The sequence below is a fragment of the Sinohyriopsis cumingii genome, chromosome 9 (assembly GCF_028554795.1).
Source record: "Sinohyriopsis cumingii isolate HCF-2022 chromosome 9, ASM2855479v2, whole genome shotgun sequence".
Lineage (NCBI taxonomy): Eukaryota > Metazoa > Mollusca > Bivalvia > Unionida > Unionidae > Sinohyriopsis > Sinohyriopsis cumingii.
In genome coordinates this window covers 113,313,393-113,457,571 of record NC_142969.1, presented here as the reverse complement: position 1 = coordinate 113,457,571, position 144,179 = coordinate 113,313,393, and the positions used below count along the sequence as shown (strand labels likewise).

At 36.7% G+C, this 144,179-nt stretch overlaps 1 protein-coding gene across 1 annotated transcript; it reads left to right on the top strand.

The window, feature by feature from the left end:
• The first annotated feature begins 29,043 nt into the window (after positions 1-29,043).
• On the top strand, positions 29,044-118,731 carry LOC149792495 (neuromedin-K receptor-like). Its single transcript, XM_089969581.1, has 4 exons — positions 29,044-29,823; positions 111,356-111,456; positions 116,809-116,899; positions 118,371-118,731. The coding sequence occupies exons 1-4, from the start codon at positions 29,044-29,046 to the stop codon at positions 118,611-118,613; spliced, it is 1,215 nt and encodes a 404-aa protein (XP_089825707.1). The 3' UTR covers positions 118,614-118,731.
• The last annotated feature ends 25,448 nt before the right edge of the window (positions 118,732-144,179 follow it).

The window sequence follows — 144,179 nt, the reverse complement described above, 5'->3', positions numbered from 1 at the left end:
TCTATCACTGCCCTCAGCTACCCCTATTGAACTGTCATGTTCCAATCACTGCTCTCAGCTACCCCTATTGGAATTTCTTGTTCCTATCAGTGCCGTAAGATTCCCCTATTGGAATTTCTTGTTCCTATCACTGCCGTAAGATTCCCCTATTGGAATTTCATGTTTCTATCACTGCCGTAAGATTCCCCTATTGGGATGTCTTGTTCCTATCACTGCCGTAAGATTCCCCTATTGGGATGTCTTGTTCCTATCAGTGCCGTAAGATTCCCCTATTGGGATCTCATATTCCTATCACTGCCCTAAGTATCCCCTATCTTCCAAAAGATCTTCCAGCTGATTCATTTCTCCGGCAGCAATTTGTTATGTTTATCGCTTGTTATGATTATGACTTGTTATGGTTGGCATCTCCTGGCTACTGCACAGCTCAGATTCTAGACTTGATGAACTGTCTGGTTGGAATTTCCGAATTTATTTTTGTAGCGCACTCAATTTAAATATCTGGAATCCCAGTGGGGGGACGATGTATTTGATATCAAAGTAATTGAAAATGTATATCAATCGATGCTTTAGACGACTGGTTTGAGTTGCTACAGACCTGATTTATATTTTGATTGACGCGAGTGTTACGATCATTGTTTTTGAATAGATCTCATGAGCATTTAGTTTAAATTCAGTACCAGTTAGTCCTTTATAATTAGGTCCTAGAATAAACAGTGTGATCGTAAATTGCAAAGGGTCATATGAATTTTGTAGGGCAGTGGATTGTGCCTTGAGTATACATGTTTACTGTTATCCTAAAAATGATCATATTTAAACAGAATCAAAGCTTCAAAATGATTTAGATTTAGTACACTAGCATATTTGAATACCTAAAAGTTCCTGATTCGCTTTGGAATGATGGGTAACTGACTGATGTATAGATTACACTGCAACAACAATCCAGGATACTGTGTGAGTTTTTGGCACTCTTATTAAATTCAGGAGCCAGAGGTACAGAGTGGTGGAAAAGATATTACCTCCAGTTGAAATAATAATAATAATAATAATAATAATAATAATAATAATAATAATAATAATAATAATAATAACAATAATAATAATAATAATAATAATAATAATAATAATAATAATGAGAACTTTGTATAGCGCCTAATCTTTAGAAGCTCAAAGCTCTTTGCAACATTAGACAACACCTATAAGATAAAAAAAATATAATGATATGATTGCAAAAGCAAACACCATGAAATTAGAAGAAAAAAAACATGCTGGGAATATTTAAGGTAGGAAACATTATTAGGTCTTTAAGTTTGTTTTTGCAGTCGAAATAAGTGAGTTTTGAGAGCACTCTTGAATGGGATCACTGTGACGTTGTGTCTAAGTTCAGTGGGCAATTCATTCCACCTTGCTGGGCCCTGGTATGCAAAAGAACGCTGTCCATATGACTTTGTTTTCGTAGTGGGAATAATGAGTATACGATTGTCAGAAGAGGAGCGTAAGTATCTTGCTGGTGTGTACACATGGGTGAGGTCGGATAGGTATGTTGGACTAGAGTCCGTCAGTGAATCGTAGCACAGAGAACAAATTTTGTGTTTGATTCTGGATCGAATGGATAGGCAGTGTAGGGTACAGAGCAGCGGGGAGGTGTGCTCTGATCGTGGTACTCTAAATATGATCCGAGAAGCTGTGTTTTGAACATTTTGAAGTTTCTGGAGCAGATATTGAGATGAACCAGACATAACTGAGTTACTACAGTCCAATCTTGAAAGTACTAATGAACACACAAGTGTTTTAATTACATCAACTGAAAGATATTTGCGAATGGAGCTGATGCGTTTCAGCTCAAAATATGCAGCCTTGCATATGTTCATGACATGTTGGTGCAATGTGAGAGTTCTGTCCAGAGTAACACCTAGGTTTCGTACTGATTGTATGAATTTAATGTTGGTGTTGCTGATATTTATTGTTTGAGGTAAAGGATGTGAATGAGAAAGTCTTTGTGCTGTGATCAGAATGGCCTCAGTTTTATCATCATTCATCTTCAGTTTGTTACATGTCATCCATGATTTCACATCAGAAATGCACCTCTCTACACCTTGGATGGTAACATCAACTTCAGTTGGGTGGCTAGATTTGTATATTTGGGTGTCATCAGCGTAAAATTGGTGAGAAACGGATGGTAATCTATGACACTTGAGAGCGACTGAGTGTATAGAATGAAGAGAACAGGTCAAAGAACAGACCCTTATGGAACACCACAACATAGATCAACTGGGCTGGAGTGTATTCCATTTGCATATACAATTTGTGTCCTGTAGACCAAGTAGGACTCGAACCACAGTAAGGCTGCATCATGAATGCCAAATACATGCTGGAGATGGTGAAGTAATATATCATGGTCTATTGTGTCAAATGCTGCAGACAAATCACGGAGGGTGAGGACTGCAATCTTTCCGCTATCCAACGCAGAGAGAATTTAAATAACTACTTTTAGAAGAGTAGTTTCAGTACTCTGGCAAGGGCGATATGCAGACTGTACATTGCTAAAAAGACTGTTTGAATTCAGATGAGATACAAGTTGGGATAGAACAACCTTTTCTAAGATTTTTTATAATGGGAGATTAGAAACTGGGCGGTAGTTCTTTAAAATCGTTATGGTTTAGTGTTGGTTTCTTCAGCAGAGGCTTTACAATGACATTTTTGAAAAATGATGGGAATTCCCAGAATGAGAGAGATGTATTAATAACATCAGTTAGTGAAGGCAAAACTGGATCTAAGCACTCAAGCAGCAGTGATGTTAGAATTGGATCAAGTTCACATGAGTAGTGAATGGGGTCACCCTACGGACAATGGGAATTAGCATTACAGGGACCCCTGGGTCACTCTACGGACAATGGAAATTTAACATGGCGAAAAATCGTGGGTCACTCTACGGACAAGGGGAATTTAACATGGCAATAAATCGTGGGTCACTCTACGGACAAGGGGAATTTAACATGGCAATAAATCGTGGGTCACTCTACGTACAAGGGGAATTTAACATGGCAATAAATCGTGGGTCACTCTACGTACAAGGGGAATTTAACATGGGAATAGAGTTTAGGGACAAAGGGAATGGAACATGGGATTTTTTTTTTAAAAAAAATTTTAAAAAAGGGGTAGGCAATTCAAAGGCTATCTCTTTTCGAGATATATGGCTGGCCCTGAAAAGGGCCTTTGGGTTTTCTTCTTCTTCTTCTAATTTCTTCTTTTCCTCCACCAAGTTCTTATTTTATCTCCTACACTCTTCTTCTCTTTCTTTTTTTTCTTCTCCTCCTCTTCTATCTTCTCTTCCTCCTCTTCTTTCTTCCTCTTTTCATTTTCTTCTTCTTTTTCAATTTTTTCATTCCATTCTCTCATCCTTATCCTTTCCTCTTCATCCTCCTTCTCCTCCTTTATTTCTTTCAACAGATCACTGATTATTACCTTCATTTTTCGTAAATTATTTATCTCCATCTTCACTCTATGGGGACTATATGAATAGTGATCCTCGTTTAGGTTAACCAACATCTGCTCAAACATTCCTAAATTGTCCATCACGTTTTGCAATTTTTCCATTTTGTTAAGGTGGTTTGAAGCCATCTTCTTTTTTATTCTTTGCAGAATGGTTTGAACCACGAATACTGTGGGTTCTTATACAAAAAGCACGGACGTGATGGAAAACATCCCCCTAAAAACATAAAATTGATCTTACCTAGATCATAACCCAACAATGTGCGAACGTGAAGGAAAACATCCCCACTTTTCTCATTTCTTATAATCAAACCCTAACTATACTCTCCACATACTCTAAGTAACAATAAAGAAACCCATAATCTACTATTCACACAAACATACCTGAGCTCTTACAAACACAAACACAAACACACAAACACATACCCTCACATTTTTTAAAAAGAGTTAGTGTTTATAATCACACTACTCTACCTACACACATTGGCAAATGGATCGTTATTTCTTTTCTAGAGTATTGGGTAGCCCTGAAAAGGGCTGTTTTGTTTGGAACTTCATGGACACCTAGTTAATGGTGGCACCTTCCAGGCCTGGCGCCACATACACATCTTATCCCCCAGTTACTTTTTACCTTTTGGGGGGAGAGAGCAGAGGCAGGATATGTCGCTTCAGAATCCCAATTTTCGCTCTCTGGGATTTTGAAATTTCTTCTCTCCTTTTCCTCCTCCTCTTCTTTGTTTCTTCTTTCCTCTTTATATCTTCGTTCTTCTTCTTTGTTTCTTCTTTCCTCCTCTCTTATCCTTCCCTCCTCGACAATGGCTTCCGCGGCCAGTTCATTTAATATGCGCCTGGCATATTCCAGATGCACATGAAGCTCCAACAGTTTCTCAAGTCTCGTGTTCATTTTTTGGTGTTGATCAATCAACAAGGGTAGCTGGACTGCCGAACGAGTTTCAATTTATACTGAAAGCGCGGACGTGAAGGAAAACATCCCCCCTAATAACATAAAATTCATCTTACCTAGATCATGACCAAAATCAACAACAACGCGCGGACCTAAAAGAAACACTCGCTCACTTTTTTATGCTACCCATCACTTCAATAGACTATCCACATACTCAAAGCAATTCAATCTAACCCCAAATATACACCTCAAGCAGCCCAAAAAAAACAAACTAACATCATTTTAATCTACTATCCACACCAACCTACTTTATCACTTACAAACACAAACATAACAACACATACCCTCACAATTTTTAAGAAAGAGTTAGTGTTTATTTTCACACTACTCTACCTACACACATTGGCAAATGGATCATTACTTCTTTTCTAGAGTATTGGGGTAGCCCTGAAAAGGGCTGTTTTTTTTTTTGCTATGGCATTCTTTTTTAGTTTCTAAGAATGCGATGTCCTCTGAGGATAGACTTTCTGGCGATAGGTCTGCTTCTTCGGAAAGAGAAGAAGAACTCTTTAGTGTCGATACGGCAATCGACAAAGCCTCTGTCAGCTTCAGGTTGTTGCTGCTGTTGCTGTTGTTGCTGCTGTTGCTGTTGTTGCTGCTGTTGCTGCTGTCTCTGAAGTCTGTACTTCTCCGTCCATTCTTCTTTTTCTCTGTTCACTTCTTCTCTGAAGAGCTCTTCTATCAGGTCTTCAGTGATTTTTAACATTCTCACATTCTCTATTTCTTCTGGCTTCGGTATCAGACTGTGTCTGACCCTATGCAAATTCACGTAGGCTTCATTGAGCTTAGCTAGTTTGGAGCACATCTTCTTAGGAGGATGAGTCGACAATGGATGGCTAGACTGGAAACAACCCCGGTTCTTAAAGTGAAAGCGCGGACGTGAAGGAAAACATCCCCACACGATTTTCGATTCGCAACGTTCAGTGATTGTCATGAGAGGGATAGTAAGAAATGAAAGAGCATCAATTCAACATTCTTATAGCTTAACAAAAGACAAAGGCATTTTTTCAAAACACAACATTTTTTTATTCAAAAATCACTTAACACTAAACAACAACTCTAACATTTTTAACAATAATCCAACACTATAACATCAAATAATTTTTTCAAATCACAAACTTTTTTCTCAATGGACAATCTACTTTAAACAGGGCTGACAACGTTGTGAATGAAATTGTGATTTCCACTGTTGGAAATCATTAGGCCATTGATGGACACTACGTTTCCTAGCTTGAGACAAAAGATAAGCATAATGGTCACAAAACCATCGATCTACTTTCACATCGTTTCTAGCAGAAGAACGAGGATCAAAATGAGTCACTAAATGTTCTAAGGAATAGCCCAGGCTGCGATGATGCAGAAAATACACACAGCACTGTCCACACACCAAGGAATCTGTGCCTTGTAATTTCACGTTATTGAATCGGGTGGTTTGAGCAATTCTTCTCATAAAGTCGATGATATCGTCTTCCAAAGGGGGCAATCCGTACGAATCGAAATATTCCACACATCCTTCTTGAGGAAAGTAGACGGCTACCCAGTGGGTTCCTGGGAGATGACTTTCGTCCGTGTTGATCACGTAAGCTTGATGGTCTTTAGGTTTGCGATGAGGGAGTTCATCTTTAGCACAGACGACAGGATTCCAAGAAGCCGTATACGAACTATGGTTCAAAAGGTAATAAAGTTCCCAGGTATCCATTGATTTGTGTTTTTTTTCTTCTTCACAGGTAATAATAAGTCGTCAATTCGATCCTGACTTTTTGCTTGAAAATGTCTGACGAATAAACGGTTATTCGTTCTGTTTCCTCACTCTGATTCAGGAGAGCTTCGATACGATGGATCTCTTGAGTGGTTAATGGTGGACAAGAATGTTCACGCAAGTCTTTATACCACTTGTGCAACACGTCTTTGTTTGAGATGAGACTCCAAGCTTCGTCCAGATACTCGTCCAATTTTTCTTCTTGACTCAACATCAGGCATTTATCGTGTTGAATTTGACTGGGATGATCGTTTTGACATCCATAACAATTTTTCTTGATCAATTCCGTCATTTTGTCGACCAAGTGTTTGGCAAAACAGGAGACTAAATGGGCTTCTTGTTCTGACCATCTCGACTTCATCATGACAATTTCTTCGTCTTTGTCTTGGGATTCTCCTTCCACGGTCTCCTCACATTTCATGTCCAAAGTTTCTTCACTAGGTAAAGAGGGATAACAGTCTTCCATGGCTTCTAGTAATCTAGAATGACTTCTCTCAAACTGTTGATTTCTATCGTATTGTCAAATTCTGCATACAGGATCACGTTCAACGTTGGATCAGCAGGGTCTCGATTTGCAAACTGAATTTCCACACGAATCTGGCCAGATTTTATAGGGTGGAAATGTCCCTCGTCGCTGCCTTGGTCTGGAGTGAAATCGAAAGCCCACAAAGCGTAGCCTCCTGCATAATCTTCGTACGTAATACCGTGACTGGTATTGGTTCCTAACTGTCCGGTGGCTTCGTACAGGGACAAGTACGATCTCAAGTAATTGTTCTGGGCAAAGTTAGGCTCAAAGGGTCGTGTACACAAGGTCTTGCCGTCACGACTGACTTCGATTTTGGACACGCTAGAGTGTCGAAACTCAAAAGGATTTTCGTTGTGAAGTCCATTGAAAGCTGAATTCCTGACGATACCAACGATCAAACGCTTGGGTAACTGTCCTTGGAACAGATGATCTTCGATCATGGATCGCTGTCCAACAGGAATGGTGAACGTTTTCACTTCCACACGTCGTATGGGATACTTGGCGGTCGTTCTGCTCAACGTCTGACTGATGTCGTTTCCCACTTTAGGTAACACTTCCACACGGCGTACGTAAAGTCTGGCTTCTTGGATAACAGTTTTGTATTCGTTGGCATGGGCCATCAAATGGAAAGCGGCAGTGCTACGATTCAGTCTCAGGCGAATATCAACTCCGTTCAGTAAATACTTTTCTTGTAACCACATGTCCAAATGCAAACGATCCATCAGTTCTAAACTACGTCCTTGCAAAATTTTAGTTCTACGTGTGTTAAACCCCACATTGTGAGGATTGTCATCTTCTGTCAGGGCTGTGTCGCTAAACGTGCCTGCACCTGCCGTGTCAGGTTTCCATACCACGCAAGCATCCAGATGAGTATTCTTGGCTTCTTTTCCGTACGTCAAGAGATTTTCCAAGTAGGCACGATATGGGTAAGTATCCATGCTGCTGCTGACCAGTTTGTTATTCAAGTACAAGTCCACTTCGCTGAACAAGGAATGCATGAAATTGTTGACGGGCGCTACCCTATCATTGGCTCCAGGATTGGTGTTGTCAGTTTTGATCACTTTGACTTTCAAATACAGGTAACTGCTATTCAGATCGATGTAATCTTCGGGTTGTCCTTTGATTTCGAACTCGATGGGAGCGGAATCCGTCAAAGAGGAGACGGGATGAAATTCCACCCACTGGGATTCTTGCATCGTCATCATGGTGGGGGGCATGGCAAACATATCCAGTTCCGTCTTGGAACAAGCACATGACTCTCGGTGCATCATTTTTTCTGTGTCTCAATAATCGAAAACGTCTAAGTCTCGAACGGTTCTTCTTTTCTTGGCTTTTCTAGCTTGAAGTCTGGTGAAAGGGTGTTTTCTTCGTCGTCTCTTTCTGCCTTGTCCTTGCTGAATGCCTGACTCGGTAGCGTGCAGGGCATTTATAGGTGTGTCTCGTCGGCCTAAAATGTCTTTACCCGTTTGCAGCAGGACATTTTTGCCTGCCCTCATGAAGGCTTCTTTAGGGTTTTGTTTGTCGATGATGACATTTTGGAGAAATTCTTTGCCTTGCGTCAGTGCCGCATCTTTCAAGGCGTGCAATCCGCGTGTCACCATCGGTTTCAACACCGGGGCCACCGAACGAAAGGCCGATTTTAACATATCTCCTAAACCGTGTCCTCGCTGTCGTGCAACCCCTTGGTACACTGGATACATGACTTGCTTACGAATCGTGAGAGAACCGTTTTCGAAAATGGAGTTTCGCCGTGACTTTTCCTTTGGTGAATGGAATATTTTGTCCCAAATCTCCTTTTATAGTAATGTTGACCGTGTCCAAATACGACTTGCTGACCGGCAAATAATGAGGATGGACAAATTCGCGGTGAACGTGGTAAGTGTTTCCACCTTCCTCGTCAGCGTTTGCGGCAGAATCCACTTTGAAAGGAATGACACGCAGTAACGGCACGGAGGTGTGTCCCACCACGTTGTATTCCACCACATCGGAGTACACGAACATCAAATTCAGTCCTTGGTTCAGTTCTACTGGGGTACGAAATAACTTGCTAAAAGACTCGTTGTCGTAAACGATGGGTAATTCGTTGTTCTTGAGTATGCTCATTCTCAGGTTCATGTCTCCGCCCAACATGTCAAACAATTCAGGACAAAATAAAATGGACATGATTTTACTCCGCTCAAATCTCATCGAGAAGCGACGAGCTACTTTGTGGTACTCCATGGTGACACTTATTTTGGCATGCTCCAAAGCTTTCCCAAACACGCCATTAAACTTGGCAGCTATGACGTTGACCAAATGTTGACCACTGAAATAATAACCTGGGGGAATTAAAAAGTGGTAGGTCCATTTTTGAGTTTTCTCATTATAGATTTTATTGTCATACGTGACTTTCTTATTCAACTCCTGTTGCAATGACTCGTCATGAACTTCCACATTAAAAAAATTTTGATTGGGAATGACATTGAGGACTTGGGTCGGGTGAATGATTTCCACTAAAGCCACTTCCCAATGGGCTTCGTGATCTAAGGGGATGGCCTGAGGTAATTTGGCCGTGTAACAGCACAACGTGTTGTGGGGAAACACCTCCATGGAACTGTCACTGGGTAAGGTTAAGTAAAATTGGTTTTGGTGACTCATAATTCCAGAGTTCTGTGGCTGTCCGAGGGAATATTAGTGGATGTCAGAGGTGTGTCTCCGCCCAAAATGGGGTTCTGGTTGTGGTTGTTGGAGTGGTGACTGGCACTGGCACTGGACACAACGTTCCCGTTCGAGGAGAATTTCAGGGAGGGATTGGGAAGCAGGTAACCGATGCAACTGCTCAATAAAATGGTCCACAATTGTTTGTCTCCTTGTTGCAAACTCAAATTGGCGATGGCTGCCCCGATGACACAATACACCACGAAGATTTGGCAGAAAAAGACGATTTGCGTTTTAGGCACACGTTCTCCACACCACACCCACAAGGGTTGTTTTTGTAAATCTTGCACAGAAGAACTAGGGGAAGAAGGACTGGTCGACGTAGCTGCGTCTGCTGCTGTGTGAAAGGGCATGATGGTCACTTCTTCTTTTTATAGTCGATGACTTGCGAAGCGTCGATCCAAGAATCGAAACTGGGTGGATATCCTTTCCAACGTACTTTGACTTCTTTGACACGTCGTTTGCCCACTTTACGGGTTCTGCGTTCGAGAATGCTTTCGATGTCGTACACGTCGTCTTCTTTTTTGGTGACACGTTGTAACTCGGGCAAATAAAACGTTCCTTTGAGTACTTCTCCGTTCATGTCTTCCAATTTATAGACGGCAGGATGACGGCCATGTACTCGTCCAGTGACGCGAAACAGTTCGGTCGTCCAGTTAGGTAAGTAACCTTTGTCGAAAGTGCGTTTGGTTTTGCCAATGCGCACCCAATCTCCCACGGTCAACTCTCCACTTTTCTTGGGGACAGCCCTCGTCGGGGACGTACCGAACAGGCGCTCGAACACCAGCACTTCGTTGTCGGGAGTCACGTCTTGCGGGGCACGTCCGATGCTTCGATGGTAAGATTGGTTGTACGCTTGCACCAGGTGCGGTAAGATGTCGATGTACTTCAGAGTGTGGTGATGCGTAAAATATTTCCACATGCGTTCTTTCAAAGTACGTTGAAAACGTTCCACGATGCTGGCTTTGGTTTCGGGATTCTCGGTGGTAAAAAAATGAATGTCACGTTTCTTTAATTCTTTTTGGAAAGCTTGGTTCAGAAATTCGGTGCCTTTGTCCGTTTGCCATCGAAGAGGGCGACGACCGCTTTGTTTCAACACCCGTTGCAGGGCTCGCACTAACTCGCTGCTCGATTTGGAAGTCAAAGGCACGACCCAGGCAAATTTGGAAAAGACGTCGATGACACAAAACAAATATTTGTAGCCGCGATTGTAGCTGACCAAATGAGAGACATCGGCTAAATCGGCTTGCCATTGATGATCGATGCCTTCCACTCGGGTGCGACTTCTGGCAAACTTGCGTCGAATGGGTTTGTGTAAAGTGTAGGTAGCTTGTTCTTGTAACCATCGTTGCACTTGAGGTAAACGGAGACTTTTCAGTCGAGTTTTGGCAGCACGATACAATTTTTGAACTCCTGCGTAACCTGCAGGATGCGAGGGATCGTAGTAAATGCTGGCTAAGACTTTTTCCATTTTTTTGTGTTAATAAGGCACCCACTCTTGGAAGAGGCTACTCTTTTTCTCTTGGGGTATTTTCTTGGATTGCAAGGCTTTGCGTGTGCGACCGGCAATAGGTGTCGAAGAGGAGGATGTCTGAGCAGGGGATATCGGTTCTTGTTTCACTTCTGTCTTCACTTTCTTTTTCTCTTGTGATGAAGAAGGGGTGGCCATCATCTTTTTAATCCATCCAATTCTGGAGGTAGGTGGTGTTGTTAACTTGCGTACTTTTTCTGGTGGAGTTAGAAACCCTTCCTCTTCTTCTTCTCCTTTTTCTGTCTTGACCACTGGTACTGGTACTGGTACTGGTGATGGTGCTGGACTTTTCATCAAGGTCTTAAAATCTTTCAGAGTGGGTAGAGCTGTTTCGTCTAAAGCTTTCTGGTGAAAGAGTTGCAGTCGTTGCAAGAGTTGACCGTACTTTTGCGATTTTTCTGTTTCGGACAAATCTTGGCGATCCATCAAGGACTGCAATTCGTGTTGTAACTGGGACATCTCGCTCAAATTGGGATTGGGAGGTAAATGCGGGGTGCATTGTTCTTGCCACCGATGGTATTCCATCCATCGTTTGTAAGGCACTAAAGCTAGTTTTCGTCCTTCCATGGGGTTGTCAGGGGTCAATTCTGAGATCTTGGGACTTTCGAAGGCCTTTTTATCTTGCTCCCATCAGTCCTCCCAACATGGTTCCCAAGACTCCTTTCAGTATGGGGCCTAACAAGAGAGGCAAAATGCCTCCACGTTGAACCAACATCTTCTTTTTTTGACGAATGGGAATTTTCTTTTGAACCATTTGGCGAAGAACGTGACGATGTTTGCCTAAGCATTGTTTCTGGTGTTTGGACAAAGGGATCGTGCCTTTCAAAACGTTCAAACAACATTCGCAGACGGTATCGATGACCTCTTTGGAGGCCGTTTGAATGAGTTTTTTTCGTAGGGGTGGAGAAGCTTTGGACAGGACAGATAACAGGTCCCCATGTTTAGCTAAACGTGGTGGCAGTCCTTTCCTTTTCTTTCCTTGGGGTTTTCTGGAGGGTGACATTTTTTGCTTGTGGGTTCCGGGACATTCACCGAACAGACACTAACGTCGATGACTTAACGCACACCCTTTTATCTTTTTTTTGGGACTATCGCTTTGTCATAAAGGTGACAATGTTTTTCCCAAAATCGCCAAGGAATCCTCCCCTTTGTTGGCGCCTCTTTTTCTTGGAACGACTGTGTCTTTTCTTAGGGTAATGTCGATGCTTGGCTAAGCGCTTTGTCGGATGACGCGTCTGCCTTTGTCTCTTTCTTTTGTGGCTTCTTGGAGGTGACATCTTTTACAAGTTCACTGATACCCAGACTTGGTCACAGGCTCTTTTTATACTGGAACGCGTCGCCACTGATTGTCTTGACGTTTTATCAGTTTGAGGACAGGCATGACACGTCGTGCAGGGGTACGCAACGGACTAAATCGAGCCAGTTCTTGCTTGGACAAATCCAGTAAACTTTGTAACATGCCCGATCTTTCCTGGACTTTGATTTTGGGAGAAGGTACTTTGTGAGCAGCAGCCACTGCCACTAAATTGGAGGGTCCTGCCACTGGGGAAGTTCTTTTGGGGGTCATCAACGGAGATGTTCTTGGTGTGATCAACGTCTCCAAGTACTCTTCAGTTCTGGGTGTCATCAACGGAGAAGTGGATGAACGTGAGGATGCCGGAGACGCAGTCACTGCCGTGGCAGGTCGTGGTTTGCGAGTGTAAGGTTGCGTCCTGGCCGAAGTGCCTCTCTTGCGACTAGTTTTCTTCTGTGGACTTTTCTTTTTCTGGGGACTTTTTCTCTGTTTCTTTTTCTGGGGGCTTCTTTTCTTTTTCCGGGGTGGTGTCTGGTAAGAGGAGGGTCCTGCCACTGGAGAAGTTATTCTTCTTGGGGACCTGGTCTTTTTCTTTTTCTTCTTGGGGCTTCGTTGAACTTTTGTCTTGGGGATAACTTTGGGGGCATTAGGATCCCATCTTAAGAGTGAGCGAATGATGACCCCTCCTAGAGTACCGCTCCCTCCAGGTTTCAAAATGATTTGTTTTTTGGTTTGAGTGTCGATGCGGGGATCGGCCAGTTGGACCAAAGCGACTTTGTTTCGATCGAAAAAGCGTTGGGTTTGATGAGGAATCTGAATGATTCCTTGGAGTAATTGACGTGCCGTCACCGTGAACCATCGTAAGACTTCTTTGAGACTAGCTTCTAAGACACGGGCTCGTGTTTGTGGATCTTTTTCTCGGCTGATGCCATACAAGGCACGAATCAATTTGACGGGAAGATGCGACTGAAGGGACGTCATGTTCACACTGTGTGAGACAGACGAAAAAGGGTCTGAGGTTTTCATAGATTTTTTTCATGGGGAGTGAAATGAAGTCGAGGACGGAGACGTGTACAGGACAGGCCCTCCGTCTTGGCACCAGTGGTGAAACAAGTGGGTACGAAATCGCAAATCCTCGGGGGTCGTAGGTTTCAAATCGACGAGTAAATAGGCGTGTGGCGTTTGAGTGGCATCGTCGTACGCCTGAGTCAGCCAAGGCGTTCCTAACTGTTTGGCTAAGACTTGCACTTGCGATTTATCTCGAGGGCTTTTAAACAAGACCACGTAATGCGCATTGAGACTGATGGTGCGATGGGCTTTACTTTGTTGAAACAAATTTTGGGTGATGTAAATGACACTGGCATTACGGTGATGCCCTTTGCGCGTGAACCACAATTTAATTTCTTCTTCGTCTTCTCCTAACATGTCGTCGAAAATGACCAAATGGGTTAGACGGGAGTCAGAGACGATGCCGTCGTCTTCTTTAGGAATGCCTTCCACAAACACGATGGAATCGCCTTGACTTTCTCGCAAGAGGCTGTACACCGATTGCCACTCTTTGTAACACCACACGATCCGTTGAGGGGGCCGATCGATCAAATGATGTTTATGTTCGATCAAACGTTTGACGAATTCGGTTTTGCCTGAACCGCTAGGTCCAGCAATGAGCATGTTAAAGGGATGGCGAAGATACAAAGCCTCCCAACTGGCACGATCTAAGTGTTCGTCGATGACTTTGACAGTAGAGGAAGAGGGAGCAGAGACAGCAGAGGTAGCCATGGTATGAGAAATGTCACTTGTGACACGAAAAAACAAACAAGACAAGAGTTTATATACTTTTTCAGAACACGTTTATTGAATGTTTCAAATATGAACACGAAAGACAAAAATACATACAACCCAAATAGTGATGTACAGGAATATAAAACACAGCAAAGCGATCAAAGTGGAATATAAACAAGTGTCTGTACAACATGTTTTGGTTAACCAAGATGTCCTAGGGACAGTGTGTAATGTTCTTACAGTCTCTACATGAGGTATTGTCACACAAGTGTCCTCCCGGAATGACCTTTCAGGCATGTCCATGACAGTCCTGTCCTGAAGCGAGTGGTTGTTCTCGGTGACGGGTTCTTCTGGCACCGTCACTAACACAGGTTGAAAAGTAACTTTTTTCCTTGAACAACTCTTGTGCATACTGGGCCACTTCTTGGGTCCAAGCCTCAAAACCCCCCTTTTTCCAATCACGAACATCTGTCCAATGAGGGTGTAAGTCACAAGCTACACACACATCGTCATACACGTCTTGGGTCGCTAAAAGTTGACGAATCTTTTTTTCCTGTTGAGGTCGAGAAGTATCCAGATGAAAACGCAAGGCTTTGAGCAAAAGGAGTTTTTCGTGACCATTTAAGGCCATGGAGGTGGTAAGTACTGATCGTAAAGAGTCCACAAAGAATCGGCTGGTAAACGAAATCCCAGAAAACAAGTCACTAAGACACACACCACTTGTCGTCCAAAATTGAATGGATACAGTTCTTGTAATAATTGATGGTAATGATCCACGGTTTGAATATGGTCATTGAGTTCCTTCCACGGAATCTGTTGGATGACATGTGACATAAGTCGTGGCATGGCAGCCTGTTTTTATAGTCTCTTTGTTTCGGAAACAATACACGTACTTTCTAGCCAGAGATCTTCGTTCTCCAGTAGGGAATCTAAATCTTGCATACTGTAACCGAAACTTCAGAGTTCGTTTAGAAGTTTCCTCTTCCTCTAAGTAGATTCCACGTAAAATATGTCGGTAATCCTTTACCTTGTCTTCCTCAATGTATTGCTGTAGGTGAATCTCGAAGTAACCAAAATGATCAACACGTGGATCATCGGGGGCTTGGAAGTATTGAACAAGGTCTGACCACTGAAACAATTTCTGACGAATCAGTTCTCTTATACCATTCAGGTACCAGTGGTTAAAGATCTGGTGACGTATCGGATGCAATTGTTCTTTACGTTTCACTTGTATTTTCACCAGCTCTCGGTAAATGCGTTCTCTCAACTCCACAGGCAAAGCACGAATGTTCTCTTGTAAAGTATCCATGAATAGGTCATACTAAATCCTCTTTGGTCTGACACAAGAAATGTACTCTTTGCACAAACATGGTTTCACTTCAGTGTCGAATTTAAATCGTTGAGTCACTAATCTACACATTACAATTCGTTCAGAAGTTTCCTCTTTCACCAAGTTGACATTGTGTGAAAGATGTTGGTAATTCGTTAACTCTTCCTCTGGAATTCGATGCAATACGTTTACAATGTAGTAGATAGAATCGTCAATACCAAACCATTCCTTTTTATAACCAGGAGGTCGTTGATCAATGTCTGTCCAATGGAACACTTTCAATTGAATCAGTCCTTGTATAGCCTTCAGGTACCAGTGGTTCAAACACCGGTGACGTATCGGATGCAATTGTTCTTTACGTTTCACTTGTATTTTGACCAGCTCTCGGTAAATGCGTTCTCTCAACTCCACAGGCAAAGCACAAATGTTCTCTTGTAAAGTATCCATGAACAGATGATTATGGTAAGAAGTTACTTCAATGTCTCGGTCCCACTAAAGGTAAGTAATGACAATTCGGTGACCATCGAGCATGTTCTACGTAGGCCGAATCTTGCGGTTCCCAGTGGTGAAGTGACACACCGCAACTGAAGCACTTGACTTTATCTCCTTCGCCCAAGTAGAAAAATCCGGCTCTGGCTAATTCTTCGGGGGTCGGTCCTCCCAGATACTTTGGGCATTTTCCTTTGAACGATTGAAGACGATTTTCAAAGTCGCAGTATTCCGACGAACGCACAGGAAACGAATATTCGTTTTTCACAGGTTCGTTTCGATGAGGGTTGAGTGAAATGGGTAGGAGTTTGCTCAGGGCTGGATGACATCCGTAGGGAGGTAAACGTGAAGGTCGACATTCCCCTTTAAAACGAAACCCAGTAAAATGTCCAAGAGGACGAGCAGCATCGCTTTCGCATCCCACAGGTTTGACACGCACAGCATCACTTTCCATGACAGGGGTAGGGGCACTAAAGTTCCCATGATGCTTTACGGCATCGCTCAGGTCACAAGGTACAGCATCGGTCCCATCGCAAGGCTCACAATCGCACTCGTCTGCAAACTCCGTTACGCAATTACAATGGTAACCACATGGACAATCGCAGTTTCCTTCCGGACATTTTCCGTCGCAATGCCTGGGTCTTATCCATCCAATATTAGTCACACTAGAGGAAGATACAACTTTTTTACAATCCCCAAACTGAAACGATGTCTTTTTCAAAGTATTCATCTTGTTCGCTCGGTCTTGGTAGTCACAATGAACTATCGATCTTGCCTAGGGTTCCTTTTTTATATACAGACCAATACCGACGTGACCGTACGGTAAGGTGAAATGATTGGGAAGTCGAACTCGCTTCTGGTATACAATTTGATAGACTTTTTCCAAGGGCCGACTGACGATGTGGTGAGTGGGTAAACGTACAATTTTGTTCGGTTGGTAGGTGGTCACTTTAAAGTTTCCATCCTCTCCCGATTGCAAGGCTTCTTTCAATACCCCAAAGTTGACCACTCGACTGGTACGATAATTCAGAGTCAGTCCTTTCACTTTGCACGTCGTGTGCACTTCTCCTTGTTTGTCACGGTATTCGTAGCCGTAATTTTTGGGACCGCCACTGACGAAACTTAGAATCTTGTCGTCGGGATGTTCGTCTGTCCAGGCTCCTAAACGGTCTCCTTCGATGTTAGGGTGATGTTGAATAGGGTGATGGATGTAAATGCAACTGTCCGTGTCAAAGTACAGGACGCGTTCCCCTAACAGTTCTAAAGCTTCGTACAATTTTAAGCGAGCATGGGCTGTCACGTAAGCCGCAATGATGACATTTCCAAAAGGGTCGTCTTGTACAAAGTCCAGATCTTCTTCGTAATTGACCAAGATTAAATTCTCTCGAACGACGTCCACGTGTTTCATGTATTTGGTTTTATCGTGAATCATCTGGAAGTAGCGGGAAGGTTCTGTCAAATATTCCGTCTTGGGTAAACACGGTCGTTGTGCCATTTTACCCCACAAGCAATTTAACATCACTTTGGCAAACGATCGCCTGCCTTCGTTTTTCTCGATGTGGTCTAAAGTGATGCCTTCTTGTTCCCGGTATTTCTCTTTGAATTGTATTTGGTCTTCGGGAGTGTGACACCAGGAAGGATAGCCGCTGGCTTCTTGCTTCAGTTTCAAAAAGGCATCCACGTAGTCGGCGAAAATGCCTTTCTGAGTAGGGTCACCCTTGTGGTATTGTTGTGTCTTGGGAAAGTGGCAAATTTCGTACACTTCTAACAGTTGGTATCCCATGTCCAGAGCTTTGAACAATTCTACGCTGACCCAGGTTCCCGTCAAGGCACGTTCTTCCTGGGTGTGCTGACAAGGTTGGTCTTGGTTGCACGTTTCGGCACAAGTACGGCACAAGGGAAACATCAGTTTGCCTTGACAATGGTGAGGTAAGACGGGATGGTATAGGTTCGTGGGAGGCAAAACTTTGCACTTGATCAAGCCTTCGTATTGTCGAATGTTTTTCAGGTCGATGTGTTCCGTCAGCAATTGTGGGTGCCCTACGGGAAAACGAAAATATTTGCACACGTAGGGATACAGCGAACACACGTCCAAGTATTTGATTTCTTCTCCTTTCTCTTCGTCGGCTTGGTACAGCAAACAGGTGGCATTGGTCCTTCCTCCGTACAAACTATCCCTCGGGTTCAGCGGGTCCATGAACTGGTAACTTTCCACGAGGCGTTTAAACTCGGGATCGGTTTTCATACGGTGATCGTACTCGTGTTCCCACATTTCCACCACTTGGTATCCTTCCTGTTCTAACTTTAGGCGTCGCTGACAAGTGTCCTGGTACAAGTCTTCCATGGTTCGTTGCAAAAACTGATTTTTAGTACCACGGTCAGGGTAACAGACGGGACATCCGTGAAATAAGCAACCGTTAAACTCGTACACGATCTTGGGGTTTTCTAAGTCCCAGCCATCGACCGAATACGTTCCGATGGTCTTTTCGCCCCCTCCGTTGCGGGCATGCTGAATCCACTTGTCTTCCTTGTCGCACAAGTAATGTAACCAACGTAGGGCTTTGACCGAGTATTGACGCTTGACATAGTGGGTCGTTTGAGGACTGATGACAGCCACGGTCTTTTCAGGCATGAATCGTTGGCGGTACACTAAGGAACACGCTTTGGCAATGGTGCAAGCTTCTTTCAAAGGATCGACCCCTCCGTGTTCCATGAACAGTTCTCGAAATTTTCCACAGCAACGTCGTAAAATGTTCACGTCGGAACGACAATACTTTAACATTTCTTCCTGAAAGTCGAAGGGGTCAGAGGCATGAGCCTGGTACCAAGCGTAGAAAGCTTCTCGTTGTTCGGTACGCATGTTGTCGGGGTCGTAATAGTGAGCCTCGGGTAAATGGGGTAGAACGGCATGTTGATTGGCTTCCGTATTGAAAAAGTGTGGAAAGTACCCTTTAGCCATTTCTGTCATTCCAAACGTTTTAGGCATTCGACTCAAAGGCATGGCCAAGTAACTCATCGAATCTTTAAACTGTACTTGTCCCACTTGCATGAAAATGATTTTGGCTCCGTTCAAAGTCACTTTAGGACGCTCGGTGCCTTGTTCCGTATAGTACCTCAAAAGAAACTGTCCATCGTATCCGGAGAAATTGTGAGCCATCACCGTGGCATGACGATGACAATCTCCGTAACGTTCGATGTCCTCTTGGCTCCACGTCTTGTCGATGGGGTCTAAGACCCATTGTGCAAAATCGGCTAACGTGTTTGGTCCCCGAAAGATTTTTTCACGTCCTCCAGGAATCTTGCTGCAGTGAGGGCAATGACTGAAGATAGGTTCTTGAATGCACTTCTCGCACACTCGATGAGCCACGCAGAAATTAGGAATGTGAATGCCAGTCTCTTGCATGCATTCGAAATCGAAAAAGATGAAATTGCCTTTCTTCTTGTGACCGTCCTCTTTCTCTGGTGGGGGTTGGTATTTTTGCACGTAGCATTCGTGTTCCAAGTCCACGATGTGGTGACAAATGTGACATTTTTTCTTTCCTCGACATACGTGTGCCTTGGTACTATTGGTACGTATGCCTTGTCCACACGTAGGGCACAATCTCAGCAGTTGACAAGCGCATTTCTTCTGTGAACCTTGCGTCTTCAGATGTTGTTGGTAACAGGTAGGGCTGACAAACGTGCGCAGACAAGTGGAACAAGGCACTGGTTCTTCGCTCAGACAGGGTGGAGAGGCCAAACATCCTGAGCATTTCCATCCACAATGTTTGTGTTGCTCTCGATTATTATAACCATAGTCACATTTCTCACAATAATAAACATATCCCAGGAATCCAGTGATACTGGTAATGGTATCGAAATGGTCATCGTGATGATAAAGGTGAATGTATTTTCCGTCCTTAAAATCTTGGCCTCGAAACAATAGAGGCCCGCGCATTTCTTGAGGGTGCACTTTCAAGGTGTATCGTGGAGCTAGGACATCTTGCAATTTTTGCATCTCGGGAATGCCACAAGGTGTGTCTTTGGGCAGTCCGGCTTGTTGTAACAGGAGTTCTGCTTCGTTTCGTTGTTTGGCTCGGTCGGAACGTTGAATAGTGTCCCAGGTTCTTTTCCATTCTACCGTGTCGTTCTTGTTGGCATAGGTTCGTCCCACCACGATGGCACGGGCTAAACACATCTGGTCATGAGGGTTGTTAATTCGGACGAGACTCGTTTTGGTGTTGCGAAGGTCGTCCACCAATAACATCTTTTTGCGTCCAGTCCCTTGAGGAGGAGAGACGTGGGTCATGTCCAGTGTGGCTTTACCATCGGTGATGTCAAACTGATCATTAGATTGTTGTACGTGTTGAATCTTGTCCATGACTTTGGAAGCAGTTAATTCTGCAGGGGTGCTAAACTCGATCCAAACAGGGGATTTCAAACCGTCGTGTTGTATGGAAAGTCTCAAGCGATCGTCTTCTTTGGGTTGACATTGTCGCTTGAGTGAAGTGAGCAAAGAATCCCACACCTCAGTGATGAACCCTTCTGCTTTCTCTAACGGCACTTCAGCCTTGAAATCTTTAAACTTCACCGTGTATTTGTAAGCCGTGGTTCTAAATTTTCTAGAGGAGCGCTTTTCCGTCTCTCGAATGGAATAGTAATTTTCAGGGTTAACTAAGGGTGATGAACTTGGTTTAGAGGGTTCGGATTCTGGTTCACTCATGTCCTCTTCAAAATCACTGGCATGAATTTGTGCCAAGATCTCAGCCCTGGTACGAGGCGATAGATCACGTTTCTGCCTCTTACTTTCTTCTTCTTTCTTCTCGAATGAATGGGATCGTTTCATCTTGAAAGCAAAAAGTCAAATGACTCAAGTTCAAACACCATAAACTACTTTATAGTCATAGCAGACCAGCGTATATAAAAGGGTGTGTGTCTTGTCCTTTCACTATTCATTTCACTCTCGAGCCGAGCACAACGATGGAAGAGACTGACCAGATGGAACGTTTCGTCAGAGCTTTGCGAGGGGTCATTAGAAAATTCTCTTCAGACCAGCCTACGGACTACTCTCCTTCCTTTAGAGATAAAAGTCAAGATACTTGCTATATCTGTCAGAAGAAAGGGCATTGGTCTTCAGAGTGTCCAGACCGTCAAAAAAGAAAAAAAACAGGGGATAAAAGAGACAAAAGTCAAGATACCTGTTATTATTGTAAAGAAAAAGGACATTGGTCTCCAGATTGCCCCAAAAAGAAACAAGAGGAGTCAGAAGAAGAGAGGAATTCTTCAGAAGAAGAGAGGGATTCTTTAGAGGAAGAGAGGGATTCTTCTGAGGAAGAAAGAAGACAGGTGAAGAAAAAGAAACAGGAGAAAAAAAGAAGAAGGGAAGAAAGCGAGGAGGAAGAAGAGGAAAAGAGTGCGACGGTGAAGAAATTCAAAAAACAGAGAGACTAAACAAGGAGAAAAGAAGAAATTAATGAACTTTTTATTAAAGTGTTGTGTTATAAATTGTGAATTGGATTGTAAAAAATGGAGAAAAGAATAAATGAATGATATAAGGTAAGTGTCTTTGAGTTGTGATTTTAAAATAAGAAGCTACACTCACGCACTCATACACAGACACGTATTAAAAGGGTAACATGGGTGAGTTTTTTTTGAGTTATTGGCAAATTGAAATTGTATTTCTTTTCGAGAAATGTGGGTGGCCCTGAAAAGGGCCTTTTTTCTTCATGGTGTAGGGGTGAGTTTAAGCAATCAATTTTAACTGCCTTAAGCCTTTGCCACGGCCAAGGCCTACTTCTGGACTGCGTAATGTTGATGATGATAATGATTGGGTTGAAATCACTAAGGGTGGTACGGTAGGCTTAGTCACAGGGTTGACATGTTTGGCTCGGGAAGGTCGTATTCTCTTCGGTCGTGATAAAGAAGTCTGATACATTTGTTTCAGACTTCTTAACTCCGCTAAAATGTCCAACAGTAGCGTGACCGTTTGATTTTCACCCTCTTGTTTCTTTGCTGCTACTTCTTCTTGCTGTTGTTGCTGTTGTTTTTTTCTTACCTCTTCTTCTTGTTGCTGTTGCTGTAGGAGAAAAGTCTGTTCCGCTTCCTTTTGTCGTTGTATAAATTTCTCCAATTCTTCTTTCTGTCTCTGTCTAAAATTCTCCACTTGCGGTAATGAAGAAAGTAACGAAGGTTCCGGAAGAAATTCTTGCGAGGAGAGAAAATCCACAAAATCCCAATTCACCTCTTCTGAAAGTAAGTCCGGGTTCCCTTGGGCAGTCTCCCCTGTTGGTGCACCCCACTGGATCGTTTTCTGAGTTTCCGTCATGTTGAATCACTGTCGCATAGATTGACTGCACACAAGCGCTAGCGAATCTATATTGACTACGTGACGTCACAGACTGCTCTCTTCGGATTGGATGCAAGCTGACTGAATTCTGTAACGCGTGTTCGGATTGGTAAATGAACTCAATCCGTTTCAATCCTTCCTCCGCCTATAAATAAGTGCCGTTCAATGCATTGATTCACCTGTTCTCGTCGCTTCAAGATGTGGACTACAGTTGAGTCATCCACCCTTGTGTCTTCCATGATGTTTCGGACAGACTTGCTCATGTATGTCCGATCGAAGTGGACCGTTGTCCACAGAACAAACACCAGCCTGTGGATACGTAGGATCTACGTCGAAAGACAAGGATGCCTGAAAAGAGTGCTGATGTACGGACCAACAGTAAGACGCAGCCTAAGGACAAGAAGAAGACCAATGCGGTGCCATTTATGTTAATGAATACATTAACATAAAACCCAAAGGCCCTTTTCAGGGCCAGCCATATATCTCGAAAAGAGATAGCCTTTGAATTGCCTACCCCTTTTTTAAAATTTTTTTTAAAAAAAAAATCCCATGTTCCATTCCCTTTGTCCCTAAACTCTATTCCCATGTTAAATTCCCCTTGTACGTAGAGTGACCCACGATTTATTGCCATGTTAAATTCCCCTTGTACGTAGAGTGACCCACGATTTATTGCCATGTTAAATTCCCCTTGTCCGTAGAGTGACCCACGATTTATTGCCATGTTAAATTCCCCTTGTCCGTAGAGTGACCCACGATTTTTCGCCATGTTAAATTTCCATTGTCCGTAGAGTGACCCAGGGGTCCCTGTAATGCTAATTCCCATTGTCCGTAGGGTGACCCCATTCACTACTCACATGACTTTGGTGCACTCTTCATCAGAATTGTACGTACGAAATCCAGAGACAGGTTCAAAAGCTGCTAATGGTTGCTGCTCAAATTCTGTATCCCAACTGTATTAATCATCCATAATACTGACTGACAAGTTAGATTTCCAGAAGGAAGTTTTTATTTCCTCCATACCATTGCATGAAAACAGGTATTTCATTTTACTATTTTGGCGAAGCAAATATTAAGATGACGTCTCACACTCAACACTTCATCTTTAAGCTGTGAGTTTGTACGAGTTACAACTGTTAATATTTTAAATACGATACATGTTTCGATATATCAATTAAATTGATGAGTATGATAAGTTCTTTATATACATTTTATAATATAAATACATATATAATCACATAGCGTGTTTTGGAAACCAAAGTCAAAAGTGAGGCGGTACATACATACATACATACATACATACATACATACATACATACATAACAGTTGTTTTAATATAAAAAAAATCAATTATTCTTTAAAAGATACGTTCTCTTCGATCTTCTGCCTTGCTTTTATGATTAATATATACGGTCTGATTGTGAAATTACTGGGGTTTTGTCGTTGTTGTTGCAGTTCTGTGTCCATTGACGACGATATAGTTAGTATTTCCCCATGAAAATAGCGGAATCTAAATAAAGGAAACTGGATATGCTATCATCTATAAACCCATTTAAAGATTGAAATATGTTGATCTTGCTTTTCAGCTTATTTTATGTGTGAGTTATAATTTCCTTCCTAAATTATCAAAGTTATATCACATATAGATTTATATCAAAGTGTTACGAGTCTATGCTCTTAAAATAAGTAACAGAAAAGAGTGAAAGACAACAGGTTTTGTAAAATTTAACAAATAATTTATTTCCCTAAAGTACAAAATGAAAATGAGAAAAAAAGAGCTTACGGTATTGCGAATTAAATCCCAACATAATCCAATAATTATAGATACAAGTCCTTAGAATAAAAAGTCATGAATTCTAAACTCAGTACACGTCCCGAAGAGATCCAGAACTAAAGGCGATGATGTCTGTTATAGCCTACGGAGTGGTGATGTCACAACTGTCTTTTGTTGAATCACGAAAATAGTATTCCTGGTTTGAATTCAGTACAAATTCCAGTAAATGTTTCTATCCAAGAATTTTATCAGAGCACTTTTGTATTTCCAGAGAAAATAATCACTTGAATTCATAATACAACTTGAAAGTACTAGATGTTAAAGAACGACTGACTAAATCCTCACAGGCATAAGATTATATAGTTCTCTACTTGACCTCAGGGTCACAATTATCATTTTCTAAAACAAAAACCATTACCTAATGGAAAATAACCTTCTAGAATGACGTAATGAGCTTTGTTTGCTTACAACACAATAACCTGTAAAATTCAGCAAGGAATTTCCAAAACCTTGATTCAAATCAACCTATTTACTCCTTCTTGTTTACTTGAATAATGATCCTAATATTAAGCTCATACAAACTGAGAATTATTTAGCTATGTATTAGTTGTTGACATAAATGAAAACAAATAATAAAAATGTCAATCAGGTCAAGTAGAAATGAATTCAGTTTTGGACGAAAGCACGTCATGCAAACAACGTCACATTGCAATAGCACGTAATGAAATAAAATTATTTAAAAGAAAACAAACATATAAATAGTCAAATTAAATATACATAACACTTAGTATTATCCTGATTACATATAAATAGCATCATTTTCTTTCTAGATTTACTATCAAGCAAGATGTAGTCATTTGTGCATCCTGTATGATCGTTTATATTGCAAATTTCATAGTTTGTGAGGCATTCTTGACTACTAGTATGTAAATATTTCAAAGCTATACCTCTGCGGTGGTCTAAGTGGTTAAACCATTCGGCTTGGATGCGTGAAGTCGCGAATTAGAACCACGACCGAGTCATATTAAAGACTTATAAAAATGGTACATGCAGCTGCTTCGTTTCGTTGGTGTCAGAATATTTTGACTGAGTGGAACATAATGCTACATGTGTGCAGCATGATGCATCAGTGCTAGACATCACTGTAAACTGCCACACTGCAGACACAGTGGCGATATGACTAAAAAAATCTTAAAGCTACGTTACAAATCCATATCACACACACACACACACACACACACACACACAAACACACACACACTTTTTAAAGCTATTTACACATTCTGTTTCTTGTACCTCCTAAACGTTTTCCACTTTATATCCCTTGCTATTATGAACCATTGTTTAACTCTGCAATAATTACTTATGTAAATACTGATCCAATGATACATACTATCAACCTAAAAGTATAAGCATGTTCACATTTATTTGAATTTCTGGTTAAGTTTACCTATCCACTTGAATTAATTAATTGCAGTACAGTAAATCACTTTTGAATTATATTTTCTGCTTTGTATTTTTCCAGTTTCGAAATATTTATTTTCATTTGATAAATTAATATTTAGCATATTTTATTTCGCTATAATAAAACCTTCCGAATAATTCTATTTATACTCAGTGCTTAATTTGAAATTTTGAATTAAACAACACAATGAACTTCTATGGCTTATGATATAATCCAATGTTTTATAAATGGATTTCAGGCAAGACAACTATAGTATTGTAGTAAATTTAGAGTATGTGCACTTGGTTGTAGTGCCCCGTTTTAAGCATTTCTTGGATTTGTGTGATTACTTGTTTGATTATTGGAATTCGGCGCCATGGAAATATTCCTGGCCCGAACTAATGAGCTAATTAATAGGAGCAAACGTCACGGAGTGAAGTGTTAGTGTGTTTCCATGATGTCCTGGTTCACTAGTAGTGAATTCCGACCAAAACCGAATGAATGTCCCTGTCGTAAAATAGTACATATTAAAATCTAGTGGTATACATTGGTAGCGTGACTGCAAGGACAGCACTTACGGTATTAAACCGGTAAATTACACAATGGCAAAAATAAAAAGGGACTTGGCAGAGACCGTTTATGTCGCCATGTGGGCGAATATGGTGCAGTTATATCGGCGAAATGTGCCTGGAAAGCATACATTGACTGGCCTAAGGTGGCGGAGTTAAAATAGTTCCCATTGTTAGGGAGTACTCATATATGTTCTAAGGCGTGAACGGTTGGTGGTACGGAAACATAATGAAGCCAAAACACGCAGATGTACGGTTGATAGATAGTTGGCAGTTTGGTTTATCTGTGGTCTTGCATTAATTAGAGGAAAATTTAGGTATAGAATGGACACGTCGGGATTTCTGATTTACAACTGAGGTTGTATGGAAGTCTTTGGAAAGTCGGGGAAACTTATGACTTCGAGCGAGAATCGCGCCAGGGTTTGACAACCGCTCGGTCAAGTAAATACCCGTGTGCGTGTAACAATATCAATCCACAGTTTGATTTTTAAGCGGCACTTGAGGTCAATGAGAAACTAAACACACCCGGAAGAACTGATTTTTTTTATATATCTTTGACTAATAATAACAATATTACATTAGCGATGACTACTGAAAGTAACAAAAAATTGAAAAATATTTCTTAGTGAAAGAGAATAGTGAAATTTCAAACTAATACGGAACTGAGGAAGGCTGAATATACATTTTCAAAAAGGTCAAAAAGTAAATGAACGTCTGTAATAATTTTTAAAACAAAAAATGAGATGGTAAAGTTAACATTTACGAATGAAATTTACGGGTGTTTTATTTTGAAAGAAAAACATAAACAAGTGTACCAAATGTATCGGGGATCGAACAAAAGTCCTGACGAAATTTAATAATATTAATAATTATTTACAGTTATTAAATAATAATTTTAATTTTTATATTCTTTTATAATATAAACCTTACAATTGTTTTAAATTGTCAAATAAGAAACAAACTTACAAACATATTTCAAAATAATAATAATAATAATAATAATAATAATAATAATAATAATAATAATAATAATAATAAAATGAATAATACACAAAGATATTTTGAATTTTACTTACGTTTGGAATATTCTCGTGAATGGTCGATCGCAATGAAATCACACACACTTCGAAGAAGTTGTTTTTCTTGTGAGCGTCTTTTCATGAATTTCATTGCAAGGTCAGATACTTCTGCGTCTTCTACCACTCCTGACGATGACAATGATGCTGATGATGACGACGATGATGAAATCTCTTGTTTTCCCTTTTTTTCTCTCTTTGTTTTGCTGTTCTTTGACATTCATGAAACTCTGAAGACTCATATCCGAGCACATGTGTCTCTGTTTCATCTGCTTTTTTTTCTTTTATTTTATTTTCTTGGCGTTCTTTTTCTGGACGCTATTGATATTGACATGACATAAATGACAGTTCTTTACACTATTTTTTCGAGAAGAGATATAGTTTTAGTGAGGATCCTAATAGCCCTTCTTCATGTCTGAATGATAAGAAAAATTCAACTCAGATAAATGTAGAACATTGACAGCCACAAAACGTAACTAGTTCCATTTCGTGTGTGTATATTAAAGTCACCTTTATCTCGTCTCAATAAAGTTGCGCAACAATTTTGTTTGACATTTAATAGGAATGAACATATTTCGTTTTTCATGAAAATTGGCAAAGTTAATCAGAGGCTTTTATTTCATTCTGATGAAACCGAATACTGACAGGTTTACTGTGCCGAAGTAAAAGAAAGCTAACCAGACAATCAGTGGTCGATTGATGCATCGCTCTGTAATACAGATTGCTCAAAAGCGATCTCATTGTAGAGCGCATCAATTTAAGCAGTGCAAAATATTTGATTGATACTAATTAGAATAAAAGAGGCTATCGTGAGAAGACCAGAAAACGGACCATGTGCTGAATTAGGCTGAAATCAAATATGAATACATACCTTGTGCGGAAACGGAAGTGAAGGGTGTCAACAATCAGGGTCCATAACTCTGCATAATGCTAATAACGGAAATTAACCCATCAAAAATCCCTCTAACTGGTTGTTATAAATCTTCAATAATGTCTCACCAATATAAATCTGCGTGTCATTATAGATTTAATAATAATAATAATAATGATAATGTTAATGTTAATGATAATAAAATTAATAATTAATAAAAAAATAATGAATAAATAAATTAGTAAGTAAATAACAGAGTTACTAAAATGCATGTGGTTAATAATTTTAGGTCGTCACTCTACCAATCACTGATAATGAAATTCATATAAAGCCTTACCTGTATGTTTTTGCATACGAAAGTGATTGTAAATTAGGTTTAAACAGAGATTAATTCGCGCAAAATTAATGACTTGGACCATTAGAGGGCATAACTCCGCTAAGGGATGACGCAGAATGATGGAACTGGAATTCATATGGGGTTTCATCAGACTGAAAACGAAAGAAGAAGAAGAAGAAGATGATGATGATGATGATGATGAAGCAGAAGAAGTGGAAGAAGAAAAAGAAGAGGAAATAAGTGGTCATATAATCGAAACAATTAACCATGCCTCATAGTTCATACAAAGCCTATAAATTGTATATTTGGAGAATCAGAAGGGCAAGGAATGATTCAAATCAGACATACACTCTAGCGAGTACCTAAAAACCGAATAATGTATTCAATGGCTTAGAAAATAAATGAATAGAAGTGCGTCAATAACTCAAGGATATATCCAAATGCAGCCTGACAGAGGTAGTAAATTTTCTCGTAGGCGATCGATGTGTGGTAGAAATAGAGAAGCCAGCTGCAGAATGACGATAAACATCTCGCGGACTACTGAGTTGCCCCACAGTTCCCGTCGCTATCATAGTAGCAAGTCTTCTCTCTCAACGACCATTCAGGTCTTAATTTGCATTGTCTCGTTGCATTTCCAATGGTCTGCGTACATGCAATGTTCATTTCGGATGAAATTAGGGGATAATTATTTTCGCCTTTACAAGTCAACAGCTTTTAATAAGACAACACATATTGACCAAAAACTAATCAGAGAAGATAATTAATAACTCGATTTTAAAAAGTAAAACAATGGGAGGATATTACCCATACAATATCTCGTTCACAATTATGGATTTCGAACAATTGTTGAGAAACTCGAGTTTCAATGATTCTATTGAAGATATGAGTTTATACGCGGTTCCAACAGGAATTGTTGCTCTATTGGCAATGCTGTATGGTAGTATTTCCTTATTGTCTGTTCTTGGAAATGGGATCGTGATTTTTGTCATCGTACGAAACAAACATATGCAAACCGTTACCAATATATTTATCGCTAATTTAGCTCTTGCAGACGTTGTTATAGGACTTTTCGCTACACCTTTCCAGTTTCAACCTGCACTTCATCAGCGATGGGACCTACCTAAGATAATGTGTTCCGTTGCCCCATCAGTAAAAATTTTGTCGGTGAGTGTTAGCGTGTTCACCCTTGCAGTCATCTCTATTGACAGATATGTAGCAGTCATGTTTCCGTTAAAGGCCGGATTTTCGAAGAAAATTGCAGCCATTGTTCTCGGAATAATCTGGATTTTGGGACTTGCCTCCAGCATTCCAGAATTTTTGTATTTTAGTGTCCATATGAGGTTTGATTTTGTGACCAAACGCCATGATAAGCCTTTCTGTGAGCCAGACTGGCCGCTGTCGTCCTTCGGAAGATATTATCATCTGGTTCTATTCATTATACAATACATTCTCCCACTGATTGTCATTAACTATTCCTATTTCCGGATTGCTTGTCGGATTTGGGGAAACAAAACTCCGGGCCTGGCGGTTGACCGGAATGACAGAATTAGACAGAGAAACAAAAGAAAGGTAAAGTCAATTACCTTTTTAATAATGATATTTATGTTAATTGGTCCCATAAACATCAGTTAAATATTAGTTCTCTTTGAGGTTTCTTAATATCGCGCTAACTTGGTTTCTGAAGAAAAGGTGTGCAATATTATCGGTTAAACAATTTCCTTACTTATTGTTAGATTACACCAGCGAAAACATAACCCTACAGGCTTTTGATGATTCTGTTATCAACAATGAAGTTAATAAGACTCAAATTAATTTTTATGTTTTTCTGTAATTATGCAGATTTGTTTCATTTCTCTCCGTTTCATTTTACTTTCTTATTTCAATATCAGAGGATATTCAAAAGTGCTTTCTTCACGCACCCATCCTTCTCTTCCCAGCCTGCACTTTTGGAGACATGTTTATTAAATCGTTTTCATTCTAATTTCATTAGCATGGCGTTATAATTATAAATTAGTCTGAACGTTCAAAATTACCTGACAAACATGGACAACATTCTGAATGTAAATTGTTCATGTAAATTTGTTAATGGATTAGTTACATGTGTTATTCAACACCACGTTGACATCGTCAACATCGTGGACGTTTAGATTATATTTTCAAGGTTTTTGAAAGTGTTCTGAAACATTTCATTTGGAACACAAAGTAAAAGCCACAGAACGCACAATACCTGACGCAAGCATATTAGTGAGACACATAAAAAAACGTGCGCTATCATTAGCAGGGCGTGCAAACGATAAGGTCCATTTCAATTACTATGAGGATGTAATAATCAGTGAAGGACACCATAGTTTCATTTCTGCAAAAAGGAATGATAAGACAAGGTGAAATTCTTATCCATTTAAAATTATATGAAATAATAATTGCCAATATTGCTTGATATTGATACATATCGTCCTGAATAAATTCTTCTGGTGACAATTTAATAACCTGAAAAGGTCAAATAAATGTCACCCATCAAAATAACAGCAGTAAAATGACATTGCTTCCATGCGCTCCTGTGGCCTTAGTAGTTAGATCGTCCGCCTCGAATGTGGGAGGTCGCGGGTTTGAACCTAGGCCGAGTCATACCAAAGACTCTTAAAAATGGTGTTAGCAGCTGCCTCATTTGATGCCCAGTACTTAGAAGTTAGTGTTAGGACTGTTCGGTCTGGTATCAGAACAATATGACTGGGTCGAGCATGATTCATGTCTGTGGCATGATGCCCCAGTGCTAGACATCACCATAAACTGCCACACTGCAGACATAGTGGCGATATGATTGAATTGTTTTTAAATTTACGTACACACACACACACACACACACACACACACACACAAGCACGCGCGCGCGCGTTTCATTGTGTTACTATGTACTTTATTGTTTGATTTTGTTTTGTTACTTATTTGAAAGCATATTTTTTTTATGTCAGTTCTTAGCACTGGTTTAAATTAATATTTCATATGAAAGATGATCATCGCCCCGATCACAAAGATTTAAGTATAAAATATCTTGAATTTAGATATAATATACCTTGCCTTTTTGCCCAGATTAAAAATTAGTTGTGGATGCGATAATTGTATCCGGAACAAATTTTCAAATCTATATAAAAGAGCACAAAATCTGTCATGCAGGTGAACTAAAGAAGAAAGAATATCCCATTATTCCTTTCAGCTAGACAGCTGACGTTTCACATTCGCGAATAAGATCTAATTTTTACCCAGGGAACATCATATGCTAGAGGGGAGGATATAAACCAATCTTTGTTGGAACTTTGACAATCAATCAATTAAAGGATTTAAGTCGCCTACGCAACTAATGCTTTCGCGACTGGTTAAGTCTCGAAGGTCGAGATTTTCAATTGATCTGGACTGTAGGAATGGAGCCACTACAGTCCCGCTTTTATGTGCGAATGTCGCACTTTTTAATTCATGAACATGTCTGGCCGAGGAGAGGAGGCAAGGGGCCCGCGGGACGCGAAACGCCACAGGAAAACTGTACGCCCAGAAACGGCAAAGCGCGTAAGATCAAATAAAGTCCAGTTGTACTAGTGGACAGAAATCTATTCCAATGGTGTGCAAGCCACCCGTGTAATTTTCCTAATCCTCTGAGCTGTGTAATTTCATTACTATTTTTAATTAAAGTTGGAATTAGGTGTACATGGTGTACTTTTCATTTTCCGAATTGTTTTCAATCAGCTTGGTGTCAGGTACCCTATACATGTTTGGGTCACGCTGTGTTTACTTTCGGTTTTCATTTTTGATGATGGTATAGAAAGGATCGAGTTAGGGTTGTGGGGATAGAGCTTGTATCGAAAGAGGTCTTCAATAGCCGAAGGAAGAACTTCATATAAATTGGCAATTTGAAAGTCCATGTCCGTTTTCTTCATTACGCCTTCTTCATTCTGTGATACCCTCTGTCTTTCTTATTCGTGCTGTTGTAGTGTTTTGCTGTTTTGCTAGAGTTTGCTGTTCTGTTTTGACTCGACTTCCATTGCCTTAGATCTTGATTTTGCGACTGGTCTTTTATCGCCACGATTCTTTGTTAAATAGTTATGTTGAATTTGGAAGGTATGTTGTGCCCCTTTTGTTGTATAAATTCGTATGTTTGGTCTGAGTATCAGTGTTTGATTTATATGTCGTGTTAATAATTGGGGACTGTGTTGTTGTTGTTGTTGTTGTTTATTTTGTTCCGCATTGTATATATATATATATATATATATATATATATATATATATATATATATATATATATATATATATATATATCTGTGTGTGTGTGTGTGTGTGTGTGTGTGTGTGTGTGCCTTTTGACTTGACTTAGGTCACCTTATGTTTTAAGATGGTTGGGGCGTAAGAATTTTTTGTTTATATCCTACCACTCTTGTTGTCGTGTGTAGCTGGGCCTGATGGCGGGGGTTTGTCACCTTTATAATATGTATACATAGTTATGAGAATATATGTGTTGTTTTTCTCAGACCATGATGGTTAGTATTGTGTTAGCTGCATGCCTACATGAGGGGGAGAAGAAAAAAAAATATTTAAAAAAAACACACAACAACAACCAATGACGTGCGCTTCAGCTAGCAGTCTTACCTTACTGCTTTAGCCCGTCTATTAATTGTTATAATAATTACTTGTGGTTGTATTTATATGTTGCCATGTTTGTTAATTTGTTTGAGGTACCTTATTATGTTCATGTATGTGGTATCGATGTTTTTGTTGCGTACCTTATCCAAAAATTCAGGGTATGTTGTAGGGGAATTACTTTTCTTTTGGTAATCTTGGAAACCGACTCGTTGATTATGGTATCTGGGACAGGTGTCGAATACGTGGTCCAGTGTTTCTGCAGCAGGGCAATGTGGACAGTTAGTAGTTGGGTTCAATTCCTTTCTGATATGTTTCCCAAAGCTGCTTCGGACTAAGGTTTTTCCTGTTTTGATCCTATTGATAATTCGGATGTCCACGATTTCCAGGATTTTAGGTGTCTTGATTACCCTTGTGGCCTCTTTTTGCAGTTGGTATAAATGTCTGCCCTTGTTGGTGTTGTCCCAGAGCTGCTGCCATTTCTTCTTCATTTTGCTTCTTATCTGGCTATATATCTCGTACAAACTGTAATTAAGTGTTTCTGTTACATTGTTCAGGAGATTGTATTTCGCCCTTCGGTCAGCTTTATCGTTGTCAATCAGATTGATGTGAGAAGGTACCCACTGGAATTCGATGGTTTGTTGTTTATCTTCGATCTCCCTGACGGATAACATAGTGTCTTCTAGCATATATGCTCTACTTTTTGATGTGCCAGTCTCTAAGGATGGAACTGTGACTGTGAATGAAAACGTCTCATGACCAGACACGCAGACGTAAAAGAAAACATCCCTTGAGAAAATGTGACATACATCGATTGAAAGAGTACGAGACAGACACAAAAACGAACAAAGAACAACAACAAAAAGAAATAATTGCACAAACATTACGTTTGTTTTCAAGATCAAAAATCAACGTTTTAATAAATGCACTCAACCCATTTACTAACTCCCTACATAAAACTGACAAGTTAGGACTACGGCATGATCTCATCTTCAGGTATAATGCAGAAGTCCTAAAATGGACAATAAATGGCTAAAACAAAAAATGCAAAATGTGCAATACCATGCCAACACTGAATTGTGAACACTTTTACAAGGTTTACAGTTTGTATCATATATATGTGGGTTCCAACGTTTTACGATGGTTCCCTGCTGCAATTGATTTAAAATGCGTTGTAGGGCTAAAGAAAAGAGATATTTATTATGAGATAGAAGCCAATTTTCTTAGTTTTCATCCTTTTCTATGAACGTTTAGCGTTTGTTTTGTGATTCATTTCTTCTAGTGATTGACGTGTCGTGAACTTAAACTAGATTAACACTTTTTTTTTAGACAAACATGTAACAAATGCTGACGCATTTAAACACCTTTATCGCGGCTGACGTCAAACATTGTGTAGCGAAGTGTCGTTTGATGAAAATTTAGTGGTGCCATTTTGAAGAATAACGATATCAAATACCGAAAAAAGAGTCTGTGTTTGAGTATGGTAGTTAGAACATTAATGAAGGTTTTATTCATTTAGATGGATGATGTCGAAGAAAGTCCTACAGAAAGTCAGTACTAAATCACAAATATACAGGCCTACATGGATTCAAATTGATCAGTGATACTAATTTAATATGTGTATCATACCTTTAGAGACAGCTGGACCACCAGCCGAATATGTGTAACAAGATTTAGAGACATCTTGCCATAGTCTAATAGGTGTTCTACAATTTAGACACATCTGGAGCACAAGTCTAATACATGTACCAAGTTTTATAGACATCTGGACCACTAGTCTACCATTTGTACCAAGTTTTTATAGACATCTGGACCACTTGTCTACCATTTGTACCAAGTTTTATAGACATCTGGACCACTTGTCTACCATTTGTACCAAGTTTTATAGACATCTGGACCACTAGTCTACTATTTGTACCAAGTTTTATAGACATCTGGACCACTAGTTTACCATTTGTACCAAGTTTTATAGACATCTGGACCACTAGTCTACCATTTGTACCAAGTTTTAAATATATCCTGACAACTAGTCTAATACGTGTCCCAAGTTTTAAGGAGATACATTTAATACTTTTAACCCGGAAACAAATTGTTGTACCACTTTACTAATAACTCTCCCAAGTTCCACAGAGAAACATTAAACAATCTGAGTCATGCTTAGGGAACTAACGTGTTTATGGACAGACAGGCATAGTTTTATACCGACATGTTGATAGCTACATTCCACGATTTATTACACACCAGTGAATAGAAATGTATTGATAACCTCAAACTCTGCATCTATTTAAAGGTTCCTATTCTTTGAATGTAATTTATTTTCTACAAAATAGGTTTAAAGTTTCACAAGCTGTTATTGTGTGTCACACTTTTTCAGTAAGGCACGAGAACAGCAACGTAGAGATCTACTGATTTCGAGTTGGGTGTTCTATCCGCCAACATTTACCTCTCCTCAATCAATACAGTTAGGACCGATATTAGACAAACTAGAAGAAAAGAATCGAGAAAGTGAAAGCAAAACACGGTGAAATCTATGACTTGCTTCAGACATTTTCCACTATTCTCATGTTCATGCTAGTATATATTTCTTCTTCTGCCAGTTTAATGTGATATATACAAATGAAATCCGATATCGTGTATAATAAGAATATAAAGTCTGGAACTATTTTATGTGTGGCTGGTAACAATTAATGTTTGTAGAGATGACAACTGTAAGTAGTAAATGGGGATACCCTAGCCTCAATGGGAATTAGCATTACAGGACCCTCCTGGGACAATCTAGCCTCAATGGAAATTTAACATGGAGAAAAATCGTGGGACAATCTAGCCTCAAGGGGAATTTAACATGGGAAAAAGTCTTGGGTCACTCTAGCCTCAAGGGGAATTGAACATGGGAAAAAGTCTTGGGTCACTCTAGCCTCAAGGGGAATTGAACATCGGATTTTTTTTAAAAAATTTTTTTTAAATTTAAGTTTAAATTTAAATTTAAAAAAGGGGTAGGCAATTGAAAAGTCATTCTCTTTTCGAGAAATATGGCTGGCCCTGAAAAGGGCCTTTGGGTTTTTCTTCTTTACCTCTTCCGTCATCACTTTCCTCATTACTTCTTCCGTTTTTGTCAGCTGGTCCAACCCCCATTTTACATATCGCCACTCCGTCCAATTCAATATCTTTTCTAAGAAGCACCTGACTTCGATGACATTTTCAAGTGCTTCCTTTAAACTTCCCACTCTTACATAAGGCGGGTCAATCAATCCTCTAAGTCTCTTTTCCTCTTTTTCCATCATTCCTGTTACTCTCTCCTTTGCTTCCTTCAAATTATTGAAACAGTCGAGACACTTTTCTAATTTGAATTCTTTCTCTATCTTTTCCATGACAAACGTAACATCTACTATCCAATAATAAATGCCTATCAAATGATTTAGTAACGCTGTTGCTACCACCATTTTCTTTGTCTTTATTCCGTGGAATGGGTTCTAATGGCTAAACTGTTAGCTTTATAGTTAAAGTGCGGACGTGATTGAAAACATCCCCCCTAAGACATAAAATTGATCTTACCTAGATCATGACCAAAAACAACGCGCGGACGTGAAGGAAAACATCCCCCTACTTTCTCATTTCTTATAATAAAACCCAAACTATACTCTTCACATACGCTAAGAAACAATAAACAAACCCATAATCTACTATTCACACAAACTTACGTGAGCACTTACAAACACACAAACACACATACACTCACACTATTAAAAAAGAGTTAGTGTTTATATTCACACTACTCTACCTACACACATTGGCAAATTGATGGTTATTTCTTTTCTAGAGTATTGGGTAGCCCTTAAAAGGGCTGTTTTTTTGAACTCCAGATGCACCTATCTAATGATGGCACCTTCCTGGCCTGGCGCCACACACGCATCTTCTTCCCCAGTCTCCTTTCACCTTTCTTCTGGGGAGCGCAAAGGGAGGATTATTCGCTTCAGCACCCCAATCCTCTGTCTCGGGAATATTGTACGACATCCTCTCTCCTATTTTCTTTTCCTCCTCTTCCCTCTGTCTTCTCTCCTCCTCTTCGTTCTTCATTCTTTCCTCTTCTACTATAGCCTCCGCGGCCAGTTCATTTAACAGGCTCCTGACATATTCCAGATGTATCTGGAGTTCAAGAAGTTTGCTTATTCTGCTATTCATTCTTGTGTTGATCAATCAACAAGGGTAGCTAGACTGCCCAGCGAGTTTCAATTTATAGTGAAAGCGCGGACGTGATGGAAAACATCCCCTAAAAACATAAAATTGATCTTACCTAGATCATGACCTAAAACAACAACGCGCAGACCTAAAAGAAACACTAACTCACTTTTTTATGCTGCCCATCACTATTTTAAAATTTTTTATTAACCACTTCAATAGACTATCCACATACGCAAAGCAATCCAATCTAACCCCAAATGTACACCTCAAACACCAAAAAAACATCATTTTAATCTAATATCCACACCAACTTACGTGAGCACTTACAAACACAAACACACAAACACACAAACACATACCCTCACATTTTTTAAAAAAGAGTTAGTGTTTATATTCACACTACTCTACCTACACACATTGGCAAATTGATGGTTATTTCTTTTCTAGAGTATTGGGTAGCCCTTAAAAGGGCTGTTTTTTTTGTTTGCTATGGCAATCTTTTTTTAGTTTCTAAGAATGCGATGTCCTCTGAGGATAGACTTTCTGGCGATAGGTCTGCTTCTTCGGAAAGAGAAGAAGAACTCTTTGGTGTCGATACGACAATCAAGAAAGCCTCTGTCAGCTTCAGGTTGCTGCTGCTGTTGTTGTTGCTGCTGTTGCTGCTGTCTCTGAAGTCTGTACTTCTCTGTCCATTCTTCTTTCTCCCTGTTCATTTCTTCTCTGAAGAGCTCTTCTATCAGGTCTTCAGTGACTTTTAACATTCTCACATTCTCTATTTCTTCTGGCTTCGGTATCAGACTGTGTCTGACCCTATGCAAATTCACGTAGGCTTCGTTGAGCTTAGCTAGTTTGGAGCACATCTTCTTAGGAGGATGAGTCGACAATGGATGGTTAGACTGGAAACAACCCCGGTTCTTAAAGTCAAAGCGCGGACGTGAAGGAAAACATCCCCCACACGGTTTTCGAGCCGCAACGTTCAGTGAGTGTCATGAGAGGGATAGTAAGAAATGAAAGAGCATCAATCCAACATTCTTATAGCTAAACAAAAGACAAAGGCATTTTTTTCAAAACACAACATTTTTTATTCAAAAATCACTTAACACTAAACAACAACTCTAACATTTTTGACAATAATCCAACGATATAACATCAAACAATCTTTTCAAATCACAAACATTTTTTTCTCAATTGACAATCTACTTTAAACAGGGCTGACAACGTTGTGAATGAAATTGTGATTTCCACTGTTGGAAATCATTAGGCCATTGATGGACACTACGTTTCCTAGCTTGAGACAAAAGATAAGCATAATGGTCACAAAACCATCGATCTACTTTCACATCGTTTCTAGAAGAAGAACGAGGATCAAAATGAGTCACTAAATGTTCTAAGGAATAGCCCAGGCTGCGATGATGCAGAAAATACACACAATATTGTCCACACACCAAGGAATCTGTGTCTTGTAATTTCACATTATTGAATCGGGTAGTCTGAGCATTTCTTCTCATAAAGTCGATGATATCGTCTTCCAAAGGGGGCAATCCATACGAATCAAAATATTCCACACATCCTTCTTGAGGAAAGTAGACGGCTACCCAGTGGGTTCCTGGGAGATGACTTTCGTCCGTGTTGATCACGTAAGCTTGATGGTCTTTAGGTTTGCGATGAGGGAGTTCATCTTTAGCACAGACGACAGGATTCCAAGAAGCCGTATACGAACTGTGGTTCAAAAGGTAATAAAGTTCCCAGGTATCCATTGATTTGTGTGTGTGTGTGTTTTTTCTTCTTCTTCACAGGTAATAATAAGTCGTCAATTCGATCCTGACTTTTTGCTTGAAAATGTCTGACGAATAAACGGTTATTCGTTCTGTTTCCTCACTCTGATTCAGGAGAGCTTCGATACGATGGATCTCTTGAGTGGTTAATGGTGGACAAGAATGTTCACGCAAGTCTTTATACCACTGGTGCAACACGTCTTTGTCCGAGATGAGACTCCAAGCTTCGTCCAGATACTCGTCCAATTTTTCTTCTTGACTCAGCATCAGGCATTTATCGTGTTGAATTTGACTGGGATGATCGTTTTGACATCCATAACAATTTTTCTTGATCAATTCCGTCATTTTGTCGACCAAGTGTTTGGCAAAACAGGAGACTAAATGGGCTTCTTGTTCTGGCCATCTCGACTTCATCATGAACACTTCTTCTTTTTCCACGGTCTCCTCACATTTCATGTCCAAAGTTTCTCCACTAGGTAAAGAGGGATAACAGTCTTCCATGGCTTCTAGTAATCTAGAATAACTTCTCTCAAACTGTTGATTTCTATGGTATTATCGAATTCTGCATACAGGATTACGTTCACCGTTTCATCAGGGTCTCGGTCTTTAAACTGAATTTCCACACGAATCTGGCCGGATTTTATAGGGTGGAAATGTCCCTCGTCGCTGCCTTGGTCTGGAGTGAAATCAAAAGCACACAAAGCGTAGCCTCCTGCATAATCCTCGTACGTAATACCGTGACTGGTATTGGTTCCTAACTGTCCGGTGGCTTCGTACAAGGACAAGTACGATCTCAAGTAATTCTTCTTGGTAAAGTCAGGTTCAAAAGGTCGGGTACACAAGGTTTTGCCATCGCGACTGACTTCGATTTTGGACACGCCAAAGTGTTGAAAGTAGAAAGGATTTTTTTCGGCAGCTCCGTTGAAGGCTGTATTCTCGACGATACCAACGATCAAACGTTTGGGTAACTGTCCTTGGAACAGATGATCTTCGATCATGGATCGCTGTCCCTTGGGAATGGTGAAGGTTTTCACTTCCACGCGTCGTATGGGATACTTGGCGGTCGTTCTGCTCAACGTCTGACTGATGTCGTTTCCCACTTTAGGTAACACTTCCACACGGCGTACGTAGAGTCTGGCTTCTTGGAATTTGGTTTTGTAACCGTCACTATCAGCCAATAAATGGAAAGCGGTACTGCTACGATTCAGTCTCAGGCGGACATCCACCCCGTTCAGCAAATACTTTTCTTGCAACCACATGTCCAAATGCAAACGATCCATCAGTTCTAAACTTGTGTCGACTCCCGTGATTCTCTTTCTTCGTTCTAGAAATCCATCATTGTTGTCTTTCTTTTCATCAGTTTCCAATATTTCAAACTTGGTAGGTTCGTCAGCTTCCCATACCACACAGGCATTGAGATGAGTGTTCTTGGCATCTATTCCGTACGTCAAGAGATTTTCCAGGTAGGCGCGATAAGGGTAAGTATCCATGCTGCTACTGACCAGTTTGTTATTCAAGTACAAGTCCACTCCACTGAACAAGGAATGCATGAAATTGTTGACGGGAGCTACTGCTTCATCGTCTATAGCACCTCCAGTCTTATCTAGAATTTTGACTTTCAGGTACAAGTAACTGCTATTCAGATCGATGTAATCTTCGGGCTGTCCTTTGATTTCAAACTCGATGGGAGCGAAATGTCAAAGAGGAGACGGGGTGAAATTCCACCCACTGGGATTCTTGCATGGTCATCATGGTAGGTGGCATGGCAAACAGATCCAGTTCCGACTTGGAACAAGCGCAAGACTCTCGGTGCATCATTTTTGTTGTTCTTTCTCAATAATCGAAAACGTCTAAGTCTCGAACGGTTCTTCTTTTCTTGGCCTTTCTAGCTTGAAGTATGGTGAAAGGGTGTTTTCTTCGTCGTCTCTTTCTGCCTTGTCCTTGCTGAATGCCTGACTCGGTAGCGTGCAGGGCATTTATAGGTGTGTCTCGTCGGCCTAAAATGTCTTTGCCCGTTTGCAGCAAGACATTTTTGCCTGCCCCCATGAAGGCTTCTTTAGGGTTTTGTTTGTCGATGATGACATTTTGGAGAAATTCTTTGCCTTGCGTCAGTGCCGCATCTTTCAAGGCGTGCAATCCGCGTGTCACCATCGGTTTCAACACCGGGGCCACCGAACGAAAGGCCGATTTCAGCACATCTCCTAAACCGTGTCCTCGCTGTCGAGCAACCCCTCGGTACACTGGATACATGACTTAGTAATCGTGAGAGAACCGTTTTCGAAAATGGAGTTTCACCGTGACTTTTCCTTTGGTGAATGGAATATTTTGTCCCAGATCTCCTTTTATAGCAATGTTGACCGTGTCCAAATACGACTTACTGACAGGCAAATAGTGAGGATGGACAAATTCGCGGTGAACGTGGTAAGTGTTTCCACCTTCCTCGTCAGCGTTCGTTGCAGAATCCACTTTGAAAGGAATGACACGCAGTAACGGCACGGAGGTGTGTCCCACCACGTTGTACTCCACCACATCGGAGTACACAAACATCAAATTCAGTCCTTGGTTCAGTTCCACCGGGGTACGAAATAACTTGCTAAAAGACTCGTTGTCGTAAACGATGGGTAATTCGTTTTTCTTCATCATGACCATTCTCATGTCCATGTCTCCGCCCAACATGTCAAACAATTCACGACAAAATAAAATGGACATGATTTTACTCTGTTCAAATTTCATCGAGAAGCGACGAGCTGCTTTGTGGTACTCCATGGTGACACTTTTGTTGACATGCTCCAAAGCTTTCAGAAACACGACATTAAACCTGGAGGCTATGGTGCTGACCAAATGTTGACCACTAAAATAATAGCCTGGAGGAATGAACAAGTGATAGGTGGTGTACTTTTGTGTACGGGTTTTCTTGTCATATTTGACATTGCTATCCATCCACTGTTGCATTTGCTCGTCATGAACTTCCACATCGAAAAAATTTTGATTGGGAAGGACACTGAGGACTTGGGTCGGGTGAATGATTTCTACTAAAGCCACTTCCCAATGGGCTTCGTGATCTAAGGGGATGGCCTGAGGTAATTTGGCCGTGTAACAGCACAACGTGTTGTGGGGAAACACCTCCATGGAACTGTCACTGGGTAAGGTTAAGTAAAATTGGTTTTGGTGACTCATAATTCCAGAGTTCTGTGGCTGTCCGAGGGGTTACTGGACGTCAGAGGCGTGTCTCCGCCCAAAATGGGGTTATGGTTGTTGTTGTTGGAGTGGTGACTGACACTGGCACTGGACACAAGGTTCCCGTGGTTCCCGTTCGAGGAGAATTTCAGGGAGGGATTGGGAAGCAGGTAACCGATGCAACTGCTCAATAAAATGGTCCACAATTGTTTGTCTCCTTGTTGCAAACTCAAATTGGCAATGGCTGCCCCGATGACACAATACACCACGAAGATTTGGCAGAAAAAGACGATTTGCGTTTTAGGCACACGTTCTCCACACCACACCCACAAGGGTTGTTTTTGTAAATCTTGCACAGAAGAACTGGGTGAAGGAGGAGTGGTCGACGTAGCTGCGTCTGTGTGAAAGAGCATGATGGTCACTTCTTTTTATAGTCGATGACTTGCGAAGCGTCGATCCAAGAATCAAAACTGGGTGGATATCCTTTCCAACGTACTTTGACTTCTTTGACACGTCGTTTGCCCACTTTACGGGTTCTGCGTTCGAGAATGCTTTCGATGTCGTACACGTCGTCTTCTTTTTTGGTGACACGTTGTAACTCGGGCAAATAAAACGTTCCTTTGAGCACTTCTCCGTTCATGTCTTCCAATTTATAGACGGCAGGATGACGGCCATGCACTCGTCCAGTGACACGAAACAGTTCGGTCGTCCAGTTAGGTAAGTAACCTTTGTGGAAAGTGCGTTTGGTTTTGCCAATGCGCACCCAATCTCCTACGGCCAACTCTCCACTTTTCTTGGGGACAGCCCTCGTCGGGGACGTACCGAACAGGCGCTCAAACACCAACACTTCGTTCTCGGGAGTCACGTCTTGCGGGGCACGTCCGATGCTTCGATGGTAAGATTGGTTGTACGCTTGCACCAGGTGCGGTAAGATGTCGATGTACTTCAGAGTGTGGTGATGCGTAAAATATTTCCACATGCGTTCTTTCAAAGTGCGTTGAAAACGTTCCACGATGCTTGCTTTGGTTTCGGGATTCTCGGTGGTAAAAAAATGAATGTCACGTTTCTTTAATTCTTTTTGGAAAGCTTGGTTCAGAAATTCGGTACCTTTGTCCGTTTGCCATCGAAGAGGGTGACGACCGCTTTGTTTCAACACTCGTTGCAGGGCTCGCACTAACTCGCTGCTCGATTTGGAAGTCAAGGGCACGACCCAGGCAAATTTGGAAAAGACGTCGATGACACAAAACAAATATTTGTAGCCACGATTGTAGCTGGCCAAATGAGAGACATCGGCTAAATCGGCTTGCCATTGATGATCGATGCCTTCCATTCGGGTGCGACTTCTGGCAAACTTGCGTCGAATGGGTTTGTGTAAAGTGTAGGTAGCTTGTTCTTGTAACCATCGTTGCACTTGAGGTAAATGGAGACTTTTCAGTCGAGTTTTGGCAGCACGATACAATTTTTGAACTCCTGCGTAACCTGCAGGATGCGAGGGATCGTAGTAAATGCTGGCTAAGACTTTTTCCACTTTTTTGTGTTGGTTGGTGTGTTAATAAGGCACCCACTCTTGGAGGATGCTACTCTTTTTCTCTTGGGGTACTTTTTTGGATTGCAATGCTTTGCGTGTGCGACCGGCAATAGGTGTTGAAGAGGAGGATGTCTGAGCGGGGGATATCGGTTATTGTTTCACTTCTGTCTTCACTTCTGTCTTCACTTTCTTTTTCTCTTGTGATGAAGAAGGGGTGGCCATCATCTTTTTAATCCATCCAATTCTGGAGGTAGGTGGTGTTGTTAACTTGCGTACTTTTTCTGGTGGAGTTTGAAACCCTTCTTCTTCTTCTTCTTCTCCTTTTTCTGTCTTGGTCACTGGTAGTGGTGGTACTGGTACTGGTGATGGTGCTGGACTTTTCATCAAGGTCTTAAAATCTTTCAGAGTGGGTAGAGCTGTTTCGTCTAAAGCTTTCTGGTGAAAGAGTTGCAGTCGTTGCAAAAGTTGACCGTACTTTTGCGATTTTTCTGTTTCGGACAAATCTTGGCGATCCATCAAGGACTGGAATTCGTGTTGTAACTGGGACATCTCGCTCAAATTGGGATTGGGAGGTAAATGCGGGGTGCGTTGTTCTTGCCACCGATGGTATTCCATCCATCGTTTGTAAGGCACTAAAGCTAGTTTTCGTCCTTCCATGGGGTTGTCAGGGGTCGATTCTGAGATCTTGGGACTTCCGAGGGCCTTTTTATCTTGCTCCCACCAGTCCTCCCAACATGGTTCCCAAGACTCCTTTCAGTATGGGACCTAACAAGAGGGGTAAAATGCCTCCACGTTGGACCAACATCTTCTTCTTTTGACGAATGGGAATTTTCTTTTGAACCATTTGGCGAAGAACGTGACGATGTTTGCCTAAGCATTGTTTCTGGTGTTTGGACAAAGGGATCGTGCCTTTCAAGACGTTCAAACAACATTCGCACACGGTATCGATGACCTCTTTGGAGGCCGATTGAATGAGTTTTTTTCGTAGAGGTGGAGAAGCTTTGGACAGGACAGATAACATGTCCCCATGTTTGACTAAACGTGGTGGTAGTCCTTTCCTTTTCTTTCCTTGGGGTTTTCTGGAGGGTGACATCTTTGACTCTTCAGGAACACCAAAAAGCACTGATACCCTACTTGGTCACACGCCTTTTTTATACTGGAACGCGTCGCCACTGATTGTCTTTACGTCGTATTAGTTTGAGGACAGGCATGACACGTCGTGCAGGGGTACGTAACGGACTAAATCGAGCCAGTTCTTGCTTGGACAAATACAGTAAACTTTGTAACATGCCCGATCTTTCATGGACTTTGATTTTGGGAGAAGGTACTTTGTGAGCAGCAGCCACTGCCGCTAAATTGGAGGGTCCTGCCACTGGGGAAGTTCTTTTTGGGGTCATCAACGGAGAAGTTCTTGGTGTGATCAACGTCTCCAAGTACTCTTCAGTTCTTGGTGTCATCAACGGAGAAGTGGATGAACGTGAGGATGCCGGAGATACGGTCACCGCCGTGGCTGGTCGTGGTTTGCGAGTGTAAGGTTGCGTCCTGGCCGAAGTGCCTCTCTTGCGACTAGTTTTCTTCTGTGGACTTTTCTTTTTCTGTTGACTTTTTTTCTGTTTCTTTTTCTGAGGTCTTCTTTTCTTTTTCCGGGGTGGTGGTGTCTGGTAAGAGGAGGGTCCTGCCACTGGAGAAGTTCTCCTTGGGGACCTGGTCTTTTTCTTCTTCTTGGGGCTTCGTTGGACTTTTTTCTTGGGTATAACTTTGGGGGCATTAGGATCCCATCTTAAGAGAGAGCGAATGATGACCCCTCCTAGAGTACCGCTCCCTCCAGGTTTCAAAATGATTTGTTTTTTGGTTTGAGTGTCGATGCGGGGATCGGCCAGTTGGACCAAAGCGACTTTGTTTCGATCGAAAAAGCGTTTGGTTTGATGAGGAATCTGAATGATTCCTTGGAGTATTTGACATGCCGTCACCGTGAACCATCGTAAGACTTCTTTGAGAATAGCTTCTAAGACTTGAGCTCGTGTTTGTGGATTTTTTTCTCGACTGATGCCATACAAGGCACGAATCAATTTGACCGGAAGATGCGACTGAAGGGACGTCATGTTCACACTGTGTGAGACAGACGAAAAAGGGTCTGAGGTTTTTATAGTTTTTTTTATGGGGAGTGAAATGAAGTCGAGGACGGAGACGTGTACAGGACAGGCCCTCCGTCTTGGCACCAGTGGTGAATCAAGTGGGTACGAAATCGCAAATCCTCGGGATTCGTAGGTTTCAAATCGACGAGTAAATAGGCGTGTGGTGTTTGAGTGGCATCGTCGTACGCCTGAGTCAGCCAAGGCGTTCCTAACTGTTTGGCTAAGACTTGCACTTGCGATTTATCTCGAGGGCTTTTAAACAAGACCACGTAATGTGCATTGAGACTGATGGTACGATGGGCTTTACTTTGTTGAAACAAATTTTGGGTGATGTAAACGACACTGGCATTACGGTGATGCCCTTTGCGCGTGAACCACAATTTAATTTCTTCTTCGTCTTCTCCTAACATGTCGTCGAAAATGACCAAATGGGTTTGACGGAAGTCAGAGACGATGCTGTCGTCTTCTTTAGGAATGCCTTCCACAAACACGATGGAATCGCCTTGACTTTCTCGCAAGAGGTTGTACGCCGATTGCCACTCTTTGTAACACCACAAGATCCGTTGAGGTGGCCGATCGATCAAATGATGTTTATGTTCGATCAAACGTTTGACGAATTCGGTTTTGCCTGAACCGCTAGGTCCAGCAATGAGCATGTTAAAGGGATGGCGAAGATACAAAGCCTCCCAACTGGCACGATCTAAGTGTTCGTCGATGACTTTGACAGTAAAGGAAGAGGGAGCAGAGACAGCAGAGGTAGCCATTGTGTGAGAAATGTCACTTGTGACACGAAAACAAACAAGACAAGAGTTTATATACTTTTTCAGAACACGTTTATTGAATGTTTTTTTTTTCAAACATGAATACGAAAGACAAAAATACATAAAAGCCAAAGGCTTAAGTACAAGGATAAAAGGCACATGATAACCATTATCGTGGAATAAGAACAAGTGTCTGTACAACATGTTTTGGGTAATGTTCTAACCAGTTCTATAGTAGGGGGTAAGGTCACACAAGTGTCCTCCCGAAAGGGTCTTTCAGGTCTGTCCACGACAGTCCCGTCCTGGGTGACGGGTTCTTCTGGCACCGTCACTAACACGGGTTGAAAAGTAACTTTTTTCCTTGAAAAACTCTCGTGCATACTGGGCCACTTTTTGGGTCCAAGCCTCAAAACCCCATTCTTTCCAGGCACGGACATCTGTCCAATGGGGATGTAAGTCACAAGCTACACACACATCGTCATACACGTCTTGGGTAGCTAAAAGTTGACGAATCTTTTTTTCCTGTTGAGGTCGAGAAGTATCCAGATGAAAACGCAAGGCTTTGAGCAAAAGGAGTTTTTCGTGACCATTTAAGGCCATTGAGGTGGTAAGTACTGATCGTAAAGAGTCCACAAAGAATCGGCTGGTAAACAAAATCCCAGAAAACAAGTCACTAAGACACACACCACTTGTCGTCCCAAATTGAATGGATACAGTTCTTGTAATAATCGATGGTAATGATCCACGGTTTGAATATGGTCATTGAGTTCCTTCCACGGAATCTGTTCAATGATATGTGACATAATCCGTGGCATGGCAACTTGATTTTATAGTGTCTTTGTTTCGGAAGCAATAAAGGTAATTTCTAACCAAACATGTTCGTTCTCCAGTAGGGAATTTAAATGTTACATACTGTAACTGAAACGTCAGAGTTTGTCTAGATGTTTCGTCTTTTTCTAAGCAGATTCCACGTAACAAATGTTGGTAATCCTTTAACTCGTCTTCCTCAATACGTTGCAGTAAGTGAATCTCGAAGTAACCAAAATTACGAACGTCTGGTCCATCATCATCCCCAAACTGAAAGTGTTCAACAAGGTCTGACCACTGAAAAAATTTCTGACGAATCAGTCCTCTTATACCATTCAGGTACCAGTGGTTAAAGATCTGGTGACGTAACGGATGCAATTGTTCTTTACGTTTCACTTGTATTTTCACCAGCTCTCGGTAAATCCTTTCTCTCAACTCCTCAGGCAAGCCCAAAATGTTCTCTTGTAAAGTATCCATAAGTATATACACTGTTTTTGGAATCGTTGGGTGGTGGACAATAGCCTCGTTTAACTTTGTGCCTAATGTAATATCCACTCATAATCAGTCTTCTTGTACTTTGGAACAGAGCATAATTTAAAAACGGATGAATCACTTTGAGTTTGCGTTTCACTTGTATTTTGATCAGTTCTCGGTAAATGCGTTCTCTCAACTCCACAGGCAAAGCACGAATGTTCCCTAGCAAAGTATCCATGAATAGGTCAGTCCGTACAATTCACAATCTTCTCATAGAGAGCAAAAGTAATCAACATAGTGAGTAATTTCTGACCACTGCCATTCAGGGTAACGTCCAAGAATGTCACTGAACTCTTTTGATGTAAACGGTCTAAAGCGATATAATAGGATGAATGCACCCTTGACCCAAAGAAATCTAACACACTGGTTGACTTTTTTCACTTTCCTCTTATGAATTTCTCGACACAAAAGTTCTACAGTGATCCATTGAGATTTCACTCTGGCAAACCCCTGCCAAACTTCTTTGTAAATCTTCTCTTGCAGTTCTTTAGGTAATGATTCAATATCGTGTTTGAAATGAAGTTTAAATACTGGTCTCGGTGATGTCCAACATTTGACTCCTAACCAATCTGGTTTCTTCTTCGTCAACGACATAGTAAGTTACTTCAATGTCTCGGTCCTACTAAGGGTAAGTAATGACAATTCGGTGACCATCGAGCATGTTCTATGTAGGCCGAATCTTGCGGTTCCCAGTGGTGAAGTGACACACCGCAACTGAAGCACTTGACTTTATCTCCTTCGCCCAAGTAGAAAAATCCGGCTCTGGCTAATTCTTCGGGGGTTGGTCCTCCCAGATACTTAGGCCATTTTCCTTTGAACGATTGAAGACGATTTTCAAAGTCGCAGTATTCCGACAAACGCACAGGGAACGAATATTCGTCTTTCACAGGTTCGTTTCGATGAGGGTTGATTGACATGGGTAGGAGTTTGCTCAGGGCTGGATGACATCCGTAGGGGGGTAGACGTGAAGGTGAACATTCCCCTTTAAAACGAAACCCAGTAAAATGTCCAAGAGGACGAGCGGCATCACTTTCGCATCCCTCAGGTTTGACACGCACAGCATCCCTTTCCATGATAGGGGTAGGGACACTAAAGTTCCCATGATGCTTTACGGCATCGCTAAGGTCACAGCGTACAGCATCGTACCCATCGCAAGGCTCACAATCGCATTCCACTTCCGAAGCCTCACACTTGAATTGTGCCTTTCTAAACAACTTGTTCTGTGTTTCTCTGAAAGTATTCATCTTGTTCGCTCGGTCTCGGTAGTCACAATGAACTATCGATCTTGCCTAGGGTTCCTTTTTATATACAGACCAATACCGACGTGACCGTACGGCAACGTAAAGTGATTGGGAAGTCTCACTCGCTTCTGGTACACGATTTGATAGACTTTTTCCAAGGGTCGACTGACGATGTGGTGAGTGGGTAAACGTACAATCTTGTTCGGTTGATAGGTGGTCACTTTAAAGTTCCCATCCTCTCCCGATTGCAAGGCTTCTTTCAATACCCCAAAGTTGACCACTCGACTGGTACGATGATTCAGAGTCAGTCCTTTCACTTTGCACGTCGTGTGCACTTCTCCTTGTTTGTCACGGTATTCGTAGCCGTAATTTTTGGGACCACCACTGACGAAACTTAGAATCTTGTCGTCGGGATGCTCGTCTGTCCAGGCTCCTAAACGGTCTCCTTCGATGTCAGGGTGATGTTGAATCGGGTGATGGATGTAAATGCAACTGTCCGTGTCAAAGTACAGTTCTAAAGCTTCGTACAATTTTAAGCGAGCATGGGCTGTCACGTAAGCCGCAATGATGACATTTCCAAAAGGGTCGTCTTGTACAAAGTCCAGATCTTCTTCGTAATTGACCAAGATCAAATCCTCTCGAACGACGTCCACGTGTTTCATGTATTTGGTTTTGTCGTGAATCATGTGGAAGTAGCGGGAAGGTTCTGTCAAATATTCCGTCTTGGGTAAACACGGGCGTTGTGCCATTTTTCCCCACAAGCAATTTAACATCACTTTGGCAAACGATCGCCTGCCTTCGTTTTTCTCGATGTGGTCTAAAGAGATGCCTTCTTGTTCATAGTATTTCTCTTTGAATTGTATTTGGTCTTCGGGAGTGTGACACCAGGACGGATAGCCGCTGGCTTCTTGTTTCAGTTTCAAAAAGGCATCCACGTAGTCGGCGAAAATGCCTTTCTGAGTAGGGTCACCCTTGTGGTACTGTTGTGTCTTGGGAAAGTGGCAAATTTCGTACACTTCTAACAGTTCGTATCCCATGTCCAGAGCTTTGAACAATTCTACGCTGACCCAGGTTCCCGTCAAGGCACGTTCTTCCTGGCTGTGCTGACAAGGTTGGTCTTGGTTGCACGTTTCGGCACAAGTACGACACAAGGGAAACATCAGTTTGCCTTGACAATGGTGAGGTAAGACGGGATGGTATAGGTTCGTGGGAGGCAAAACTTTACACTTGATCAAGCCTTCGTATTGTCGAATGTTTTTCAGGTCGATGTGTTCCGTCAGCAATTGTGGGTGCCCTACAGGAAAGCGACAATATTTGCACACGTAGGGATACAGCGAACACACGTCCAAGTATTTGATTTCTTCTCCTTCCTCTTCGTCGGCTTGGTACAGGAAACAGGTGGCATTGGTCCTTCCTCCGTACAAACTATCCCTCGGGTTCAGCGGGTCCATGAACTGGTAACTTTCCACGAGGCGTTTAAACTCGGGATCGGTTTTCATACGGTGATCGTACTCGTGTTCCCACATTTCCACCACTTGGTATCCTTGCTGTTCCAACTTTAGGCGTCGCTGACAAGTGTCCTGGTACAAGTCTTCCATGGTTCGTTGTAAAAACTGATTTTTAGTGCTACGATCAGGGTAACAGACGGGACATCCGTGAAATAAGCAACCGTTAAACTCGTACACGATCTTGGGGTTTTCTAAGTCCCAGCCATCGACCGAATACGTTCCGATGGTCTTTTCGCCTCCTCCGTTGCGGGCATGCTGAATCCACTTGTCTTCCTTGTTGCACAAGTAATGTAACCAACGTAGGGCTTTGACCGAGTATTGACGCTTGACATAGTGGGTCGTTTGAGGACTGATGACAGCCACGGTGTTTTCAGGCATGAATCTTTGTCGATACACTAAGGAACACGCTTTGGCAATGGTGCAAGCTTCTTTCAAAGGATCGACCCCTCCGTGTTCCATGAACAATTCTCGAAATTTTCCACAGCAACGCCGTAAAATGTCCACGTCGGAACGACAATACTTTAACATTTCTTCCTGAAAGTCGAAGGGGTCAGAGGCGTGAGCCTGGTACCAAGCGTAGAAATCTTCTCGTTGTTCGGTACGCATGTTGTCGGGGTCGTAATAGTGAGCCTCGGGCAAATGGGGTAGAACGGCATGTTGATTGGCTTCCGTATTGAAAAAGTGTGGAAAGTACCCTTTAGCCATTTCTGTCATTCCAAACGTTTTAGGTATTCGACTCAAAGGCATGGCCAAGTAACTCATCGAATCTTTAAACTGCACTTGTCCCACTTGCATGAAAATGATTTTGGCTCCGTTCAAAGTGACTTTAGGACGCTCGGTACCTTGTTCCGTATAGTATCTGAGAAGAAACTGTCCATCATATCCGGAAAAATTGTGAGCCATCACCGTGGCATGACGATGACAATCTCCGTAACGTTCGATGTCCTCTTGGCTCCACGTCTTGTCGATGGGATATAAGACCCATTGGGCAAAATCGGCTAACGTGTTCGGTCCTCGAAAGATTTTTTCACGCCCTCCAGGAATCTTGCTGCAGTGAGGGCAATGACTGAAGATAGGTTCTTGAATGCACTTCTCGCACGCTCGATGAGCCACGCAGAAATTAGGAATGTGAATGCCAGTCTCTTGCATGCATTCGAAATCGAAAAAGATGAAATTGCCTTTCTTCTTGTGACCGTCCTCTTCCTCTGGTGGGGGTTGGTATTTTTGCACGTAACATTCGTGTTCCAAGTCCACGATGTGGTGGCAGATGTGACATTTTTTCTTTCCTCGACATACGTGTGCCTTGGTACTATTGGTACGTATGCCTTGTCCACACGTAGGGCACAATCTCAGGAGTTGACAAGCACATTTCTTCTGTGAACCTTGTGTTTTCAAATGTTGCTGGTAACAGGTAGGGCTGACAAACGTACGCAGACAAGTTGAACAAGGCACTGGTTCTTCGCTCAGACAGGGTGGAGAGGCCAAACATCCTGGGCATTTCCATCCACAAGACTTGTGTTGCTCTCGATTGTTATAACCATAATCACATTTCTCACAATAATAACCGTATCCCAGGAATCCAGTGATACTGGTAATGGTATCGAAATGTTCATCGTGATAATAGACATGAATGTATTTTCCGTCCTTAAAATCTTGGCCTCGAAACAACAGAGACCCACGCATTTCTTGAGGGTACACTTTCAAGGTGTAGCGTGGAGCTAGGGCATCTTGCAATTTTTGCATCTCAGGAATGCCACAGGGACAGACCAGCTTGTTGCAACAGGAGTTCTGCTTCGTTTCGTTGTTTGGCTCGGTCCGATTGTCGAATAGTTTTCCAGGCTCTTTTCCATTCTGTCGTGTCGTTCTTGTTGGCATAGGTTCGTCCCACCACGATGGCTCGAGCTAAACACATCTGGTCTTGAGGGTTGTTAATTCGGACGAGACTTGTTTTGGTGTTGCGAAGGTCGTCCACCAATAACATCTTTTTGCGTCCAGTCCCTTGAGGAGGAGAGACGTGGGCCATTTTCAGTGTGGTTTTACCATCGGTGATGTCAAACTGGTCATTAGATTGTTGTACGTGTTGAATCTTGTCCATGACTTTGGAAGGGGTTAGTTCTGCGGGTCTGCTAAACTCGATCCAAACAGGGGATTTCAAACCGTCGTGATCTATGGATAGTGTCAAGCGATCGTCTTCTTTGGATTGACATTGTCGCTTGAGTGCGGTGAGCAAAGAATCCCACATCTCGGTGATAAACACTTCTGCTTTCTCCAATGGTACGTCGACCTTGAAATCTTTAAACTTCACCGTGTAGGTGTAAGCCGTGGTTCTAAATTTTCTAGAGGAGCGCTTTTCCGTCTCTCGAATGGAATAGTACTTTTCAGGGTTGACTAAGGGTGGTGAACTTGGTTTAGAGGTTTCAAATTCTGGTTCACTCATGTCCTCTTCAAAATCACTGGCATGAATTTGTGCCAAGATTTCAGCCCTGGTTCGAGGCGATAGATCACGTTTCTGCCTCTTACTTTCTTCTTCTTCTTCTTTCTTCTCGAATGAATAGGATCGTTTCATCTTGAGTGAAAACGTCAAATGACTCAAGTTCAAACACCATAGACTAATTTATAGTCATGGCAGACCAGCGTATATAAAAGAGTGTGTGTCTTGTCCTTTCACTATTCATTTCACTCTCAAGCCGAGCACAACGATGGAAGAGACTAACCAAATCGAACGTTTCGTCAGAGCTTTGCGAGGGGTCATTAGAAAATTCTCTTCAGACCAGCCTACGGACTACTCTCCTTCCTTTCGAGATAAAAGTCGGGATACTTGCTATATCTGTCAGAAGAAAGGGCATTGGTCTTCAGAGTGTCCAGACCGTCAAAAAAGAAAAAAAAACAGGGGCTAAAAAAGACAAAAGTCAAGATACCTGTTATTATTGTAAAGAAAAAAGAAATTGGTCTCCAGATTGCCCAAAAAAGAAACAAGAGGAGTCAGAAGAAAAGAAGGATTCTTCAGAAGAAGAGAGGGATTCTTCAGAGGAAGAAGAGGAAGAAAGAAGACAATTCTATTTACAAGAGGCAAAGAAACAGGAGAAGAAAAGAAGAAGGGAAGAAAATGAGGAAAAGACGGTGAAGAAATTTAAAAAAAAGAGAGACTAAACAAGGAGAAAGAAGAAGTCAATGAACTTTTTATTAAAGTGTTCTGTTGTGAATTGTGAATTGGATTGTAACAATGGAGAAAAGAATAAATTAATGATATAAGGTAAGTGTCTTTGAGTTTTGATTTTAAAATAAGAACGTACACTCACGCACTCATACAGAAAGACACGTACTATAAGGGTAAAATGGGTGGGTTATTTTTTTGAGTTATTGGCAAAATTGAAGGGCTATCTCTTTTCGAGAAATGTGGGTGGCCCTGAAAAGGGCCTTTTTATTTCGGTGTAGGGGTGAGTTTAAGCAATCAACTTTAACTGCCTTAATCCTTTGCCACGGCCAAGGCCTACTTCTGGACTGCGTAATGTTGATGATGATTGGGTTGAAATCACTAAGGGTGGTACGGTAGGCTTAGTCACAGGGTTGACATGTTTAGCTCGGGAAGGTCGTATTCTCTTCGGTCGTAATAAAGAAGTCTGATACATTTGTTTCAGACTTCTTAACTCCGCTAAAATGTCCAACAGTACCGTGACCGTTTGATTTTCACCCTCTTGTTTCTTTGCTGCTACTTCTTCTTGCTGTTGTTTTTTTCTTACCTCTTCTTCTTGCTGCTGTTGCTGTAGGAGAAAAGCTTGTTCCGCTTCCTTTTGTCGTTGTATAAATTTCTTCAATTCTTCTTTCTGTCTCTGTCTAAAATTCTCCACTTGCGGTAATGAAGAAGGTAACGAAGGTTCCGGAACAAATTCTTGCGAGGAGAGAAAATCCACAAAATCCCAATTCACCTCTTCTGAAAGTAAGTCCGGGTTCCCTTGGGCAGTCTCCCCTGTTGGTGCACCCCAATGGATCGTTTTCTGAGTTTCCGTCATGTTGAATCACTGTCGCATAGATTGACTGCACACAAGCGCTAGCGAATCTATATAGACTACGTGACGTCACAGACTGCTCTCTTCGAATTGGATGCGGGCTGACTGAATTTTGTAACGCGTGTTCGGATTGGTGAATGAACTCAATCCGTTTCAATCCTACCTCTACCTATAAATAAGCGCAGTTCACTGCATTGATTCACCTGTTCTCGTCGCTTCAAGATGTGGACCGATGTGCAATCTTCTACGCTTGTGTCTTCCATGATGTTTAGGACGGACATGCTCATGTATGTCCGATCCAAGTGGACCGTTGTCCACAGGACAAACACCAGTCTGTGGATACGTAGGATCTACGTTGAAAGACAAGGATGCCTGAAAAGAGTGCTGATTTACGGACCAACAGTGAGACGCAGCCTAAGGACAAGAAGAAGACCAATGCGGTGCCCTTTATGTTAATGGATACATTAACATAAACCCAAAGGCCCTTTTCAGGGCCAGCCATATTTCTCGAAAAGAGAATGACTTTTCAATTGCCTACCCCTTTTTTAAATTTAAATTTAAATTTAAATTTAAAAAAAATTTAAAAAAAAAAAATCCCATGTTCAATTCCCCTTGAGGTTAGAGTGACCCAAGACTTTTTCCCATGTTCAATTCCCCTTGAGGCTAGAGTGACCCAAGACTTTTTCCCATGTTAAATTCCCCTTGAGGCTAGATTGTCCCACGATTTTTCTCCATGTTAAATTTCCATTGAGGCTAGATTGTCCCAGGGGGGTCCTGTAATGCTAATTCCCATTGAGGCTAGGGTATCCCCATTTACTACTACTGTATATAATCCTCAAAACGACACAAACGTGCTCATATTGGGGTTAGCTCTGATTATTAAAATTCTAAACTGATTTGGTGTACTGAAATAAGTTCAATCAAATGTTGCAAAAGTTTTCAAAAACAATTACGTGTATGTGTCATCGTCATTCTTTTTAAATTTTAAATGCTTAGTATCATTGGTCATTAAAGGGTTGCTAAGCAAACAGAACAGGCGACAGTTAAGACAGGTCTGCCTTGATAGATTTAATGATAAAATATGGGATAGACAAGTTTTTCCTTGAGTCTGACTTGATCAATTTAATGATAAAATATGGGATAGACAAGTTTTTCCTACAGTTTGCCTGTATTAATTTAACGATAATATATGGGATAGATAAGTTTTTCCTCGAGTTTGCTTGTATTACTTGTTACGTGTTTAGGTTAGAATAAACAGTAACACAGAAAGAGTGAAAGAAACAAGCTTTTAAAATTTAACAAATAATTTATTTTCATGGAAAATTCTGTAAAAATAATCTAAGAATAATCCACGAATTAAATTGCAAAAGTCGTAGTAATAAATGTTCTAATAATTTCAAGTTCGAATCCTGGTGGAAAATCCAAGATGGATGACGATGACGTATGATGTAGTCAGTACCGTGCTTATCTACAGTTCCTTGTAGAAATACAAATAATGGCACTCCGGGGTTGGAAATCCAAAATTAAATTTGTAAGCAATGTCTTTCCAAAATTACTGTGTGAGTACTCCTCAAAATATTTCCAGAAAATAAAGAATTAATCCTTTTGAAACCCAAATGATTAAAAAAATTATAGCTCAATATCTGGCTACAACAAATTAATTTGACATCAGTGTGAAAAGCCCTAAACTGTGAGATCTCTCTCTAAAACAAAGGTTATATTGTTTCATTAGACGCAGTTTCGAAATTCCTCCAAGTTGCGAAATGAGAGGGAGTCACGTGATCATGTTTATATCACGTACACAGAATATGGCCTTGATCAGACCAATAATTTTCTCCAAGAAAAAAAAAAAAAAAGTTGTTTACATCTAAAACCCAAAGCTCCATCATGGCCTTGACAATAACCAATCATTTTAAAATAAAATAGAACTGTGTTTACTAATTTTGAATCAAGGTCAGCATCCAGGCCAACACCTGGTGTTTATGAAAAGAATGATTCAGGTCAAACAGTTTTCTGGAAAAATATCTCCCGTGAATACATTTACATTACAATAGCATATAACAAAAATATATAAAAAAAATTAAAACTGACAAACAAACAAATTAAATTAAAATAAATATATATTAAATCAGATATACGTAACATACTTAACGATAAAATATGGGATAGACAAGGTTTTCCTTGAATCTGCTTGTATTTAGCGATACAATATGAGATAGACAGGTTTTTCCTTGAGTCTGCTTGTATTAATTTAACGATAAAATATGGGATAGACAAGTGTTTCCTTGAATCTGCTTGTATTTAGCGCTACAGTATGGGATAGACAGGTTTTTCCTTGAGTCTGCTTGTATTAATTTAACGATAAAATATGGGATAGACAAGTGTTTCCTTGAGTTTGCCTGTATTACTTTAACGATAAAATATTGGATAGACAAGTTTTTCCTTGAGTCTGCCCTGATCAATTTAATGATAAAATATGGGATCGACACGTTTTTCCTTGAGTCTGCATTGATCAATTTAATTATAAAATATGGATAGACAAGTTTTTCCTTGAGTCTGCCTGTATTAATTTAACGATAAAATATGGGATAGATAAGTTTTTTCTTGAGTCTGCCTTGATCTATTTAATGATAAAATATGGGATAGACAAGTTTTTCCTTGAGTCTGCCTGTATTAACTTAACGATAAAATATGGGATAGATAAGTTTTTTCTTGAGTCTGCCTTGATCTATTTAATGATAAAATATGGGATAGACAAGTTTTTTCTTGAGTCTGCCTGTATAAATTTAATGATAAAATATCGGATAGACACGTTTTGCTTGAGTCTGCCTTGATCAATTTAATGATAAAATATGGGATAGATAAGCTTTTCCTTGAGTCTGCCTGTATTAATTTAACGATAAGCTGATCCTTAAAGTTATCAGACAGGGCATTACATTTTCTCTAACAACTTTGTAAACCCCACCCCACCCCACCCACTCTTCGTAAAGAGTGAGGATTGATTGGCGGAATGTACCTTCTTTCAAGGTGTCTGCTTTATTCGGTTCCAGTTATCTAGGAGATGATCGCCCTCGGTATTATTGTCCGGATTGAGTAAACGTATAGGTAGAATAAATAGAGATCTGAGCAGATAAATAGAACACAACAACTCGAGCACCAGTACATTAAAAAACAAAATTTAATCAATTACATAAACAATGGTGATAATACAATACATCAGAAAGATACACTTCTTTTGAAATAAAATCTTTCACCGAATTCAAGCACAAATATAATTATTTTAAAACGAAGCCCATCCGTTTTACTGATAGAATTAATTAATCATACGATCGAGTGAACGATCGAAGTCGTTGCCTTGTACTATGTTGATAGATAGATAGATAGATAGATAGATAGATAGATAGATAGATAGATAGATCGATATATATACAGATAGACAGACAGACAATAAATAGATAGATAGATAGACAAATAGATAGATAGAGTGCTCAATAATCGAAAAATATATAACAAATAAAAAATAATTTAGTTCAAATATATTCAACTAATTATCGATTATTTTGCCACCGCTCATAAAAATGGAGAGCAGTAATTTTTTTTCTACTTCAAACAAATTACATTGCTAAATTAAGATATAACATGATATTGTTTATCATGATTCTGATTATGTGTACAAAGCGTAATCCAACCAAACATTTCCAGAGAATTCTTTTTGTATAAAATATTAATTACAGGTATTATTTGGACTTATAACGTAACAGAGAGGGTTCAGAATTATTAAATGAAACGTTAACTATTTCACCAAATATAAGAATAAAGCATTCACAGTTCAAAAGCCGTTGTAGGAAATTAACACCATAGCAACTTTAACCAATAAGCGCCACCGAAATTGTATTGCATGGGACTAATTTGTATTTTAGAACACTATTTTGCCTTTTACATTGCCGCCAGCAGTTTGATTATATAAATATGTAAACATGCGATATGACAGGTTTTTATTTTCTTATTTTTTTACTTTTTTTAATTTTTTTTTTTTTTTTTTTTGAGGTACAGTCGGGATCCATAAATGATCGTCAGCTGCCCAAAGTAATTAAAATTTGTTTATTTTTTATTGGCTGGAAAGTAAACGATTAATCTTATCAATAAACTATACAGACGGAGTTTTCTGTTAAACATTGTTTCACATTTCATACCACGTCATTAACATGGAAGGTTAAAATAAGATTTTCAAGAAAAAGAAAAATCAAATGTTGGAACCACTTTGTTACGTTGTTATCAGAGTGGCAGTAAATCACTGTTGCAACAGCTTATGTTTTATGGGTAAATACAACTGAGCATACACATTGTTAGCTATGTATGCCATTTTAGACTGATATCCTAGTGGTGAACCGTACAGACTAAAATAGGTGTATGTGTCATATGTCATCAAAGGGCAAGAACTAATAAGTTTTATTTTTAAGAGAACCGAAGTGCATGCGAGCTTAAGGAGCCTGTATGTGGGGGTGGGAGGGGGTGACCATGCTAAAGCTTCGAACAACCAAGTTGGTGCTAGCTTGTTTGATGCGTGCAAATAGTGCGACAATAGTTGTACTCAAACATCGGAATTGCATGTGCTCATTCCAGATTCGCGGTTCAAATATAACTTTTCTCAGGTGATTCGTTATATATATTTTGTAATAGATCATGCAGAAATAAAGATCAAACTTCGATTGCTAAGTTCAAACGGGATATAATTTTGTACATGAGTTTGGCCACTTCGTTCTGGTGCCCATTTTACGTAGTAAAACGATTTATGATACCTATACTATCACATTGGACCCAACGGGGCGATGTTCTAATGTTTTGGATAAGGCATTTACAAACAGAACCTATAGTTACTTGAACATCGATTTACTTGCCTCTCTGATAGGTAGGGAGAAAATGTCCTCTTCCACCCAAACTAGCTAGCAAGGTTTGCAAGGATAAATGCCAAATGTTCTTGCCGTAAACAATAAAGATTCCATATGAATGAAAACAGTATCATTCAGTCCAAGGTTTAGCAAAGTTGTCCGTCTTTTCACAACAAAGTTTCATATTTAAACGGGTTTAACAATAGTGACATAATTTATCATTTAACGTTTTCCTAATTCTAAACTTGTATTGTTTGTTTCGCCTTTAAACCAACGATTCTAAATTGATATTATAAGCTGTAATGGCAAAAGCATTTTAATTTAAAGAATGTGCCCGGAAAAAAAGTTGTTTTATTTTTTAAAAAAGCCCAAACAGATATAACTAGATCATGTTTGTTCGCGGTCGCATTAGTCAGTTAATTACTTTCTAATGGTATGTACAATGCACTCCACTTAAACGAAATCACACAGAGCAAAATCTCTGATAATGACACTTTAAATATAACTGTCCAATTTTGGCACCCCGCAGGTATCGTTACATCCACAGTTGATTGCATTTACAAACGTTGTAAGAGATTATTTCAATCGTGTTGTTCTGTCCCTATATCTCAAGAGTAGGAATCATAACAACACGTCTGTTCCATCGAAAATAGCTAAAGAACCTCGTCGATGGGGCAAAAGATTTAGTACAGGGGTTGACACATAAATAGACTCTTTGAGTGAGCAGTGAGCCATTTCGAGATGACCAATTGGCTAATCACGAATCTCGTGAATAACGTTAAATACGAAAGAAGTGAAGAAAAGAGCGAAGATAACGAAGAGGGCAACATTGACAGGCTATTAATAGATTCGGATGCTGAAGCATACGAGCCTAACTTCAAGTTCTCTGTCGTACTTGAAACGTGGAGTATAGACAGATGAAACAAAATCGTATTGTGGATCCTGCACGAGATGTGCAGATGACCTAGTTATCGATACGATGAAATGTCAAAGACAAAATTCAGCGAGAGGTTTCTAGAAAAATTAATAGTGATAATGTATTGCCGACTTCTCTATGTTTATCTTTGTGGTGTTATAACTGGTGTGATTTTATGTTTGTAAGAGATGATGCATACAAAGTACAAATAGATACCCTACACACATTATACCATTATGCGTATGAAAGTTCATATACTCCGCTGATCTGGATGTGTCTTTTTGTTTGTTTGTACGTTATACCTCTCGCATTATATTTATGTTGTGCTTCTATGCGTGAAAATAAAATAAACCCACTCTAGCTTTGAATGTGCATGCGTCTCTGTATAAAAAGAAGATGATACCCTCGCTTTGTATGTGGGCTTGAATATATCCCTTTGTATGCATTTAAATAATAGACCCCTTCCAGTTTCCAATAATATGTGCCTTTCTTTATATTATATACATCCCTCACAACGATATGTCTGGATTCGCCACTGCCACGGTTCATTATTTAGCACAGATTATATTCAAACCTCTATGGTTATAATCTACCCAGTAGTTATTTTGTTAAATATGCCCTTGCGTGTGTTTTTGTCATAGGTTGGTTCCGAATCTCTGTAAAGTGAGCAAGACAACGAAATGTATTTGAGTTGAATCCGCCTGTCTTGCGGCTTTTCATTCTTTTGTAGGCCTACAGTTGATATGAACACCTTATATTGTTTATCTGAATCCCATTGCCTGTTATGTCAATATTACATTAAAATCTTGCTCAAGAGTGACGTATACCGCTGAACAATTTGAGGCCTTAGCTCCATGGTATGTTGGACAATGGTATTTTACCTGGAGGGTGTTAAATCAGGTACTTGGTTCTATCAAATTGACGGTGAGAAGCTAAACTAATGAGATATTGTAATCGAAACATTTTGCCTTTTTTCACGCTAAGATAAATTAGGTATATTGCAAATGTCAGATTTGGTCTTCATTTCATGAAGCAAATAATGTTAAACTTTTACTGTACTAAATGTAGCATAGGTAGTGGAAAAATCAGTATTCACATGCAATTAGGTGGGATAACCTAAATTTTGGCTGTGCATTACTGTAATGTTCGTAACTTAGAGAGACTAGAGGTATTAGCTGTTAGGGTATAAGGCTGATTCAGAAAACCTATGTGACAATTCCATGTTTTTGCCTTAGAACAGCCGATTTGAGTCAGTTTAGACTATAAGGATTGTTTTAATTACTAAAATGTATGCAGACTTGCGAGACAGATACCAGAAAGAACGGAAAACCCGGAATGAGAACCGTTCCTACCATAAATGGATTTCTTTACAAAAATGAATAACCGTCATCCGATATGTAAATTCACATTATTGTATGATAGGGTATCACTCGATTGTGTATTCCCTCATAACAAATATGAATATTATTGCTCATATCATCCAGTAATAAGTCTTGTTCAGGCATAAGTCATTATGTGAAATATAAAGGTACAGGACTATACGTATAACTGGTGGAGGAAGAACCCTGGAAAACCCAGGGAAGAACCATCAACCCACTAGTAGCTACTGGCAGGCTTTCCCACGTACCCACGCCACCTTGGACTCGAACACACGCAGAGGTGAGATGGCAGTGATCCGGAACGGTGAGCGCTTTAGACCACTCCGCCACTCGGGGCCCTTGTTTTGTTTTGTTAACCCATTTCTTAGGCGGATTAAAACACTAAAATTTGCTGGAGTGGAGGTTCTGTACATACGTCATAGAGAGGTCACACCTGACAGATGTCAGAACGTAATTTCTCTAAGTAAAAGTTTATACTGATCGTGAGTTTACTTGTATGAATTTTAGTTCTTTAATGTATTCGTTTTTTACGTATTCAAAGTGTGAATATTTGGCGACGGCAACCTCGTCGTCTAGACTGGCAACATAGGAAACGTACACCTAATTTTGGTTTGCAATAAGCACTCTTCAATGCCTTATTTACCCATCGTTTTCAGACATAATTATGGTTTTGTTAGCGTTAGAATCACTACTTTATAAATTGTATTACTATATTTTATCAAGCGTTTTTTTCCCAACGTAGAGGGGAAAGAACATTGTATGGGTAACATCAAAAAGGTTATACAAGTTCTGTAATTAATAATCTACATTTGTAAAACTAACTTAAAAGGTTAAACTTGAAGCTCACTGTTTAGTTTTTTGAATGTCTTTTTTGTATGCATTTTCATTTCTTTCATGTCGCATCCTTGTTAATAAAATAAATGCGTAATGGAAGATCTATGGTCCGATGGAGAGAGACTAAAACATTTCAGATAATAATGTAAAACTGTTGGCTTTGACAAAAAGTAAGAAAACAATTACAAAATGGACACATGATTTAGACTAAAATATTAAATCTAAAATATCTTATTAAATATTAAAAACATTTCGCGGTTACTAAAAGTAAAACTAAATTTTCGAAAATAATACAAAACTTTAGAGGAAACTATAAATACTCAGATAAAAAATGTAAAGTTATGGATAGACTAGAAGTTGTGCAAAAAGTCAGGTATTATCCTAAAAATATAGATAATACGGAATTTGTTGTTAGAGAAAAACAATCCCGAAATTTTTAACATTATGGCTTAGAATCAAAGTAATAATAAAATTCCGAAGCTAGTCCAGTCTTAGCGGATACTAAAACAAGTCCGGAAAAATCTAAAACTTATGACATAAGCCAAACGTAGTACTAAAATCTAAAACTAATGAAAAATGTTACGAAAATTAAAAATGATGTAGAAAGACATAAAGTAATTCCGAAATTTTGAAACAAATTCTTAGCTAAGTGGAGACTAAAATTCCTGACGAATATAAGGCGTAGACTAAACGTAAAAAACCAACATTCCTAAACTAAATTGCAACTTAGCGAAGAGTAAAATGAAATCAGAAAAATGTCTAAATACGGTCTAGACTGATAGTTATAGTAAAACTATCGATCTAGGACAACATTTTGTGGTGACTAAAAATAGCCTGATAATACGACCGAGGCTAAAAGTGTCACTAAAACGCCGAACACAATAATTAATTAAGCGGAGAGTAAACAAAATATGCGGGCAAATATTAAAACGTTTGACCTAGATTTAAGTAATACTAAAACTTAGTAATCTGTAATGGTAAATGTACAAATGTCTGAAATGAAAATATTACCCAAAATTCTCAAAGAACTACGAAAGTTAGCCCATATTAAAAGTTAGACCAGGATTATCATAATTTTAAAACACATAGCTTGGACTAAGCTCGAAAACTAATATGGAGTTTAATGGAGACTAAGCACATATATTCTGAATAAGATATTGAAAGATATATATAAAGTTAGATTTAATATTAAAGATTACCAAATGAATAAGGAATTTAGCAGATACTGAAAAAGTAAAATCTCTGGCCCGTTGTGATAGTAGCACTAAGTTTCCGAAACTATTAAGGAACATGAATTCTTCTCCACAGGGTCCGTCTACGTTTCATGGTTTTAATATCAATTCCAGCCTCTGTCATTTCCATCGAACGTTCCGAAAGTTGTCTACCCTTGGCTGAATCACATATAGTTTGCAACTTTTAGCACTACTGATAATATTTAAAATCTGAGGTACATATTGTGTTTTATATATTACTCTCGTATATATGTTATGTGTGTAACCACTTGCAAACAGTTTGTTTAAAGTTCTCCCTGCTTCTGCAGTATAAGCAGTGTCTATCTAACCATAAGTGGTAATTGTCATTACTTTACTCCTGTTTGCAGTGTAAGTGTTGGTCATTATGTGCAGGTGATGATCAGAAGGTATTTTGCTTGTCAGCCGATGTGGATGCTGGTTAAAAGACAATTTATTAGTTACCAAGAGTGGGTGCTGTTTAGTAGATCTGACCAGTACTATCCCTAATAAAATGTGAGTCAGTAGGCGTAGGCGATGATCAGAAAGTGTATATTCTGGTCAGAATATGTTTATTCCTTAGTAAGCATGGACGCAGTGTCGGAAAAACGGTGTGTTGGTCAGGCAGACTGCATATTGGTCTGTAGATGTGGGTGATGGTCTGCATGTATACACGCTGGCTAGTAGATTTGAGTCTTGGTCAGTAACGCTGTGTTTTCTGTAGGTATGGGTGTTGGTTAGCTAGACTGAGTTAGTCGGTAGATATTGATATTGGTCAGAAATAATGAATTTTTGTAAGCAGGTTTTGGTTTCGGCAATTAGATAATGGTAAGTAAGACGGTATGTTGGTTGGTAGGTGATGCGGATTGGTCAGCAAGACGGTGTGTTTGTCAGTTATGATGTGTATTGGACAATAGTGTAGTTAATAATGCCTTAAACTAATGTTCCTTTATTGCCATCCAATGTTAGACCTATGAACGTTCTCCACTTTTCATTTTTCTTTGAACCCATACTAGCCCACTACGTAAAACTTTAGGCATTTTTTTCACATTACATTTCGGCCTCTCCGCTACTGTACCATTATGGTCATCCTATTAGCTTTTTCACATTACATTTTGCTATTGCCTATAGAGTCCCACTATATTTAACCTATAAACATTTTAATATAACATTATTCTTGGTGCTCGTACTGTCCCCCGACGTTAGTCATACGGATTAATGTCATATTTTCAGAATTGCAATAGAAATTTTCAATCTCCTTGACCTCTGATTGTCAATTTATTCCCTAAATCTTACCCCATTACTACATCTGAGTATTCCAAAGAGGACATTGATTAAGTTTATATTCGGGAAAACATTAGCTGGACGCATTTTCCTCATATAGAATTGGATGTAGTTGTATTCATAACAAATAAAAAATATCAGGATAAATGAGTTCCAGAATATTTTTCTTCGCTAATCTATTTTTTGTTTCAACATCTTGGGATCAAAAGTGAGATCATTGATGCAGTGTTAACATAAATCATTTTACTTTGTGTAAAGGCAAATCATGCTTTGTCTTTGTTTCTTCACGTTTAGGTGAAGTTATTAATAAACAGACAAATGGATGAATACAGAGTGATAGGAACCGAGATAGAAAGAAGACTGGTAGATAGATATGCGCTTAAATCCAATGAGACAGATCATTGAACCAAATATTTGTTAGATATGTTAACAACGTGGAAAGAAAATAATAAAAGTGGAATATATAATGGCTTCTACAGACACTGTTTATTGACAAGGAGATTTCTTTTAAAAATAATCATGTACTAAAGGAATTAATAAAAGTTTAAGTACATGCTACTTCACAATAACTATTGCTTACTGCACAGAGAATAAAAGTCAATTTACACAAGCTCTGTCATAAAACTTTACTTAACATTTTGAGTAAATTGTTTTACTTCAGCCATGGAAATATTTACTCAGAACTGACTAATACAACCTTTCAGTTACTCATGATATTCTTGAGTAAGTTTGGACTCGAGCAACGTTTTATGACTCCGGCGCCGATTTCCAAACCATCACAATCAAAGTGTTCAAGCTCCTCAGCGAAATCTGGCCACTTTGCATGACAGAAAAAAATGTGTGAGCCTTTATTTACGGTTATTATTTGATATGGCTGTACTAATATGTACAAGAATGTTAAATATATACTAGATATAGGAAGTGCTTATCGGTGAGGTAAAGTGGTTTACAATTTTAATGAAGGTATTATGCAAAATACTGAATGAATTTTAGAGGGAAACTTCTTTTGATATTCTACCAATTAATCATAAAATAACAATGATAGTCCCTGAAACACTTCAGACTCTCGTAGCCCTAGTAACGAATAGAGATCCATATATTGAAGACATTTAAAGTGAACTTTCCATACAAATGCATTTAAATGAACATTACATAATAAACATTTATAGTGAACATTACATACATAAACATTTATAATGAACATTCCATATAAAGACATTTATAGTGAACATTCCATACGCAGAGATTTATAGTAAACATTCCATACGCAGAGATTTATAGCAAACATTCCATACAAAGACATTTATAGTGAACATTCCATACTAAAGATATTTATAGTGAACATTCCATACAAAGACATGTATAGTGAACATTTCATACAAAGACATTTATAGTGAACATTCCATACAAAGATATTTATAGTGAACATCCTATACGAATACATGCATAGTGAACATTCAATACAAAAACATTTATAGTGAACATTTAATACAAAAACATTTATAGTGAACATTTAATACAAAGACACTTATAGTGAAAATTTCATACAGAAACATGTATAGTGAACATTCCATACAAAGACATTTATAATGAACATTCCTTGCAAAGACATTTATAGTGAACATTCCATACAAAGACATTTATAGTGAACATTCCATACAAAAACATTATAGTGAACATTCCATACGCAGACATTTATAATGAACATTCCATACAAAGACATTTATAGTGAACATTCCATACAAAGACATTTATAGTGAACATTCCATACAAAGACATTTATAATGAACATTCCATACGCAGACATTTATAATGAACATTCCATACAAAGACATTTATAGTGAACATTCCATACGCAGACATTTATAATGAACATTCCATACAAAGACATTTATAGTGAACATTCCATACAAAGACATTTATAATGAACATTCCTTGCAAAGACATTTATAGTGAACATTCCATACAAAGACATTTATAGTGAACATTCCATACAAAAACATGTATAGTGAACATTTCATACAAAGATATTTATAGTGAACATTTCATACAGAAACATGTATAGTGAACATTCCATACGCAGACATTTATAATGAACATTCCATACAAAGACATTTATAGTGAACATTCCATACAAAGACATTTATAATGTACATTCCATACAAAGACATTTATAGTGAACATTCCATACAAATACATGTATAGTGAACATTCCATACAAAGACATTTATAGTGAACATTCTATACAAAGACATATATAGTGAACATTTCATACAAAGACATTTATAGGGAACATTCCATACAAATACATTTATTGTGAACATTCCATACGCAGACATTTATAATGAACATTCCATACAAAGTCATTTATAGTGAACATCCTATACAAAAACATTTATAGTAAACATTTCATATAAAGACACTTATAGCGAAAATTTCATACAAAAACATGTATAGTGAACATTCCATACGCAGACATTTATAATGAACATTCCATACAAAGACATATATAGTGAACATTCCATACAAATACATGTATAGTGAACATTCCATACAAAGACTTTTATAATGAACATTCCATACAAATACATGTATAGTGTACATTCCATACAAAGACATTTATAGTGAACATTCTCTACAAATATATTTATAGTGAACATTTCATACAAAGATATTTATGGTGAACATTTCATATAAAGACATTTATAGTGAACGTTCCATACAAAGACATGTATAGTGAAAATTTCATACAAAGAAATTTATAGTAAACATTCCATGTAAAGACAGTTATAGTGATCATTCTACACAAAGACATTTATAGTGAACATTCCATACAAATACATTTATAGTGAACGTTCCTTCCATGCGCAGACATTTATAGTGAACATTCCATACAAAGACATTTATAGTGAACATTCTATACAAAGACACTTATAGTGAAAATTTCATACAAAAACATTTATAGTGAACATTCAGTACAAAGACATTTAGAATGAACATTCCATACAAAGACATTTATAGTGAACATTCCATACAAAGAAATTAATCGTGAACATTCTATACAAATACATGTATAGTTGACATTCTATACAAAAACATTTATAGTGAACATTTCATACAGATACATTTATAGTGAACATTCTCTACAAATATATTTATAGTGAACATTTCATACAAAGACATTTATGGTGAACATTCCATACGCAGACATTTATAGTGAACATTCCATACGCAGAGATTTATAGTGAACATTCCATACAAAGACATTTATAGTAAACATTCCATACAAAGACATTCATAGAGAACATTTCATACAGATACATTTATAGTGAACATTCTCTACAAATATATTTATAGCGAACATTCCATACAAAGACATTTATAGTGAACATTTAATACGCAGACATTTATAGTAAACATTCCATACGCAGAGATTTATAGTGAACATTCCATACAAAGACATTTATAGTAAACATTCCATACAAATACATGTATAGTGAACATTTCATGCAAAGACATTTATAGTTAACATTTCATACAAAGACATTTATAGTGAACATTTCATACAAAGACATTTATAGTGAACATTCCATACAAAAACATTTATAGTGAACATTTCATACAAAGACATGTGTGGTGAACATTCCATACAAAAACATTTATAATTAACATTTCATGCAAAGACATTTATAGTGAACATTTCATGCAAAGACATTTATAGTTAACATTTCATACAAAGACAGTTTTATCTGTCTTTGCAGATCATTCGTAAAGTGCTTGCAATTGAAGAACTGAACTGATTAATAATTAAATTATGATCATGTTAAACAAAATAAGTCAATATGGTTGACCCAAAATGTTCAACAAGTTCATTTGTTTTCAGCTGTACCAATCGCGATTACTTTCGACTGACCTATGGATGATATTGATTGATATCAAATATTGCCAGCATGATTGAACTATCGAAAGATCTAATACTTGTGAAAGGATAAAATTTACCGAAAAAATGAGTCATACTAAAGTCCATTATTCTGATAACACGTGTCATCATATTTTCTAATAGTCATACATAATACGAGTAATACTGCAGTCATTTGGCCAAACATAACACGAGTCATACTATATTCTATATACTATTAGTCATACATGAAACGAGTCACACTACATTATATCTTAGTGTTCTGGAAGGATTTCAACGCCATTTACGATTCTGTTTAAGCCAGTGGTGTTTGGTGGTTTGAGTGTACACGCGATTTTCTTAAATGAAAGGTATTAATTTTTTTTGCAAAATATTTCATTAACCATTGTCGCGATGAAACTTATTCTACTTCTGAAAGAAAACGGCCGTTGATACTAAGAAATTCATACGAATCCCACATGAACTTGGCTGTTGGCTTATATCGGAAATGTTTGGAAGTTTAGCTTTTACGATGACAATTTCGAAACACGTGACATTCAAAACAAGAGTGATTATCGTCCCTTTTTCTTGCTAAACAGAACAGTGATAGTCAACAATGACAAAAAACATTTAGTTCGCGCTAAAACTGTAGAAGGGATTGTGAGTGATGAACAGTCACTTGAAGTAAAACTGAAGAAGACATGACGAGTGATAAATAGTTAGGAAAGAAGAAAATTGAGCAACGCATTAAATGTGATCGACTCTTATGGCAAGTTAAACTGAACAAGGCATTATGAATGACAAACGGTTAGGCCATATATAACTGGAGAAAGCTTTATGAGTGATAAATTGAGAACATTACCATCATATTATTCAAACAAAAAGCTGGTACTAAAGCGAAAATGTTTTGTTCTTTTATGGAAAGAAGTCTAGAATAGCACCTAATTGTCAGATTCTAACAAATCATTTTTACTGTGTCATTGTGGTCTTGTATAGGCTGTCAGATTTAATATAACATTTGCGAAAGCTTTAGGAGCATGGTAACCAGAACAAAAACTGGAAATCATTTATTTACAACACAATACATTAACTTCCGAATCGATTGCAAAAATGGTAAATGACAGATATGGAAATGAGAACTGATATTTAAAATTATATTTCTAGATAGAATTAAAATCATAAAATAAAATATTACTTTGTCTTTCAAACACCTGAGTCTTCCATGAAGAGTTTAAAGTTTGCTTGATGATGTGCACTGAAAGAGAAAGTAATCCAGAAAAAGTTTAATACCTCAGATATGGAAACCAGTATGGTGACTTCTGAATCTCTCTCAAATATTTTATGTTAGATACCCTATTTCAGTCAACAATGAAATAATATCATCACTTCTAGTGTAAACAGAATGACTATTTAAATATGTAATGTGAAAGAAATGAATCTTCCAAAACCTTTGTATGGTGAAGGCAATTTGTAAAACAAAGTTTTTCGGTAATGGGATGAAGGTTATGGGTTTAATTTTACAAACAAAACAAGAACAAACTCGACCAATATGGGCACGTGAGAAAGCATGCCAGTGGCTTCTCATGGATCGCTGGTTCTTTCTAAGGTTTTCCGAGTTCTTCCTCCACCACGTATGCTGGTCGCAATGTATAGCCTATTTTGTGCTGAAAAACAGAGTTAAACCCTATAACATCAACTACAACAACAACAAGGACTAAAACAACAGTTTCGCGTTTCTGAAAAAACTGCACATTTTCTATTAATTAATTTACATAGGTTACATTTCCAGATTACGACTTGTGTGCAAACTATATCATTCCTGTTTTCTGTTTGTTGTTGTTTGTTGTTTTTATTTTGTCATATTACACAAACATATAAAGACACCCCATATATATATATATATATATATATATATATATATATATATATATATATATATATATATATATATATATATATATATATATATATATATATATATATGTATATATATATGTATATATATATGTATGTATGTATGTATGTATATGTGTGTGTATATATATATATATATATATATATATATATATATATATATATATATATATATATATATATATATATATAACACGGATAAATTGTCGTTATGGCTATTGTTAATAAGACTCTTTATTAACAATTGGATAAAGACAATAATAATAATAATAATAATGATAATAATAATAACGACAAAACAAAGTAGGAAGATGTTTTCAGAATAACGTATTAAGATTGAAGAGGATAACACAAATGAAATGATATACATTAATTTGGAACAGGTTAATCAAGACATCAAAATGTTAATTACGCAATCACTATTATGACCCCAGTCCGACCAGTCCTAACACTAACTTATTAATACTGAGCGCCAAGCCATGCAGCTGGGAGTACCATTTTTATGTCTTTGGTATGACTCGGCCGGGATTTTAGCATCCCAGGCGGACACTTTAGTCACTTAGGCCACCAGAACGTTCCAAACGTTTGTGTTATAAGTAGCTATGGATTTGTATCGTTTGGTACTACAAAGGCCAAAGCGAAAAAAGTTAATTGAGATTTGATGGTTATTACCATTTCTGCGTCTAAAATTGTATTAATTCTTGTAACATTCATGTTTAATATTAGGCTAGAAGGATGACTTCTGTTTTTTTTATCACAGTGTAGTGGGGATATCGTAATTCCAACTGCTTAAGTACCAAATTATGTTTCATCTGCCAGCAAATCAAACCGAGTCGACAAGAAGAACAGTAGAAGAAGGGGGTAATTTCGATCGACAATGTCTAATTGGAAAAACACATTCTCATTTGAGAACTTGACTTATCCGTACTGGTGATAAAAAGTGCCATCAAGGGGGATACCATCACTTTATCACATAACAGACATTCGAATCTCAGTGGAGATTGATTATGTAGCGTGAAATCAGAAACACAATTGACTCGAATTGTGTCACGGTCTAAGATCTTCCAGCTGCTATCTTCACGTGAGAGTGAAAAAATCGTTGATCGATGAAATACCTTAAATCAATGATTTCAGGGAGCATAGTGTTTTTGTCTACTAGTGTACATTTTGACAACAGTTTTTTTTTTTACATTGAGTAATAATCTCCCTTAGTTAAATTGTATTTTGCTCCAAATGGCTTGATAACATAAAACACTGACCATGCATGTAACACTGCTTATTTCCATATTTGTGATATCGCCATCGCACAATATAATCTAGTTTCAGTTACTTTCGACTAAGTGTTTTTTTTTTAAAAAGAGTAAAGTATGATTAAAAGAAAGGCATTCATGCGGGGGGAGTTATTTCAGGTTTATGAATGAAAAGGACGAAGTTATCTGGTTGTTGTTTCGCTTAACGCTATTTTTCATTACAATATAACTGTCTAAGAAGAACCCAGGAAAACTCTGGTAAGAACTACCGACCCACAAGTAGCTACCGGCAAGCTTTCTCACATACCCAAATTGGCCTAGACCAATATTCGAATCCATGCGGCATGAGGTGAGACGGCTGTATTCGGGAAAGGCCACTCGGCCACCCAGAAATAAATGAACCTAGTTACATAAAGCCGTTGGCAAACAATATGGAATTTCAATATGGAATTTGTATTATTTTTCATTTATCACTGTCACTTCTAAACAGCTTTAGAAGGGCATACGAAGCGTTTCGAAAACTTCATCATTCAACGTGAAATGTAGAAAAAATTGACCTCTCCGTTGGAATAATCAAACTTTCAAGTTAAATCTTTTACAATGATAAAGATGGCTATGATAAGTTTAGTCTCGAGAAAACAAAAAATACAGGCAATGGTTGTCATTCTTAAAAGACATCGCCTCTGACGGAAACAAGATCAATATATGTCTATAATGAAACTGCTGAAATGGGCAGTCAATATAATAATCTGGTACTTTAAGCAAAGCAGACATTTGAAATAATGCAACGCCTGACACGCTCCTCAGACGTACTTCAGGCAAAGTTTCGTGGCTTTTGTACAGAATTCTAATATAGCCGAAAATGACGGATAATTCCGATACAGACTAACGAACGCCAGGTACCAGTGAACTATTTCAAAAACATTACGATATTGTTCACATCAGGTTGTAACCAGACACATCTTGTCCTGGTGCTATCAAATCGATTGATTAAAAACCCATCTTGTAATTCCTCAAAAGGTGCTGACTTATTAAAATTAACATGATCCAAATTCTGGAAACAAATATCCAATAGTATGTCCGAGAATAATTTAAAACTTGACTTGGATAGTGATTATCCAAACATTTAAAATTTAGAGAAAATGGAATTTACTTGCGAGATGAGGGACTGCACAATTTAGAAATATCCTTTGTTTGTGCCAATATCGTTATTGAATCAGGCAATATTTTCTGGCCGAAAACTGACTTGTACAATAAGTTTATCAACAGTTAAATTTGAAATATATCTTTATAAATTCACAGCTTTGAAGATAAAACTGTGTGCTTTCATAAGGTGTAGACATGACATAGTATTGTGTCTCTCCGAATGGAGAACAATTAAAAACATTATGAAAAATGCACATCAGAGTCAAATAAGAATTGGAATTCAAGACGATAGATGAGATATCATGTAAATAAGCTAATGTAATTTCCAATGGGAACGAAAAGAAAGATGACGCAATCAACGCAGTATATGCAACACAATACACCCTGATCACATGAACTTTAATCGTTGTCAAAAACCAACTCTAAACACGTTTTGAAAAATGGTTGCGAAATATTAGGTTATATGCCTGGGGAAAAGGTAGCCTTACATTATTTTGTAAAGTAATGTTATGAGGAAAGAAAATTTCATAACACAGGCCGGCCCCCGTGGTTATCATTCGGGAAGGTAATTTACTATAATTGTCTCCGTGATATAACCTTTTATGTGTTGTACCAATAACCACCAATAAACAAAAACAAACACAATGATATTATTATTGGTGACATTAAAGAACTTTATGTATTGTTAACGTTTATTATATTGTTATTATTAAGTACTGCTTTAATTTTGAATTTTTCAAGACGGAAAATATATCAGATATATTTTTACGAAGTCAGCTGATTTCACAAGTTTGCCAAATAAAGTAAACTGAGAATATTTAAGTCAGACAATGTTATATCGACTGGGTTCCTATTCGGTCTGAACCAGTCCTGAATTTTTGTCTCGTAACCTCTTCGACAGGACAATCTGTAAACACTGAATACACTGAGAGAGAGAGAGAGAGAGAGAGAGAGAGAGAGAGAGAGAGAAACAGAGACAGTGAGAATTGCAAATGTACACCGAAAACTATGAGGAAAGTACTATTCATGGACTCTACGGGAGAATATTTGATAAAATTATCATAATTATTAAATAGGAATAACACATATTATCGTACAGATAAGATAATAATTTTAATTCGTACACTCTGAGGAATCGAGGTCTGCGGGTTACGGAACAAATGATTTTGCCTGTATTCACCGACAACTATGTAGTTTCAACCATGCATGCATTACCAAATATGCTGCTCTATTGTCGCTGTTGCAGTGACATAGGCATTCTAAAGATGTATGTATGTATGTATGTATGTATGTATGTATGTATATAATATATATTATTCTATTAAATTACAACAGAGAATTAGGCAGATCTAAAGTACAAAGTAATGTTTGTATTTTCTTAGTCAAGAAAGCGACTTTTTGAGAGGCCGCATTGTATTAAATTAATCACAGCTCTACCCAAATTAAGGAAGTAACTGGGAAGTTGGAAGTGGTCTGAACAAAGCATAACATCTAGAATCATGATAATGGTTTCACTTGTATAACCGTGTAAATATTTTATCGTATAATTGGATGAAGAGACTGAAATATAATTAGCCATCACGGCCGTTTTAATTCCCAAGTACCAAAGCTACCATATTGCTTCTTACATTGCAGTTTTTTCGTGTTCCCTTTTGGTCTATGTTTTAAAAGTGAAATACAACACATCCATTATTCAAATAGGATGGACAATACAAGAAAACAATGACAAAGAGGTGGTGGTGGTTGAATGAAGATCAATAACCGATAATCTATTAACAGTACAGTGTTGCGCAAAACATATTTATGTTCTTTATCAGCAAGTTGTTGACTCACAAAGAAATCACGTTACTGTACACAGTTGACAATAGCAAGTTTTTTCCTAAAATAACTTCCAAATATCAGAATTTCACTCCGTTAGAGTAAAATAACCGGCTGATCTGATGAATGGAAGTAAATTGGAATTATAAGGACTAAATGACCATGGTTGGGTATTTATCGATGTGTAAATTTTACATAATCACTCACAAAATTAATATGAAGTCCTTCGAGCTTTATTTACTTTGTGAGTCATTAAGTACAATTTACGCCTCGATAAACACCCAACCATGAAGATTTAATCCTATAAGTATCTCGTGATTGCTAGTTTCTATCTTGGAATAACTGCTTAGTATTTTGTAATTATGAGTTCGCTCTCGCGTGAAGACGAGTTGTTATCTCTTATTACGTTCCAGATTAGGGAGAGTATTTCATTTTGATGTTTTGGAGTTGGTACAGTTTGTCAATGATCAGAGGAATAATTCCAGTGATGAGTATTATCATCTTTGACTAGCATCTTTTGCGATGAGTTCAACAAGAGAATGTGACACTGTAGATAAGGATACAATTATTCAACCCTGTTAATATACAATACAAACAAAAAGGCGTCTTCGGAGACGAAAGTTCTCATGACCGAAACCTGATCACATTTGGAATATCAGTCCTTACGATAATCTCTAATATGGGGGCAATATGTGCATGCGTGTGTGTGCGTGCGTATATATATGCATGCGTATAGTGTTGGAATGAAATAAATACATGATAATAATACTGTAGATGACTTTCTGGATGAGATATAATTCATCTACTTTGAGTGTGTAGGTCATTTATATAGTTCAAGACAGGGTAGTAGCTGAGTGACTGATGGCAGGTGTCACTACTCTCAAATGTTGAACATATGAGCTGCACCTAACCACCACCAGCACCAAACGAAAATTGGCAGGGACTGGAAACAAGAGACTTAAAAGCATTTAGTATTCGGAAAATAAAAAGACATATCTATAGCTCTAACCATTTCTATATGCCTCTATTTGGCTGCAAACGGATTGCGAGTGGACTCGAAGTGTCCTCAAAGAATGTGGACTGGTTATCCACACAATGTTGCCTCACCACTAATGCATGAAATATTTTAACCACATTCACTTACTTAAATTTTATTCAATCAATACTATTAAATTTAATTTAATGCTTATGCGTTGGTAAGATATACAAAAATGTATGAGTAAGAAAAACAGAATTGAATAAAATACTGGTTATATGTTATGGCATATAACTAATACAGGCTCGAATTAAAAACAACGGTGAAAAGGTGAGTGTAATTATTTCCAAAATACTGCTAACCTGAATCTCCAAAACGTATTACAATTAGAGGCAGTACGAATTCTGTAGTAATTTGTTAACAAATATGTTTACAAAATGAAAGTAAAAATGGTTAAGCAGACACTTCCAAATTCACAATTTTCATCTCTTGAATAACGAATGACTATGAGAAAAGACATTTATGGTTAGAAGGTCCTTACAATAATTAATAGAAAAATAATTAATAAAAAAATAATAAATAGAAAATAGAAAAATAATTAATAGAAAAATAATTAATAGATAAAAAGTTTCATTAATAGTTGCTGCTTAAGTGCAAAAGACAGAAATATTTATAAAATAAAAAAAATGTCCTGAGGTTACATCAGTCAAATGCACGTGAGACTAAACTTTGAAAAGACACCAACAACAGCTGCAATACGATACTGTAACAACTGTACTACGATACCTACTGCAATCTTTAAAATACGTAACAAGATTCATTTAGCTCGCTTGGGATACTGATATATGAAACCAATTGTTTTGCCCTCCATAAAACGCAAAGCTGCGTACATTTACGTCTAATATATCTGTAATTGTTTTAAAGTGATTTATTTTATAAGTTCATGGATTCGTATTATATTCAGGGAAGGCACGATCATAATGGTGAACTAGACTGTCGTCTAGGCCGCCAGGCTTTAATGAGCACGAAATTAGACGAAGTGATATTTTTTCGCAGGGGTTGGGCGCTACAGTCAGTGTTTGATAGAGCGTCTAAAACACTTAGACCGGCATGACTGTATCATAGGATTATTAATTATTTTACACTGATTTGAATAAGAAAATAAATTCCACGTGTTCTGTTAATTCAGGTGAGGTTAAGTCATCTTTGAAGCAAGTAGATTTTTGTTGTTGTTGTATTCTAGGGTTTAACGCCATTTTTCAGCACAAGATAGGCTATACATGGCGACCAGTATAACTGGTGGAGGAAGAACCCTGGAAAACACAGGAAAGAACCACCGACCCACGAGAAGCTACTGGGAGGCTTTCCCACGTACCCACGCTAGCCGAGCCTTCGACTCGAACCCACGCAGACAGAGGTGAGATGGCAGTGATCCAGAACGGTTAACGCTTTAGACCACTCAGCCACTCTGGGCCCCTTGAAGCAAGAAGATAGATACGTTACATTTTGATATATTACATTACGAAAATACACATGGTATAATATAATATTTCCAAAGTTATTATACGTTCTGAAAGAACACACTATGCATATTAAAAATGGATAAATACATGACGTCGTACTAGAAATAAAAATCAAGACGAGAATAAAATGCTATCTCATAAGGTTATTCTAGTAGAAAGCCAAATTAGGTGTCGGTGGTTCTTCCCTGGGTTTTCCAGGGTTCTTCCTCCACCAGTTATACTGGCCACCATGTATAGCCTATCTTGTGCTGAAAAATGGCGTTAAACCATAGAACAACAACAACAACAACAACAACAAGAAAGGTAAGTAAACACAATCACATTTGTCTCTGTCTGTGTTTACAAAATATAAAATAATGTCTAATGTCTGACTGCATGATTCGACTGTCATTACTGGATTGGCAGTGTCTGACTGCATGATTCGACTGTCATTACTGGATTGGCAGTGTCTGACTGCATGATTCGACTGTCATTACTGGATTGGCAGCCTGACACCGAATTGTTTGTTGAACAACATAACCATTTATACGTATTATGTGTCGAATCAATAAATAGTTACAAAATAGTAATTTTATTCGATGATCCATGTTCTTTGAATGTATTTTGATAAACGTCGGAGGCAAGTTCTGTTAGCAAGACTGAAAATGTAAATAAAAAATGGATACTCTGCTAAATTAAGACATCGTTGTCATTAGGAATGGATTGTGCGAGGAAATGCATCATTTAGTTTCAATTGGGATTGAGTTGCGTTTTGTTCTTTATTGCCCAGATACATGGATTTATGCATCTGTATGATGAGTCCGAAAGGAATAGTGCGCCCTTTAGGAGTTGATTTCATTCTAGATCCGATTAATAATTACTGCAATAAACAAGGCTAGGATGAGTTTACGATGTGATCAACAATGTCTGATAGTATTAAGGAATGCAGTGCAGATACGTTTATCGTTATTCGACCCTGCTACTATACAACTGCCTTATCCGTTCCATATGACTAACAAAGTTGCACAAGTCAGAATGATAATGAGACCAATTGGTTTAGGACTGAACTCATTTCGCTACAGATGTAAAACTTAAATATAAAACACAATAGTTGCCTATACGGACGTTAAGTTGCAATTACAACAAAACATCTTGCATTTAGTAAATAGTAAATCGTAATTATGAAATACTAACTCACAAATACGAAAATCTAAGTAGTAATTACAAGGTACGTACTGGTAATTACGAGATAACAAAGTCGTAATTACGAGATAAAAATATGATTTCGACATGGAAAAAACAGACTTCGGTAGAACCTAGATGTGAAGTATCAAATCGTATTTTTTTTGTTTACAACGCTTAGTAGTGACTCTCTGTTGTAGATTTGGTCCCCTTTGCCGTTTGCTTAGTTCAAGTTACATATTGATGTCCATCAGGGCCCTCGTTTATCTATTATTATTATTATTATTATTGTTAGTAGTAGTAGTAGTAGTAGTAGTAGTAGTAGAAGTAGTACTAGTAGTAGTACTAGTAGTAGTAGTAGTATTCCTTTTTTCCCCCACTTTTCTGTTTGATGTGTTCAGTCTGGATATTGAAATATATTAGTACATTAGCTTAGCTATTATTATTATTATTATTATTATTATTATTATTATTATTGTTGTTGTTGTTGTTGTTATTGTTATTATTATTATTATTCCTGATTATGCAACCTACAGTGGTATTTCTAGTATATTTTTTCTTCTAAAGATCAGATTATTTCCCGTTTCTCAGATCTCAAAGACTTTCCGCAGTATTCTTGTTCTCCGCTGTGACGCTTTGTGCATTAGGTATGGCTTTTGTGCTATTATTATAACTATTGTTTGCATGATTTCTAAATTTAATAACCCTTCTTCTTTATTTGGTCAGATCGCTATCCTATTTACAATTTAGATTGGGTGATATGTTCAGCGTGAGAGTTCACAGTGTTTGCTATGCATACAATGTTGTGAGGCTACTTTCCTTAAACAGTTCTCTATGTCTTCATTTTTTTGGTCTAAATATTAAATGCCAACAGAATTCGTCACTTACTTTTTTAATTTGTTTTCTTTTGGTTTTCCCCTTGAATGCCCGGGCACCGCTTTGCAAACAATGTCCTACAGTAGCATACTATGGTATTTTAAGTTCCATTTCATATGTCAAATTGTGACATTCAATCTGTTGAACTACATAGCCGCGGTGGAAAATTATATTTCCTATATCGGGTTTTTAGATTTTGAATTACACATCGGTGGTTGAAATTTCAATGTTGTATGTCAAGAATTCCAATTTCACACGCTGAATCGAATCGATTGTGTTAAAAGTTCTATTCATTTGTCGTGATTATTTACTTATCTGTTGAATTACAAGGCGGTGGTTGAATGTTATATTTACTATGTTGAAGTTTTATATGTAATCTGTTTACTTATACAGCGGAAGTTGGAAGTTTCATTTCCTATGTGGGAAATTCCAAATTCACATGTTGAGTCAGTTTGTGTGTGTGTTGGTATCATCTGGCAACCGTACATTTTGTCGTTTAAGGGCACTTTGTTCTTTTCTACCAATCAACATGATGATAATGCAAGAGTTGAATGCATTTTTAGAAATTATGATATTCCAAATTTTGTTTAAAATCGGAACACAAGTAAATATTGGAAAACTTAAGCACACTTAAATACTGCCATTTTCTTCAAGTATTTAAGCAAAGAAAATGAATTTCATTGGTTTGGAAATGTTCACACTTTCAGCCTGATAGATGATTTACGTTTCTCCCTTTATGTCCTTGAATATTTTATTTTCGTCTCCAAAATATAAAATGCCAATGTTTTGTGTTTTGTAATGTTTCAAACACAACAAACTATTGAATAGGTTCTCATTGTATTCATTAAAACAGGGCAAAAAGAAGCACGTAGAGGCCCCATTCGAAAACTACTTTATCAAAAACTTATTGAAAGCGTTATTTGACTGTGGCCTTGTCTCCAAGGTAATAGAGGGCGAACAAACGTGTCGGAAATGAACTGCTTAGCTTGATAATGACCAATACCAAGTTTTAAGAGAATCTATTGATGATTTTATGAAATATTAACATATGAAAAACAACCAAACCTTGAACGCATATTTTCTGTGAACTTTAACCCAGGGTAATAGGGGCTAGTAAGCATTTTACAGGATTAATTGTTTTAGGTTCAAAATAATTTATGCCAAGTAGGATGACATTTTTCAAGAGGGTTTAGGAAATGTATTGAAATTAATAACTGTAACAGAAGAGCTATAAATGCCGCCTTCGTAAAACTGACTGCTATGTATTGCCTCCACAAACAAAATTTGAATGAATTACTGAAGGAAGAAAATATGACTACAGTGACTAACCATTAGATGATATTTGCATTCCTCTCCTTAATGCATCTTCATACAACGTTGTATAGCACTGGGACTAATAATGCAAGAGGAAGAACTAAAACAATTAAAGGAGCCGGTATTTATAAGGATTTCGGGTAACACATTAAAAATATATTTAAATAATAAAAGCCATTGGCCATTAGGCTGGTTAGTTTCGGACGCAATTCATTTCGCCCGGCCTTGGATCAGATAGTCATCCCGCGACTCCATTGTAAATAACCATGTAATGCAAACGGCTTGACACAATATCATCAAAGTTGCAAGAATTAATACAAGGGTGCACATAAAGCAAGGTCTTCCATACGTATGCAATTTTGTCGACATAGGAAATGGAACTGTCAACCACCGCTGTCTAAATCGACATATACAATCGACACAGATGACATAGGATATGAAATTTTCAACCACTGCTGTTTAAATCGACAGATAAAATCGACATACTCGACATAGGTTATGGAACTTTCAACCCGAACTGTCTAAATTAACAGATACAATCGGCATACTCGTCATATGAAATACCACTTTCAACCGCCTCTGTCTAAATCGACAGATAAAATGTACACACTCGCCTCATGAAATAGAAATTAAAACACAAACAATCTGATTTAACTTGAGAAATTGGAATTCTCGACATACAAAATTTATATCTAAACGCTTCACAAAGAAAATGAAATTTTCAATCACGCTTTGTAATTCAACATATACAATTTAAAATCGGGACACATGAAATAGAACTTTCAATGACAACACTTCGACCCAAAGATGAGTGTTAGTACCTATTTCTTCCCCCGGCACATCTGCAAAGTTAAATGAAAAATAACAAAGCCACAATAACATCGATATCAGTGACCTTGATGAAAGACACTTCTAAATATTGGAACATTGTATAATTCCATTATTTTGATGACCGCGTTCCTTATGATATAATTTCTCCATAAGCGTGAATGGGGACATTACAATTTTCAGGGAAACTATTGGACCAATACCACTTTGATATACACTGTACACTGTAAATTACCAGACAAAATAAGTGTCTTCTTGATACTAACATATTGACCTTGACTTTCATGGCTCAGGTTGAAAGGTCACAACCTGAACGGCATTTACAATCTAGCTGTAAAACAAAACAGGAAACGTCAAGACACAAGTCTCCTTAATAGACAATAGTGTGCAGAATAATGTGGAACATATTACAGCCTGTTACATTTGATCTCATCCGATGCTTCTTGTGGTCGGAAAAGAAATTGGAAACCTGTTGATGATGGATGACATAGAAAGGATTCTTGTCTCATTAGACACTCATAAACCTAACAACTTGCAGGCACACTTTTTAATAATGTTCCAGGCAATAGTTTGTGACTGATTTAATGCTTTATTCATGAGGACGTGCAGGTTATCATTAAAGATTTATATGGTTATCGCAGTCAAATAGCTTTCTGTGTCTGTCATAACCTGATCTGTATAAGTACGTATACATATATGTTCTTTGTGTAGCCTATATTTTTATCAGACTGTTGCGATCCTGCTGGCGTATTCCCTTAGCGAACGTTATATATACATTTCACTTTTGACATTGTTTTTGCCAGTATAGATGTGTAGCAAAGAACTTGTAAGAACTCAAGAAGAACATTAAAGCATGGGTTACAACTTACAACTTTCGTAAATTAATAGTGCAAGTTTAGAGATACGAAGTTACAAATTGGCATGCACACATGTGCATATGTATGCATGCATGTATGTATGTATATATGTATGGGGGGCCCCGAGTGGCCGAGTAATCTAAAGCGCTCTCCGTTACGGATCGCTGCCATCTCACCTATGTCTGCGTGGGTTCGAGACTCGGATTCGGCTAATGTGGGTATGTGAGAAAGCTTGCCAGTAGCTTCTTGTGGGTCGGTGGTTCTTTCCGGGGTTTTCCCGGGTTCTTCCTCCACCATTAATACTGGCCGCCATGTATAGCCTATCCTGTGCTGAAAAATGGCGTTAAACCCTACAACAACAACAACAACAATGTATGTATGTATGTATGTATGTATGTATGTATGTATGTATGTATGTCTGATTTCTCAGTAATGTGCTATAGTAATTGATCTATCTGAGATAAATTCACTTTTAAATTATGTTTGAATTAAAGTACAACGCAGAAATGAGTTAAAACGCGTTTTCCCAATTATAACTATTTCTTATGAAATGCTGACACACTATTGTTTTTTTTTTCATGCTGTGAAAACAATCGCAGAAGTTTAAGGTACCATCTTATTAATAAAACATTGAAAACATAGCTTCCGTTAAATTTATATTGTAAAATTAAAAACATTTCTGAGACGCTTTATTTATATTATTATCGTGTGCAGTGTGTGCTCAGCCATTTAACAACGTCTTCATCAGCACGGTGCAAAGCCTGCACTTTACTTTGGAACTTAGTCCGTGGACAGTTGTCTACAGTGTGTGACATGGTCTGATGATCTCCACAGCAACATGAAGAATCAGTGGCCTGGCCCTATCAGACAAGATTGACTCCACAACGACCCTGTCCTGTCCGAAAGCGATTCAGCGTGGCCCACTTATGACGTGGAAGGTTGAAGCCAGGAGGCGCTACCACACATACATGTATACATTTTAAGAGCTGATGCACACACTCACTCTACGCAAAAGGAATCTTGGACACACATGTTTGCTCGTAGACATATTGCCTAATTAAAATCAGATAATTGATTTATGACAATTTCAGAAAGGGATTAGTGTTAGTTCAGGACTTATTTGTATTAAATAATGCTGAGATTAAGAAATATTTGATGAGTAAAAAGAGAATCAAAAGCATCGAACAAACATCAGGAACCACACCATCTGTATTTGCAGGTGTGTCTCGGATAAGGGAGATAATTTGCATATAGAAAGTAACATATATACCTACTCAAATGGTGTCCAATAAAGGAACGATAATAAATAGCTCTGAAAAATGAAACTTAGGGAACGTAATGATATTTATATTTTGATATTTCTGACTATTTTAGTAAAATAAGGAGAGTTGCTAGAAGATAAAAATGTGTAATCATTAGAAGCCATTCGGAAAATGTATTTACATAGATACTTCATATCATGACGCAAATATGCAAACAAATACCGCCAATAGTTAACAGTGTTTACATCTTGTGCCTTACGTATGTGTTACTTGGACCCTGTGCGCATGACACAGATTTTAAATGACTAAAATGAAACATTGCTCTTGAAACGTCGCTAGGTAACATGGTGAGCAAAGATGTGAATGAACTTTGCTTTTGAAATATAACTTTTACTTCGAGCGCTTTTTCCAAAGATGTAATTGTTGCCTGATTTTCGGTCCAAATGTCAATATTTACACGAGTGCCTAAAAGTGCATTACATTGCCATAAAATGGCAGATTTGTAACATTATTGCATTTGTTGATTTTAATACAGGCATGGGATAGCTGCTTTTTCTAATCAAGGTCATTACATTTCTTCCGTATATACCGTCACAGCTGAATTTTGATTTCCGAAAAACAGCGTGCATTATATTATATGAAAGGAAAGTCCTCGGATAAGATGGACAAGGGTCTAGTAAACTTTCAGTGTTAATGTTGGATAGGTTACGATGCTACTGGTGTCAATGGCTTTATAATAGGTTACAATGGGAGTTACTGTTACATGTATCTCACAATGTTCTTTGCTAATCTTAAAAGTCTCTCTTAAATTTGACTTTAATTATGTGTTTGTGTTTGCTGCTTATAATAAAGATTAGATCATTTATTTTGTATTTTAAACATGAAAGGGTAATTAGTATTAATATAGTACAACACGCACACAGATATCTCTCTCTCTCTCTCTCTCTCTCTCTATATATATATATATATATATATATATATGAGTGTGTGTGGTAGTAATACGGTCTTCATTGCGAGATCACGTTCAGTCTTCAGTTTGAAAATATTCAACATGAACTTCGTCAGAAAAGCTTAAACCGAATTGATCAGCTAATATAATTGTATAGTCTATGTTGAGCCAACGTTATGATTACATGTAAGTCATAAAGTAAACCGAAAGGTTAAAAGCTGTTTGATGATGCAGCGGTAATGTCTTGCCCAAGGAGGATAAAACTTACTGTTGTGCTGACGTGTTGTACACTGGCGCTTCGGCAATATTTGTCCCGTTCCAACGGTCTTCATATAGAACATGCTGTTTTACTGTTGCTACGGTAATTATATTTTTTGCAACGCAATGATTGCCGCTGCCAAGACAAAGTAACTCCATTCCGACATCAAAATATAAATATGGATACAGTTGCAACCATAATTGTCTTCTTGCATCGGTAGAAAGTGCAGCAGTTAAATTAAGCATTTTAAGGCAAATTGAATATCGTTTCCAATATATTTCCACACGTATTAAGAGGTTAACGGTTCTTTTGAATCTTTTTGTACTCTACACATATGAATCAAGTTTACTTCAGATGGTTTCAAGTAAAAGGTATTGTCCTTGTAAAAATATTGGAAAATAACTCACAAAATACCCAAACAAAATATCACTTTGGTAAAAAGTTCAGAAGAAGAAATTAAAAATTAAATCTTACTATAAAATTGTAATCTAACATACCGAGTTAGCAATAACATATGTTCCGTGAAAAGACAATACAATCGTCAAAGTTTGTACTGCAATGTTTACATCGTACTGATTCATACATTTTGTCAAAAGTCTTAGAATCAAGACATATCTGATTAAGCTAATTTCAGTTTAGAATATTACTATACTGCACGCAGCAAATTATAAGACCTTAACAATCAAACATTATTGGATGCCATAATTAATTATTGATTCATATTCCAAATGCATAGTATATCTTACCTATCAGCAAAGGAGACGTTCCTCTCCATAAATCTTCACAACAAATTTTTTTACAATCAGTTTGAGGGACAACACTTGTAGTACGAAATATGTCTATTTTGGTTTCACTATATTTTATAAGCACAGACGAAATTGAATATACCAGACTATATTTAAATGGAAAATTGATTTGCTCATCTTTCCAACCAAAGTAATCATTGTTTCCACATAATACATTTTCCTATTTGCATGTTATATTAAAGAGCTTGAGATATCAATTGAATAAATGGTATTGACTACCAAAAACCGTGCAGGTTAGTATATCATTCCAGTCGATGAAGAACATATTGTACTCGATCCAGTTTTCTGTGGCAGAAGATTTTTTTGATACTAAACAAATGGTTTACGGAGAAATGACGTCAGGCTATTAATCAAAACTCACAACTGGTTTATAAAGTAGACGCCATCTACAGTTGATCCTTGATGTTGTACACAGGGTTTTGGGAACAGCAAATTTCACTGAAGGCATTCTTTTGCAAAATATGTACTGAGTTCATCTTTTCCAATCAATTCAATGATGAACACTAAACAGTTAAATTTCAATGATCCGATCTCTTAATGAATGACTTGTTTCCAAAAACTCTATTTGAGATATAAACATTGCTTTTCGCTATTACGTTATGTAATATAAAGGTTAATAACAGGTGCGTTACATAACATTATACATTTACGCTTAACGCTATTTGAAGATCATGCTATTGTCTCGTCTTCTTTCGGCGAACGAGAATTGGAACAAAAAAAAAATCCCGTTTTAAGACTACAACTACCCGAATTGATGATATGATATACGTCGAAAGAACAGTTTAAAATACCCTTCTATTGCGCCCATGCCTTTGAAGGAGGTTTCATACGTGTCACCAAGTGTCACGACCAACAAGTTTTCTAAAATTGATCAAATTATTTATTTCTGTAGAAAATGGAGTGAAAAGTTAAAAAAAAGAACTTACAGTATTATCAATTAAGTCCAGGATTGTACTAAGAGTTCTTTAACAAGTTCAAATGTATTAAGTTCCTAGTGAATTCCAGTGGTATATCAAATACATTTATGTGCTGAATGTGTTGATGTAATTGTAGGTGGAAAGATCTAACAGGCCAAAGACCTGGAATGTGTTGATGTGTTGACAGTAGTTTGATATAATCCCAAAATATTCTTGTCTCAATTCACTATAGTTTCAAATTAATGTTTTAGTCCAAGAATATTTCCGAGCACTTGATAATTCCAATGAATAAACATTAGAATAAATAAATCAATCAAAATAAAAAGTTTAACACACCAATAAGACTGACTTTGATTTGGATGCTAAGGTAAGAATGAATAATCCCAGTGTAAACGAGATTATTTACTCCTCTATTTGTCATAGGTAGCAATTGCCATTTTCAGAAAATAATCTGTCAACTAATAGGAATTCCCATTCTGATTGTTTCTGTGATCAGAAATAATCTGTATCTTTAACTGAAACTGAAAGTAACGTATTTACTACTAATAATGATCTGAATATTTAATCAACGACGATAGAGAAATATTAGTTATATCTTATGTTGTTTACAAAAAGAAATTTCAGGTACACAATTAACTCTATTGAGACAATGTCGTGAACAAATAGACTTGCACATAGCATTAAATCATTAAGAAAAGCTAACAAATAACACAAATTAAATATACATAATAAAAGAGAGTAATTAAAACGCATTATATAGAATGATATAATCACTTTTGGATATAATAATATGGAGAAATTACAAATAATTGGCCACACGTATTCATATTTGTCTGTTATTCAGCGCTTTTAACTAGGGTTAGTTTTGTTGAGTCGTGTTTAACGTTATTTTCAGCATATGCATGATATTCGATACATGGCGGACGTTATATTTAGTGGAGGTGGATCCTGGAAAAGCCCGAGGAAGAAACAACAATCCATTGTAAAGTTTTCTCACGTACCCACGTTGTTCCAACAAAGAGAGCCTCGAACTTTGATTACCAGAGCCAACACCTATCAATGCAAATCGGGATAATAAAGTTAATTGTAACACAATCACTTCTAGTCGCGGTAAGTCAAATAAGTCGAATATTCACTTTAAAAACAAGTTGACCAATCCGAAAAATAAAGTTCACGAGAAGAAGTTGTTATACAATGTTTAGAATAATATATAGGATAATATAATTATTCTTTTATTTGGGTTATGACTTAGATGAAATTCTAACAATCACTGTCTTCAAAAGCCAATAGAAAATACGAGAACTACGGACATTGCAATTAATTTATTATTACCTTTAAAACATCATAGTTAACTCTAAATTAGAATGAGATGAAACTTGGATATAACTGTCTAACAAGGCATAATACACGATTGTCAAGTATTTCGCTCCTTGTATCGTATGACTGTATAGTGATACACCTGACTGGTCAAAGATAAATAATGTGTAAATTGCTGGAATATTGGTTTTAAAATAACTTCAGAATTTTTCTTTTTAATTTTGAATCCATAAAAATTTTGCACACAATGAAGATAGATTATATTTTCAGGAATGTGAATTTATAACATGAAAAGATTTTGTCTCTTGGTATGCAGGTCTACATTTCATTGTTCATCGTACAAAGTTGATTCGGTACACTTGCAAGTGGGCAATTAAGTGCCTTTGTCCTTACTGATTAATGCAGGAGTTTATTATTGGTTTCCTCGAATTCCATCAACGCTTACAGACTTAATTTAAGAGCAAGACAGGACAACATCTTATTGGAGAATTATTAATCTCGATGAAGCCCACGTGTTGGATGCATTTTCGCCTACGCTTGATATAAATACCTCATTAGCGAAACTATAACTTTGTCTCGGGAGCTTTGTCGGAAGCATCGTATTCCGTTTGCTGAGTGCTATAGAATCAGTGGAATGTAACTGATACTTCTCGATAGTCGCGGCTAAGTTCACAGTCGTGCATACGTTCACAAGAAATGCAGCGGCGAGTTTTAGGTGCAATTAAGCTTTGATAGTTTTTTACAAACCATGAAGATGGCATTATGCATGGTGATATGGCATGAAAGTCTCTAATCTACGGTTACGTCTTTGATATATAATGTGTGTGTGTGTGTGTGTGTGTGTGTGTGTGTGAGAGAGAGAGAGAGAGAGAGAGAGAGTTATGTGTGTGATTTTGATATTAAAAGTAACTTTAACAATTGACAGTCATATCGCCTAACTTTACAGGTTAATATATGTCATTTCGTTTTGAAATGTGGTATATAGTTGATGGCCAGTGCAACAAATCTAAAGTGATAACGATATCGATAACTATAAATTTTGGAAGATATAATTTTCATTCCCTATTTTGTGAGAAAATGAGTTGGTCAATATCGTCTTTTCTTTGATGACGACAGTATTATTTACCAGGAGCTAAGTCAAGCGAAATCAATCGTTGAAGTAACATGTTGAACGTATTTACACTAGCAAAAACAGTGCATGGCAAGAAAAACCTAGCTATCTAAGATGAATTATATACATTTATAGTTTCTCTTTCGGACAGCGAAACATATTTGGTTCATTGTATGTACGAAGAACATAGTGCAACCTAGATATAACTTTCTTTCTGAGATAATGTTTGGTAGCCCATCCATTGACTATTTTTTGTGGCATATCTCGAACAAAACATTCTTGTCTGTAGTTGATAAGAATATAAGCATAATGCTAAAGAAGGGAAAGCCATTTAAAATTGACAGTAGCTTCTTGTGTAAATACTATACGTTCGCTTGAGTTTATTGCAGCTTTGGGTTTCAAGTTTATTTTACTTCTAAAATCTTTCTGATCCATAAAAAGTTATTGCAAATCATTCTAATGGTGCGGAAAGGTTGCCTTATTAATGGCACCATAGCGTGGTTTGGCATCAAAGAGAAGAAAAAAAAAAAACAACAAATTTTTATTCAATACCACAATATAATTATTCTTTTCATAAAGTTTACTTAAGAGATTGCATTGTACATTATTTCATACTTTTTTACCATGTTATTTCATATGTACTAGATATATCTTTATCATATGTAGCTAAGACATCGAAGGAGTAAAAAAAATAATGTGAGCTCAATGTTCTAATTCTGGATATATTAGACCATGAGTCACGTGAATAAAGTCAGACAATTATAATTGCATTTTAAATGTAATATTGATTATATTGGCGGTCTTAGTACAGTGATTGTTTATTGTCTTCTTTGCGGCTTTTTTGTGGAGGGAGGAGGATGGGTTGTTCTATGTTTTATGTGTTTTCATAATATTTTGTGATTAAGTATAACTTTTATAAAGGCTTTTTAGCCATAGTATTTGTCCGTTTCTTTGTTTGATTTTCCATTTGACAACATATAGCACATTCTCTTTGATTTGTATTGACTAATATGGGTAGTAAATTTTGGTTGTATAATAACTCCATGTAAGTAGACCATGGCTTTGTTCTTCCTTTCGGATTGATCTTACTGTTTCAAGTAAGTAAGATGTAAACAGCATGGAATTATGCGATGGTCAAACACAGAAAATGAAACATCGTAATGTTTATAATAAATTCGTGTAAATAGATCATGGCTTTGTTTTTCCTTTTTAATGATGTTATTGTAAACACATAAACTGAAACACTGTAAATTCTATATGCATAATATGTAAATGAGATTCCCGATACCCTTGGTCTCATCATGTACAGACCAAGACAAATACAGACGTTTACTCTTAAACCTTACGTGGGTGCAGGTAACTGAAGGTTTGCACTACAATTTTAGATTGCCTCATATCATTTCACAAATGATGTTTGGTAGTAGGCTTTTGCATGCAAATGAATAATCTCAATATATCAGAACCTAGCTCCGGAATTACATGCATTCAGAATTTATTGTTAAAAGATACGTACGTTTTCCATGAAAGCAGCCATCCTAATACTCGGGAATGAAATGTCAAACATTAACTCTAATAGTTCCCTAATAGTTCTCATAAAGGTAATCAATTTGATATGATCTAAGTTAGATAGTATTAAATAACATATATCGTTCTGTTGTCATGCATCCTTTGAATTGTTATGTCAGCATGATTATATCAAGTATTAAAGAAAAAAAACTGTCAGGATGTTTGAAAACTTGTAAATTTATATTCTGTAATTGCACGTTCATATTATTACTTTTCCATGCAGCTGAAAAGTAATCTTAAATTACAGCTTTGATTCACCAAAACATTTATCTTGCACGCAATTATTAACAACAATTGCTCTAACGTAAGGTTCAAAACCAATTAGGAACACCGTTGAAGCAACATAATTGTACGTAGATTGATCTGAAGCCTTGATTAACATTAAAAGCCTCGAGCGTTTGCGTGTAAATTTAGAGAAAATGATCGCCTACGTCCAAATGTCAATCCAGCTTGAAAGTAAATCGCTTGCCGCTACAACGTTTGAATATTTTGTCTCTTTAAAAAGACGATGGAACAATATAGAAGACATTCTTAAAAACCCTGAGTATTCCTTTTCATAACGGTTTATATAATATTATTAGATGTGCATTTTCATGGTTTATGTAACCAAACGTAGCACAATGGAAGTGTATTCCATTAAAAGTACATCAAAGTGGAAATATATATTTTCTTTCGATGTGTGTCCAGAAGACTTACGTACCACATTTTATTCTCGTTACGATTGTATTGCAATAAGATGATGCAGTCCTTAAACAAACACTTGAGAATTTTACATTGCAATTCTGGTAAAGACATCAAGTTAAATTCACGAATTTGCATTCCACCTATGGCAATGATCTTACACGTTTCATCATGTTGACCACCCCATCTCTTTTATAACGATGTAAATGTCACAAGTGAGACTTGAAATTGTCATCAATACAATCTATATGAGAGCTGATAAGGAATAACTAACAAGAAAAAAACATTTCCAGGCATTGAAAGATGTTCCTCTTTCTATCGATACAATATGTGACTGTTCACTTCATACAATTCACCATCTTCAGACAACAACAAAAGTATAACGTCTTTTGTTGAGTGGCTGATACACAGTTACAGTCGGTTGTGAATTAAAGAAACATGGTACGTGATGCAATACAATAACGGACCGCTTCGAGCGAAGGGGCAGGTTTATGATTAATATGTCTTCAACAATATGTACATCTACGTTGTTAACTTTTTGTTGAGCTTAAAAGGTTCTTAATATGCCTGCAGACGACAAAATGACTTTGACGAACTAGATAAAATCACACCTTTTGTCACATTGCGCTAATAACTATGATCGCTCACTAAAACAATGTTTCTGAAAACCTCCTTAAACAATTGATCATCCATCGATTATGCAGTGGACATCAGCAGCTGCTCTAATACTTTCCAGGTCTCAAATGATGATGCATTAACATACCAGAATCAGAGAATCGCTTGCTAATATGTAATAATGGAGTGTTTAAACTTGAAAACAAACTTAATTTAAAGTGAACGTGTTGAAATCATTTCAGAGAGTGAGGAAAATATGTCGGCTTCCAGGACAATTTCTCGAATTCTCTGGACTTAATTCATGAGGCAAAATCTGCAATAATCTGGGTATGTGATGTCCGTTTTACTTGTTATCGACATAACCCTAAACTTTAGTCATAGAATGCTCATCCGATGAGAGAGTTAAATTCTATTTGCGATTCAAAGAATTAAGCAAACAATAATTAATTAGATTTGGGACAAATGTTTATTGCTTGTAAAATTAGTTATCATTTGGAATAAAACGTTCGCCAGAGAAAATGGTTCACAAATGAACGAAACAAATGTATATTATATCAGTTTTGAACATTTCCTTCCATGACAATATGCTAGAAAATCGTTTCGTTTCTAAGTACATGCAAGCAAACAGCTAAGAAAGACGCGCATAAAAGGAATGCAGTCGAGCATAGCTAGTGCATTAATGCACGAATCTGAATGATTTAGTCATGACGTTTGTGCTTTACAATGAGTCTTTTTTGAAAGGCAAACACAAAACTTAGACAATACAAACAGAATCAGGGTCAAGTCAAAGCCAACTAATTGAAACATTAAAACATTAAAGCTTTTATTCCTGTAAATAATTTCGTGTAAAAGCGTGGATTCTCAACGCTATTTATGTGTTCTGTTTGTTTTAATCAATCCCTGACACACGCGATCCTTTGCTGGAACCAGTGCACAGGAAAGGTATGTTATTTACCAATGGTATTATATATATATATATATATATATATATATATATATATATATATATATATATATATATTCTGTTCTTGACAAAAAAGACCTCTCAAAGTTCAGGTGCGTTTTGATAAATTCTGTGTGGTCACATTGTTTGCCTTGAGAACTAATCAATAAAGTTTTTTATTCGTGGTGGCTTTAATTTAGCTGATATTCTTTAGACATGAAAAGCGATTTTTTAAAGCTCATATTGCAACTATTGATGCGTACTGAGTGTGGTATTGCCTTCTTCCTACTAGAGGAAACACGCTTAGTTTCGGCCACTTGGTCATTACACACGTATGCTTTAGTGTGTTACAGAATCTAGCAAAAACCGTATAGCATATATCACTTGTGTACATTTTCATAATCATTATATTCACACATGTACTAGTGAGTTGCTGTACGTGGCAGGGTAATATGACTAGCACAACGCTGTGACTTTGGTGGTCTAATGCCACTTGTGAATACGGTAAGCTTTAACAAATGCGTTCAGCTTACATTGCAATTACGTTTAACGTTTTCTCTTCAGTGGCTTAGTGTAGAATTAAAAGATTGTTTTTGAGAATAAGTGAGGAAATTGTGAAGGATATTGTACATGCAGTGATGGATCTCAAGGAGGATAATGTAATTAGACTGCACACAGCAGACGCCTCATTACAGTGAAAATGTCTCAATGAATTGTGCCTGGGTCACCACCCGTAGTGAATCTTTGTTCCTCGTGTTTGTTCGGAGTCCCATCTGTAATTAGAAAATGAACGATCAATCCAGCCAACCTGCTTGCTTACTAAGGTCTTATTCTGTTCGTTTCGCTTATTCGCAGATTGCAGAAAACTGAGAATAATTCTTCGTTAACGATACAAATAAAAACTAACCGGTGATTGTGGAAAGCATCCATGTAAGATTTTGTTGAAAGTATTTGGGTTAATTTCTTGTACTAATGACAGTTTTTGTACTGGACCAAAATGATCCAGAACCTCTCCTTAATAGTGTTCATTTCTGAGAGTTTGTATGTTTCCCAAGGACAAGACGGCTCAATCAAACAAACACACGGTTTATACCCTATACCTTAACAATTAGTGGGTGACAAAATACTACACAATTCCACTGAGAGTTAATGATCTGTGACCATGTACCAAGTCAAGATAATACAGGGATCAAAACAGCAGAGTCGAAGAGCGTGACTAGGAGATGGACAGCATGACTAGGAGATGGACAGCGTGACTAGGAGATGGACAGAGTCACTAGGAGATGGACAGCATGACACCCGTTTGGATCTGTTAAGCCATTTCTGCCATACATATTTATGCCTTATGTGTATGTATGCGTGCGCAATTATTTACAGAAACATTATACTTATTGTTTGCCAGAATTTTCTTTGAAGAAACGAAACCGCAATATATTCAGACCACCTCGACTACTTCTAAAATTTAAGTGAGCCTAGCGTTGACTGAGATGTTGCGACGGAAAACATAGTCTGCTCCATTCTCAGCTTTTCCCTGATCCAGTATCCAAGGTTGTCCGAATGACAGTTATCAACATACATTCAATTATGATCACACTCATTTATCTCAAAGTTATGAATGCGAGACACCACGTGGTGATATGTCAGCTGCAACACCTAAAATATACGTTTACCCCTTATTTTAACCCAGACATTTACTAATTAGTAGAGCTTGGTACCACGAACAATTTCTGAACATATCGCGATACGTACCAAGGTAAACCGAAATTCTATTAGGGAACCACAATTTAATTTTCTGCCAGAGGGACCTGTACTTTTGTTTTTCAACTCTCTGACCTCAAATAGTTAGAAAGGTATCTTGGTCTGGTTCATAATAACACGATGTTATATCCATTTTATTGTTTAAAAAAAAATTAATCATAAAGTTAGAAACGGAAATTATATATCTCCAATACCTTCCAGTAGTTGAATTTGATAAAATCCTTCTATAAGTTCTCATTAAGCTCATTATATAGCTAAAACCCAACAGATGCATTATATTGACATTAGTAGGCTTGTTAATATGTATGGGAAGTGTTGGATCGCCTACAGATGGCATGCTACATTACTGATATTATCAGCAGGGAAACTTTGAGTAGGATGCTGAAATCAGGCAAGATAATTAGGAGAAAACTTCAGTAAACATAAAACACAATTTCTCATGAAACGAGAATATATTTGGTGGATTAGAGAACTGACGTACAATTTAAAATAGAAAACAAGTGTTCTCCTGAAAATCTTGTGATAATTCTTGGTCTTAGAAGTAATAAGTTTACTTGACACGTTAACAAACGCTAGCAAATAACGAAACAAAATGATATTTTATTTCTTTTTTTTAATGTTGAATATTATCCAAAAGATGGATGTGTTTCGAATATCTTTCACAACATTTAATTCGGCTATCATGTTAGCATACGGGACACATCTCAGTCACATTATTAAAGGGTCATGAATATAATTATGTTTGTAATATTCAAAATTAATATCTGACAAATACATCTATTTTGCAAAACAAATTATTATTTCATGCATGAAAAAAATGACTGAAAACATGCTTTAATATTATTAAAGTGAAAATAATAATAGGAAATTTTGTGCATTCTATGCTCACAAAAACTACGAATAAAGGGAAAAAGAATCCGACGAATGTACCACCGGAAACAAATACCACAGTTAAACGATATACCGGTTCTACCGCGAACAGAAATTAACAGATTGCATATGCTATTCATTCCATAATTAGCAAGAGACTTGATATGTGTATGTGTGAATTTGGGGTTATATATATATATATATATATATATATATATATATATATATATATATATAGAGAGAGAGAGAGAGAGAGAGAGAGAGAGAGAGAGAGACGATGACAAAATCGCGATTCCCATGTACGATATTTAAAACCTTACGTATGGAAACATATATGTATCTCCAGCGAAATAATTTTTATCTCCATGTTTAAAGAACCACATTTATACAATCACATTGTGTTATGGCGTCCTGTACTCTATTATTTTCTCAAGACCTGTTAATAAAATGATTAGTCTCATCTGCATTGATCCGCACAACGTATGGAAAGAGTTTGTACTCCAACATCACCCCATAACTTTAACAGCAAGGAAATTATGTTCATATCTGAGCAATATGTAGTAAGGAAGTTGGCATCGGTTGTATAAAGTTTCGCATTTGACTAGATAACCAGTCTGCCCTTAGCTTGAATCCATACCAATTTAATCATTATGAGTATGCAGTTTCGTGTTTTATCCATTTAGGCCATCCTTTCATGAGTAATGTTGTAGACGAAGATTGTGTTAACTGATACTGCCAATTGATATCGAAATCGTTTTCAGTTCCGAAGAGAGCAAGGAAGGAAATTTCAAGTCCATGTGAGATACGAAAACCATCGGGCTTCAAGTTTCTGTTTTGGTATGGTTGTGAAACCATTTTTAATTTTCATTTCTCTTTTCGTTACGATGGTTTATTATACAAAGGATAACGCAATGTAGAGGTACTTTTGAGATTTCGCATGTAACACAATAACTATAAGAATGATTTTCAATATCCCTACTGAATGTGTTATTCTATCCAGCTATTGTTGTCTAATTTAGCAAAGCATAATTAATATTATAGTAGTATAGCCATACCGGATCACGGTTGAAGCAGTTACATATATTGAAGAGATTATCAATAGACGTAAATAAGAAGACTCCAAAGAACTAGATGTATACCACCTATCGATTTTGCATTGACTATTATTGCTTATCCAATTAGATTAGACAGCCTATTAAAATAAAGTGCCTACTTAATTTTGTATTAGCAGGCCATTATGCAATACGCATTAGATAGTGTTCGCATTAACAAACCATTGTATAACCAACCTAAGCACACACAAGATAATAAATATGCTTCAAAAGAATAATGAACATTTCAAGTATAGATTCTGATCTTTCTATAGATTATTTCGGTCTAGATTCACTTATTGGGAAGAATTGTATGCCTCCAGTTGATCTATACTTCGGATTGTATCTGCCCAGTGGATTCGGGTCTTTCTGCATTTGCTTTAACTTGGTTAAATTTTATCATTTCAGTGGATAAATATATAATAATTTATTTGCTGCGCTATTTATAAAACGTATTGCATAACAAAGTTGTTTCACTCCGATGCAGCATTTCTGTTCTGATTGAATGATATCTACTCTGTAGTGGATGCGTGTTTCGATTCAGATACTAAACAACTTCTTTGATCGACTTATTCTGATAATAAAGTTACTAACTGTAATTCGATTTTCCTTACTTTCTTTCTAACGGATTCATTCCTAGGTTATATTATTTGTGATTGCTCTGAGATTACTCCAGGATGTTTCTTCAATGCACATCGATTGCCACTTTACATTACAAACCGCCTGAAACCATAAATGCTCTCTGACTTAAGACTGCCCTTAAACAGTTGTGCAAAGAGCAGTGCTTCTTAAGAAGTGACTCGATGCCTTTCTGTGTCTGCCTGTCTGTCCGAACGTATGTCTGTCTGTATATATAAATACATATGTATGTGTTCATGTATGTACGTGTCTGTATACACACACACACACACACACACACACACACACATACATACATACATACATACATATATATATATATATATATATATATATATATATATATATATATATATATATATATATATATATATATATATATATATATATATATATATATATATATATATATATATATATATATATATATAACTCGTTAGAGACCGTTATAGAAATACGACTCCTGTTTTGTTCCACCTTACCACATTTTCGAGATTTCGCTACACCAGTCACGCAAGAATATTTCAGAAAAATGTCAATTGCTTGATCAGATAAACTATGCAAGCAGCTTGAAAACATAAAGAAAGGATATGAAACTTGCACACACCATACGCAATGGAAGAAGTCTATATTGTATTATATTAGAACGATTTCAGACGGATTATATAAATATTTCACAAATTTATCAAAAATGCCCTATCTGAATCTAGAAGCAATGCCTGTTTGTTCATAATTTTGGTCGACATAAAAGTGCAATCAGGGCTATTTTGTTGAAGAATAACTGTCGAAGGAATACAGGTGCTAACTAGATGTCAAATCTCAAAGAAAATATATTCCGATATTAAAAAAAGAAGAAGATTTACAGATTATTTTAAATAAGGACATCATTGAAATAAGCATCATGACCTATGGCAGCACAAAGTCAAATTCAAACCAGCACTTGGTGACGAAGTATATGAAATGACTGTTTTAGAAGCAACCATATAATTACCATAAATCCGAAATTATTCATACGCTGAAACGAATTAAGAAACGTTGCAAATTGTTGAAAATGAACGTGCCTTTTGTCAACGATCAATATGATGTCTTATTGTTAACACCGAAGATCGATGTATTAGGGATAAAGCATTATATGCATATGTGTATATAGTTTAAATAATCTACAATTTATTTTTATAGATCTTTACTATGATACTGAAAGTTCAGCTGATTTGAGAAATATCAATCAGTTATTGGAACAAATTAAATGAGATAAACATAGACGAAAATATAGATAACCATACGAACAAATTTCCCTCCAAAATTGTTATTTTGGATGACCAGTGGCATGCAAACGTTGCGGACATATAGGCGGACGAGAAACGTAAACGTGTATATAAATACTTGTCTACCGTGATAAATTTACATAAAAAAGCATTTAAGCCAAAGTGAAATAGGAAGATACTGCATGCGATAATTACAGAGAAATATTCAGGGATAACCCCCAAAACGTTTTTAGTGATAAAGAAACCCTAAAACCTCTATAAAACGCGAAAAAAACCACTTTGCTGAAGCTAAACGTTATCTAACAGAACAGTTAAAGATGGCTATAAAAGAAAAATACTAAATATTTTTCAACTTACTTAGAGAAAAATGCATCCATATTTGAGAGGTTTGACGGTGAGGGAGGTCCTATGAGGCGCTGAATATAACATTTGAAATGAACCAATTAACACTTACTCTATTATTATTGAACTAAAATTTCTTTCAATGCACTATAATCCAACTGAAATTTGTAAATACATATCCATTATCTCTATGTATCGACATTAATGGTTATATGTTTAAACCACGTTAACTATTTGTATCACCTTACTGAAACGATTAAATTGAAAACAACGCTGCAATAAATGCGACAATAAACTGGAAACGAACAGTGCGAAACTTGATACAGTGTGCTTGAAAGGATTGTTATTCGCCAATCCAGTGCACTTGACAGGATTGTTATTCGCCAATCCAGTGCACTTGAAAGGATTGTTATTTGCCAATCTAGTGCACTTGACAGGATTGTTATTCGCCAATCCAGTGCACTTGAAAGGATTGTTATTTGCCAATCTAGTGCACTTGAAAGGATTGTTATTCGCCAATCCAGTTCACTTGAAAAGACTGTTGTTTGACAATCCAGTCATTTGAAATGATTGTTATTTGCCATATGATTTGTATTCTTTATATATTTATATATGAATTGCCCTCTGAACTTAGACACAAAGACACAGTGATCACATTCAAGAGTGTTCTCAAAACTCACTTATTTCGACTGCAAGAACAAACTTAAATACCTAATAATGTTTCCTACCTTAAATATTCTCAGCATGTTTTTTTTTGTTTTCTAATGTCATGGTGTGTGTGTTTGTAATCATATCATTATATATGCTGTTTTATCTTATAGGTGTTGTCTAATGTTGAAAAGTGCTTAGAGCCTCTAAAGATTAGGCGCTATGCAAAGTCCTCATTACTATTATTATATATATATATATGAATATATATATATATATATATATATATATATATATATATATATATATATATATATATATATATATATATATATATATATATATATATATATCTGTGTGTGTGTGTGTGTGTGTGTGTTTATGTCTTCGTTTATGGAGCACTTGCATGTCATCGTTGTATGAGCATAACGCAAGAAACTTTGTTAAGTAAACCGGAAAAGTTATTAATTACTGTGTACATATGCATCATCGTGCTCGGGACATGTCCTAGTGGAACAATGGTTTTAGTAGTAAAACTCATCAAGATATGTCAATGGTCGCAAATTAGTCCGGATATACGTCTTGTCCTGAGTATTAATCTCTGTGAAATTTTAACTAGTATTCCTACTGTATAATACATAACGTGGTATTGATTACTAGCCCTGGCACGTATGCAATAGTTTTAAGAAAGAAGTTCAAACTCCAAGCAGACAACATTTTATAAAGTAATTTTCCTTTTCCTAGAATGAAAATGATGTCTCTGATATTCTCACAAACGAAAGTCATTTTCATATAGTTACAAATAAAGTAGTCGACACCTTTGGGATCTAGATTATTACCATTAGTATCATACAGTTCTATTAGTCCATTTGACTTGCTGAAAGTGCGAAAGTGTAATCAAATGCCATCTATTAGAATAGATGTCAATTTGACTTGCTGAAAGTGCGAAAGTGTAATCAAATGCCATCTATTAGAATAGATGTCTATCTGACTTGCTGAAAGTGCGAAAGTGCAATCAAATGCAATGATAATAAAACATAAGTAGATGCCTGAAAGGGAAAGAAAAAACCCCACAAGCATTGAGAGTACTGTATTCTAATATATGTTCAATGAATGTTTACAGTGAATAAACAATTAAATTTTTGGCCGACAATATCTTAAGTCTATATATCTGTTTGATGCAACTGTTGCGTAGCTATGCAGACGACATATCCCAATATAATCATATACATTATTAAATCAATAGGACATGGATGTTGTTTAAAATATCTCTAGAAAAGTCTGAATTATGGGTTCCTAAATCAATCACGAAGCTCACCGTATACGTGTCTTATCAGGATTCCAACTCCACTTTATAAGCTAGATAACAAAAAGTGTCTCAGTCATGATTATTGTTTGTATTAAGTTAAACGCACTATGTGGTCCAAGCGAGACATTGATTAGTGAATATCCTTGTCAATCACTAGCTTGTGTATGGGTCCGATGGTCCCTGGGGCTGTTTCGGAAAACATTGCAGCTGAAAGGTGCTTTTGGAGGAAAGCTGATGAATTTTGTTGTAAAATGAACTTTTTTGTGACCATTATTTGTACATTTGTTTGTCAAATTCATAATCCTCATTGTAATAAACTGCTTACTCGACAATTCTCTTTTACACAATCATCTCTCAGTATAAGACCGTGAGACGGTCTTAGGTCTGGTGTACATTTTACAAAGCAGAAGAACGGTCTGTAAGTGACATGTTCATATAAACAACACATTATCAACGACACGCATAAACTGCTATTAATGATTACGACCCATTGAGAATTATTACGGTAGTTGATAAGCCATCACTGAAATAACATTAAGCTGTATCATTGAATACAAACAGCAGAATTAAAATCCAGCATTTATTAGCATGTGCCAAAACCAATCGAGCCATTAGACCGATGTGCAAGAGTCCGGTGAAGCAGGTTCTTATTTCCTACTGTCTCCTTGAAGAGGAGCGCTTGGGAGGACGATCATATGTACAGTTCAAATTACATTCCTTTGCATGCAAAATCCTATTTCAGTATTGATGAAATTGCTATATATCGGTTCTAAATATATTAACTAAATTAAATGCATACAAAATTGGGTAATTTGTCGAACAACTTGTTTTTTTAAATGAATATAAACATACAAAGGTTACATATCTTCAAAATATAATATTTGTTTCATTTGTAAAACGTCAAACTCGTTCAAGCTGAAATGGTGATTTGGCTGTAGACCAAAAATTGTTTTGTCATGTTTTTCTAATTTTATACTTAACACCAACCATTCACCCACACAAACATGCGCACAGAGGTAAGGAATAACTCGCACTTATCCGATTTATAATATGGTATTTTGATGGTAGCTATACCAAGTGATAACGAGATACAAGGAAAGATTTTCACTAGTTTCGTCGAGTGAAAATATGGTTTCGCGTACATTACTAGAACATCTATTGCTAGATGACGAATGATTTTTTGTCTAGATTTTCACTTAATACAATGAGGCCAAGTCGAAGTCTTGTGTGCATAATTTCTGCTATGAACTCTACTTGATACTAATAGCTTAGGAGTGCAATATTCATATTTGAGCATGATTTAAAATAACACAGAGAATGGTATTTTCAAATTTACTCAGAATATTCAATTCTGCAACGGACTTTCTTAAAAATGATCTTTGGTATAAAATGACGTGGCGAAAGGTATTTGAGAGTTTATCGCATCACGAAGCTGTCTGTTACTTTGCTGCTGAATACATGGCGGAATAAAATCTTATTGTTGTCACTCCATGTTTGTAGTGACTTGTTGAAAGTATTTCACGTTTCACTTCCTACAAATTATGCATTTTGTGTTGCCACACTAACGATTCTACCTGCTTCAACTGCTTTTTCCTATTTCATCTTTTTCATATTGGGTTGTCACCCAAAATGATATCCCCATACTCCAAGAAGTCTTATAAAGTTAAAATAGAGAATGATTCATTTAAAGTTAGGCCAAAGTGATTTATAACTGCTGACATTCCTAAAAACCGTGCCATTCATTAAAAGTTACGGGATATATTCCTTTTTACATTTTCTTGATATAGTCCTTGATTCGGTTGTGTTTGGATTGAAAACAATATTTTTTTTATTAGCCCATAACTTGATTTTAGCGACCAGAGTTGGGTTCTCATCGATAATTGACAACGATTTATCATCAGCAGATCGTCTTTCACTGGAATGAAATATTAGTTAAAATATTAACGTAAATGCAAAATAACAATGGTATAAGTATAGATTCCAGCAGGCGTACCAGTCCTGACACGTTGTTGGTATGAAGTGCGACCTTCTAATACAAACATTTTGAACCCTGTTCGAGACATAGATTTCAAACCATTCCAAAAATCCATCATACATTCCAAGATTTCTTAGCATATTAACTTAACCTTTGTCCCAACGTTGTTGAAGGTCTTATTAATATCGTAACATGCTACTGCAGTTTCTTTGCCTTCGTCAACCGTTTTGCAGACGGTGTTGTACACACTAAAAGCACGTAAAGGAGCCAAAATGTTTGGAGTAAAATCAGACTGAAGATAATTAACCAGACTGCGTTTTTAAACAGCGTTTTTCAAATGTTCTCCTCAAGCAGCTTAGTTGTGAAATAGGTCTGTAGTTTGAAACATGTTTGTCCTGAATTTTGTAAATCCGAGTAACTTTAGTCGATTTGTAAGTTACTGGAAAACATGAAAATTGAGCGAATTATTAATTATTTCTGAAGCGAAAGGTCATGATAATACTTGAGTGCCTTTAAGTGATGTTGAGAACCTTTCGTACTTCATTTATGCTAGTATCATTACTATTAAGGCCATAGTTAGGAAAGTTTTAAAATGCATTGTAGTGTAAGTATCAGAGTATCATCGGCCAAGTATTTCCTAGAAATAAACGAATGTATGTATGTATGTATGTATGTATGTATGTATGTATGTACACATGTGTGTGTGTGTGTGAATCTTAAACACATTTCCTGCATCAAAACTAGAGCGAAAATGTCGGATATCATATATTAGAAATGGACACTTTGATTTACTATTTTGCTTCAGAAATGTGTTGGCTGTATTCCAATTGACGTTTGGACCAATATGAAAAGTACTTTTTGTACAATTGTCCAGGAGTTGATGTATATTACATGTGCTCATGATATTTGTGATATTTCTACATCTGCAGGATAACACGATGTCTTCATTGAAGTCCTCTGATATGATTATACTACGACAATATTGATTTTCTTGTTCTATCAAAGTTGATTCATCGGACAGTGGATCCATAGAAAATATTCCATTTAAACGTTTAATTCGGTTAAAGTTTGTTTCAGCAAAAAGACCTGCAAGATGTGGCCTTATTAAGGTGTTGTTTTCAGCAACGTAATTACTGTTTTGAACTACATAGCTGCGCCACCTCAATTTATATTGGGAAGGACTGGTGCTTGAAAATTCTGTATAAAGATATATTCTTTTAGAATTTACATATTTAACAACGATATATATCAAAACGATAAGTCTAACAACGTCTCACTGATGGTAATAGTAATAACATGTTTAACTATTTGCTTATATGGTGAACCTTGTGGTAAATATTTTGACTATCAATGTGCCACGCTGAGAGGCCTCTTCAGAATTGCGGTCGATGTATGGTCTCGGTTATATATCAATGTACGATGAACAAGAGGACCCCTTAATTCTATTATTTTAAACAGGCTATTATACGATACCTTGTTGCATGTGGCAGTATATAAGAATAGAATGAATCAACTTTGTTAAAAATACATGTTAGTACGTTGAAAATAATGTGATGGTATCTAATAATCATATTACATGTATGTCTGGTAGCCATTGCATGCTAACACCCCACCAGAATCGTGTACTGCTGTAGATCAGTATTCATCAGTTGCGTGACAATGCCGAGAATTACGGTTGCCTTGCGCGCGTGCTGATATATGATACGCGATGAGACTCGATGCTTTCATGAAGTTTTGCATGAAAACTCATAAGAAAATTACATTGAGATTTACTCCAGCGACTTTCCTTAAATAACGTATATTCAATTCGCTGAAAGCTATGTAAATGAGCACTTCACACGGAATGGAATCTTGGAGAAACATGGAAATAAAATTCAAAGATTATGGTGATACGCAAAGAGAGCAAACATGCATTGCTTTCTTATTTGTTCGTACATTTCATGGACGTTTGGATGATAAATATAGCATGGGACTAAGAAATTTAAAAGCATGTATATGTTGTATAAATCAAAGAAAAGATGACAAAATGGCGTACATAAAGTCAGGACAAGATTGGTATATAATTATTGTTACAAATATATGGTCCTAACATGTGTCAGAAAGGATTTGAAATCAATCTAAAAGAAATTTCAGTAAAATTCTAAAGCACTTAAAGTAATATTAATCAAATTCCAAACAAACCTAAATGTCTTATCACGCTTCCAACAGTATACAATATTCAGAATGACTTAAAATAATCTTCATTGTCATGATGTGCCAAGGATCTTGATTGTCTTGACGTTCCACAAGGAAATGATAGACTCCAGGATACCTTTGAATGAGTTCTCAATAATAATAATAATAATACATAAATAAATAAACAATAATAATAATAATAATCCCAAAGTGTTCTTTAGCCCAAAACGTCAACGATCACTTTGTAATTCCTATGAATAATTTAGTAAATGATAAATGCCACCGAATTGCAAACAAGTTCGCTTCCAGGACCTTGTAAGCTCGCGAACAAGGTTGGGCATTGAAGTCAAATTGTAGTGTACATTTTAAAAAATAACAAAAGTGAGATATAAACAACTATGCCATCAATCACGTACAAAAAATATGCACACTACAGATATAAAAAGGAATCACAATATGCAACATTATCAAGCCGTAGCCAGACACAGTAATAAACACTCCCCTTAACATAGACAGAAGCTATGACAAAGTCACTATGTCTGTATAAATTATAAAATATAGTTTGGACGTGCATTTCCAGGTGCGAATCTGAGGAAAATGCAGTGCATGGAAAATAATTAAATGCAGTGAGCCTTGCTCGTACAATCAAGACATAAGAAGATGCATGCCAGACAGTAAGGATAAGAAATGTTCCAGGTCAAAAGAAAGATATATCCGCACAAAAATGTGACCGAATACACTTAGTAAAATGTACATTATTAAAATTAAAATGTAAATTATTAAAATTAAACTTAAGTTATTAAGATTGAAAAAGGTGATTAACAAGTTGTGTTATCTTGACATTGAGAAATGACGGTAAATGGATTACGTTACCATGGACAACGCTGGCTAAACAAGGCATGTACCCTGACTAATACACAAACGTCGAGAATAAAACAGTAAGGATGTCAGTCTAAATAATACATAAACAATTGACACAAGCTTAAGCTTAGTTACGTATACAGCTATTGTATACGAATTGTAAAAGTAAGACTTTCTAACATTTACATTTAGTAGGGAACGTTATTTCTATTGCATGACCAATATCAGTCATAGTGATGCTACTATACTATCTTTCGGACCGCATAAATTTGATTTGTTAATTAACGCCAAATTAATGAAGTATTATAGACACGAAGTGTATAGACATAAAGTGTAAAGACATGAATAATTTAGCAATTAATGTGTAGTGTTTGATAGAGGTTTTCATTGTAAACTCTATTACGGATAATTAAGAAAAGTCTATCTAAGATAAATAGGATAGTTTGGTAGTTGAAAATAATAATAATAATGTAGTATTAAATAATTTAGCATTATTAATAGTCATAAAAATAATAATAGTCATAGCACGTTAAGAAGAAGAACAGGAACAAGTCAAAGAACAAGAATAATTTAGAATGAACTAGGACCAGAACACAGGGTACGTATACTCAAATGGTCAGCGTATGTCTTGTACCAGAGACCTTAAACATACAAAACAAGCTTACGATATTCAAAATAGATTCTGCACGATAATAAGTTAGACCTCGACTGCTATGAAGAAAGAAAAACACATAAGAAGTAAAGCGGAAACGTGACTCTCACTCACTTTTGAACTTATCCAACTTAGTACATCCAGTAAATGCGCAGTAATGCAATTCCACAAAGCATGCGATTTTATTACAACACGTCTTAATAAGTGTTGTAATAAATGATGTACTACTTAGGTGAATCGGTGTTAGATAACTATTTAAACTTGAACTAGGTTAGGATTATTGGGATACGTATTGCTTTAGGAAGGTAATCTTAAGTTTATTTAAAAAATTCAATCCCTTTTCTAAAGTCTTTTATCTTGCTGTAATTGTCCAATTTTGTGATGCATTTGATCCACCCTTTGCGGTATATATATATATATATATATATATATATATATATATATATATATATATATATATATATATATATATATATATAAGATAGACATATGTTTAGTTCGGTTCTCTTTTTTTGTTGAGCCGAGAGATTCAGAATGTGTTGACGCATCATTGGTAGTTAGAATATGATGCTGTTGTTGTTGCTGTTGTTTTTACGCCATTTTTCAGCACAAGATACGCTATACATGGCGGTCAGTATCAATGGTAGAGGATGAACCCGGGAAAACCCAGGAAAGAACCACCGACCAACGAGAAACTACTGGCAAACTTTCACACATACCAACATTTTTTGAGCCCGAGACTGGAACGCACGCAGACAGAGGTGAGATGTCAGTGATCCGTAACGGTGAGCGCTTTAGACCACTCGGCCGCTCGGGGCCCCTGTTTCAAATGCTCAACGTAATGTTATATAATATGAACCTAGATAGTATCTGTCAAGATTTGAAAGTGTTTGGGTCTCCAACTATATGAGATCTACATAGTTCAAAGTAAGGTATGTTAGCACCAACGTTTGCATCAATGCCCAGATTAATATCGTCCGTTGTTTCACCTTCGTTTTCAAGGATTCGATTTATTCGTGCGCTGCAAGAGTTTATCTTCAGATTCATCTCATTCAACCCTTTTTAACTCAGCGATTGTATTTTCAAGTTTTCTACAACCGAACCGACTGCATCCACAATGACACTGAGGGCCTGCTGATTCTGACATACTAAGATAAGCAAACGTACCACATTATCGAATGAGACTGGGCTTGAATAGGCGGTACTTGCAATTGCACAACAGATGAGATATGACTTGAATCGGCCATACGTATATTGATAGGATAGGGATTGATTCGGCCATAGGCATATTGGCACGAATGAGATAGGAATGATTCGGCCATACTTGGAATTGCAGCATACTCGGACTCTTTATTAGTTTCCCAGTAGTCCCTGTTGCTTACTACCTAATTATTGAAGATACTTTCATATCGGACTTTCTATTGTTAGTTAATATTGAATCGAAGATATTTTGATATCTGACTTTCTCTTGTTAGTTACTATTTACTCGTTTAAGATACTTTGATATCTGACTTTCTATTGTTAGTTACTATTTAATCGTTGAAGACACTTTGATATCTGAATTTTTATTATTGCTGAAATATTGGAGAAAATATCAGGGAATGAAACTTTAACTAGTTTTCCATCGTGTTCTTTTAGTCTAAATTGTTGTCTCTCTAGACGCAGAATACCTTTGGGAAAAATTTTATTCATCACATGAACACTTCGAATCAGTGGAATATTGTAACGTAATCGAGCTGACCCTTTGAGACCGGGCAGGGTTTTAAAGAAACAATAAACACGTTCGTGGATGACAAATGACAATATATTAAACACTGGTACTAATGATATGAAAATAACACAGAAAAGCATATAAAATTAATATAAAACACATATGAAATATACTTTGACTACTATGTCACATTCATGTAGTCAAAAAGTTCTAGAAACTCCATGTATACAAATATCTCTAGCAAACTTTCATACAAACAAATGCTTGTTGCAGACCTATATAATCAACTACTGGTTGCAAACATTTATGTAGTCAGACACTACTGTCATAATTCACATGTAGTCAAACCACTACTTGTTATGCTTTTACTTGTAGTCAAAACACTACTTGTTATTGTGCTTTTCTTGTAGTCAAAACACTACTTGTTATTGTACTTTACTTGTAGTCAAAACACTACTTGTTATTGTGCTTTACTTGTAGTCAAAACACTATTTGATTGGAAAATACACGTTGACACGGCCTTCTCTCTGGCACGGTCACCTTCCCCTCCGCACTTGTACCCGTACGCTGGCACTAAATTGGTGTGTTATACTAGTAATGGTACACCAGACGTCATGGTATCCACACGCACCTCCGGCTGCTCATAACCGGCGAGCTGAATATGGAAAATAAACACACTTTTCCAATAGTCTAATTTAATTGGAATGGGTTTTGTTGCAACTACTTTAAGAATATACGATAGGTACGAAGTATGACATAGGAATGCTATGCAATAAAAACAAATATACGTAATGCTATGACATTAATACATACATAATATGTTTTCGAAATTAGTCGTGATAGCGACTAGATGAAATTAACTCGCTACTACATTGCCTAGGTTATATCTTAATAAACTGAATTGCAAATATGATAAACGATGTGACCACATAATACAACAATGAACGTGCTTTTACGAAACTGAATAATTATTGTAAATAATAAAAAGAGTTGACTAAAAAACATTCGACTCACCCAACTGTTTGGCTCTAACTAAATTACAATGGCGCCTGCCCGACAGCTGAATATGTTTAAGAGCTTCCCTCTATATTGGCTGTGCCCTTCAATATCTCTACCCGATATATATGGTAGTGCGCAATAATACATTATTTCGCACGTGCCGCGCGAGCAATAAAAGCGTCACGCGATACGACGAAAAATTACATTTACAGAATTATTACGGCGCGTGAAACAAGACAACCTGATTTAAATGAAAAGTATGGAAGACTAAATGAGCCATATCGGGCATCTCGTAACAAATATCGTCCTAATCCTTTGCGATTATCCCATGACAAACGTGTACACACCATAATACACTGTTAAAACTGTTTTAAACTCACTATTTCATAGTGAAGCTTGAAAATGTTGCAAACACGGACGAGCAAAGAAAGCGCATAGCTAAGGTATGCCTCTTACGTAAGCCAACTTGGATGGCAAAGTCGAATCTCAGATATTTTACATTATATTCCATATATTTACTAAATAGTAAAAATGCATTTAAGAATTTCGTCTGGCATAAGATCAGGATTGGGGTCTAAGTTTATTTATTTAGTATCTGCACATTAATGAGAAACGTGCAGCAAAACTGATATCACTCTGCCGTCTTCTATAAACGCATGTCTATCTTTCCAAAATGTGGTTCAGAAACCCTTTCAAATATTTACTTTACCTTATTCTGCAATATATTACAATATGTATTGACAGACGATATTCTATAAAATCGAAACTGTTACTATAACATACACAAAACAGATTGGGGTTATTTAAGCAAACGACGATAATGTCAAAATTAATTCGAGCTATAGAGAATGTATGTCCCTCTTCGAAAACAAGAAGGTGATTAGCAAGACTGTTTCTCTTATCGTTTGTAGATATTGTATTGGACAAGTATAGGAATTGGGAATCATTATTATATTTCACTTTTATTCATGGCATATTGAGCGGGCGGACGTTTGCAGATTAAGAACGATTTAGAAAGCTTACGTTTCTGAGACAAACTGAGACAAAAGATTAATAGCTTAGGCTGTAGAACGCCACATTACCGGAAACCGATCACATGATTACTTGCAGGCCTCGTCTTGTGGCAAAGCAAATCAGGTGGAGAAACGTTAAATGAATTTCGAATGAAGGGCATGTTTATGTATGTAATCGCAACTAATGGATATTACTGATTACATGACATTGCCTGAATTTTGTCTTTTTCTTATAGAAATGTTAAACTTGTTTGGCAACATAGATTTTATTTGATGATATTTATTTCAAACTGCTCTGCTCTCTATCATCTTGCGTCAAATTAGTACAAATTGGTTTTTAGAGTGACATCTTACAAGTCTCAAATCGCTTTGAATTTGTTTTTTTAATCATACAATACGCTGAACATGCGATATCTTATAAACGATGAAGCCTGAATGGCTTGTTCATTCAATTCATATTTAACGTTTGGTCAGGAGCGATACAGCCCAACAACCGTGTTATGTTTTGGTGTATGTAGTCATTGAGATATACAGATTTGTATTAATACTGTCTTAATTGATATAAATAATAAAGTATTACAGGAAAGAAGATAGATCATTTATTGCATTGTTAAAGTTCTACATAATCAATGTTAATTATTTTAAGTAAAATTTAAAATATCCGTTGATTTAACTGATAAACACTCAATTTAATAGAATACAGAATATCTTTACAGGCCAGTTATACACTTTTGTCGATGTCAAGTACGGTTTTCTTAGTTAGGTTCCCATATGAATCATTTGCACATTTTCCTGCTATGCTGACTATTTAGAACCAAGTATTATGGAATCCACAAAATATAAATATTATCAGCAATCTCAGAAAGATAGAATCTTCTTAGCTGACTTTGGCTAAATAATTCATCTGCCTCATACCTGACTGTAACGATTTGATATAACTATTCCTAGATTTGAAACAAAACAATTCCATCCATGTCTTTGTTTTCATATTTCTTTTCAGGTGGTGAAGATGCTGATTATAGTCGTATGCCTTTTCGTCCTATGTTGGTTGCCTCTGCAGATCTACACCTTCCTCGCCGAGTTCTACGAACAGATAAACGAGTAAGGTGTTCATTAGAAAAACCCTAATGCTATCACGGCTTGATATTTGCTGTATCGATATTTTATGACAGTGTACTTACCTAGACTGATTTAACTAATCTTACTTCTCACCAAATGCTATATATAGCAATACTAAGATGTATGTACGTACGTACGTATGTATGTATGTATGTATGTATGTATGTATGTATGTATGTAGGTATTTATATTGTGATCCATATTTGATTTAATTTATATTTTAATTAATTTTGTTGTTTGTAAGTTTGAATTTTTTTAATTCCATTACTTGCTATTGTAATGTAACATTGTCTACTGGAATAGAATTCACTTTTTATTGATTTTTTATATATTTTTGACGTAATTAGTTTGTAGAAATTCTGTATCAAAGTATGACCTAGTTCCTGACCTTGATTCAGAACCAGTAATAGTTGTAGTAAACAACTTGTTTTATTTTTTTAAAATTCTTTCTTAGAGTAAGATTCATAAAGTGAAATCGAGGCCATACTTTGAGTAAGTGACAATTAGCATGTATCAGTTAGTTTTCGCAGAGGATTGACTCACATCCGGGCAAATATTTTGCGTTGCAGCTAGATTTATTATTGATGTTTTGAGAAAGAATAGTCATTAGTGCCTAACACTTGTGAAGTCAAAGTGTTTGATATTGTGAACAGTTTTTGGTTTAATTATTTTGTTTTCTTCCATTTATTTTCATTTCGAGTTTGTTTTCCCAAGAAATACTAGTGCTCTAAATTAATTATTGGACATTTATTGAAATCTACACAGAAGTCAAACACTGGAATAATATTTCTGTGATTCAACAAAGAACAAAAAACCGTTTACACCTCAGTACGATGGTGACTACAGCATACTTCATCATCTTCCATTTAGGATTTCACCGGAATTCATTTCCGTTTCATTAACACTTTTTGTAACTAGGAGGTCTATTTTTTTATTCTTGGACTATTTTGCAATTATTCTGGAAATTCATTCTTAAAACCGTAATTTCTTTTTCTCATTTTTACCTTGTTTTTCTATTTGATAAAACTTGTTGTCTTCACTTTTTCCTTGTTACGTTTTGCAAGAGCCTAAACACGTAACACTTATATAGTTTTTAAGAACTAAGACGGGCCCCAAGTGGCAGATTGGTCTAAAGCGCTCACCGTTACGGATCACTGCCATCTCACCTCTGTCTGCTTGGGTTCGAGTCTCTGGTTCGGCCAATGAGGGAAAGCTTGCCAGTAGCTTCTCGTTGGTTGGTGATTCTTTCCTGGTCTTTCTTGGATTTTCCTCCACCGTTTATACTGGACGCCATGTATAGCATATCCTGAGCTGAAAAATGGCGTTAACCTCTACAACAACAACAACAATAAGGGCTGAGACCACAATATAAAAGGAAGCGGTTACGCCTGAGCTTTGGTGTGAATTGCGTATTCGCCAAGAAACATAGCCTAATCATGCTTTCATTGAGACATATATCCAATTACGGCTAGCACACTTTGATTTGATATTACTGATACAATATAACTTGTGGCTGATGAGTAATGTAAACCTAATTGATCACCTGTCAGGTAAAGTAAACCTAATTGATCACCTGTCAGTTACAATTGGCTATAGAAGGAGACAAATTATCGTTCTGTTCAGTACGCTCTGACGCTGACCACGCATAACGTGCCGTTTGAGTCTTACGGGCATTATTTTTTCTATTATCGTTTTCTTTTGCCACATACCTCATTTGATTACTTGTCAAGTGTTACAGGTAAGCAAATAAAATAGAAACTTATAACATTGTTAGCATTTTCGTCATCTTCATTGGTGCATTGGCATCATTGGTAAACAGGAAATAAGTATATTTCAAATACAATTAACACAAAATGGTTGCTTAGCTCTTTCAACAATTATATAAAGCGTTTGTGAATAATATCAGCTTAACCGCTTTAATTATAGATGACATAGTACCCGGATGTTATGTTTCAAAACGCCTCCGTATTTGTGCATAAATCATAAAGGAAACGCACAAAGCTCTCCACCATATATCTAGATACATAATTAGTAGGAATGGCACTGCAAATGCATATACCCAACTGCTGTCTGCCCCTCGGACATTCCGTATGCACTTGGACTTACTTATGCGTCTCAGTCTTGTTGTTTAAGGTTAACAGAATAAAGGATATGTGCATACGTCTAGCTTGAATACAAACTTGGTAGGTACAAAATAATTTAGAAATTGTACCGTCACCTAACACATATATCGACTGGTCTGGAAACCTTATGTGCCTACTTCTTATTGCCCCATTGTGCCTGAATCATGCATTCTGGGAAATTAAATATAAGAAAGAATAAAATATCACCGAGGAATATATTTTGTTGTCAGTATCTTGATTAATACTGACATATAGATACAAATAGATGGGTGTTGGTGATTGCGAACTTTGATGGGGTATTTCTGATAGAAACACTTGAGATTGTATTACTGATACCAACCTTTGATGAGGTATAACTGACCACAACATTTGATGGGGTATTGATGATAGCAACATTTGACGGGGAAAATACTGATACAAATCTTTGATGTGGTATTACTGATAGCAACCTTTAATCGGGTATTAGTGATATCAACGTTTGATAATATGTTACAGATAGCAGCCGTTGATGACTAGTACCGGTAATAAACTTTGATGGGGTATTACTGTTAGCAACATTTTTATTGGTTTATCACGGAAATCTGTTATGAGGTGTTACTGATAGCAATATTTTGATTGGTTTATCACGGAAATCTAACTGTGATGAGGTATTACTGATAACAACCAGCGACGGGGTATTAGTGATAACAGTGTTTGATAGAGCATTACGGTTAGCACACTTTGACTGGATATTAATGATAGCACACTTTGATAGAGTGTTACGGTTAGCACACTTTTATTTAATATTACTGATAGCAACCTTTGATGGGGTATTACTAATAGCAACCTTTGATGAGGTAATACTGATACCAACATTGGACGAGGTATTACTGATAATAACCTTTGATGAGGTATTACTGATAATAACCTTTGATGAGGTATTACTGATAATAACCTTTGATGAGGTATTACTGATAGCAATCTTTGTTGGGGGTACTGCTGATAATACACTTTGATGGGATATTACCGATATCAGACGTTGATGAGGTATTGCTGATAGCAACCATTGCTTGGGGTATTACTGATAATAACCTTTGATGGGATATTACCGATATCAGACGTTGATGAGGTATTGCTGATAGCAACCATTGCTTGGGGTATTACTGATAATACACTTTGATGGGATATTACCGATATCAGACGTTGATGAGGTATTGCTGATAGCAACCATTGCTTGGGGTATTACTGATAATAACCTTTGATGGGATATTACCGATATCAGACGTTGATGAGGTATTGCTGATAGCAACCATTGCTTGGGGTATTACTGATAATACACTTTGATGGGATATTACCGATATCAGACGTTGATGAGGTATTGCTGATAGCAACCATTGCTTAGGGTATTACTGATAATAACCTTTGATGGGATATTACCGATATCAGACGTTGATGAGGTATTGCTGATAGCAACCATTGCTTGGGGTATTACTGATAATACACTTTGATGGGATATTACCGATATCAGACGTTGATGAGGTATTGCTGATAGCAACCATTGCTTGGGGTATTACTGATTATAAACTTTGATGAGGTATTACTGATAATAAAGTTTGATGGGGTATTACGGATATAAACCTATGATGGTGGTCGTACGTATTAAAATGATTTGATGGAATATTACTGTTAGTAAACTTTAATGTGGTTATTACTGATAATACACTTTGATGGGCTATTGCATACAGAAAACATTGATGGGCTGTTACATACGAAAAACATTGGTGGGCTATTATATACATAAAACATTGATGGAATATTGCTGATACCAACGTTTGATGGGGATTACTGGTACCAACCTTTGATGGGGTATTACTGATAGCATCCATTGATGGGGTATTACTAATGTTAACATTTGATTGGCTATTTCTGATAGGAAAATTCCCTGGGGGTATTACTGGTAATAAACTTTGATTGGATATTACTAATAATCACCTTGTGTGGGGTTATTACTGTTCACAACAATTGATTGGGTATTGTTAATCGGCACCTTTGATGCGGTATTACTTATTAGCAACTTTTGATAGGGTGTTGCTGATAACAGCCTTTGCTGGGGTATTTCTGATTAGCAAACTTTGATGGGTTGTTAACAATTAGAAATCTTTGATGGGGTATTCCTGATTAACTTTCACTGATGGGGTATAACTAATTAGCAAACTTTGATGGGGTATTACTAAATAGCAAACTTTGAGGGGGTATTACTGGTTAGCAAACTTTGAGGGGGTATTACTGATATGCAAACTTTGATGGAATATTGCTGATGAGGTATTACTGATCAGCAAACTTTGATGGGGTAATACTGGTCAGCAAATTTTGATAGGGTAGTATTGATTAGCAACCTTTGACGGGATATTATTGATTGTCAAACTGTGATGGGGTATTACTGATTAGCAAACTTTGATTTGGTACTGCTGATTAGCAAATTTTGATGTGGCATTACAGATAAGCAAACATTGATGGGGTATTACTTGTCAGCAAACTATGATGGGGTAGTATTGATTAGCAACCTTTGATGGGGTATTACTGATTAGCAAATTGTGATGGGGTATTACTGATTAGCGAACTTTGATGGGGTATTACTGATTAGGAAACTGTGATGGGGGTAGTATTGATTGTCAAACTTTGATGGGGTATTACTGATTAGCAAACTTTGATGGGTTATTATCAATTTGATGGGGTATTACTGATTAGCAACCTTTGATGGGGTATTACTGATTACCAAACTGTGATGGGGTATTACTGATAAGCAAACTTTGATGGGGTATTACTGGGCAACACACTTTGACGGGTTATTACCAATTTTATGGGGTATTACTGATTAGCAACCTTTGATTGGGTATTGCTGATAAGCAAACTTTGATGGGGTATTACTGGTCAGCAAACTGTGATGGGGTAGTATTGATTAGCAACCTTTGACGGGGTATTACTGATTAGCAAAATGTGATGAGGTATAACTGATTAGCAAACTTTGATGGGGTATTATTGATTAGCAAACTTTGATGTGGTATTACTGTTGGCAACAATGGATGGGGTATTACTGATTATCAGACTTTGACGGGGAATTACTGTTGGCAGCATTGAGTGGGGTATTACAGATAATAATCAATGATGGAACATTATTTGAATTTAGATGATTATGTTTTTATATTATACAAGTCTTTCTATTCTTTTTCAGATACAAGTATATCAACATCATTTGGTTTTGTTCCAACTGGCTGGCCATGAGTAATTCTTGCTATAACCCTTTTATCTATGGATTATTAAACGTAAGCATCAGTGGAATGCTCAAATTCCTTTAAATGTTTCATCTCCTAGAAGTGCTAGACTACTATGTCCCCTCTTCGTGCCGCAATAATTGTTTCTTCCAGCATGTATATTAATGATACTGCCTAGTCAAAGAAAGACAGTAAAGATGGAATGCTTTGAATAAAAGTGATTTTGCAATGATGACATACGGAACTGAATTTGTTGACACGCTTCATTTAAACTGTTACACGATTAAATTGTAATGCTGGAAGCTGCATTTTTCCCGCTAACAAAAGTGGAAGGTTTATATAATCTCATGATATATCTTGTGTTTTTATGCTTGTCATTGATAAGCAACGAAAATAATTTGTATGTGATACAATGTACATAACAGTGAAGATACAGGACGAGACCGACCGTCGTGAAAAAAGGTGTGTGTGTGGGTGGGTAGGTGGGGTGCATGACGTTGGTCTGACAAGATATATATATATATATATATATATATATATATATATATATATATATATATATATATATATATATGCATGCTAATAGACTTAAACAATTTCCATTACGATGTACATATGTACGTGCGTATAGATATGCAACCGCACAGTCGAAAATATCAGCTTGTCACATGGAACTAGACACAACAATAGTATATTGTGGCGATATATGGACATAAATGGCACTTGCGTGATGTAAAAAGTTAACTTTACACCTCCAAAATGTAACAAGGGGCTCAATGATTAATTAACATAACGGTTTTTATGCTTAAAATGTTTGTCAGCAATGGTAAACTATTTTTTAAAAATGTCCATGGGTTCTACAAACCCGTTTGTTGAATACAACCTACACGTACTGACCATTACGTATATCTGAACGTATATATTTCGCGTTTTGTCACGTTGTATTGATCTACTTTGCCTTTTGTGTGTGTCTTGCACATAGCATTGATTTAATATTTTTTTTGTTTCATGCAACGTTTGTAAAAGTGTCATTAGATCTTATTTTTAATTGTTGTTTTAATCACGAATAAATCTTACCGTTTATATTACGAGTTAATATGTCATATATTTTTGGCCCCATCACAGTAAGTTTGATTTGCAAATTTCAAACATTATTTTAACAAACGCCAATCTCTGAATTTCAATGTTTCTCGCGTCATGTTCTTGAATTCTTACTGGTTCAAACTCCCATAATTTCTGCGCAATGGAAAATTCTCGCTGGCTCTTTGTATCTTCAGTGTGTTGCTCTAATGGTTAAGTTTGTGGATTAGACGATCGGTAATATTTGCCAGAATAACAACTGAGGAATATCGTTTTAAAGTAAATCATTGTGATGATATCAGTATTTTGTCACCTGTATCCAATGTATATTTATAACTGTTTTAAGAACGTCGTTGTTTCCTTTCTTCCCTAAATTATACTTTTTATTTGCATTACAATACGAAACACTTTATAACCTGCGTCATGATTCTCTCGTTTATAGGAGAAGTTCAAACGAGAGTTCCGACTATTGTTTTCGTTTTGTCCGTGCAAAGGGTGTCCCAAGAAACCTGAGGTCCTGAGACTCAACGACTTTTCAGATGACAGTGACGGAGGCAAGAGGTCAGTTCGAATACAATCTGGAAGAAATGGACACCAATGTACAAATGGATATATCTACAACAAGCCATTCTTTCACAAGCGAAATATGAATTTTGATATGCCGTCTCAAACTACTTTGATATAAATAATGTTACGGCAGAATCTTTGATCACAAAATCTCAAACGGTCTCTAGGTAAAGAGATATCGTGGCTTTTTAATAAACCCACATTCGTCTCAATTAAGACGGGTGTAGAGATTACGATACCGCCATTTATTGATTGCTGGCTCAAGGAACATGGATCTTTTGTCAAGGGTCAACTTAACGGAAGTAAATACCGTTTACAAATTCTCTAATTAGAGAAATGGAAATGTAATATTGGTCGTTTAGTAAGTTGCAGAAAACAAATTCATGTTTTCTAATGATTCAAAACTGCATTAAACCGCATTCCCCACTTAAACGTCATAAACCGCATTCCCCACTTAAACGTCAAGTCAAACTGCAAATAACAAAAGTCCTGGTGAGCATGTTGCTTGTTCTACTGATTACTCCTACAAATTGCACATGACCAGATCTGCTGGCTTATTACGCGACGGCAGATCTTGGTTTGTGCAATTTTGTAGTTGGACCAGTCTTATAAGCTAGTAAATACGGTGGTATCAGAACATCTGATCTTCTGAGGAAATTGTTTGAAACTTTATTGTGTGTCGTTAATAGGATCCCAAAATGGATTAACCATATGAAGACCAATTTTTTTCAGGGCATACGGGACAGAGAAGATACGTGCGTATTTTCGAATGAGCATTTGACCTGTGGGTTTTAGTAGATGATAAATACAACGTCTTCACATCTGACATCTGATAGTAGAAAGTCTAGGGTTAATTACTGTCAGGGTTTTAATAATATATATAGCAGTGTGAGAATGGAAAGAATGCATGTAATCCACCATACTATGTACCTATCTATCTATCTATTTATCTATCTATCTATCTGTCTGTTTCGGATAATGTTTATTGGTTCATAAAGCTTAGTATTCACCTTGATACATATGTAAAAGTGCATAATTGCTTCATCATTCGAAAATTGTATTATGAAATTTATTTTATTGACGAATATTGAGGAATAGACTATTAATACCGTGTTGTTCTTTCCCTATATCCGCAGTGAGTATGACTTCTGTCTTGTCCTGTTGTTGCTATGGCAAAGGTGCGATCGTCATCGATGAGTTTTGTAGAATTAATCGTGATAAGGGTATGAAATTTATTAACATTAGAAGCAGGAGACTTTTAAAGTGTAATTGGTTGACTGGTTGATCTACGTCGTTTGGGAAAAGTTAGGATACAATCCATATTTACCATTCACACCTCAGAAAAGAAAAATCAGATATAGTGCTCGTGTCCTCTTCTTTTTCATCCGTTGCAGTCATTCACAGCAATTTGTATTTGTTATACTTGAATTAAAATCAAGATCGTTTCCTTATTAGTCCATTAAACGTTTACGGCAGAACCACTTTGGATATACTATTTGTGCCTTGTCTACATCAATAAACTGTTAAGCTTTGAAGTCAGTGTGGTTAGCAAGGAAATTGTATTGTACATATATGAGGGATTATTTATCGGTTAGGGTTTCAAATTATTGATGGGAAAGGAACCACTTAAAGCGTTCGTTACTGGATATTTTTGTTTACGTTTAAGATTAAATGTCATTAGCGTTGTGTTCATAAAAGTTTTCTTCATATAGGTGAGTCTTGAGATCATTGATATGGTATTGCTAGTGTAGTTATCGATTTTGATGCATATACCTTCATTTATCTTATCGACACAGATTGGATATAAATTATGATTTTCTGCCTTTTGATTGATTACATGTTGTGCTTCATATTTGAAAATAAAAACACGATATAAATGTCTTCTAATTTTTTAAAACTTATATCCATCATTTTTCATAATTGTATCCTCTCATCAGCTTACGTTTTGTAAATCTTAAAAAAGTATACGTATTACACTTACATGGTTGCTAAAGTTTTGTAAATCTTAACATTTCTATATATTTTACGCACGTGGTGACTTGTGTTTTCTAAACGTTAAAATATATACCAAGTAAACGAAAATGATGTTTACGTCTTGTAAATCGTAAAATAATTACTACGTAATGTACGTAGTAATCACTCTGGCTTACTTTGGGCAATATCTTTAATCTTCATTTACTGTGCATCCTGCTTGTCAATGGCTTTTCATCCAAAAACCCTACAACTATTCATGTGACACTTAATCTCTACATGTTAACATTTATAAAATTATTACACAACATTTACATGTAGAATAAAAGTTTGTCTTTTAGACTATACATACTTTTATTATGATAGTTTATGTTTATCATCAGATATATGTAGTATAAACATGCTGATAGGTAAATGTTAAATTCTGCGAATGTTGTTTTGATAAACATAGCTATTTGAATCGTTGAAACTATCTGCAGGGTTCTCTGAGTCATCACATTGGTGTATGTATGTATGTAGGTAGGTAGGTAGGTATGTATGTATGTATGTAGTTTACATATTCTGTCGATACTTTCGAATAATAACATTATTTTGTCCCTGCACATATATTGCGAATACGCCGGTTGCTTTCTTAATTACTGATAAGTAGTTGTTGTGTTGATAGACATACCATCATCTTTATGTATTCAGTGTTTAATTTGTTCTGTTGTTAATTTTTGAGCAGTGATAAATGTTTTCATTATGCACAAACTGATCTGTTGCGTTTGTTCTGTACATAAATATACATATTTGGCTTATCTATTACTAACGCATTGCCAATCAGCGCTATATTTGCCTCCATTGATCATACAACCCACCTACAGTAATCGGATAAGAAGATCAGATAACATGCACTTCAGATTGTGGAATAATTTCATGATATAAATCATTCTCTGGAGCTAACTTTGTCATACATCTAATAACAGCACAAGCTGGGTATTCACTGGGGATTCAAGAGGATTAACGTTTTGATCGAATTAATTCATATCAGTGATAAATGAATTAACCACAAATCATGCCACCAGCTGCGTCATTGCCTAGCTAGTAAATTAATGAACTCGGTGAGTAAGTAAGCCAGCGCTTCTACCGTCACTGATCCTGTGACTAAGTCTGATGACAATTTAAAAAAATGAAGAGGAATATTAAAACTTACACTAGAAGAAGTTTTGGAAGTGTTTGATAAGAAAAGACTATAATAAACTCCTGAGTCTCTTAATATTTTAATTGAGATAGGCTTGGCAAAATCACCAAGAAGTTACACAGAACCTTTTGACATGAATGGTTCATAATTCTCCATAATTAAATCAGAAGAGTGTATTGCTTTCAAAACATGAGTGTGACTTTGATGTCTTAGTAATAAGTACGTTTGAAATAGATCTGCATTTATTATGTTGCTTAATGTTTAATTTGCATCTGTCAAAAATAATGAACACTGTCTTCGTACAATGAGTAAGAAGATACAAGGATTTCGGATCAGTCTTATCAAAAGTTGGTACCTAAAGGTTGTATGCATGTATGTATGTATGCATGTATGTACACTGAAACCCCTCAAAACCGAAAACCTTTAGGACCCAAAGTGTTTGTCTTGTGAGAAGTTTCAGCTTACTGATAATTTTGCAGATATAAGGAAGAATGGCATTTTTTAAAGCGCTTATGTGATCTGAGAGACAGACATGCAGAGACTGTAATTATGAGAGTATCAGTGTTTGTGTGTTTAAGAATGAACAAGTAAAGAAATCTGTCATTTTTTAAATATAGATGCTGAATGAAGAATTACCTTAACAATACAGTTGCATCCTAAAATCCTCCTGTCACACGAATAAATAATGTTGTTCTACATATATACAGTCCTGTTACAAGAAACGTCTAAGGATGGAAACAAATTTACAGCTTTACTATAAGTATGTTAGAACTGTGAATGATACTGTTTAATGATTAAATAATTTGTATAATTCATATTGTTTACTACTTAAGGGTGGCATGTATTTTTGTCTCTTTTTCATGTATCTTTCTTTAATTAATACCGCTTGTGTTAATGACTCCATTTCCTGCGACGTAACCAAATGACGCCCATCCGTAGTCTTTTAATTTCTGTGTAATATCTAAAACTTGATGGCCTTGCACCGAGTGTATCCGACTTGTAGAATACCGCTCTGTCGGTCTTCATCGGCAAATCATCAAGAGCGGGGTTAAATGCCTGGTTAATTAAGTACTGATATTTTTATAGTAGTATCATCAAACAATGTTTTATTGATGTGTTTAAAAATTGGTGTAGTTGTAAGTTTTGAACACTTTAAGAACCGAGCTGATGGAACAGTAAACATTTGTCGTAAACCTGTTACTCCAAGTTTAAATACCTTTCTAACACTTATCAGCTAATATCTTACGTATCAGCGTCAGCACGTTTTTTTTTTTTCATAAAACTGTTTTATTCAGTAGGTGAAACGTATAATTTTAATGGTTCCCTTAAATTTATAATACGGTATTTTTGCATATCTAAGTGATTGCGCTAAGAATTTAGTCGACGCTTTTCTTTTAGAGTTTTAAACTAAAATATCTGCATCCTCTAAAAGATAGTTCCCATATTGTGATATTTACTCAAACGAAATTAGCAATTATAGCGTCTAAGCTACGTAAAGAAATGTGTTACTGCCATAATGTGCAAACCAAATAGTTTTCCATGTTCTTCTTTAATGCTAATAATTAAGCTGTTATGGTACCTTTTTGCACCTGTTTGTAATTTTTTAATTAATATTTTATGAAACAAAGTCCAAATGAAAAACGTTTTTATCTCATCGAATGAAAACAAAAATTGTAAAATTTTAAAAATTTTACAAATTGATTTGAAAACCCATACATCAGATCGATACAGTAGATCTCTTTATGGATATCTGGCTTTTTAATCCTTGCAGTCGCACTTATTTATGTAGCCTATCCGATTATTGCTCCGAGTGAGGAGGAATTCTGAAATATATACTAACTAACAATACATTGCATTCTGTTTAATGAAATAGATATATTACCATTGTTCTTGTTTATCAGTGTCTAGATAAACTTCCTCTCCGGGTTGTCATTTCATTGTAATTTATGTTCAATACATTTTTTTTGGATCCATAATACAGCTAACATTTAATGATATCTGTTTTGTTTTGTTGACGTTTGCATTTATTTACATACTTTTGTCATGGCAATTATGGCACATGCACTGTTTAAACTTCGTCAAAAGTTCTTGTTCCTTAATTATCGTTCCCTCGTCATAAAAATGCTTTAGATCTTCGTTATATTTAATTTATTTTGTTGCTATCTTTCTTCCTTATTAAAGTATTTATCTCTTTGCATATGTCGTGCTCGTTAACTATAAAATAAAAATCCTTATGACTTCATTATCGCTGATTGCTTACGCACCATATCATCAATGATGTTTGACTTGCGAATGGCATGGTTGATATCGCATTGTGTTTTTAAACTTTTTTTATAGTACTTTTATCTTGAAAAAACTCTTTAATCCTAAAATCTAGTATGTTGCATCAATACCTGGAGCCAAGGTTCAAGCCGCTTCTAAAGCAGTATCTGTAACACATGATATTACTCTTTCATATTCCATGTTAGTTGGTAAAGCTGTCGACATTTTAAATATCTTCTTCAGAAATATTATATAACTAACTTTAAGTGTCGAATTAATGACGCTGCTTTTCAAACGTGCTAATTGTGTTGATTTTCTCACTTGACGTTTATTACTTTAAAATTTAGAGGTCCTCAAAATTTCCTTGGAAATGGATTTAACTGTTACTTTGATTCAACAACGACTATAATCTATACGTGGACGCTATTATAACAAAACAACATCAATGGCACACACCGAAGATAAACATGTAACAACTATCAAGAAAATATTTAGTTTGGGCTACTTGCATTGATATCATATTTTGCATTATATGGCTCTCTGTTTTGGCTTTTGAAAACGCATGCGAACATTTTCCAAAATGTTTACCAAATTTAACTGAAAGTGAAAAATATTTCGTCTTTGTGAAGCTACCTTCTCGGGCGATTCGTTTACTTTAAGCTTTATTTAAAGTTTGCTTTAACCTACTTCGACTTGATTTCAGGGTAAGGCACTAATCGTTAATACTATATTTTAATTAACCTATTTTGAGTTAAACTATTCTAAAAAATCATGTCTAAAGATGACATAGTATATATGCATTGAAACTATAGTAAACTATAAGTGTAAACCAGGACATGATCCAGATGAGGCTAACATGAAAGACCAACAATGAAATAAATACAGGAATAAATAAAAGTAACCTTGTTTCCAAATGATGAAAATGTCAAATTAATTTTCTTTAAAAGAGTTATAATTTTGCAGGCGACGAAACAAATTCTTGAAGTCAGACGGTAATAATACCAAATGTTCAGGTTATTTAGTTCAACAAAAAAGATGTTAAACTTTACAAGGTTTCAAGGGATCAATGAATTATATTTCAATGTAGATTATGTTATACCGTGTGCCTCCTTTTTAAAGCAATTTTTAAAGGATGTTTTGACGCATCATCAGGTGTACCTTTTCGGAAATCTCTTAATCTGTGTTATGTTCCTGAAGCCCATTCATCCTCCTAGCACGGATTATCTTTTATGTATATTCACATCCCACTGCGCCTTGTATTAGTTGAATGATTAATCATTGCCAAGTCTTAAAGAGTATTTATTCAAAATGGCTTGCATATGAATTGGTCGTTTTCTGTGTGTGAGATTTTATCAGTCTATTCAATTCTCTGTAAGGACCGCTCCTGTGGCCTAGTGGTAAGAGCGTCTGCCTCGGATGCAGGAGGTTGCGAGTTCGAACCAAATCATACCAAAGACTTATGCAAATGGAACTAACAGCTACCTCGCTAGGCGCCCAGCAATTAAGAAGCTAGAGTTAGTACTGGTCGGCATGATGTCAGGATAATGTGACTGGGTGCGACATCATGCTACATGTCTGCGGCATGATACCCTAGTGCTAGACATGACTACACACTGCCACACTGAGGACATAAAGCAATACGACTGAAAAATTGTTAAAACTAAGTAAAATCCAAATCACCTACAATTCTCTGTAAACCAGAGTTTTACCCCGAGTTGTAGGATACGGGTAAGGGATACTGATTATTGATTTATTAAATCTCAGGTCAATTATTTAATGGCTAAAACGTTTCATATCAAATAAATCATACACATTGATTTTCTTCCTTATATTCCTCTCGCCGATATCAATTGCTTGGATGTTGCGTGTGGCTGTAAACACATTCGTGGCTAAAAGATATGCTCGCAGACCGATGAACTGAGTTTTAGTGGGCTCTTACGGGACGTAAAATCACTGTCTTCTTCACTTGAATACTCGCGCAATAATGGGGGTGATAGTCAAAGGGCGAAACGTATGGTTCCGTGGCTAGGAAATCTTTTAAATTCTTCGTACGTTGGCAAGGGTTCTGTTGGCATTCTTTATACGTGTTTTTTGAGTGGGGATGTTTTTTAGTTTGCAAAAATATTTTAAATGGGGCAGAGATTATTTGTCCAGGTAAATATCGTTCCTACTATTAAAACTAATTAAAAGTTAACTAATGATGACTGTACTGAATTAGTGACAAGTAAAAGAAGGTTGGACGTAATAAATCATGAAAAGTGAACAAAATTTGGAGGTAATGAAATCTTGAAAGTGAACAAAGGAAGAAGGTAATGATTTAATGAAACTTCATAAAGGACACTTGTAGACAGTAAGTACTTTGTTAATGCGATACAAATTACTCAGACAAATATTGCATTATTGATCCTTTGGCAGAACACACTTAAGTCAAATTTTCAATGTGGATGACGCTAATTTAACTGTGACTGTTTCAGATGTTTCTACTCATAAAACAAATGATATTTCCGAAAAAGACGGTATGATTACATTCCGAGAAAGCAAAAAAGAAAAGAAAGCTCCTTCTCGACGTCCTACGTTTGGTTCTTGACATTTGCTTGCACATAAATGTTACTTATAAACATTCTTCTACATAAGATATTTTCTTCAATATATGGGATTTTACCCTACGAGAGAGGAGCAGTGTTTTGTTACCTACCCTACAACAGGGAGCCATTCTATTTATGAGCCTACTCTAAGACAGGGTATATATATATATATATATATATATATATATATATATATATGTGTGTGTGTGTGTGTGTGTGTGTGTGTGTGTGTGTGTGTGTACCACATACATTAAAAATAACATGGCTTTGAAAGTGTTGGTAAAAATCAATCTGTTATAGTAATTGTGATTCGCCCATGGCGTAGTAATACGCATATTTAAACATTCTCGAAACCGTGTTCTGTTGATTCTAGATCAATGATGAATTTGCACACATTCATCATTAGTGACGTATGGAAATAACGAAAAAATCTATTTATAATGCCAGTTTTCAAAATAAATTTAATATGGTACATAATTTCATTGCAAACCTTTCTGCTTCCGTTCCCCTTCTCCTCTCATGCGTAACGGACAAACTACGCAGAAATCTGGAGTGAGAGAGAAAAAGGATGTGTGCTGGATTAAAACCCTAAAACTAAACTTAAACCATGTAACCTACGAAACTATGGTCCGTCGTAACGGTATGTGTACCAGTGACCAAAGGCAGCCTCTCTCTCTCTCTCTCTGGATCCTCGTAGCAAGATACGGGCGCGAAAATCCATGAAAAGTTTAGCTTGTAGGATTTTCGCGTGGATTTTCGTTTTTGTCTGTGGACGTATGAATGATGGTCAATGTTATGTCAAGCCTACCAAAGGAGAGAGAGAGAGAGAGAGACATACATACAGACAGAGAGAGACAGACAGACAGACAAACAGACAGACAGAGAGACAGTAGTTATAAACTTTTTCAGTCATACCGCTACGATGTCTGCAGTGTGACAGTTTATAGTCCTGTCATGGGTATGAGAGAGAGAGAGAGAGATTTATAATCAATAATAATGTTACGTAAAAAGAATACTGACTTAGATCAACTATGAATGTATTGAATATTTTAATTATCTCTTGCTCGTTTGTCATTTCGCTTAGTTATTCAAAGGTACACTTATTTCCATGCGCCGGTACGCGACTGACTGAGCGTTCAGTTTTTGTTGTGTTCTAATTTCTTCATTAATACCATCTTTCATGTTTAAATCATACGTGTGTATTATGTTGATTTAATCAATGTGAAGAAAAATAGAAATTAAAAAAAGAAAACAACCAAGTTATCAATTCGCAATGTTGATTGTGAATTGCCACAAAATGCATATAACTATATTTATACCGGGCACACTCGGCACGGATGTGAGGAATTCATTCACTCGGTCAAAACACAGTTGCTGAAGCAAATCTTTGCTGCTTTAAAAGGGCAAATATGCGTTTTTGTGCGTGATATAAATAAAATATATGTATAGTATGTACGCTGTATCAATGATATACCACTCGTTGTATAAATGTTTCAATATAAGGAAATTCGGCAAGCCTCGCTTCCTTTTAATGAAAAATGTATACCTCTCGTGGTATATCACTGATACAGCGTAATACTATATATATATATATATATATATATATATATATATATATATATATATATATATATATATATATAAGGACTGTTATTTGCCATATGATTTGTACTATATATACATACATATATATGTCAATGTCTTATCACCAACAGTTAGGTTGTCGCCAGTGAATGTAATGTAAGGATAAAATCCCTATAGTTTTAATATTGTCCCATTCAGCTCCTCTTTCGTCCACCTTTTTTTATTAAAAGCGTTTGTCAAGTTAGATTACAAAGTGCTGATAGAAATAAATACTTAAAAGCCAGGAATCGCACAATTCATTGATCATTCCGACCTACAAAGATTTCTGTGGGGAATTTGATTGTCAGCCAAGGGTTAGTGTTATCTGTGGGGAATTTGATTGTCAGCCAAGGGTTACTTTTAACATGAATATGGATCGCTTTGACAAATCTAATACACAATTGAATAATTGTTTCCATTATTAGAGACAACGCTGAATAAAGAATTGGCACCCACAGTGGTCAAGTGGTCTGAGGCGCTCGCATTTTCAGATGATTGACATCTCACCTCTGTTCGCCTGGATTCGAGTTTGCTAGTAACTTCCCTCGGTTCGGTGGTTCTTCTAGGTTTATTCGAGTTCTTTCTGCAGCAAATACAATAGGCGCCATGTATAGTCTATAATATGATGAGCAATGTTGTTAAATCCATAACAAATACAGCAGCAACAATACAGGATTATTGTGTTCAGTTGACGTTTTAAACATGCCCTTTGCATTTGTGTGTTTTAATTCAAATTACCTCTTTTTGTGTTGCACTGTTGGACTATTATCTGACCAAAACGATCAATTATTCGGTAAGATGAGAGCCAAGCAGATGGAGAACGCAAAACAAATGTAACCATAAATTACTAAGTGACACCACATCGCTTAATGATGAGAAAATGCCGATAATGTCAAAGAAACAATTTGTGAGAAGTCCGGCTTGACCTCATTACTGCCTCATAAAGTTGCAAATGCAGAGATACCGTCCAGCTGCTCTTGCATGAGTTTGTCCTGGTGAGGCAACTAACCATTACTGAATGCACTTTAATATTCAAAAATCTAAAAACAGAGAAAACATCTTCGACGTCCCTATAGCTAAGCGTGTGTTAGTTATTTAAGATTTACGATTGTGATTGGAATCGTTGAATATTCGCTGCATCTTTCATAATTGCTTAACGTATTAGACAAATTTGCCAGACACACATTTCTGCTCCTTCTTAAGGAAGAGACAGAGGAATCGAATCGAGAGAAGACTTCTTGCTGAAAATCGTGATTTTATTCCCCAGTATTCTATGTCATATTAAATAACATTGTTTCCATTTTCCTTATTTGATTTTCAGTAAGGAAACATACATCACCACGAGGATCAAATTAGAAAAAAAGGTCAGAGTTTCGTATTCCTTATTCATTTGCACTAAGGAAAATGTCAATATTTGTTTATTCCTTGTTTGTACTAGGTGAGGAAATCCCTAATAGTTCTGCATTCCTCTCTATCGTCTTTGTGAAACTGAAAACCAGTATTTATTTTCTTTCAAAAGAGTCCAATTTCGTGTCAGTTCTGTAATTGAATCTCCAGAAAAGGCATTATGTCTTTGATGTATGCTAACAATGCAGAATATCTGATGGTAAGATCGAAACTTATTATCTCATAAAATGCCTTGTTATCATTCAGAGAAGAAGTGGTGATCAACAGTTTGTTTGAAACATTGAACACGTGGAAATGAAACTGCATGGAACGAACGAAGATTGAATACAAGCACCTTGCGTCATGGATATTTAGTCTGGTGATTATTTGCATAAGAGTTCCAAAACGTAATGCTGTTGGACGATCTGGATCTCAGCCTTAATAGTGCTTATTGCTATTTGTATAAATTAACCAATATATACGGATCATTCTGGACAAGAATGAGGTTTCTCACTGCTCGTTAGCAAGAAGCTCCATTGTACATCTGATTAATGTATTTCGAGTTTTTCTGTTCCTTTAATTTGTCACTGATGATATTGTTTGCTAGTATGTTACACAAAACACTGAATAATAAGACACATTTCCCAAAACAAATAAAGCGTCATCAACTAGATTTTATGAGTAGTTTCTCCTGCTGAATATTTGTCACCGGAAGAGAATTTATACTGGTAACACGGAAAAACTTAATTAAATCTCCTACACATAATTAGCATTACATCTTTTAAACCTTTCAAAAACATAGAGAAGCAATGTTGCATGTGTGACAAGAAATATAACTTAATAATGCAAGGCAAATGTTTTAAAGGTGCTTATCTTCTTTGGTGAAAGCAAATGAAAGAAAGACAAACAAAAGAAAGAATGAACAAAACAATACAGATTGAAATCATAATTAAATATACGTGCAAGACAGGAGCCTGCATTACTTTTTCGAGGTAATTTCCAAAGTAATTGTGCGTATGGGCAGTTACATGATTTCTCGGCATCACTGTATAACACCCTAACCCCATCCCACAAAAAACACTTGATGATATTCCTTTTTATTACAATGAATAAATATTAGGATGGGGAGGAAATAGGAAGTACCAAATACCTTACAAAAATCAAAACTGATTGATAAACATTAAATGAATTAATGAAACAAAACTAGATGCCCACCTTGTTAACAAATAATATGCAGGTTTGAAACCTTCGGCAAATATGCTTAATTTTAGTACTTGTTATGAATATGACAACCTACTTAGGCATTGGGGGCCTCGAGTGGCCGAGTGGTCTAAAGCGCTCTCCGTTACGGATTACTGTCATCTCACCTCTGTCTGCGTGGGTTCTAGTCTCGGATTCGGCTAATGTGGGTATGTGAGAAAGCTTGCCAGTAGTTTCTCGTGGGTCGGTGGTTCTTTCCGGGATTTTCCCGGGTTCTTCCTCCACCATTAATACTGGTCGCCATGTATAGCCTATCGTGTGCTGAAAAATGGCGTTAAACCCTACAACAACTACAACTACAACAACTTCAGCATTGCAATTTGGTTCGCATAGATCCCCCTTCGAAATTAAATGACTAGTATCCATCTAGGAACAATTGTTTAAATAAAGTTTCAAAATGATTGAATATTTAAAAATTATTAGATTATAGTAATGGAAAGTTACTATACTGATTAGAATATATAGATAGCTGTCTCATTAGTCGAACATTTCATTTTACAACTTTTCTTGAGTTTCGTCTGTGTTCTCGTTTGGGCAGAAGTATCGAGTTTCGATCTGTTACACGCCATTACGTTTATCATATAATAACAATATATAGATATATTTTACGTGATTCAGATTGTTTATGAGATTAAATCGTGACAATTATTTGAAGAATAATTTCATTATTTTCCAGTTTAGTTCGAAATGTTTTTAATATTCTACCGTTGGATCGAAATGCAAGGAGTTTTCAAGTCCTTCCTGTTGTATTTCTGCCTAGCTAGTATTATAAAACAGTACCAATAAAACGACGTATATGTAATGATTTTTTGTCTAGAGAATAATAATAATATGTTTTTAATCTGGGCTAATATCTAAAATAAAACTAATACATTATGCTGTATCTCCGCTGTCAGTTGTACGGCTTATTAAGTTCTTTCTATGGAGGACTTCCTTTCCTAATCAATTTGACAGGCCTTGAATCCGTACAAACGAATGCAGTTTGACAGTACAATGCCATATGCTAATAACAGAAGACGAATTTGATAATTTTTTTTTATATAACACGCTGTATGATTCTTTCCGGTGATTTGCTAGGGAGAAAAATTAATAAATTCATTAGATGAGAAGAGATTGTCGTCTATTTTGACAATTGCTCAACAGTTTCAGGTGTTTGTCGAGGACATATGCAGAAAGACTGTGAGCGTCAAAATATTGACGGTACGCATGTTGTGTCAGTGGTTTGCATACCGTAATCCTAGTCTGCATGATACTGGCTTGAAACCTGCCAGAACAGACAGTGGTGTGTTTCTTTGGGTATGGCAACTCGCTCCAATTGCCTGGGCAAATAGTCTGTCACATGTTGACGTGTCTTTCAAGACCAATCATTTGTTTGCATAATGTTATCTACAGCTGGTTCTTCCGAACTGGAACAGACAATGTCCAAGATTAAATTGTAATTACATGTCATGATTTAATTACAAAGATCCCATCATTTAAACACAGAGTACTATTTCATTGGTGGTTGGGGTGGATTCTTACATCTAATTGGATAAGAGAAAGGGAGAGCACTCTTTTAATATATTAAATCTGATAGCCATTCATTAATTTGAGAGGATATATATTGAAAATCATCTACACATACGCTGTTCTTACATTTATGGACTATGCTTAGATGAAAATTACTCGCATTAAGGATGGATTACTCAAAGCTTGGAAGAAAAGTACTCATATTAAGGATGGATCACTCAAAGCTTGGAAGAAAAGTACTCGTATATGGGAGGATCACTCAAGCCTTGGAAGAAATGACGCGTATTAAGGATGTATCACTCAAAGTTTGGAAGACTCGTACTTGTATTAAGGATGGATCACTCAAAGCTTGGAAGACTCGTACTTGTATTAAGGATGGATCACTCAAAGTTTGGAAGACTCGTACTTGTATTAAGGATGTATCACTCAAAGTTTGGAAGACTCGTACTTGTATTAAGGATGGATCACTCAAAGCTTGGAAGAAATGTACTCGTATTAAGGAAGGATCACTCAAAGCAGATACTGCTTCTAGTACAGTGGTATAGGTTTAGGTATAAAGTGGCCTTCGCTAGACCATCTGTTGATGTCTGGAACATTTCGTATCTGGTAGGGACACAATAAACGGTATCAACAAACTGTACTTTCAACCAAAGTACTGCCTGTAAAGTAACACTATTTTATCTACATCGCCTTGCTATAAGCTTGAGTTTTAAGTGTCAACCTTGCCTGAAAACAAACCAAAACAAGAGTTTCTCTTATTGACATGATCCAACTTCCTTTAAACATCCCTATCACAGACATAATTCATTTTTGCTTTAGAAATATTTATTCGAAAAGGTCTGCCAATATCTTCATTTTATTCCAAATTATCAATTTCTTTTTTTTGTGCCGATTATAAGTGCATTAATTGTTATAGATATCGATTTGAAACCAAACAGAACAGAGAAAAGCGGGATATTATCAATATATGTTAATTGCCGTCCGAAGACTAGAATAAAAAGGAAAATAAAAAAAAGGAGAAAAATTGGGATTAGCGGTAGTAAAAGAAAGTGTAAAGATAAATATAAAGAAATTAAACAAAAAACAACTTTTAGATGCCTGTTCGTGTTTCAAATTCATGACCTCTATTTGACAAGCGTTACACACATAAACAAATAGAGAAGAGGATATTTATATACAAGATGTATAAATCTGAAACTTATGAAGTATAACTACAGTACCTCCGAGGTACATGTACTAGGTTATGAGGTATAACTACAGTACCTCCGAGGTACATGTACTAGGTTATGAGGTATAACTACAATACCTCCGAGGTAAATAACATTATCTTAATCAACGCTCAGGGTAAATACCAAAATATATTGAAAACCATAATAAAATACAATGTCCAACATAATAATTTAAATATGACACTTCTTAGTAAGATACGGAGGAGAAAAGGAAGTACGTGCAGTCTGATTAGACATCGTATACGTCGTCTTGGTAACCAATTTAAAGTGTTTTCGAAACGATGACAGGGTTTGGTGTTTTGCAATAATTCTCAGCACAAAACAAATTTGTCGTAGAACAGTTACTTATATTGTCCTAGCTTTCGAAATATGCAAATGTTAACTGGATGTAACATCTTTTAGAGTCATGGAATATACATGTCGTATCTTATTTTGCATGGTCCAATAACGGTATTTAAGAAAATGCAATGAGTCGGACAGGTACCATTACATGAATCCATTACGAATATATGGTCTTAAACTAAGTAACGGAAATGAAATAAAACAAAAACATCAACAAATAATTCATTTCCCAAGAATACAAAAGAAAGTGCAAAAAGAACTTACAGTATTTTGAATTAAATCAAAAATCTTTTATCACCAGTACTAACGATTAAAGCTGAATTCCAGAGGTATTCCAAATGAGTTTCGACGCTGAAGGTGTTGATGTCCCCATAGTAGCGTCTTATGTGACGATGTGACAACAATATTTTGATGAAACTATTGTATCCCCCACGGGAGTAAAACTGAGGGTAAAAAACAAACTGGATGTCAGAACTGGGGGTCAAAAAAAATGTGTAGGTCAAAAATGTACTGACAAATTTTCATCTGACCCGTACATTTGTTGTTTATAATACGATATCGCAACTTGTACAACATACTATCTTTCTCTCAAAGCATACAAATAAACTAACATGCACAATTAACAAACAAATGCATTGTACATTCAAAGAATAATTTTATTAGTTCGTTTATTTAGCTTAAAGTCGTACATCTTTTGTAGCAATATTATAGACCAATACATTACATGTAAACCAATACAAAAGCCAAATAAATCTTTTTAACCAAAAGGCAGTTAATTTACTTTGTCATAAAATGTGTACTATCGTCTGTTTCACTGTATTCCATCCTAGAACAAATTTTTCCAAAAATCAAAGAGGCCTATGATTCATCATCTTTTTACTACGTTACAATTCAACTTTAAGATTTTTCTTTTTTCGAAGCAGAGATTGAATCCAACAAAATATGCAATGACCTTTGGACTTTGTAATCGAAATAACGTATTCGTCTCTGAATGTGTACTGATTTATTTGTTGTCACGAAATGATTATTCACTTTTGTAGTCTTTGCAATCACGCGATCAGCAGTCACACCGGTAATCCTAATGGATGTGCCGTATTCCAGTCAAGGGAATTATTTTCTCCATTTGTCATTAAAGTTAGATCCACAGTTACTCGCTTGTGTTCTGCTTATTTCACTTTCTTCGCTAATGATTCTTAGTGCACGCCGTTGTAATATGGAGATAACTTTCTAGTGCAACAAGCATTGAGGTTAAATATCTGGATGACATTTTGTTGAGGTCGATGGAAATCGCGTGAAAGCTCGCGAGATTAGGGGAGATTACTCTGTCATAACATTGCATATGCTAGTCTGGTTCCCTGTTTCGTATGCTCCCTGCGTTACATTCTGCTATACGAATAGCCGAGTGCAACGCAGGGAGCATACAAAGCAGGAAACTAGTCTTTGCCTATGCTCGAAGTATACAGGATGCCATCCCTCATCCAAAGCATTGGATATTAAATAAATCTGCATCGTATTATGCGAATCCTTTATGTTAAAATAAACGCACAGCATCAAAACGTGTGCTTCAGTTTTCTCCAGAGTGCGTCCATGACATACAAACGTGCGTAAAGAAAACAATCAGATGTATCACAACAATATAATCAAAATGTCCTTGTCTGTGTTCACTATAATTCCAACTTAATCTCTCATTACAAGATTATTAGTTATGACCCCATTGTATTTCCAGCGATTAAATAATTTGAGTAAGTAAATCATAGCCATATCAAATAATGTACACAACATACGAATCTACTTCAAGATCTTTCAGTACGAATAATAATTTCTAGTTACTAAAATGTATAAAACCCTCTACTTGAATTAGGTTGCAAATAACAGTTTTTTAAATTAAAAAACAACGTAACACAACCTATTAATTAATGAAACCTTTCATTCTTTGAAACTCTCTAATTATAATAAGTAACAGAAAAGACTGAAGACAACAAGTTTTGTAAAATTTAACAAATAATTTGTTTTTCTAGACGAAAAAGTTAAAAAATAAGAAGAAAAAAAAACTTACGGTATTGCGAATAAATTCAAATTGTAATCCAAGAAATACAAAACACAAGTTCAATCGATGGAAAGTTCAAAATGAATCACAGTTCAAATCCCGATTAAAATCCAAGATGGAAGGCGATGACGTATGCAATTGTAAGAGTTGTACTGATGTCTGAACAATTTTTTGTTGAATCGCAGAAAACATCATTCCAGTTTTTAAATTCTGTATAAATTCCGGTAAATCTCTTCGTCCAAGAATTAATTTGGAACACTCTTGTATTTTAAGGAAAAACAATCATTTGAAAGTCAATAATTTGACTAAAAAATAAAAATTCAGCCCCAATCTGGACACACCATAAAACAACTTGACGTTTCAAGTGTTGAGGCAAAATTGACATAATTCGTATCGTAACATCAGTTATAAGACTAGCTAAAACGCTAAACGGACTCCTGGATGGGGGGCAAGAGTTCATTCTTCTGAATAAAATAGAAGTTTGTTTACGAATTAGCACGTGCCTTACGTAGCGTAGTCCAGGCATGTCCTTGATTCAGCTTAACGATTCTTACTCTGAGAAAGAATATTTAAAAAAAGCCAAATAATAAACAATCATTTGTAAAACCTCTCGCTGTTTCTAAGGTCAACAACAAGATTCAGTGTTCTGTTATTAGGTATTTACATCAATGAAATAAATAAATAAAATCAAGTTAAACAAACTTAGTTCTGAAAAAAAACCAATGTCCAATAAACAATATTAATTATAATATCATGTAATGGAATAAAAAAATCGAAAACTAAGAAACAAACAAATAAATTAAATATGCTAAACAAATTATACCACATAATGTGGTAAAACATCATGAACGCTATGTATGATTATGGGGGAAATCCAATAAACCTAACCCAGAACCAAACAAATATCTTTACTATTATTTATATGTATCCTAATATTGAATCCACGCTCATTGAGAAATTATTACTATTATTTGTTCGCAAAATATAAATGACTGGTCAAGAGAAAAATGATCTTGATTTTGGACAAGACCAAGTAAAAAATACAATTTTGTAGAACATATTGTTACGTGTTTAGGCTCGAATAAACAAAAAAAACAAGAAAGAGTGAAAATAGCAAGCTTTGAAGAAAAAATTTATCTTCCTGGAAAATTCTGTTAAAATGATAAGATATGAACTTACGATTTTTAGATTAAAATCCAAAAATATTCCAAGAAAAAATGTGAAGTCCTAGTAACAAGTTGTTCTAATGATTCCAAGTTCGAGTCCCGACGAAAAACCCAAGATGAAAGACGAAGACGTATGCTGTAACCTGTAGAAGTCTCCAGTTCCTTGTAAAAACAACAATAATCACTCCGTTTATTTCAAATCTGAATAAATATTTATAAAAGCTGTCCTTGTTCAACAATTTCACATAAGCACACGTATTTTTATATAGGAAAAACGATGTAATCCTCTTGAATCCAAGTAATATGAAATAACTCCAATCCAAGTAATTTGAAATAACTCCAAATAGCACAACATACAACTTCCAATGTAAGAAAAAGCCCAGGTTCTACTGAGAAAAGCTCACCAAAACAAAGGTTATATCGTCTTCTAAAACTCAAAAGGGGTCACGTATTCATGTTCCAGACCCCTGTAGAAATTAGGTACTTGTTAAAGGTCACGTACACCCAGTGTGGCCTGACGAAAACCAATCATTTTAAGAAATAAAAAAATTGATTAATTCTTAAACAAGTAACCTCATCATGACCTCGACAACAACCAATGAATTTAAAATAAAAATAGAACTTATTTACGTGGTTGCTATTAATTTTGAATCAAGGTCAGGATCTAGATCAACACCTGGTGTTCATAAAACAAACAGTCAAGGTCAAACTATTTTCTGGAAAATGTATCATCTCCAGTGAATAAATTTACATTACAATGGCATGTAATAAAAAATAATTTTAAAAAAACACTGTCAAACAATTCAATTGAAATAAATAATATATTAAATCATATATAATTAAATCAAATATACATAACAATAAGGATTGAGGGCGTAGGCGGTCAAAGGGGATAGAGCGTCCTCCCCTGTTGCGGAAGGTCGTGGATTCTAATCCCTGCCGAGTTATACTAAAGACTTACAATAACGGCATTGAATTTTTTTTATAAAAAATCTAATTAAAAAAAATTAGCAAATAATGCAAACTAACTATAAATAATAAATCAATGAATGAATATCAATCAGTCTCCGAATCAGTCAATCGCTCAATCAATTGATCAATAAAGCGACTTAATTATCTACCTATATTTTGCTGGGTATGTATGCATGCATGAATGTATGTATGTATGTATGTATGTATGCATCCATGTATGTATGTATGTATGTATGTATGTATGTATGTATGTATGTATGAATGTATGTATGTATGTATGTATGTATACTCTGGTGCATTAAACAACAATAATGGAAATTCAGCTGTCAAAAATTTGAAAGTGCATTTGATCGTGCAGAATACATTGATACACTGCTCAGTTTGCCAAACACAAAGATATACAATTTCATCTGACTGGCTGATAAAATTAGCAATTATTGATATTAACATAGATTACCAGAAACTACGACAGATGAGATTTAATTTTAATCAGATTTACAAAATGGCAACTAATGTTCAATTTTCAATATACAATGACAAGTACTGATGCAACAGTCCCAATGATAACAGAATGGTCAACAAGATTAATCTTACCGATGTTTTATCATTAAATATATTGGTCTCTCAGAGCGGCTCAATCCAAGATGGTGTCGTAATGTTAAATTTCTTTGTTCACAGGGCATTCCATTTGTTCCCAGGTTCAACCAACGGTTAGATTTTCCCCCACAACTATTTATATGCGGATGCTTTTATGCTGCTGATATGAATAATAGGAAATACATGAAACCCATAGTAATAAATCTTTGTAGATGAGATGATAATATACATTATCTTATATATTTCTCAGTGTACCTGTTTTAGTGTAAGTTCAAAACAACGTAACCTTTTTAAGAAGAAAATAAAACAACACAAACAGAAAATGATCATAGTTTCCATCCTTTGCGAATAATTCATTTTTTTCCTTAAAAAAACTAGGCATTTAATACCACAACAATCCTATGTTCCTCGTTTTACCTCTCCTTGTTATTTTTAACGCACGAATCATGTTGCTGCATCACAAGAAAGACAGTCATGTGAAATACTTTCGTAGAAATGGGGTTAATTGGAACGGAATTACGATAATAATCGGATTTTACAGCAAAGTTAAGGACGTTATTGATTTAAAGACATGAACTGTTGGGTCTAGTGGAGTAGTAAGAATTTCTAATGAGAGACTGCATAGTATGTGGAAATATGGAAGATTAATGTTCTCCAAAACTTATTCAAGCATCATACAGGAAGCAAAATGACTGCTACCTTTTCAACATTGCGGGTACAGTAGCCTTTGTATAATTCTGCTTATTAAGGTTAAATGTATGGCACTTGTAATGTGAGTGTATATATATAGTTATGTTTACTAGGAACTCGATACTTTTCCAGAAATTAGTTTGACCTGGACTGTTCATATTAGTAAACACATAATGCTGACCTGGTTCCCGACCTTAATTCAAAATTAGTAACAGCCATGTGAACAACTTATTTTTAATATATTTTTATAGTGGGAATAATAAGGTTGAGATCGAGGCTGTTAAATAAGTGACCCTCGACTTGTAAATAGTTTTTAGTGAAGTAAATAACTTTTATTCTCAGAGTAAAATTATTGGTTCTTATCAAGGGCACACAGAGGCTACGTGGTTTCTTTATGTGTAAACATGATCACGTGATCATCTATTTCACAATTAGGCATTTCCAAAATTGCTTAGATTTACTAGTGATGTATAGAGAGATCTCACAGTCTGGGCTTAAAAACGCTTGATGTCAAGTCGTTTCCTTATGTTGTAGCCAGTTTTCGAGCTATATGTTAATTTTGCTTCAGATTATTTGGATTCTAAATGATTAATTCGTTTCTCTGGAAATATGTTTGTTCTCATACAGAATTCATGAACAAAGAAATTTCTTAAAAAAATGTATTCGGATTTCTAAACCAGAGGATTATTTAATGTGTTTCTACAAGGAACCGTAGACAACAACATAGAACAGAATACAGCATACGTCATCGCCTTCGATCTTGGATTTTTGTCGGCACTCGAACTTGAATTCATTAGAACATTTTTTTATTAGGACTTCAAAAATGTTATTCGTGGATTTTTCTTGGATTTTTTTTGGGGGGGATTTGATTCTTGAAACCGTAAGTTCTTATTTATTTTTCATTTTACAGTATTTTTGCAGGGAAATAAAATATTTGTTAAATGTTTTAAGGCTTGATGTTTTCACTCTTTCTTGTATTTATTCCAGCATAAATATGTAAGATAAAACTGGGTGGGACATCATCGTACATGCCTGCGGCAGGATGCTCCAGTGTTAGACATCACTATAAACTGCCACACTGATATCGTAGTGATATGACTAAAATTATTTAAAGCTACGTTAGGAATCCAAAGCACACGCACACACACACACACACACATATATATATATATATATATATATATATATATATATATATATATATATATATATATATATATATATATATATATATATATATATATATATATATATATATATATATATATATATATATATATACACACACACTGTGAAAAAGACAACCAACAACTCCATCCGCAACCATATATGTTGCAAAATAAGAAATTGCGGTCAACAACGTTTAGCTTAGGACAGTTACAATTTCATTACAAATTCAAGATACAACCAATAGGAGCCTAATAAAACTTGAAACGTTTATTGTTACGGTACAAGAAATACTTCCTTCTACCAATATTAAATCTTGGGAAAAACCGCTCAAATAGTTTGCAATTTACTTTATTTTACCGCCAGAAAAATGTAGAGGAAAGTATTTGGACATGTTTATTAAACATCCAAAGTTGTATTCAGAAATGTTGAGTTTTAATAGCTCTTTCATGGTATATCACAAAGGTATATTTCGTGCTTGCTTCGATTTTGTGTAGCATTTGTATATATTTTATGTTCATTGTGCATTGGTTTTGGGTATACTCAACATTTACTAACTGTCGATGTTTTCGTTGAATTGAATTTCGGAAGAATTGACTCGTCTAAAATATCGCTGGTAATCGGCAGTAATCGGCAGTAATTGGCCGTTTTATTTACAATTGAGTTCGTTTTCTTTTGCCAACTGTTACTAAAATACAAAGTGTTTCCACAAATCCTTCTTTAAAGTAAAATGATTAATATGAATCTTCCAATAATAAGACATACATACATACATACATACATACATACATACATACACGCAAGCACGCACGCACGCACGCACACACACACACACATACATACATACATACATACATACCGAAACATTTGTCTTTGGCTAATATGGGCAGATCTGCACACAGGTAGCTCAATATCTAGGGTGTTTTTTTATTAACTGTATGGAATCAGATGTAGAACTTGGCAGCATCCTGTGCGAGTGAGCATCTCTATTTTAGAGCACACTGATTACCTCCTTAGCATGAAGGCCAATAATCGTGACCTAAATTTTGCTTGCTTTACATTAACACTGGTCAGCATACCACGGATGATAGGCACCCCATCATAGTGATCGAACATGACACAATATATAGGTGCCTGGATTGTGTACACAATAATGGACAGTGCATCCAGAGAGAGAGAGAGAGAGAGAGAGAGAGAGAGAGAGAGAGAGAGAGAGAGAAAGATTTGAGAGAGGAACAGCTTTAGGTCGTAGAGACCTGGCTAGATTCCACATCCAGATCGCTGCCCTTTGCGAATCGTGCCTAGCTGCGGAATGGGTGGGGGCGGCTGAACTTTCTTCCGGCGTGTCCAAAAAAATGAAGATGGACGTGAAGCTGGTGTTTGGTTCGTTATCAAATCACAGCTGGTCAGAAAATCCACAAATCTCCCAAACGGCGCAAATGTTTCACATGCAGATGAGACTCACACACACTGGAAAAGCCGTTGAAACTATTATAAACTCACTTTTCCCTCATTACCAACCCAGATTAGACCAAGAATAAATGTTATGAAGAGTAATATTTCAGGGAACTCAGAGAATAATGAATAATGAATAATGTTGTTCCTTCAGATTCTTTGTGTACTCGGCTGCATGTAAAACCATCGATCCCACCACCGTAAATATCAAGATTTGTTTAATTTGAACGATGCTGACATAATGTAGGCCGATAAATCAGCCCTTCACCCGTGATGATATTGATGTTGGGGTTAGTGGCTGATTTCACCCATTCCATAAAAGCTGCAATTATCGGCAAACACTTTTGAACTGCACACATCGGTGTACATTTTACACACTTACCAGTATTTTTCGCGGCTGTTGAGCTCCCGTCTTCTGAAGGTTTTTTTTTTGCTATATGTACAGCATATTTTCGAATCAACTTGTAAATACAAGAAGAATAACACAACCCTAAATGGCGTTGACATTTGTAAGTTTCTTGTTTAACATAATGCACATAACAACTTATCCGATGCAACTTGCGCTCGTTCGCTCATTCGAAACTTTCTGTACACGTGGTCATGTGACTCGGCTGTAGCTGCATGAATGTGACTATCACGTGATGCAAGCAGACTCCGAACCAGATAAGTAAGAAATACCCTCTGTACTATCATTCTCGTTGAGTTACGTTAAGGCTTGATTAAAAAAGAAAACAATAAATGAATGGAAAAAAATATGTGTCTGCTGATAATTGCAGCTTTAAATGAATAGGTGAAATCAGCCCCAAACGCCAACATCAATATCATCACGGGTGGAACGCTGATTTATCGGCCTAGACATAATGATACTACCGATAGAGAGACACCGACACATAGCCTGTTTAAAAGACACCACTTCATCATATAGGGAGACGGCCTTCACGAGCATCAGAAGAACTATGAGGTTCTTACACGGGCAGGCATTCCATGTATCCACATTGTGCTGATTATAGCTGAGATGGGCAGGCTACGTCACCTGCATCTCAGACGAAAGAGTACAAAAGAAGACTTTATACTGCTAGAAGAAGTAAGGAAAGCGATCTCTGTAGGCACTGCACAGAGCCAGTCGTTAGTGTTTTCTGTAAAATGCTTATTTTCTGTTTAAGGACCACGGATCATTAAGACAATGTTTCTTTTATATCTGACGAACAGCATACATTCCGACAATTTCACAGTTTTAAGAAAACATTCTGCATAGATGCTGAAGAACCAGCCACGCCATGGTGCAGTTAACGTAATATATATACAGAGGCGATAATATAAATATATGTTTGCAGCTTTTTGCTATCTTAAAAGCTGATTCCGTATGATATTAGTTTTTTCAGAAGAATCATGGAAGTGGAAAAGGATGCAAAACTAAACCCAATGATCAGCTTGTAAATAATTGATTTTCTGAGACCTCAGGCTCAGATTCGTTTATTCAAGCGATATCTTCAAACTTCAAAAGGCCGTATGAGTATATATATATATATATATATATATATATATATATATATATATATATATATATATATATATATATATGTATTTTGGTGTGACTATTTGGGACTTGATTTGCAATACTGTCATTTTAGTTTATAACTTTTCACCTTGTATACTAGGGAAATATATTTGTTGAATTTTACAAAAACTTGTTAGTTTTCACTCTTTTCTATTACTTAGTTTAAAACCATAGAATCCTAACATGGCCTTATATGAAAGGTAGCTAATGTATTGATATGCATGTTTATTACTTGTGTTGGCATAGTTAATGTGCACTAGTTTGTTTCTTTCTCGTAGAGAACACGTTGGCATAGGAAATGTGCATTAGTTTGTTTCTTTCTTGTAAAGAAAACGTTGGCATAGGAAATGTGCACTAGTTTGTTTCTTTCTTGTAGAGAACACGTTTAAAATGTTTGTGATGAGCTTTGAATATTATTTACTAATACCGTTTCTAAATCTTTATGTAACAAGGTAGTAAAACATACTGTAGTTGTATTGGCCAAACAAAATTGATCATGACATCACTATTTTGCTTCATCATGGTAGGTGAATCAGGTCAGTTTGTGCTCTGACCTTTCTGTGCAGTTATATCTACAAAGCAGTGAAATTGCTGTAAAAGTTATATTACAAACAAACCGAAGTGTAATATTCATGTCTTTTGTTACATAGCTTGTTTGTGTATCCGTTTTTAATATTCAGGTTTT

Excerpts from the sequence above, each read along its gene's own strand:
- LOC149792495 (XM_089969581.1), top strand. The coding sequence starts at position 29,044 with ATGGGAGGATATTACCCATACAATATCTCGTTCACAATTATGGATTTC. Across the intron at positions 29,824-111,355 it reads GACAGAGAAACAAAAGAAAG|GTGGTGAAGATGCTGATTAT; the intron begins GTAAAGTCAATT and ends ATTTCTTTTCAG. Across the intron at positions 116,900-118,370 it reads TTATCTATGGATTATTAAAC|GAGAAGTTCAAACGAGAGTT; the intron begins GTAAGCATCAGT and ends TCTCGTTTATAG.